We start from the raw sequence: 144,179 nt of genomic DNA, 5'->3' as shown, positions 1-144,179 counted from the left end.
ACAATGGAGACCAAAAAACTAAAATATACAGTAAACACTGTATCCTCAAACCAAAACATTGCACATCAGATCTGGGCTCCTCAGACCCAGAAGTAAATTAAGACAGTGTAATTAACACGGAACTCCAGTAACATGAGAGATCAAAATTGCATCTCTGTCTCCAAAATGCTGGATACGTACATAAAGATTTGGTTCTATTTATGATTCTTAAAGAGACTCAACAGCCTAAAATGTTTACATAATCACACTTTCAATAAAGTTTAGATGGGGTAAAGAAAAGTGTATCTTAAAATTACCATAACTTGGCAGCAACACAGAACACCTTTTTGCTTCAGGAATTTTTTCTTTAATCTTTCTTTAAAAAATTGACACTGGGAGTGTTTAGAATATGAAGAACCTTGGTGCACCAGAAAAATGTTTGTTTTTTTTGTTTCCTTCCAATATAACTAGACAAGACAGGTGTACTTGAAAGGTGCAATTCCACTGTAACAGTGGGAATGCTGTTCTGTACAGACGCTCCTATTGTTATTTTACTGCACACTGTTAATTTTATCTCTGTACGCACTTACTATAACTACCTAACCACCTCATAAATTTAAATTTAAAATCCACTGTACTCATTTTAGACGAATATAGTAATTATATGATAATTGTATGACTGTATATTGCTGTATTTTCTCAATTTAAATTAGCATAGTGTGACATGTTCAATGTTATCCAATCTAACAGTACATACTGCAGGTGTTACTGCGATATTACCAGGGTTCTCTGTAAAATAAATTAATAGCTACACATAAGTACGGTGAAAAAGTACTTTTACATATCCTTTCTGATCTATTGTCTAAAATATGAACAGGCCTGCGTTCATAGATGCTAAGCTGTATCAGGATTGTAACATAAAATTACCTTTTACAGGAGAACCGTTTTAAAGCAGGGACTGCAAAGCACCTTCGCTTAAGTATCAGCAATATTTGCAACTGGAAAATGATGCCCTTAAAGCCAAAGCACATTTCCGACTGCGAAAGCGCGCGGGCCCCGCGGCCCCGGCCCCGGCCCCGGCCGCAGCGGAGGCAGCCGCGGAGGCAGCCGGGCCCCGCCCGTGTCCGTGTCGGTGTCCGTGTCCGTGTTCGGCCGCGCTCCCGCGGAGGGGCCCGAGCAGCCGCGGCAGCGCCGCCCGGCCCGCGCCCCACCGTACCTGCCCGCGCCCTCCGCGCGCCCCCGTCCCGCCCCTGCATTTGCATGGCCCGGCCCCGCCCCGCCGCGGGGCATGCTGGGCACGGCCCCCCGCCCCTCGCCCCGGGCCCGCCGGAGCCGGGCGGCAGCGCCCGCGCCCCCCGCCCCGAACCGGGCGAGCGCCGCCCGCCGCGGCGGTTTCCTGGGAGACCCGCAACCCCCGCCCCCGGCTCTGCAGCCGGAGCCCGGGCTTCCTTTCCCCTTCTCCCTTTCTTTAATTACCGAGGGCGGGCAGCGCGGGCTCCGCCGTGCCCGCACAAAGCGAACCTGTACGGGCGGACCGCGAGCGCAGCGCTCCAGCCCCGGCTGCGCAGCGCCCGCAGCGCCGGGCCCGGCGCCTCCCGCACGGCCGCGGCCACAGCCACAGAATAAATGGGCTGTTTATAAAGCACATTTCTCCCTCGGAATCATAAGTGCACATGAAAAGAGATGCTGTTCTTTACATTTCCAGTTTTGTTTCTTTATTTCCCCAATCGCTTTTCAAGGACTCCATCTCCTTCCTGCTAAAATACTCCCCAAAAATCAGCTTATCTAATTTACGATCGTCAGCACTCAGAAGAGAAAGAAAAAAAAACCAAACCCAAAATTGTAAAGAGATTTAAGGAATAAAACTTTTACACTGTTAATTTCTATATGATGTGAAATCACCGAGTATTTGTACGTCTATCCTCTTTAAGAAAAACACAGGCCACAGAAATCTTTGGGAGCAGTTTTCAAAAAATAAAATAATTATGTATAATTAACTAAGAACTACTATCAGAAATCATTACTTGCTCAAAAATTAATATCATATTTTGCATTAACATTAGAGTGAAATGCATGCAGAGGGTTATAAAAATGTATCACTCCCATGTGTATACATTGCATTAAAAATAACACAAAACACCACTTCCAAAAATTTCCAAGAAGAACGTGAAGGAAAAAACCCCATGTAAGCGCACTGTTAGATATGCTCTAATGTTACATTATGTTTAACCAAACACAAACACTACAGATCTCCTACTGAGAAAGAATTAGTCTCAAATACATAGCAGAGTAATAGATTGTTGTTACTAAATATTTTATGATATTGGTAAATGATCCATCTAGCATAAATTTAATTTTACTTGCTATCCCATTTTTCATGCACAATTGAAGTCTGAATTGCATAGGAATAATGGTAAAAACATTTTTACAATGAATTTGATCACAGAACTTACACAATTTAGTTAGCTTGGCATCAGACTGATGTGCATCCTTCCAATCCCACCTTACAAAATGAAAAAACCCTGGCTTTATTAACAGTAAAGAAATAGCAAAAACCCCGTTTATATTTAAAACACTGAAGTGTGTGAAGAATCTATAAAAAAACTGACCTGTTCAAATTGTTGTTTTTCCAATCCATGCACTGTTTTTATTAATTAGGACCCAAACCAGATTGATCGTCATTTTATAACGTTTGACATATTCACTGTCTTCCCACTTCCAGCAGAATCTTCTTAAATTTCCCAGCACTGTGTTTTATTGCTGGTACCATATGCTTTATTGTTCAGCCACAAGAGCTTCACTCTGCACAAAGACTCATTACCTACTGCTTGCTGAGCAGCTTCGGGCTCACTGAGGCTGCCTGTGTGATCACATGGGAGTTTTGTCTGAGAAAGCCAGGCATGCCACTGATTTCACCGGCTACGGATATTTTTATCAGCTGAGGTCTACTATGAGGAAGGAATAACAAATTCTAAGGCTTCTTTAGTTTATTAAGACAGCAGTTGTTATGGAAATCCCCTGAACTTTTTTTTTTTTAATTATTATTATCATTCCCACTAGTAACGCTGGTCCAAGAAGAAATTCAAGAGATTTGTTACAAGTAATTTTTTCTTGTGGGGAGTGGCACAAGCCATGCATTGTCTGCATCGCTCTGCACACAGCACACACTGAAATTAATATTCTGAAGAGGTAATATTTTGCCAACACTTAATCTGCCAGTGTTTATCCTTTATGTGGAGGACAAGCTTCCAAATGAAAAATTATACCTAAAAAACAGCCCCTTAATTTAAATTTGTCTCATCAGTCAAGGGCATTATCGTGTAATCTTTGGTCTTAAAATGAGTTTTGCTGGCTTCACTGAGGCTACTCAGGTGAATAAGAATTGGCCATTTGGGCAGGGATTACTCTCAAATCTAAATGACAAATTATGTAATACAGTGAAGTCTAATCTCTTCTTGGTAATAGTTGGTGATACTCTGAGGTTTGTTTGTGTGTGTGTGCATGCGTGCATTTGGTTGGTTGGCTTGGGTTTTCTTGTTTCTTTTAAACAAAAATTATGAATTTAAATATTTTATAATGCTTAAAAACTTAATATTGACCTGAGTATTTCATATTAGAGTAAGTGAATATCTAGATTCAAACTGCAAAAGCCCTTACAGAAATGTTAGACAGAAAAAGATAAATATTATTTTTTTCACTGATCTATTATCAGTATCAGGGTTCCATGCTAGAATATTTGGAGATAGCTTGATTCCTACTGCAGAGTGAATTCCCTGAATATTCTAATTTAAAGCTAGCTTTCTACAAACAGCTAGTGATGATAAATGAACATCTCTCCACCACCCTGAAAACTCGTACCGAACACACAATTATCCATAATATTAACATTGCAAAGATGCAGCTATTCTACAAAACAGTCAATTATCTCTAGAATAATTCAGAGCATTTTGATAACATGAGATAGCAAAAGAAACTGTTTTCTCATTAACATTCCACAAATGAAATACCTCCTTATTCTATTTAAGATCTCTCTCATTAGAATAAATGACAGCTTGTAGCTCATGGTTGGCATTATTCTGGTCCTATCAAAGTCAGTGGAAGTTTTGCTGCTGATTTGCATGGAAGAAGGGACAAGCATGACTAACAGATTCATTCGCCTTACCGTGTCGTCATGCAAATCAATGACAAAACTCATTTCTTTATTGTTCTTGGCATCTCGCTCGGTTTGTATTATTATGGTTTTGTAACAGTTGATATGCAGTCTCTATGATTACACTGAATTATACAAGATGGTTAGCAAAGGATTCAGAATTACCTACAACTAAATCCAGTAATGAGTATCTTCTATGCTCTCACATTCATTTCAGTTTTTTAAAAATGCCATTATCAAGAATGAGTGTATTCTGAAGTGCTACCATTTTCATCTATCCAAAGACAAGGACTGAGCAGATGTTTTGTGGCTGAGAACCTTCCATGTCTCTTAGGCAGGAAACACTCTTGTGTGTACATTAATGAGAAGAAATGAAAGCAGACTAGAAAGATTGCTAACGAGCAGCTGGTTTAGCTACAGCTATGCATATTTTTTTCCCCTGGCGATACCACTGATGATGTCACAATGCTCATGTAGGAAGACATAAACAAAAGGCAGGCATTTTTGCTGCAGTAGCACTAGGAGAAAAAAGAAAACCCAAACATTTGACAGATGGAAAGAACAAAAATTGGTCAGTAAAAGAGTACTATTGCAACATTTTTCTGTGTGTTGTTATATACATTATGGAACAGTCCTCAAACCCTGAAAGGTGGTTAGAGGAAAACATGTTCAAGGACATGATACAGTTAAACCAGTTAGCAGCAAAGAGTTGTTTCTGCAGGAGACAATAGCAGCAAGCAGTCTCCATGCTGAGAGGCACCCTCGGTTAATCACTTCTTCAAGGTTGGTGGGGGGAGGGAGGGAAGCTTCAATAGTGGAATTTTGAATTTCCTAAATATAACTTGACATTTTTAGGTAGCTAAATTATAGTCCATTCCATCCCATCCTCTCTTCTCACAGAGTTACTAAATAGAAGGAAGTCTTTGTCAGAGCCACATTGCTGAATTTCTGCCCAAACATTCAATTGAGGAAGGGCATTTCTGCCACCACAAAAGGGATTATAGAACACCCAAGAGATTCACAGGAGCCAAAACCAAGGCCTCCCTTGTCACTCCACAGAAGGAAGAGGTTCAAATGAGACAATACTTCCTGATACCTCTCCTGTAACAGCCAGGATTTCTTCAGGAGAATCCAAATTCATCTCTCCTTGAAACAACAGTGGGAGAATAGAAATGCTTAGCAGTCTCTTCCACCCAGGGTCTCCCATGGGAGTCGAGGTAAGCAAGGGCTCTCTTTTTTTGAATAAAAGGCTCTTTGTGACTCCAATTCAAGAAAACAAATCAAGAACCTTCTGACTAACTGTAAATATGGGTAAACTGTCAGATCCCACATCTACTTTATAAGAAAAGTAATAGGAACATTCTTATGCTTTCCCGCTTCACAAAAGCTACAGCAAAAGTGAACTGGTTAAGGAAATTGGGACTTTGAGTAATCACCATCATTAATAAGTAACAATTTTATAAATCCTGGTTTATTCTACTCTATATGCATTTAGACTTGAGTACTTTTATAAAGGTTATATGCATTGAAATACATATCTTGGACAGGATTTAAAAACAAATAAAAAGCCCTGAACAAAAACCCAAAGACCCACAACAACCCAAAACCAGCCATATATCATAAACCAGACTAAGCCCATGATTTGAACTTCAAATCATTTCCACCTAATACAACTACATTATTTCATTGGGTATCAAACTTAATCAGCTGTTCAGTATCCTGTATCATAGTTGGATGAATGACATAAGAATCAGACTTATGGGAAGAGCACTGTTCAATTTCATTAAACAAAAAAGGGACAGCTTGCACCACTCAATGCCTTGTTATTCTAAAGGTTGGAATCCTGTACCTTGCAATAAAATGCAAGAAGTCTGGTTTCTTCAAGTACACCAGAAATGTACTAACTTCCATACCAGTTACGTAAACAGGGGGTTTTGCTGAAACTTTTATAGTCTTCTAGTGACAAAAAATATTTGAAGTCCAGGATTTAGAAAATCCTATGTATTCAGTGGACCATACATGCTCTACTCCAGTTCTTACAAACAGCACGGTTAGTATGCCATGGCTTGCAATTTATGAGCTACAGCAGCAGCTCTAAATGCCTCAGCACTGGCTTTCAGGCTTGGAAAATAATGATTTGTGGTGGCTTCTTTGGTAAGATCTATAAACCTTGCCCATGCAAACTCCTCTAAATTGAATTGGGATGAGGCATAGCTGCAAACTTCTCATGGAATTGTGCCATTACAGAAGTTCTACAGAGTTAAAAATGCTCACCTAAGAGAAAATAGTGTAATATTAATTAATCTAAAGTTATAGACAGTGACACTGGGGTAGGATAATCTATAGTGTAAATTCAACATATTTCTGTCTGGACCAAATATCATTTAATCAACAAATTTCCTCACCCTGGCCCCAAATGTCTAGCTTTCTCTAGATCAGTCACAGCTAAGCAATCTTCAAGCAGGGTCATGTTAACTATTCAGTTCCAAATACTAGAGCTTGATAGATTTCCGTAGCCTACCATGATAGGAGGAATGACATTCTTTGGTTCCTGAACTGCACAAATATGAAATTATTGCTCATTCATAAATGGCATTCTCAACAAAGAAATACAACCATATTTTGAAATAAGAGTCTAGTCAGTGAAATTAATGGAAATAGACAAAATCTATTTGAAAGGTGATCTCCTCAGATCAACGGATGTATGGAGAAAGCAGCTTATACGTGAGGGGCAGGCACTGTTCTCATTTCTGGCACTCTAGCAATCCCATCACCAAACTTCATACAGTGACTCCTGGCACATGAGTGTAAGGCTGCCATTGCTGTCCTTCACTCCTACTTCTGGCACCCTTACCCTGCCATGCCAATTTAAAGGACACCATCTATAGTTTGCTTTTTTTCTGACTCTTAATATCTGCTTGACCAGAGGCAGCTTTTTAAATCATGGGGTAAAAAACTGGCACAGATTAAGAATGAATTCTCTTTACACACACTGTGGCATATAGCACAGCATATCCCTTCCCAATGATTTTTAGCACGAGTCCTGAAAACCCTGTTTTTAATGATACATTCTTGCTACATCTTACATAAGCTACATTTTTCCAAGATAAAATTAACCTCTTCCAGGCTGATATCCCAGAGGAGAGCACACTTCCTTTCAGAAAACAGCACTGAAAAATATTATGCTTTAGAAGAGTTACTGTACACAAACAAAAATATTCCTCTGCAGTAAACACACAGCTTTTTTTTCCTTTCACATTCTTTCTCAAAACTGATAGTTAACTATCAAAATCAAAGAAATACTAACTTTGGCAGGCGAACTACTGTTCTGAGAGGTATATAGCCAAGTAGCAAAAGAATCTCTTGACTGCTGTTTCTTTAGATGATGTGAATAATCAAAGCAAATAATTCATAATGTAATGCTTGGTACAGCCATCGTTCAAAATGCTAGAAGAGCATGGACTCTTTCAAATAAAACAAAGGAAGTTCTATTTGGAAGAGCAAATTGATAATTCTCTCGGGGGAAAAAAAAAAGACAGAAGAAGGCAGATACTTGAAAAGAAATTGCTAGTGCTGTCTGGTATGGCGTCATAAGCCAGCTTTTCTCCATCCAGTTTCCATGACACCTCAGACATTCCAACATGATCCATGCTGAAGAGTAATTCAGAACTACACAGAGTATGCTTGGTGCGGTTAGAAATTGTAAAACATAAACAGAAGAAACAAAGGTGCCTTTTGGCTTATAATTAACTGAAATACTTTTTACTCCATCCCTTTTCCTTGCTTGGTCACTAAGCACACCTTTTCTCATAGTATCATTTTCCAACTTAAAAATTTCACTTGGCTGTTGACCAGAAAAAGTTTCAAATTAAATAAATTAGGAGATATTTGAAGTAAGCATGATAGCTAGTATTTTCTCTCTCCAACTGTTTGCTTCTTCTAGTTCCCCTTTATGAACCAAAAAGAAGTTTACTGAGTCAATGCAATTGGAACAGCGAAAAAATCCAGATGGAAGCAGACTGTCTTTCCTTCCTGGACTAGTCATCACCAGACCTTCCCAAAGCACCACTGTTGCAAAACCAGCAACATTCCCTTGGTTCCTTTTTTCTCAGCTTCCACAGTGAAGCAGACAAGCTATTTAGTTTTCATCTTCCACAGAAAAATGTATTTTTTTTATTACAATCTTCAAATTTGTTCCCATCTACCATAAAAACAAGTATTTTGAGTAGAGACAGATGTGAAAATATACCAGACACACAGACATATCTAAGCAGCAATGTAAATAGGTTGTTACGTTTTACAGCAGTTAGTTTATGAAGCATTTCAACTTAAAGCACAAGATATTTTCAACATACTAGTTAGAATAAAATACATAATGCTACATAGTGAACTTCCAATCTAATAGACAATAAGATATCTAAATTTTTTTTAAAAAGGTGCCTGCCTAGACTTGCTGAATATCAGCTTAGGATCTCATTCCACAGAAGTGAATCTGCTACAACATTTCTTCCCACCTTTGTACATCCCACATACAACACAATCATTTAAAGCTTGAAAAAACACTGAATTCTAGGTTGTAAGGTACTTTTCACTGTTTCAAATAACCTTTAAAGAATAGAAACTGACTCTTCTTTAATAATTCTGTCCATTTCCATTTGGCCAGCATTGATTTCTTGTGTATCCAGGAGAGCCTGAAAGTAATTTTTATTTACTTCTTTGTTTGTCTATCAGCATCAGTGATAACATCAGCACAGCAATCGGAATTTTATTGCTTATGCTGAGTTTTCTCTACCAGCACAACACAACACAATTCCTCCCCAGACCCCACCTCCCCCAAATGTACCATGGCAGCAGCCTACATTAATAAAGTAAAAGTCTTTTGCAGGTAATTCCCCTTCTCCTACCCTAAAAACACAATAATGATTTCACTTGCCCTAACAAGAAATTAAATGAAAAATCTTTTCATATACTTTAGCATCCAAAATAATTTTCCTAGCATATATATAATTTCCATCAAGTTAAAAGCTGAACTGCTGTACTTTTTATAGCAAATTTTTTACTATGCCATTGCAACATTCTAAAGTTTCAGAAAGTACATGAGCCAGCAGTATGCTCTCACAGCCCAGAAATCCAAGCGCACCAAAAGAGGAGTGGCCAGCAGGTCAAAGGAGCTGATTCTGCCCTCTACTGTCAGAAGAGTCCATCTGCGGAACTGAGGCCAGCTCCGGGGTCCTCAGCACAAGAAAGACACAGACCTGTTAGGGCAGGTCCTGAGAAGAGCCACAAAGATCATCAGAGGGCTGGAGGATATCTCCTAGGAGGACAGGCTGAGAGAGTTGGGGCTCTTCAGCCTAGAGATGAGGTGACTTCAGAAGATCTCATTGTGGCCATGCAGTACTTAAAAGGGGCTTATGAAAAAGAGAGAGGGTCATTTTTTATGTGGCCAGATAGTGACAAGGCAAATTCTAGTTTTAAACTAGAACAGGGGAGATTTAGATTAGACATTTGGAAGAAATTCTTAAGTCAGAGGGTAGGAGGCACTGGAACAGGCTGCCCAGAGAACTTGTGATGCCCCCTCCTTGGAAGTGTTCAAGGTCAGGCTGGATAGGGCTTTGAGCAATCTGTTCTAAGTGGGAAATATCCTTGTCCATGGCAGAGGGGCTTGAATTGGATGATCTTTAAGGTCCCGTCCAACCCTTACTATGAAAGGGACTAAGGCAGTCCAATTCAGAAATATGTTTTCTAAGGAACACTGACTGTCATTTCTTTCATATAGGAAGAAGATGGATAGCAGTATTTAAATAGCCACATTCATATTAACAAATCAGTGGACAGTTCCAGAATGCTCTTGTATAACTCTTCAGAGATCAAAATGGACTGATTTTTAATTTGATGACACTGTTTTCAGCTGATGTTCAAAGTTGAATACACTGTGGTTTTGGTCTAATTTTCCAAGAGCCTAAAGGGTTAAGTGTAGTAGCTACATGCCCTGAGATTGTGCAAGGATCAACATTTCTGCGACATGATCAATCTGGAAGTTCTTTTGTAGAAGTAGTTATGGAGTGACTGTTTTATCTAAGACTTCTACCTAAAAGGGATCAGAACTAAATAATGACTTTAATTAGAGCATTTTTATAGCTCAAATATCTTTCAAGATTTCAGCATTTCAGATACCATCATGATTTTTTTTAAATTAAACTGCTTGAAACCTACCAGAGAGAACTTAATATTTCAGTTAGATTTTTTGTTCACAATATTAAGTAGACACACTTATCACCCTGACAGCAGTAAAATACCCAAGGGTTGAGGATGTCAGACTACAGTCCCTAAAGACTGCAGCCTCTTGTGTTGGTGCACTTGCAGAGGAGGAATTTTTCTTCCCTTTTAAAGTCATTATTCAACACATTTTCCAGTGAACATCTTAAAAAAATAAATTAGACTTTAAACCACGATTACATTCAAATACTTTGCATTAGGATCACCGATTTATGGCACAGACAAAACCGCAGGGACGGCTGATATCACCTGATACAAAGTTGCATCATCTGACAGTTTCCTGTGTTGCAGAAAAGAAGCAATTACCAAGTCAGTGTGGTTTTTGGCATCCCTGCAATGATTGTGACTTCTCAAAGGGATTAATTCTTTTGGCCTAACATCTTTAGGCACTGAGGATAATATTGTTTCCATCATAATATTTTCCCTTTTAGGAACATGAGGACCGTGTTTATTTCTGCTATATTAAGTTGAGATAATACTAGGCTTGTCAGATATTTAGAAATAGTGTAGTCAGTGTGTCTGTTTTGACCTTCCAGGTCACAGCAAAGGTGCAAGCTGACAGTACCAGCTGTCATTTGCTGTTAACAGACTTCTACCACATCAACAGCTCCAAGCTCATAGGGGAACTCACTAGTTTTCTGACTGAAGAGCAGGAAGTCAAGATCCTTGGCTCTCTCTCTCCATCTTCTGGGGTGGGCAGATTTCAGTGACACCAGCACTGTTGTGCTGCCAGCCTGGAATTGCTCTCCTGCCCTATGTCCACTTAGATAGGCTCTAGGATACAAGATTGCAAATGCAGACTTCAGTCATTTAAGATTTCAAGAAATACAAAGATTTGCCTGTGCCAAATGTTCTACTTTTTTAGAGCAAAAGATATTCTCACTGCCCTGGATGTCTTGGATTGAGAGACAGGAGTGGCCCATTTACATTCAGAAAACATATTCTGTGTCATTTACAATGGCAATGAGTTTATAACTGTGCAGCGTGTATCCTGCAGTTTTTCTTATTATCTCCAGCACTGTGAGAATTCCTGAAAAGCTGTCACATTTAGCTTGCTACATACTTACAGCAGCAAATTGGTACATGCTCTGTGCTGATCTTCTTACTCTTTTCTGTAGTTGCAAAATTGCAAACGACTCAAAAATTGCTTTATGATCATAATCACACAGGAACAGACCCAGATCAGCAACTGCCAGCCTTGTCGTGACATTCAGTGTGTCAAACAATGACACAGGCAGTTTGTAGAGAACAGCAGTATCTTGAAGTAGACAAACTGAGATGAGTAGGAAAAGCAAACCCTTTGAGGACATGAGAAAGGGGTCAGAGACACAAAAGCCTGCCTACTTTTCTAGCTGTAGAAGCTAATCTAATTAAAAAATGCTAATTTCCCCACAAACCTCACCTGATGCCTCAATTTAGTATACCACAATAATGATAGCATTTACAGCCTTAAAAGCTATATATAACCTGATATATAATCTTAGAAGCTAAGTATCTTAAATGTCAAGCAGGAAGCAGTGAAGGATTCAAAGACCTGGCATTGCAGAGAAAACAACGAGCTACCACTTGTCATCCTGTAACAGTTATTTTTGCATGACAACTGACAATTCTATACACATAATGACAAGGGCAAGTTTTAAAAGAGATTTTAAAAAACAATAAATACATTTGCAGGAAGTGCTTTGAAACATTTGAACCAGCATGGGATTCAAAAACTTTTAAAGTTACCAATATTAGTGAACCCTGGCTGGTAAGTGGACAGGAAAAGATCAAAAACTTGCCTCTGTTTCAGGAGGCAAAGAAGGCATATTTATGACACTAAAAAGTGATGCTAATGGGAATACAAATAGATACATCAGCAGGTCAAAGTAACATCACTTTTAAAGCAATACTGAGATATACAAGAGAACACAGCAAGAATTCATTTTTTTTAAGAATTTTGCAATATTGAGATGAAAATTGCTAAAAAGTTTTCATATGATTTTTCTTTTGCTTCACAGCTGAGTTCAGTCAACTGTCTTGGAGGAGAGACAAGCTACTTGCTGGAAAACAATCTTACAGTATAAATCTGAGAAGGATACATATGTTGTTAGCACGGACATTATACATAAGCTTTTCTTTTTTTTAGATTAACCAGAAAAAGTACAGATGGGAATGAAAAGGCAACTAAAAATATAACTTTATAGAAAGTTGTAAGATATGGAAGGAACAAAGTGACTTTTCAAAAATAAACTGAATTAAAAGAATTAAAAGAATAAAACAACCAACCGGGGAAAAAAGCATAGGCAAGCCAAGATATCAGAAGATGAAATATAGTAAATTCTTGAAGATGAACTGTGAAAGATGAGGCCAAAATGTTTATTTTGAAATCTAAGAAATATATTTTTATCTAATACATATGTGCTAAAACTAAGGCACATGGGTCCTAAAGTAAATGAATGACAGTGAAAAATTAATTGAATGAGAATACCAGAAATACCATACTCTGGCATTGATGGCCAATTTATTCTAGGAACATAACTCTATCCATTAAAAAAGAAAAAGCAGTAAAAAGGAATTCCATTGCATCCTAACCCTCCAGCAAACGCAATGTCAAAATTCACAAAGTGCACTGAGCAAGAAGTGCAAGATTTGAAAGGTTTCACTCTGCTATAAAAAAGCAGAGAATTTGGTGAAAATATACCAGTGACCTCAGACTACTATCAACGGATGTGGGAAATACCAAAACCCAAACACTAGACAAGGTGACAGCTCAGTCAAATACAACCTGAACCAGAAATGAAAATTCCTGCCTGTCTGCACATCCATTGTTCTGTTCCATGCATACAAATGAGGTGAATCTGCCAGTGATATCCAACACTGTGGTCTCTGACCAACACCCAGTCATCAGCCTAAGTCAAATTTTCAGAAAACAAACCCAAAAGCTGAGACGCCCACATAATAAATGTCAAATAAAATGTAGAGGAGTTTTTACTAGACAATGGGTAACCAATGAGGACTCTCAAGCCATAGCCAGACTGCACACAATTGAGCAGTAGGAACAAAAACTGGTAACAAACAGGATGCCAAGCCCTTATTAAGCACTATACCACTCTTATTTTCAGTATACAGGTGTAATTAATACTTTAACCAATAGTTGTATTTCAAACCTTTTCTCTGGACTGCAAAAAGAAGAACCTACTGAAGTGCTATCATTGGACTAGCAGTAGAGATGTGAAATCAGTTTGCATGACCAGTTGCATCCTGAAATCCATTTGTAAAGAGGACTTTTGTGGGACTTTGAGCACTTTAACTGTTCCATACCTGGCATCTCCATTTGAAAAAATAAAATAAAATTTTTAAAAAACTAATCTAGTATCTTATTGTTACCCATCCCTCAACTGTGCTTTTAGTGGTTACAAGTAAAAGGTTTGCTTCAAGATCACCAGTTAGAGAGAACCTCTTTCATTGAACAAGTCAAAACAATTAAAGGAAGAAAGTATTTTGCACTTTCAGCAATAGGAGGGGGGGAAGGAAAATTTTAGTGCCAAGTCTGGAAATTTAAGTCTGATATGAACTTCAGGATTCTATTTCTAAGTTAGATCAGTAAGTGGATGGGAAAGTACTGTTTCTTCTGATACAGGGTTACATCCTGACACTTGAATTTAAAAAAAATATATTCTCCACATGGGAAAAATTTAAAGCGTCTAGCAGTATTTTAGTACACATGAAGCGGTTAAAAGCCATTTATTTCTCCTCTCAAAGATAATCCCTACTAATTGCTCTAGTTGTGGAAATACATTTTGTGGGAAAGGATAATGAAGCCTACTTGTCAAATTGCTCATGTCATTATTTCACTGCAGATTGCAAATACTATAGCCAGACCCATTCCCAGCATGCTGAATATCAGCCTACAGAAAAGGACCCTTGCATAAGCCACTCTGACCCTTCTTGCTAGTTTCTTCTGACCTTTCTGACCTCATTAGACTGGTATAAAGAAAATAAAGGAGCTGTTGGGTACTCTTGATGGATTAGAAATAACAGGAATGTGTCTAGGACTTACTTAAGTACTAAACCAGACCACTGAATTATAATGCTTTTCAAACAATCAAAAGGATAATAGAGATAGTGATAAAGAAATAGAGGTAGAAAGAAGGAGATTCTTAAAATATTGTAAATAGTATGCTTTTTGGAAATTTTTTCATCAGCATCCTTAACTACTTATTCTGCTGCCATTTTAGATGGTTGATGTTTTTAAGGCCCCATTTGAGCGAGAACAAATATTAGAAACCAATGGCCCCAGCACAATTATTTTGATTAACCATGAATCCAACTTAAGCACCTTGCTGAAAGAGGGCTTTATTCTCCTCTGGTCAGATTTATTTAATGAATTCTTCAGATTCCCAAAGGAAGGAAACTCTAGAGGATAGAATGCAAGTCTCTGAATTCCCTGTGTCACATTTCAAACACTACATCATACTATCAACAAAATCTGTGTCTTACTGGACAAAAGGGTAGAGATACTATCAAAGTGCTTATTCTTTACATAATACATACCTTCTCCAGTGGAATTACTTTGGGTTTTTAAACTGTTTCTCAGCCCTGAAATGGGCAAGTCGGCAAGTCATGCACTTCTATAACTTATGTCTTGAGAAGTAAAAACCTACAAATTAATTTTGCTCTCTGGATAGTGGATTTTGTCATCCTCAGTAAATAGTTGGTTATTTATTTTTAGCTAATACTGGCACCTGAGCTAAACTCTCAGAAAGGAAACCATAGGCCACAATTTAAAACACTAACCCCAAGTACTACAACATAAATTTTACAGCAATTGCAACATGGGACACATATTTTTATCTTTTTTATTCTGTATTTCTAATTTCTAGGGGAAAAAAGTGCTATGAGGGAATTCGTACTCACAGAAAACGTCCAAGTTCCCATATATTGCAATTTCTAATTAAAAGCTTTTGAATTTAACCACTGGAAAGTATTTATGGGAAGAGAAGAATTTTTTCTTTATATGCTTAACTACTCCTAAAAGAAGACACTAGTAGATAGGCTGACCTCAGCCAAAGAGTTCAGGCTTTATTATGCTATGCATTAAAATGCAGGCACCATCACATAAAATTAAATTATGTCCTTTTTAAAAATAAGACTGTGCCATCATTTGTTCCTGAAACACCCTCTGTTCAGCTGTCCTGCAGTTTTATAGATCCTGACATGGGAAAACTGTTGCATTTGTGATAGTGGTGATTGTCCCCTTCAGAAATTTATAGCCTTTGGTTAATCTCTGTATGTCTCACATCTCTCCTGTGCCAAGTGCACAATCCAGCCCCAAGCCAGCACCACTGGAGAGGCTGCAAACGCTGCATTTGTGCAGGAGCTCGCATCAGGCTTCATCCCCAAGAGCTAAAATGTCTTAAAGCAGCCACTGAATCCAGATACCCCCATACTACACACAGAGCTAACTTAGATGACACAGTGGTTAAAAAACAACTTAATCAGGTTGCTAGCACAGATTTCACGGTTGCTGTATCTGGGCAGCTGTTCTAACACAATTGGATTAGTGATTTATGCTGTCTCTCCACTCTCCCCATTTTAAAACAATGGATTGAGATTTGAACATGTAAATTTTTCATCCTCATCACTCTTCAAACCTTGTGAATGCAGTGTCATTTCAAGACCTGTAGAAGGGTTTTGGTTCGTTTTTTTGTTTGGGGGACTGTTTGTTTTGTTGTGGTGGTTATCTTTTTTCCCTCTTTGTTGTTAGCCAGAGATTGTGGTGTAAAGATAAATGGTGGACAAGGACGTTGTGTTTGGATATTTATAATAAATAAAAAGAAAAGCCCAACAAAAAACCAACCAAACAAAATCAAAGCAGAATTGCAGTCAGCTAGCAATTCCTTCCTCTTACATGTGATATAGGTAAAACATGTTTCTTCAAAACTGTGTTTGTCATCTTACATGTCTATCATTTGTCTGCTCTGTAACTGAAATAGAAATTCAAAAATCCCACCTATTTGAGGTTAAATTATTAATTTTCCCACCTTGACCTTGTTTTGGAATATGCTTATTTCTGTGAATTAGTTACAGCAGTTAACCTGCCATTTAAAGAGCACATAGAGCAAAATTGCTCTTCACAAAACAAAGAGCAAGGTGAGCAAATAACAAAAAACCCAGCTTGCCTATTCTTTCATCATTTTATTTATCCTATTATCTTATATGTATTAGATCGGTTACTTATGTTCTTTACTTAATAAAGCCCAGAAAAAGAAACCCTTTTCAACTAATCTCCTACGTAGAGCAGAAGCCTAAGTTTGAGTACCAGAGACAGAAGTGGGGAAGGGGTGGGAACTCCTATCCTTCCTCCACATCTCAAATCAGAACAATATGAGAAATTGTCACACTGAGAACCACAAAAACCAGACAGGTTTAATGTCTGCATTTGTATCATGGTTAACTCCTAAATCAGACAAATGCTTCAGAAGAAGGGCTACCTACAGTCACGCTTCCTGACTTTTCCTTCATCAGTATAAGCAACATTTAAAAATAACATGATAATAACAAACAAATAAAAAATAAATACCCATTTTCCAGTATCCCAGTAAAGCTCACATGAAATTATGAATTAGTTAACCAAGAGAAGATGCTATCATTGTTTTCTTGCTATCAAGCATTTTAAGTTACTTTGTGACATTATTAAAATATTTTACTGATTACACACAGTTCTCTGAAGACATTTACTACTTGAGATGTGTTGGCCAGCTCTTTGTGGTTGAATAAATCATATCCCTTACTTCCAGTCTCTGGAAAAAATAAATCACATCATGATGTGACAATTAAAATAAAAGCCTTGAAAGTACCTCTTCAGATAACTTGGTGTTTCCCTTTCCAAAATTTTAAACAGCAGATACGTTTGCAAGCAAGTGACAAAGGATGTAAATATACAAAAATAATTTATTTACAAATACAGATAATAAATTAGGAACGTTTTACCTGCATAAATCTAATTTCACTGGAAGTTGCTGATGTATGCTGATCCAATAGGTTTCAGCATGAATTTTAAGTATTTTTAAATACAAAGGTACAGCTAGAAAACTGGGGGATTTTTTAAAACTTATGTTCTTCCAAAAGTGCTAATCAAAATCCCTGCAGAGATGTAAAATGTAGCATCATGTTTTGTACCATCAAATGGTACAAAATGAAATTGAACTTGTATAACTGTAGAGATATATGCACATGAATAACTGCTACTGCACTACTGACCTTGTGATCTCAAAGAACACCAGTTTCTCTCAGGAGATTTTTAGACCTCTGAAATCATGTTTTCAGTCTGTAGACATTTCCTTAAGCTGTCCTTTAAAAAATTAAATTAATGTCTCATTACTGTTAAAATGATACCAACAAAGTCTTAGAATTTCTATCAAAAATGATGTGACGCCACATATAAACTCACAGAATAAACAGAAAATTCCATTTGGTTGCAATGAAGCCAGGTTATCATATTAGGGAGAAAAAATTCAAAAGAGCATATTGATATATAAAAAATAAATGATCATACAGCCAGTATACACTTTGATTTCTGGTACACATGAGGTACTTCTGCTCTGACACAACAGGGAGTCAGAAAACCTTCCTTTATTTCCCTGAGCAGGGCAAAATTCAGTAATTGCAAGGACAATTAAACATTAATCCTGCTTACCATGGCAGGTGACAGACTTGCCATCTGTTGAAGTCCTTAAAGTGAGGTTGGATATCCTTCTAAAACACATTTTTGGATACAGTTTTTGGAAAACCAAAACTCAAACTAGCATTTAATCCATACTGCAAAATTGTGGTCATCATACAGAGAGAAGGGGCTGATGGCACAAGGCAGAGACAGCAGCTTTGCCATTAGAGATGCCTGTTTGTGTCATGGTTTAACACCAGCCAGCAGCCAAGCCTGGGCAGCCACTCACCCGCTGCCCCACCAGCAGGACTGTGAAGAGAATCGAAAGGTAAAAGCTGGAAAATTCATGGGTTTAACAGGGAAAGCAAAGGCCACACATGCAAGCAGAGCAAAACAAGGAATTAATTCACTGCTTCCCACGGATAGGCAGGCTCAGCCATCTCCAAGAGAGCAAGACCCCATCAAGGGAAAGGTTACTTGGGAAGACAAACGCCGGCACTCCAGATGTCCTCCCCCTTTCCTCTTTTTTCCCCCTACTTTATATGCTGAGCATGATGCCACGTGGTCTGGAATGTCCCTTTGGTCAGCTGGGGTCCCCTGTCCCAGCTGTGTCTCCCAGGCACCCCCAGCCCCCTCTCCAGTGTGGCCATACAAGGAGCAGAAAGGGCCCTGGCTCAGCGCAAGCCCTGCTCAGCAATAACAAAACATCTCTGTACTATCAACCTGCGCTCAGCACAATCCAAAACACAGCCCCCTACCAGCCACTGTGCAGAAAATAACTCTGCCCCAGCCAAAACCAGCACAGTGTCCCTTTCCATTCTGCCCCCAACACTTCTGATCTGGCTTTAAAATAATGTAGGAATCCAAACTCAGTTGGTCTTAGCTTTGGTACAGACTCCTGTTAGAGTGACTCTGGTGATTTTCACATCCTCCTTCAGCTCAGGCCACAGTTCTCTGGACATACAGCTCTTACACACTTGTTAGCTATGATTTTGAGAATTGGGGCTGCAATGCTTGCTATTGTGACATTCTGCTTAAGGGATGCGTAAGAATTTTTAAGATCAAAATGATTTGAGGAGAAAAAGTTTTTGATCATGATACAGGGAGTGTAGGTGATAATTAAATTCAGCATCATAAAGGCAAACTACATCAACTCCCAAAAGCATTTAGTACTGGCTGTTTCACACAAGTAATTAATATCTCTTGCCAATACGACTTTAAAATGCCAACTACTGCTGTGGTTTGCATGTATCAGAGTGTACACAGATGGACACAGAGCATCTGACTCCAGCTTTCTGAAGCAGGAAAAAAAGGTAACAAACAAAAAACATTTTCTTTTCTGAGGTATGCAAACAAATGAGTCTATAGCTAATATAATAACACATGACTGAAGTGCTGGTGCAAAGCATGCTGTGCAGTATGGATGAACCTGAGTGGGCTGTATAAACTTCAAAGCAATAAACAGGCTACAAAAGATGCGTGGGCAGAGAGGAGAAAATGGAAAATATAGGAGACATGGGAGGTGGTTCCATTATCAGCTGCAGGATACATATGATGCTGCACATGGGAACAGCGAGGAAGGACTGCAAAATATGGATCTGAATAGATGCACCTCAGCCCTTAGCAGTTCCACAAAATGCCACGATAGACTCTCATAGCTATGACAGGGTTTTAGTAATTAGCAGGCGATCCATTAAGTTATGAAAAATAAAATTTCGTCTCAAAAGCCCCTATTGTCAATTTCTCTGTCCTTCATTTATGTGAAATTAAGATTCCTTCACACTAAGGAATTCACAAAGCACACACTATTGTCCTTCACGAAGCACAATAAACACTTCAAAGTAGAACACTTCATTTATCTAAACACTACCAAAGTCACCCCAATTAGAAAAAAATAAAATAAAATAAAAAAGAAGAACCTATTTTAAGAAGATCCTTTCTTGAAGAACCTATTTTAACAAAATTTTATGAAAATCCAGGCCTGGCTCATCTGCAAACCAAAATTTTAGACAAATCACCACATCTAATGACTTCCTTGGGCACATGCTCTGACCCAGCACCTCCTCTTCTGTGTTAATCTCATTGTAAGAAATGTATCTTTAAAATGCCAACTCAATTTTTATCTGAAATGTCATATTTTGTCATCTCTCCTAGCTGCTCTTCTGTCTGTCTGCAGAATAGTCTCATTTTTTGAGAAAATTCTCACTTCCTTAAAGGCAATGACAAGATGAATTTGCTACAGCCAAAAGCATTTTTGATGCTTATTCAAAGTCCAAAGTTTGAGTAGCTTTATTCATACCATAGCCTACTGACTTGTAATGTTAGTGAAATAGATAAATTCATAACAAGTCTTTCCACTGCAAGCCATTATAAACCACACACTGGTAGACATATAAATAATACATTATTTTAATGCAACTGTAACTATTTAAATTGTGTTACCTTCTTCCTAAGAACATACAAGTCGGCATGACGGCAAAGGTAAAAATTTGTACTAATTTTGAATAGTAGTGTAACAATGAAATGGTATCTCTGCTCCAAAACTTTTTATGTCCATTTCACACTAATCACTCAAAACTAAGGATACTATTTAAGTTAAAACAATGTGTAAAAGATGAAAAATAGTAATAGAAGTCAATGGGTATGCTTCATAAAAAAAAAAAAGAAAAAGACACATGATCATTTTTTGGTAAAATGTAGGTCACCTATGGTTGCCATAGTAACCACTGCTGAACTATTGCTCTACAGATGACCACTGCCTATGGCTGCTTTCTTTGCTAGCAGTCAATTAAAACAATTAAAACAAGAAAGAGTTTGAAATTGACATTAGTTTAGTTGCAGACAACACTTTAAACATTTTCAAAAGCATCTCCTAATATCCTTGTCTAAATAAAATACTCAGATAACCAGCTGACAACACACAAAACCCACTTTTCAGTACTAAGAAATCTCTTCTTTGTCTATATCTAAAGACTGGAATTTCCAAAATGGAGAGAAACAACTTTACAAGAAGTTGCAAGCACAAAAAAATATTTATACAGAGCAATTCACTAAACATCAGTAACTCAACAAGTTAGTTGAAATTCAATAAGCACTAACATTAAGTTAAACTTCACAGCAAGTCTGGTGACAGTGTATTCAGTACCTTCCCTCTAAGTGAGGGTTAATGGCTTGGCACATTATTATTTTGCACACAAGCACCCAGTGAAAACGAATCATGTAACAAGGCTGGAGCATGGATAATAACAGTTGAAGCCTCGCTCGGGATGAAGCCATTGAGTCTTCAATCACTTTGATGGTGAAACTCCCTTTCTCACCACTATTACTCTGGGGCATACACAGTTGATGATGAATTCATTAAAATACAAAAGACTCCACATTACAAAAAGAGTCTTAATTGGCTTTGATAGTGAACTGGGAAATAACAGGACGACAAGCCAATGTCCTTGATAACTGCTAACTGGTTTTCCCCTTCAGAAGAGTCATATCACTATTACGTAAGTTCAGACTAAATGAGCTGCTTATCTTCTCTCCTTTTTTTGTTTGGTTTTTCTGGTTTTTTTGGTTTTTTTTGTTTTTTTTTTTAATTTGGTTAGTTTTTTTCTTTTTGGTTGGTAGGATTTTTTTGTTGCTGTTTTGGGGTTTTTTTGAGGTTTTTTTTTGCTACAGGTATTATAAAAACTCTGAAATATAAATTTTGAGGGTTGGATGCTGCCCATATGCCTTAATGCTATTAGCACTACAAATAGATTGCGGTAGGGTAGCATCAGTAGTCATATAGTCAGAACACAAAACATGCTGCATGTTTAGTGAACAAAATAATGATGATCAATATTGTTGAATACCATCTATGAAGAATCACATCCCCTCACTTGCTTTAAATTCTTGAAAGCCCAAAACAGACAGATGAACAGGTAGATGAACGCAAGACACCACAGCAAGACTGCTGGGAAGCCAAACAGCCAAATCACGATGGAACAGAGACAGCTCGTGAAAGCTTTAGAATCAAACAATTAATGTAACTGTTCTTAAGTCACTGAATTGGCAAATTCCAAAGAAATGACAGCTTGTTTATAGTCTCCTAACTGCATCACTACAGTAGGAGGCAGAGGATTGATACTCAATTTCTTTATATTCCTGTAAGGATCACGACCTTAAATACACCTTCACACTCAGTGCACACCAGGGGACTGCCCTGAGCACCAGGACATCTCAGTAAGACTAAAACACACATGGGAGATGGGGCTGGTGTACAGAGGAAGAAGAAAGGAAGAATACAGTCTCCAGCAAGCAGAATACTTTCCTTTTTCCCTAATGTTTCAATCAAAATTTTTGAAATATTTGCCCATGGGTCAGTAATTTCCATGAATTCATTTCTCCCTGCTGTTTATAAGACAGCAACTACATGCATTTACTGTATGTGGTTGCTGTCTCATACTGGAGAAAATCAGTCTGTATTTTCTGTATACAGACACAGGCTTTCATCTTAAGGAGGTCCAGGTGCCCAGTAGAGCCAAAAGCCCTAGTACAATACAAATGATGTAAGAAAAATCAGAATATAAAACTCAACCACTGAAGGCTGGTAGGACTGCAAACAGAGATAAAATACAGTCGCATCTTTCTTGTAAGCATTAGAATGGTTTCATTATGAAACACCAAGATAAAATACTAAGTTAATCTGTTTTTAACTCTGCTTTGCAAGCAGAACTGCTAGTCTAGTAAAAAAAAAAAAAAAAAAAACCCACAAAAAGACCAACCAACCCAAACCCCAGAGAAGGCTGTTCCCAGCTCACTGCTACAGACTTAAGCTCAGCATGTTCATACAAACCACAGCTGTATCAACTGATAGAGGAAAAACCTTTGAGCAGGCACAAGCCCCTGGAAAGAACTTCCTTTAGAAGATCCACTACCCATAGAATCTGTGCCATTATGTTGGAATCCCCTCAGTCATCCCTATTGCTAAATTAGAGCTTGGCTAAATCAGAGCAAAGAACAGAGGAGCAATGTTTAGTAAGGAGAAAACACTGCACAATGGAACCTGTATTGAGGGTGCTACAGTCTGAAATTAGTTATAAAGGTCACTGTAATGGACAATCACAGAATGGTTTGGTTCCGAAGGGGCCTTAAAGAACAACCCCCAACCCCTGGGCAGGGATGCCACCCATGAGGATGAGGCTGCTCAGGATCTCCCCCACCCAACCTGGTCAATAAGACAACATACTCTGCCAAAAGCACTGAATCTAACTTGGATTTAAATTTCAAAACATCTTTAAAACGATCTTTACACAGACTGGTAGGAAACACAGTAAAGTAGTATGAAAAGAAGAATATGTACTGATCGTGGCACTAGATGAGGAGAGAGGATATAGCAATAATCTTTCTGAGGCTTCATCTGCTTTGTAAGAGCACATAAAGCAGCTCAGAAAAAGCTGCTGAAGGCCACTGGGACTCTCACTAGTAATAAAAGTGAGCATTAGGATACAGCAGTCAGGAGAAAGCAAGCATGAAACTTTTTTCACACAAAAAATGAATCTATTCATAGTTATAAATTGGTAACAGAAAAATCCATTTTTCCTTTCTTTGTGATTTGATTCACCAATTATTTCCCTACAGAAGCTAGTGTAATGGTACTGGGCCACCCACAGCTTTCACTGGTATCCAAATGTTGTCTTAATGCTTCCTTGTACCTGAAAAAAGGGACAGCTACTTTTAGTACCCAAGACATCTTCAGGCTTTTTTACCCTTAGAAACAACATTTTAAAATTCTGATCTTATTTGACAAAGACTGTGGAGCAAATCTTCACTAAAATAAAACTCACCTACTTCCCAAACCTATAATTTCTCCAGAGAAGGATTTTTGCTGAGACTAGCTTAAGCTAGAAGTTAGCTGAAAAGAAAAACTTCTGAAATAATTTGAAAAACTGTGAGCTTAGGCATGTTCATCCCTCTTTGTCAAAAAAGCCATGGTCATCATGATTCTACATTTCTAAAATTACATGCATCACTGGTGAGAGAAAAAAGAAACTTCATATTCTTTGACTTTATAAATGAGACTGTAAAGTTATTAAAATTATTTTGCATATTGCAATAGCATCTAGAGACAGCAACTGCTATAAAAAGTCTAAAAACAGTGGCTAAGATATGATCTGGTATAATTTTAATTTTGTAGAACAAATCAAGGAAAATATCTAACCATCATGTTTAATTTTTATCCAATTTCACAGACAATATTCAATCAGCAAATAGAATCCCATACATTGTGTTAGCATCATTCTGAACTAGGAGCTGCTGGCAAAAGATGGTTCCAGAGCTGCTGACAGGGCACACTCCTGAATCTAGACCAGGCCTTATACATATGTTCTGAGTGCAAGGTGCTTTTCTCTAATAAATGTAGCACAGATACAGATGTGCTGTTGTTGGAACTCAGGACATCCCTCTGGGTGTCCAGAGTTGCCAGGACCCCTGCCAGGGGGCTCAGAGACCCTGGCACAGAGCCCAGAACACCTGTGGGTTCAATTATGTCCCGCGGAGCAAGTTACCAGCTTTGTATGAACACTAGCAAGCCACAGCAGTTTAATTAGTGCAATTATAAAAATTATCACTGGGTGAAAAAGTAGATTTTTGGGATTTGTAGAATGGGGGTTTCTGGGGCAAGATGGAGGGATTTGGGCGTGTCCAGCCTTTCTTCTTCTTCTTCTTGGCCTCCATCTTCTGCTGTGATGTTGGCACTTTTAGATTGGTTTAGAGTAGAAACTCACTGTCTGGTATAGGTGATAGGTATTGGAAAGTAATTGTAAACATTGTATACGTAGTATTTAGTATAAAGACATAACACCACCCTGGGGGCAGGCAGTGTGCCTGGAACTGTCCTGCTGGATGGACCTCATCAGGGCAAGAGGAAGATTTTTATAGGTAAGAAGCAATAAACAATTCTGAGACCGAAAACTGGAAAACTCCGACTCATCCTTCGAACGCACGGGCCGAAAGAGAGACTTTTCACACATCTCAGGGTCACAGTAATCTGCACCTTTTGAGATGCTGTAGAATCAAAATCAATATTTCCCAGTAATTTTCTAATTTGTTTTTGAAACATGTTCCATATACATCAATGTAGTGAAAGAGGATGAGTCACTTTCAATGACTAAGAATTTGCAAACTCCTGGAGCATTAAATTCCTTTGATCTTGATACACTGGCTCGTTCTCATTCTGTTCATTAGCCCCCCCCCTCCTTTTCCCAGTTTTGAGCCAGCCAATCTGTAGCCCTTTCTGCAAACTGACATATTTACCAAGTAAAATCTGTTACCACTGCTTTCCTGCTCTTACTGCAAAACACCCTGTTGCTTGTCAAGCTCCTCATCTTGGGGAACCTCCTTTTCTCTTCCTTCACATATGACGTAGTCCACAAGCTCTCTTTCCACCCTGATGAACTCTTTATTAGCTCCTCTCTGTATTTCCCCAGTAACCACAAACTGTTCACCTGTGCATTCTGTTAATCTCTTTTTTTTTCTACTCCCATCTAATGTAATTTTATCATTAGTTCCCAAGTACTATTTTGCTGATGACTACCAAAAATTGCCTAAGAATCTCAGAAAATAATCCAGTTGTGTTGCTTTGAACCATGTCTTCAGAAGAACCTTTCTCTAAGGGTTAACCTGGGAATGTCATTACCTACATGATTTGAAAAATAAGAATGTCTTAAATTGTAAGCATAAATTATCATTAATTTTCCAGATAATTATTTGGCAACTCTAACAGGGCTATTTTCTCATCTGTTCTGTTTGAAAAATTAGTGTATGTGGAGCATGCCACAAACAGGTATCCACATTTAGACAGCAATTCAATTTCAATACTGATTAGTGAAAAGCATCTTGATATTTTCACTCTACTCCTTTGATGGAAAAATACTTTACAGCTCCAAAAAATCCTTTAGTGCTTGATTCTTTACCAATCAAAAAAATCACAGTTGTCATAGAAACTGTAAAAACTGAAGTCAGTCATGACATAACAACAGAGCAATGGAAAATGTCTGCAGGCTCAGGTTTTTGTGCTGGAGATATTTCTATGAATTTAACCAGGGAGTCAACAAGCTTCCCAAATCTAACCAAGAATATTATAAAAATAGGTATTATTGTTTTTAATAATCTGTTCAGAGTCTGGAAAGTAATAGCATTTATTGCTATTACTCCTGCTTTGCACACTGGCTACATTAACAGCAAACAGACTCTTAAAACACTCAGTGCAAGCTTATGCTGTAAGGCGACTGAATTTCTCTGATCACACATCTTACATAGCCTGGAGGGGCTTTTGGTCAATATTCTCAGCATTCCTGAGATCCCATTTTTGGTATTTTTAAGCTGACACAAACCACTTTAAAAATCTATGTTGCCATTAGTTTCTGTCTCTTACAAATGCTGTTCAGAAAAAGACTTCTATCTGCAGACCTCTGCCCCACACAAGATAGTTCAGCTCCATACCAAACATTATCTCAGGCTTTTTCCCTATGACATGAAAATCTGTAAAATATAACTCTACTCCTGACTAAGACAGGTTACAAGAATCTTCCCCTCTCCATAACCAAGAGCTAAATCATATACCAACTTCAATTCCAGGGTTCTTTCTGCCTTTTATTGGAACCACTTGACACTTCATAATTACTAACTGACAGGACTGCCTTACTGCAAACACTTGCCCTTCAAGCAGAGATCACCCTGCTGAAAAGAAAATAGTCATAATACAGGACTGGCCTCACTGCAGGTGAGCAAACTGATTAGCTGAACTACAAGTAACACGAAAAGCAGCAATGTGGAAGTACTCAGATCTTAAAATAACCATCTCAGAAGCCTTGAATTAAGGTTTATGGAGAAATTTAAGGGAGCTTTTTTTGCTTCAGCTGGTTTCCTCTAACTTATTGTCCCTGTGAACCTTTAATTTATTCTTTCAAGATAACTAGGTACACATATTTTGAATTGAGAGCAAACAGGTACTTGGATTCCCTATGCTTTCCTAGGATTGCCTTAAATAAACTGTTTTATCATGATAGCATCTAGGAATTTCCAGACCTGCTAAACAACTCCAGATGCTCACACCACACCCGCATTCCCACCCTGCTTAAGGATTACATTTAATGGTAGGGTGAGCATACTTGGTGTGCAACATGCTTCAGCAGCCTACTGAAGTATAACTGACATATACACAGAGAAACTTTCCAGCTGCACCTAAGATAGAGACAGCAAAATTTGCCTGTTAACTTCCCTAACCATGAATTTAGGAATTAAAACCAAAGCAAAATCCTGATTCCAGTAAAATAACCAGCAAACAACCCATGAGTGAAATAATACACTTTTTTTTACAAGGAACAAAGGAAAAAACCCCACAATTCAAATCTTAAAAAGAACAGCATGACTTATTTGTTTACTGCATTTTACTGGAGGGTTCTTATTAGAAGAGTACCCGATTCACACAAGTCCATAAACCTCAGTGGGAAAGAGACAAACATATTTCTTCTGCTACCATAGTTGGGACCCTAGTCAAAAATATGTATAAAACCCAGTAGCTTCTCACTCTTCAGTTCTGTGACATTCTGTCACAGACTTTACATTTAAAATATCACTCAAGGCTTCTGTATGTCATTAGCACAATTACTGCACGTGTGCATACATATGTACATAAGCACATGCACATAGGTGTCACTTGAAAAAGCACATACACAAAAGCATAACATATATAGCTATGCTTTTCTCACACTATAAATATATGCATATATGCATGTGGATGCATGCATGCAGACTTCTATCTTTTATTCTGAAAAAGGCACATTCATTTCACATTACTGCCAATATTTCCCCTTCTTCCAAATCATCACCCAAAATGGAAGATGTACTTAGAACATGTCATACTAACTAGATGTGAATGATAGAGCACAAACATGGAATTTCCTCTGAAACTCACTCTGACATAAAAATTATCACAGAAACAATTACCAGAGGAAATAGTTATTTTTTTCAAAAATAAATACTTCCTTACAGTGCTAACATTTAAACGCAACAAAACTGATAAAATACTTCAAAAAAAGGCAGAAAGCTTTCACTGTATTTCTAACAAGTAAAATGAACCTTTCTAAGCTTGTATAAGACACAGCATCATGCCTTACACACCCCTTTAGTACTTACGAGCAAAATGATTAGAAGCAGATGGATGGACATTACTTCCACTGTCAGCACTTTCACTGCTAGAAACATCATCATCTGATTCCCACACACATGAGCAGGGTGAGGTTCCACCAACTTCTTCAAACTTCCTCTTTAAAATTCCACTCATTGCTGCGATGCTTTCACCATGCACCTGGAACAGGAACAGAGGCAATGAGGCACTGAAACATGCACCTACTGTGCAGGTCTCTCAATTCATTTATCATTAAAGAGTTCCCCTATCAGTCAGATACTACTACCTGCAGCTAAATGGCTCCTTAACTAAGAGTTTTAAACAATTTTTCCAAGAAGGAATCAAAAAATCCACAACCTACCATCAGTATATTTATCATCTCACTGACTTTAAGACAGAAGGTAAATGCTACCTGTATTCTACCAATGCAGAAAATTCTACAGCCAATCTCATACATACATATATACATACATACATACATATATTTTTTTTTTTTCAGTTAGGCAGCAAATTTAGGTCAAGAATAATATTCCAATGTAATTCATCAAAAATGGACCTTTATATAACACTTAAAAACTTACTTGGCACCAAGAAACATTACATGACAAATTTTTTTTTTAATAAATATAGTTCAGAAACAAACATCTTCTCTCTTTTGATTTATTTTAAAAGTCCAATTTATATAATTCTCAGTACTAACAAACGCCTACAATTGCAATTACATTTGAGAGCTGTATGAGACACTTTGCATCTTTCCAGGCCAGGCCCTGCATAAACAATTCTGGCTTATTTTGTCATTTTCATTTCCTCAGAAGTTTCTTGCCTAGAATTTTTGAAATTCAGATATGAGTACTGGCACACAACTAGACTATTTCCATTCACACAAGCATCAAAGAACTAGATCCAGTCTTAAGAACCTGACTTCCTAATCACATTGCTCAACAAAGCCAGAGTCATGTTGAACATTCCTTATTGTTTCCCTTTCATATATAACAGCTGATCTTTGTATCTCCATTTATGGAATACCAAGCAGAAAAAGATCAAAATATTTTTAAAGCAATTTTTAGATAATTTTAACACATCTGATAGATTGAAACACTTTTTCCCTATCTTTAATTAAAAAATTGGTTACTATCACCCTCATTACTGATTAATTCCTACTGCAGACTGAAAATTAATTCTAAGATCTTAACTTAAAAGTTACAGATAATATCTACTCTCTGACTATGCTAATCAGTGAAATGCTGCTGTAAATAGCTGGGGAAAAAAGGCTGATGTTTGATGCTTTTAAGCTTTTAGTATCAAAAATTCTCATCTGATGCCACTTGCCTTCGGCTTGTTAAACTGCCAATTTAATTCATTTTATAACATAGTTATTTCTTCCAGTAAGTTTCACTCTACCTTTATGGATGTGTCTAATTTAGAGAAAAGATTTCAGAATAGATGGAAATCCTGACATAATGCTAAGAACAGATGCTGCATAAGATGATCTTCAGTACCAAACTTGTTTGCATGCAGAGCATGCTAAAAATTAAATAACAAATATATTAGGGTTTCATACAGTCAGTCACACAGACTGATTTAAATACATATGCTCACCATGATGTTCTCAGCTTGTATGAAAAAAAATGTTTTCCTGAAAGGGATTTCTTCAGGCTAAATGTATGACTCAAACAGAAGTTGCTTAGATCTCAACCTTTGCCCTTTTGTCCAAAAATGAATTATTATAAACTGCAAAGAAAGCACTATGTGTTTATTCTGAGGACATGGAAAGGAGAGTTTAGCATCACTTTGTAATAACCTCTGCAAAAATGTAGGAATGCATTTTTATGAACCAATCTCTAATAAAAACGCATTTACAAAAAAGAAAAAAGAGATAAAAGAACTAAACATACACTGAAACCCCACAATTATAAAGAATCACCCCCAAAGTACAGGTTTAAAAACAAGTCCTCTGAATTGTCCCCCATATCCTCACTGTATCTCTTGCCAACCACCTTTTCCATTGTCTCCTGCAGTGCTTACAGCACTGAAATTGTGAAATCACCATTATTTCCATGGCAACAGCCTGCAATATCAAATCCACAGGATTATAGCTTGACTGTAGAAGAGGGTAAAGAAGCAGCTGGAGTGTGAGAAAGAAAATGCTTACATTCAAACATCTCAGTGAAGAGAGCGAGAAATGAGCTGACAAAGAGTTTATCGTACAAGCGAGACCTAAGTCAAATCCATGTGTGCACCCATTGAAATTGTGGCCACAGGAGTCATGAAGTTCCAGGTCCAAAGAACATAACTGCACTGCAAGGGAAACCTAATATCTGTGATCATCACGAGTGAGCAGCCAGTCAGAGAGCAAGAACTCATTTCGTACCCTGAGATGACTTCCAGACAAAAGCCCTTTTGTCAGACACTGTCTCCCACCAGTAAAAGCACACAGCAACTGGAGGACTAAATGGTAATCTTGCACATCAGAAAAGTCACTGCACATAGTGAGAGTGTCAACAGCCACAACTGTTCCCAGCAAGTAGGAGAAACAAATATTTTTTACACCAAAGGATTTTAAATTTGCATGGTTTTAGCATAGCCTACATTTGCAAAAAGCGCCACAATCTAGCAGCAGCAAAGCCATTTCATTAAGATAATTTGTATCATGAACCATAACAAATGGGTCTTAAGATTCCTGGAAATAACAGAGGTTAGCTCTACACCATGAGCTGATCAAGAGGTATAGGGATACTGCAGAACCTGAGTATCACCACACACAAAGAAGGCTAAGCTAGCCATTACATATAATTAGGTGACTGTTGCCTGATTTTCGTTCTGAATCTCTTTCAGGAAGATTACTGAGAAGGTTGTTTGACAAAGCAGTTGTGATCAAATTTAGGTGTTGCCGCTTTCCTGAGATCTGTTGATTCTAATCTCTCTGTAATCAAGTCTCCCCAGGAATATGCTACATAGGGGAAGGAGACACTTCCATTACTCAAGAGCTTGGCTACCACAGAGAGATATTAAAAAGTGTCTAAAGCTGTTTGTACACACTATGTACCAGCAGGAGATCCCTTTAGAATAACATCTGTAACAACAGATGCTGCTCCATAAGCCAATATACTTCAGAAAAAAAGCACATCTGCACAGTAGTGCAAAGGCATGCTATCTGATAGCCTTATTTACACATGCAAGCTGCAGTACCTGAGCAAGATTCCCATCTCCAGGAACTAGGACATAATAAGCATGGGACACACAACCCCATGCTGTTTATGATGGTGTGTGATATATCCCAGTGGAAGACACGGATATATGCCAGAGATCAACAGGAAAAAGCAACAGTCAAACTTCTAATAGCAATGAGGCCACAAAGTTAGTGACATCACTAAAGGCTCCCTAAATGCACATTCAGGGAACCAGGACAGAGAATTCAACTGAGGTTTTCTTTGTCCTGTACCGTAACTACAATTGAATAGGTAAATTCAGATTTTGGGGAATCAACTGAAGGAACTGCAGTCCAAAGAAATCCAAATCCAATCTGACTTGAACAGAAGACCCTAGAGGTAGGTCTAATGGTACAAGGCACCAAAGACTTACACAAGCCGAAGTTTCAATACATGAATGGAAAGCAAAACTATAAGTCCCATAACTGATAGGAGGAATCATAAGGGTAATGTAACCAAGAAGTAATACAATTTTGCTAACACAAGTCACTTGGGGTATGTGAGACTACCATTATATAGGATGGCAATACTCTTAAATACACAGATGTACTTCAGCAATACATACATTATGAAAAGGAGTGAGCAAATGTATGTAGGTGTAGAATGCAGAACACAGAAGTCCAGGTCTGACTATAGGAACCAAACAACAGCACATGACTAAGAAAAACAAATGGATGGTCAATCGATATTCTTGGACTTCCACTAACGCACCAATGATGTTCAGCCTTCAGAGTCTGAAAAATAACTGTCAACTACAGGTGAAGAGATCTGCTATATCACCCATTGAGTTAAAAAGGGCGAAAGTTGGCTTGAAAGGTTCAACCAGAAAGAGACATTTCCAGTTGACTACCAAACAGCTGTCTAGTAGCTACAGCTGATTTGGAGCGGCATCCTTCCAATTCACACAACTGAGGAACAAGCAGACACTGGAATCTTTCCTGTTCGTAGACATATCCTTCACAACAAAAAATCCTTGCACAGCGACATGATACATCATCCTCTGCCATCCTTCTCACCACACTTGTGTGGCATTAGTCCACAGCGAGGCAAAACAAAGTTGAAACAGAGGGAACAGTGCTAAAGCAAGGAAAATAAGCTAACACATTGCTATGAGCTCTAGGTCAAACAACAATTGCCTAACACAGTTAAGGACTCTTCAAGAAAGCGACAACTTGACACAGCAGAAGCATGTGATGGCTATGGGCTGTGAGAAGGATGTATCTCTCCTAAACACCCCCATCCATTTTTCACTCCTTCACTTCCTAGTTCTCCTCTACCCTGATGAAACTACTCCTACAACGAGATCATTTAGCCAGTTCTCTAGCTGCAGGTATGCCGACTGGCAAAGCAAGTCCTCAAAGCTCCATGGCAACAGGCTTTGCCTTCCTACGATGCCAGATACCTGGCAGGCACCCGATATTTAAAAATTTCAGAGGCAATATGTTATTACTAGAAGATAAAAATTCCATTTAAATGTGGGAGATGTATTTCACACTGTCACAGTTCTATCTGGAACCTCCAAAGTAAAATAATATAAAAAGCCTGGCTGGTTTGACTTTCTCTAGTACCTAAAAAAGCTGGAAATTTTAAAGAATCTTGGTTAACAACCTCATTGCAGAAGATCTTTAGATATCTTCTTTAGATAGCAGATATCCCCAAATCCCAGTGAAATGCCTAAAAAGAGTGATGTTAGGACTGAGAGAGTGGACATGTGACAGTGCATCCCTGTGCTCCCAGGAGAAAATTTTTCTTATGATACTGTGGTAACATATGCTGCCAAACTTGTTCTACAAAACCTAAAATAAGCTGCCATATCCTCAGTGTCTCACTGACACCCATGGACAGTTTATATACTGGGCATGATAATCTGTGCTATAAAATATCCCTTTGGCCAGTCTAGGTCATCTGCCCTAGCCATGCCCCCCAAGCTCCTCACTGGTAGAAGGTAAGACACGGAGAAGTCCTTGACTTGAAGCAAGCACCACCTAGCAACAACGAAATCATCAGTGTGTTGTCAATATCATTTTCATACTGAATCTGAAAAACACAGCACTGACCCAGCTACTAAGAAGAATATGAACTGTCCCAGGCAAAACCAGGACAAGTCACAAAGACAAATCCAACAATTTTTTTCATCCTAACCAAAATTTTCAAAAAAACGTTTTGCAAAATTCAGTGCTGTAATATACAGGTCATACAACATCATCTGCGACACTGAACAAATATGGAGCAGACCTGTGAAGAAATAAACATCAAGCATGTACCATATGCAGTAACCATTAAAAATATATATTAAGTAATAAAACAGAACACTATTCAAATTATATATCCTCATGATTTAGAGAAAAGCCTCACTATAGAAATCAGTTATTGACTAAAGCTATGGAAAAATCAAGAGGAAAAAGAGCTCAAGAACACATCGGCATTGGAGTGGGGGTGTGGGGCTGGGGGACAGGGTATAAGAAATCCAACTACTTATTTCTTTGGTTTATTTATGAAACCTTATTTTGTACTAATTTCCTCTTGACACCTGACCACATTTCATGATAAAATCTACCTGAATAAAAATTCTTATCTGAAAATAAACCCAAAAATAAACATCAAAGGTGGGCATTCAATAAATAACTGTCCTGTGTGTCACACTGCATTTTCCTCAAATGTATCAACTGAAAGTACAAAAAGATTTACAGTCTGCAGCACCAATACAGATTCACTTTTGAACATAAAAAACTTCTATGCAAATGACTGCAAACTGAACTGGAGAACACAGGAAACAGATGTTACACATAAAACATTACTGCAAAGTACTCATCACAAACAACTCCCACCACTGGCCAGTCAGCATGTACTATAACATTCTAGGGTGACTTGGCAAATAATTTCACAGTCAAATCATGAACATTGATGCTCACAAGTCAAGATGTTTGGGTTATTTGTTGTGATTAATACTCTTTTTGAATTTAAGTCTTTTTCTTAGCCTGTAAAGCTTCATTTTTTAAAAGACATTTTTCTTACCTGCTAAATGAATGTCAGCAGCAGAGATGGTTGTGAACTAATCAAGGTGGTTGCTTGGCTCCATACAATGCACTGAATTATTCTGCTCTTTGTGTAACTGACAGTTTTAAATTTGTGAAGGGAGGGGTAGTCAAACCCAAAAGCACCTACAGTGACATCATCACTCACACAAAGAATATTACTTGCTTGTGAAAATGACTATTCACATAAGGAACTGCATTAATGCAGACAAAAAACCATTTGCATGAATGCTTGCAAACAGTGAACAACAGAGGTACACGAACATGAATCAAACAGCTGTTCAAAATTCAAATTAATGTTTGCAATACATGTTTTGCTGTATTTGGCAGCTCTAATCATAAGCACCAGTTGCCAGAGGTAGGCTCTGGTAGTTTCAGTACTACAATCTGTAAAATTTACAAACACATAGCAAGCTAATTCCACTTAAGAGACTACACTGTATAGGTACAGGGAATTCCATTAGTATAATCTTACTCATATATTTTTGCTTACAGCAGTGATCAACTTACACAAACGTTAAATAGGTAAAATCTTTCTCTCCTCGTTTCCTTCAGCCTAGCGAAATCCACAGCACCAAGTAAATCCTGCAGGATAAGACTGCACAATTCAACCTAGGGAATGTGTTCTGGCATTGCAAGCCAAATCCTGCCAAGTCTGCTCTTTGCAGGGTTTCTATACCATCACTTTACAGTACTCCTGATTTCACACTTGAGTACTAATCCACTAATCTTCTAGACTGCCTACACATTGTTGTACACTCTAACACATGCCACCCAGCTCCACTGGCAATGAATTTAAGATGCAGAAACGATGCTGACATATGCTCACCTCTTGCATCTACAAGCAGTACAGATGCTGATAGATCTGGCTCCTTTAGTTTTCCAGAAGATCTCACATGGGTCCTACATGAACTGAGCATGCAAAACCCCCCTCTTCATCACTCATCACTGCTACATACAGCAGCAGTGGAATGGCCTTCTAGTTCTAAGCTACATCAATTGAGTTCAACAGTTGAATGAAATGCTTGTATAACTCAGCCAACAGAAGAAAATTCAATTTCAATTTTCTTAAATTTTCTCTCAGCATGGTCCCCAGAGAACAAAGTAAAATGAGTAAGAGGCAGTATTAATTCAACCAGGAATCTGGGACCTTAGCATTCAGGTCTCCAGCAATGAAGGTGCAACCTGGTAGAAAGAGATCCAGAGGAATTCAGCAAGAGGGCCTTCCTGTCAATATGAGGATTGTCCACAAAAGCTGTTTGAGACAGCTTTTTTTTTTTGTATTTAATTTATAACAATTTTCTAAGCATCCTACAGCAAGCTTTCCTTCCCAGAGGAAACAGAGATTTAGGAGTAAGACATTGTGAAGCTGGGTCACAAACTCAGGTTCATAATTCCTAACCTCCATATCCGTCATCTAGGACACTATTAGCATCACTGTCAAAGTCGTTTCCATACTCTTCAGGTAATACTACTGAAGACCTGGTACGGGGCACTCCTCTTTTAGGTTTTGAGTTTTCATGATGAAATTTCATCAATTAAAATCCCTTCACCTAAAATCTCTCCAGAAGATTTTCTTTTATCCTTTTTAAAGAAAAAAGAAATTACTACCTGCATCCCAGAAGAAATTTTCAAGTTTGTATGGATGTTCCCAGAAAAGGCTTACTACTACTGGCATTGACTGTATTGCCAGACTGCTGGCAGCAAAGGTCTGGCCAACACATCTTTACTGCACCTCTTTATAAAAGAACATACAGCATTTGGCTTGCTTAGCACCTTCCCCAGCAACTGGAATGAGGTTCTGAGACTGGCAGCAGTGTATTTGGCACAGCAGCTTTGCATCATGCTGCTTCCAGCTGCAAGAATGGCAGTAGGGTTCAGCTCTGTAATGAAGACTGGAATGCTATCAACTTCCTGAGTGCTGGAAATTAGTGGCTTTTAATATAAATTTTGCCCAGTTTAGCCCGTGTAGTAATACTAACTGGCTCACTGCATCCCCTCTTCATACTACCTCAGTGCTGATTTTCCATGCTGTTCTTTCATGAATGTCAATCTTGCACCCTGCCTGCAGAGGAACTGCACAACCTGGCAGGATATCTTGTGTATCTCCTGCCAAAGTACAGCATGGCCATGACTGCTACATGCCAAAGGGGCCTTCCCACCTGTCCAGCCCCAGTACATGTCACTCAGCTCCCTGTTACATGCAGCCCGGCTGCTCCTTCACCACTGCCATCAAAGCCACTACAGAGGGAGCATGAATTCAACAGCTCTCCTCTTCTGCCCCACATTCTCTGCATCTTGACACAGGGGGTAGCCATTCTCTACTCTGAAATATGTAATGTTTAATAGCTTTTCAAAAATCCAACCAATCAAAACAAAACAAACTCACAAATCACTCAATGTGTCCAAATTCAGAGCATCTGAACTCCAAGAGCAGCAGCATGCCTTGTAATGCAAAACCATAATGAAGCATATTTGAAAAACTTGCTCTGAACTAGGTTTTCCTCTTGCTTTTTTTTCTTCTAAAAATACAGGAACAGACTCTTCCAGTTTAATTGTTTAAGTACTGAGGGATGTGGGCACAGGGGTGACAGAAAAGTGTAGATGCAAATTTTAGGTAAAAAATGACCAAATATTTCATACCTTGTTCTGTCCATAATTTTTGACAATAATAGTACTACTTCTATGCGGCAAGATTAAAAAAAGGACTAACTTTAGGAGATTACAAGACAAGTGGGTATTTTGGAGGTTTTCTCCCCAGTGGAAAACATGGTAAGATTGCCTTCACCTTGTGGTCTGGTATTAACTGTACAGAACAGAATTCTGTTCCCACATGAACAAGCAATGCTGAAAATTGCTGGAAAAATCTAGCCTGGCAGAATCCTCAGCTCATCTGTTTGCAACTTGCTATAAAAAACGCCAAACCAAACCAGAAAAAAAAAAAGCCACACTACTTCCTCCATGTTACCATCATTATCTTTCACAACCTAGACATCACAGGCAATATGCAACTAACTTTCTCATTACTGTTTTTACCAGATGAGAACATCCACTTCTGTATCCAAACCCCAAAAGAGTCAAATTGGCACAACTTGGCTACCACTATAAAATGCAAAGATGTACTTCTAGCAATGTATCACACCTTTACTTCCTCAAATATGGTTTAGATTACTTATTATCTCCATAGAATTTAAATTACATACACAGGAAAAGAAAGTTTAAAATTAAAGCAACTCAGGTTTGTCCGCCTCAGTTGAAAACAAATTATTCTCAAGAAGACTCATAGAAAAGTTTCAATAATCCATTTAATTATCTGCTTTCTTAACATGTTGACAGTCTCATATAGACTGAAAGATACTGTATCTTTTCCTCTCATTAATTTTGCTGGGTTAAGAACTGTCTGGATGGATGGACCCCGGGACTGATGGCCAATGGTGCTGCATCTAGCTGGTATCCGGTCATGAGTGGTGTCCCTCAGGGATCAGTGCTGGGCCCAGCGCTGTTTAAAATCTTTACTGATGATCTTGATGAGGGGATTGAGTCTACCACTAGCAAATATCCAAAGTTAGGTCAGGGTGTCGATCTGCTGGAGGGTAGGAAAGCCCTGCAGAGAGACCTAGACAGGCTGGATGGATGGGCCAGACCAAGAACATGAGTTCAACATGACCAGCTGCTGGGTCCTACAAATGGGCCACAACAGCCTCATGCAGTGCTACAGGCTGGGGGCAGAGTGGCTGAAAAGTGGCCCAGGGGAAAGGGCTTGGGGGGTGCTGGTAGACAGTGGCTGAGGGAGCTGGGGGAGTTTAGCCTGGAGGAGGCTCAGAGGGACCTTCCAGCCTGCAACGCGCTGAAAGGAGGCTGTAGCCAGGTGAGGGTCCGTCTTTTCCCCCAGGCAACCAGCAACAGAACAAGAGGTCACAGTCTTAACCTGTGCCGTGGGAGATTTAAGCTGGACATAAGGAAGAATTTTTTCCCAGAAAAGGTGATTAGATATTGGAAAGGACTGGAAAGGGGGGTATTTAAGGAAAGACTGGACTTGACACTTAGTGGCATGGTTTAGTTAACATGGTGGTGTTTGTTCATAGGTTGGATTCAATGGTCTCAGAGATCTTCTCCAACCTAATTGATTCTGTGATTTCAAGTAATCAAAAGCAAGTATTCAACTGTCACTTTAACTGACTTTTGGTACTAGTGATGTCACTTAAAAATGGATTTTAGTATTAACATGCAGAGGATTAATTATTTGTATGTGTCACAATACCTTGTAATATTTCAATGCTATCTTTAAGATACTTTGTAACAGGAAAAATGTCCTTTTCAATGATGAAAAATGAATCAGCATACTGACTAACATATGCTACCAGAAATCATATATACATACCAACAAAATAAAAGAATACAAGGGATATATTTAGCCCACTATGAAAATGTTTGTCATTTGTTCTGTTTTCTAGGCACAAGGAAGCCATCCAATGGGAAAGAAGCAGAAACAGAAAAAACTGGTATTTTTCATTTATACTGAATACCAGCTAACAACAAAACAAGTTATGATATGCAGAAGGAATAAATAATGAAGAACTGGATTAAAAAAAGGTAGTATGACAGAATATCCCAGGTTGGAAGGGACCCACAAGGATCACTGAGTCCAGCTGCTGCAGGTTACACATTCGTAAATGAAAATAATTAATTCTTTAAAAGATGAAATTGCTCAGCAATGCTAAGTAATTGAATGCTATTTCTTTCTTCTAACAAGATTTTTAGTGATATAGGTTTTGGCTTTTGCTTAAGGTAATTTAATATTCTACTTTAAATGGTTTACATGGTACTTCAGTCATCTGCACATACAACTGATAAGGAAGTATTCGCTAATATAATAAATAAAAGAGAAAAATTCTTTCATTTGCAGATTGTTAACTTACAAACTCAGTGCTTAAGCACACTTTTTCTATCATAGGCTTCCCTGGGAATAAGCCTGTATCTTCAATTATACAACACTTTACCTGCATCACTGCCATGAATTTTTTAACCAACTTTCTACCTGCTTTCCAACTCTTCATCTAGTCTACCTCCCACTCACATGCTCCCTTCTCGGCAGGGTCTCCAGCCAAGGTTAATGAGCTTATCTCATTTCCACTGAGCTGGTGAATGCTGGCAGCAGCTGACAGTGAATGCTGGACAGAAAATGTGAATCTGTAGTTCACATAGAATACCTGAATCATTAGAGAACTTTAAAACTAGTGACAGCACAGTAGTTTTATTCAGTATTTTTCATGCTGTCATTATTAAGCGGCAGATATTTTTAGCCACCAAAAGCCAAATCCATCTGCAGCAGCAGCGTTTCCAAGGAGACAGAATAATTTAAACACATGTGGAACTACATCTCTGTTTTCATCAACTACTCTGTTACTGGAGCACTTCTGAGTCAGATTTCTCATTTGATGGGGGGAAAGTGATTTGAATACATGGATTTGAGACTGTAATTTAACAGTTGAGCTTATGCTTTCAGATACGTATCCATTACCTACAAATAACAAATGTTAGGATACAGCTCCACTATTTTTCAGTCAGTTTCATTTACCAGTTTTACATTCCAATACAACAAAAAAACCCCAAACAAACAAAAGATATAGCTCACCAGTCTTTCAGAATATTTTTTTTAAATCACTGACATTTGCTGCATACTACTGATTTTTCAGCAAACATACCAGGCTCCATTTTCTGAAGAAACAGCTCGGAGGAAAGGACACCACTCCCTGTGGTAAGGTACATCAGTAAGTAGACAGTGGACAAAGCTTCTTCCAGTCCTTTTTAGCACTCATAAGAATCCTATTGGCTAGTTCCAGTTTTTTTTATGGCACAAATTTTAATTGTAGGTCTGTTCTAAGGGAATTCTCTCAGTGAATACAACAAAAATGGATTCATGCATTTACTGATTTTAACCTCTGAAATAAATTAAAACTAAATTCCACTATTTTAGCTTTATAAACATATATACACTCAAATCAGTTATAATCACAATTTATTTACATCTATTAATATTTTTGCTTCAAACCAGCAAAACAGAGTCCTGTATAACAATTATTTCCTATGTGTAAAATGTAGAGGTAAGTCATCAGAGAGCTGACTCACTGAAATCCTTGCCCCAGTGAGGCAAATATCAAAATATCCTATTGTTTCAGTGGGGCCAGGACTTCTGCCTTTAGTCCTGTATTCTCATATAATGTGACTAGATAAACCAATCTACTTTCTGTACCAAGCAATTTATTTGCTGCTTGCCATCTCCAGACTGCGTGAACTAACAGCTGCTGCTAACAAACTCTCCAGAAGCAAGCTATTTCAACAATTTATTAAAACTCAGATGCGAATGCTGTAGGTACTACAAGATTTATCTGTCTCATACACATAATAATACGCATCTTTTTTTTTCCTTTATAAAAAAGATAATTTTATACCTGAGTTATCAACCACATTCATTCCAAACCTAAAAATAATGCAAAAAATCTGCAAAATCCCTTTCAGTAGTGCTGAGGAGCCATTCTTACTGTTTGTTCACCACTAAATAAGACAGTTTCAGAAGCAGTTCTTTTCAGAAGCATTTTCCGATTCAAACTCAAAGCAAGCATTTTTAGATCTTCCAGCACTCTCTTCCTGTTGGTAGCATACACTGTATTTTCAACAGCGAGTATTTCCATCACACAAAATGACCTCTCTTCCTACAGCTTACTGAGCAACTTCGGCATCAATGAGATGCAATGCGTATCCTGTCACATGAGAAAGCTGCCAGCATCAGGCATGCCTATGATTTCACTGTTTATGGATCTCACATCCGTTGAAACCTCCAAGGCAGCAGAAATAATAACGGGAAAAGCTGCTTCCTAGTCATTTGTGAGGAACAAGCAAGATGCTTGCATATGCTTTTTTACCCAAGAAATGTTGTGCAAGGATCAAGAATAGCTATTCATAACAGGAATTTTTTTCACCCTTACCTGTAAATCCGGTTTCTGTGTTTCAGCTCTGTCAGTGCAGAATGAAAGGTTTACTCCCCCTTTTTCCATCCATCAGACAGCAGCCATCCAATAACTGAAGTCATCCTGGCATCCTCTGGAACATGCTCTCTCCCTTATTTCCCACTCCCCACCCCCAACTGCATGCTAGCAAAATGGGAAAACAGCAAGAAGAAAACAACAAAAAAGCACATCTAAAAACCAGCTTTAATAAGCTACTTAGTAGTCAGTGAGGACACTCAGTACTAAAAGGTAATGACAAAATTTCAAGACAAGGAAAAAAAAAAGTCTATTAATAAGCCTTCAGCTCCCCTACTGAATAGGAATTCTCCCTTTCAGCTCCTTTTTGTAAGGAAAAAACAAGCAAACAGCTGTAGGAACACAGTTACTGCCTGTATACATTCTTTGAGACTGACTCAGCTATCCAGATCTTCAGTGAAGAGTGCTGCTGTGTATTTAGGAAAGCTTGTGATTATCAAAATAACAGTGGTGCTTTTATACAAACAAGGATCTGAAATTTCAATGCAAATTAGAATAATTCAGAGATAGATGCCAGGAATTTCCTACAAAATATGTTTTCTTTCCGTTTGAGGCAGCATTTATAAAATGCCTCAGAAAGAATAATTGGTAGATACCTTTTTCTTGAATGTTAGCTGTGTAAAACTCTACCTGTATAACTGGTACATGTGCATTTATTTTACTGTATTTATAACAGAGTAACTAATATTCAGTGTGCTACATGAACTCTACACAAAACTTTCTACCTAAATAAGAATTCAAATGCAGAGAATGACTAGGTGAACAATTTTTAATTAATGTGCCTGAAATATACTCCAGTCTCTTTGCAGCCTCTTAAATCTAGTTTGAAAAAAAAAATTTCCAAGATTAGAGAATTCTTATTTTCTACCTCTCTATAATAAATCAGGTAGGTATCAGCTCAGTTGAAGACAACAGCATCACATTTCGTTTATGACAGTTTAATTACATTTAAAATCAAAATCAAACATGAGTCTTAGCTAAGATATCATTTACTGCCATATCAAAGCATTTGTACTCCAGGATTTCCCCTTTAAAGAAAAACATTAAGCAGCAGAAGCTGACAAATACCTTTGTGTTTACAAATTTTAATCTCCAGCTATAGTTTTCCAATAAAATTAACTGTGAATTTCTTTAAATACGAGCATCTGTTCTCTTCTATGAATTATTGATCTTTAATGACAGCAAGACTATACCAATTAGCATACTTTCACTACAAAGTAATAGCTGATTTAGCTTCTGAAAAAATTAGCTGTCAGTCTTATCACAACAAACTGCCAGCAGATCCTGTGCATAACATTCAGATTCTGTCTTTACAAGTAAAGTAGGTGTCTTTTTAACCAAATTACCTCAGTTTAACATAAAACCTCAACTTAGATGCCTAGAAAAATGGAAATCCCTTCCTGCAAGCATTAAAAAACTATTAGGTTTCAAATCCAAAAAAATCAATACAATTTTCTTTAGTGGGAAAAAAGGGAATACTGAGGAGAACCTAAAAAGACATTTGGGCCTGATAAGCAATTGGCTGGAAGACTTCAAATTTATTTTCTTTTTGGTCTGCCGAAAGAAATTTGGAATTGAGCACCAACACTTCACTTTTCAACCAGCCTGAGTGCTGAGAGAAATTAACAGACATACAGAACTGCAGTGCCTCAACTAGACTTAATAAGCACTTTTTAAACTTAGATGCAAGGTGCAGCACTGTTCCATCCCCTAAACACCATCGGAACAGCCAGCCAGAAAAATGGGCAGTATATACAAGTCAATCATAATGCCTTGCAAAATCTACTGTGAAAATAGGAAAGTATGACTAACAAAAACCCCAACAGCTCTACAGCAGGCATAGAATGAAGCAACTCAATACAGAGAGTGTTTCTAAAGTAAAACACAAACAGCATTGCTACAAAAACCGATTAGCATTAAGTAGGCTGCTGCTTCCCCCACACTCCGCAAGGGCTGCACACACAAGCCTCCCTAGCAGTGGGGTCTGTGCTATCTCCAGAACCTAACCTTGCCAGTTTCCTCAGATTTCTGTGTAACATCAGACAGTCCTTGTGAAACTTGCCCCAATTTGCACATCAAGAATTGAGTAAAGTCGTTTACATAATAAATGCATTTTAAATATATGAAATTCACTTCTGCAGAGCGCTGAGGACATTCTCCTGTGCAGGCGGGGGCGTTAGGCTGCCTGGGCAAAAGCCCACCCTACAGCCAGCACAGCTGGTGGCCCTGACAGAGGAAGGCAGCAGCCGCCCCTGCCCACCCCTTGCCAGGACCCTTCCTCCAAGCTGAGCCTCTTGCCCCTGGCGCCTGTTGGAGCTGTGCTCCCACTGCCCTGCTATGACCCGTCCAGGCACCTCCCGAGCCGGAGCCGGAGGGCTGAGCCTGCCCCGAGGGATCCCAGAGCCGCCTCCCCAGCAGGCTCCCAGCCCAGCCTGGCAGCCAGCCCCAGCCGGAGCCGCTTCCCTCTCACCTGCTCTGTCCAAGCCACCTGCTGCACTGGCTGCTCCCCGGCAGAGCACCTGGACCCGACTGGCCCTTTCCAGAGCCAGCACCTGCTAAATCTCGGCAACGCTTTCCAGCTCCAAAGTGCCATTATTGGACTAATTAACCACATATACAAAGAGATGGAGAAATGGAAACAATCCAGGTTTGTACCCAGTCCCTGCTGTGACTCAAGGAATTACTTTTTGTACTTGTATTTGTTTGGCTATTTCTCCTTTTTTTAAACTTACCAATACTTGATACTCCATACAACACACATTTATCTTTTTTCTCCTGAGCTATTACATTGGAAAAAAGGAAAGCTCCACCAGAAAACAGATTCCTGCAACAACTTCCTTTGGTTTTTTTCCCCCAATTATGAGTATTGCTACCAAAATATATACTTCTATTTTGTCTGACTCCACAAAGAATGACGTTTCTTTTGGAAATCCCTGTATGAAACAGTTTGACAGGATCAGCTCCCTCCTAAATAAACCTTCAGGCTGTGGAACTGGATAGCACCACCTTCGCCATCTTAGTTTCTCCTGAAATGCAAATCTTTCCAAGTAGGAGAGAAGGCACGAAATGGCTGAGGGCAAAATGGTGTTGTAGATGTACAGATCTCAAAGAACTCTGATTACTGGTAACTAGTATCTCTTGATCTCCACTTCACACACCACACAGGAACTCACAGCCCCTGGATCCTAGCAGCTATACTCTGGTTACATAACTTTATGACAGTTTATCACACAATCCTTCACTAAAAGGATCTACTTCAATTACTGTAGATCTCTCCTATCAAGGGTGAGAGCAGCTCTAACATCCTTCATGAAGGCACGGGTGGAGCTTGATGTTTAGAGAATGCTCCAGGCAGACTTTTGAGACAGTCACCAGTCTGTTCACTACTGAATGCATGCTCAGACATTTGCCTAAGACAAGCAGCAGTTACTGGACAGCTCAGGAGCAGAACAGCTATCACCTGAACTGTTGTAAGAGGTCAGGTCTCCAACAGCAAAATCCTCTTCTGAAAGATTGCTCTTTGGATGTTGAAACAAATTTCTCACATGGGTCAAGAAATAAGACCTTTATTCACAGTCTTAAGAAATGCCGGCAGCATCTCAGTATTCTAAGGTTTAAGTAGTTTGAAAACTATCAGACAGGATATGTGTGATACAGTTTCCATGAGTCTTTGGTAAAAAAACAACTCCAGAGTCAAACAGCAAAGTAAAAATGCAGAATCCATATAAGAAGCTATATTGGCTTCAACGCCCTACTGACTGCATCCCATGAAGCCTGAAGACAGTTCAGGCTGGAAGAGGTGGTGGATAATTATGGGCAATGCACAATGAAAACATATCACCCTGTATTTTGAAAATCAAAACTGTTTCAGGAAAGAACAGGATTCATTAAGGGCAGCATTCATACATTTTTACTCTTCAACAGAACCCAGAAGCCTGTACTGTGTCCAAAAGAGCTGAACCGTGTTTGCTCCAGTTCAGAACGGAAACAAACCAAGCCCTTTCTCATGAGGCACATCATACTGGTCAGGGGATCTGGCACTTGAATATATTCCTCCTGTTACAGTAGGAGGAATTAACTATCAAGGAGCTGTAAAAACTACACTGAGATGCTTGGCTTGCAGATGAAGATGCAGATTGAGCTCTGGGTGGGAGGCCAGAGAGAGACAAGATGCTGTGAACTGTCAACTTTGCGATGACAAAAGGCACAAAGATTGGTGATGCTGGCCAGGTGAACAGACACCGAGAGACACAGCAGGAATTTGTTGGGGTCTCTAGCTGGTCAGAGTGACCCTGAGAAAAGTTAGAAAGTCTCTTTTCCCAGCCTGGCGCTTAAAGAACGAGTCAGGGCTCTTCATTTCTCGGTCTCAAGGTTGTTTATTGTATCTTATCTATAAAATTCTTTCTCTTGTCCTGACAAGGTCCGCTCAACACGACAGTCAGAGACATTCTGCCTGCCCCCGGGGCGGTGTTATGTCTTTATACTAAATACTACATTTACAATGTTTACAATTACTTTCCAATACCTAGAACCTATGTTAGACAGTGAGCTTCTACTCTAAACCAATCTAAAAGTGCCAACATCACAGCAGAAGATGGAGGCCAAGAAGAAGAAAGGCAGGACATGCCCAGATCCCTCCATCTTGCCCCCTGAATCTCCATTCTAAAAAAACCCAAAATCTACTTTTTCACCCTGTGATAAATTCACTATCATTCTACTTAATTTGTCATGGTTTGCAGATCTTCGTCTAAGGTTGGTAACTTGCTCCACGAGTCATAATCAAAACCACAGGCATTTTGGGCTCTGTGCCAGGTTCTCTGAGACCCCTGGCAGGGGTCTTTGCTGCTCAGGACAGCCAGAGGGATGTCCTGGGTCCTGACAGGAATTTATTAATAAGAAAGAAGATGAAGTTGGGTGGCACCAGCGAGGTGGATGGACACAGCAAGGGCGGCAAGAGCTGAAGACTCCTGGAGGAGATGAGAGACTTTTCCACACTGGCACTGTGAAGGCACAAAGCCTTTGCTGGGGGTCCCTGCTCAGAGGCACCAGCTCCAGGTGTTTACAGCTTTATGGACATGTGAAGCTCTGCTGAGGGCAACCCGGGGTGGAAATGGTGAGGAAACTTGGTCTGGCTGTGTGAAGGGGCTGTGCTGGATGTCCAGCAGGGCCTGCTGGGTCACTGGGGCCACCTGCCAGGAAGGGGCTCTGGTCCCAGCTGTGCAGGTGTGGCCTTGGAAGCGCAACTGCCAGGGCCTCGGGAATAGGCACACTGGGAAGTTTCATCAGTGGGGCGACTGGGGAAGGACTACACTGACTATTGCACTGCTAAAGGCCAAAAACTCCTGCCACAGCTTTAAGACAAACAGTACTGCAGCACCCAATAGAAACAAGATTTTCTTTACTCCTTGATAAACAAAATCAAGGAAAACCAAAACAAATGTTCCTTTCTTCTTAAAATGTATGTAGCGAGCTTGTGTGAAATCAAGTAAAATTAAAAACAAAACCAAACAACCAAAAAAAAAAAAAAACCTACACCACAGAAACTTCCATGAAAATAGTGCCAGGTGAGAACAAATCTCAGGCAAAACTGAAAAACATATTCAAGGCAAACTAATTTTAACCTCTTAGAAATGCAACTTACATAAATTTCAAGTTTCTCAGACTCCCACCCACTTACCAACATTCAGTCTATATTTCTTCAATCAGCTCAAAAGTATAGTCATCTGCCTTCAGTCAAAGCAAAAGTCGTATAACAAACGACACAAAAAGAGACAAAAGGTAAGCAAGGAACTTTTGCACCAGAGTATACAGAGATTTCCATTAACTCATCTGTGACTATCTTATAAAGCAGCTTTCTACCATGGAAATTATTTCCAATTTTGCTTATTTGCAAACCAACCAAGTCAGGTAAGCACTTCCCAAAACCCAGATTTGACTACTCATAACTAAATAACAATATAAAAGCCTAAAATATTAGACTTTAAAAACAAGCTTCTCTTGAACCATAACCTACGCTTCATGACTGAAAGGCAAAATTAAACAAACCTGGAAAAGTTTATTAACCCAGTTTTTATTAGTGTTAAATAAAAATTCTTGGCTTTTAGCCATATCTGCTCCAGTGATGGTGGAACAGCACAGTAAGGGAAAAGAGGAGGTACCACTTTTTGAAAGGAACACAGACAGACTGACAGCTAGGTCAGGGAGGAACACCACTTTTCACTGCTATGACACAGGAACCTTAGAAGATTTTACTTAGTCAACACAGCTGAGTACCTGAAAGATTAATAAGTGTTCTTTTTCTGCTTATTTTGCAGGCAAGAGTTTCTTCTTTTATTTATATTCCTCCTCCTCTATTAATGCACTGGCTTGATGAAGCCTTTAAGGTTAATAAAACATACAGAAATATAATGCATGAAGCCAAATATTATGAGCTTAAGCAGCTATACCACAGTTAGTTACAAACATTTAATTCAAACAGGAGAGGTAGAAAAACATTAAGAACAGGGATAATATCTAAATACATTTCCTCCAAACATTTGATGCTTACCCCAACTGTGGGCATCTCCCATTTTTTTCAGGAGTAAAATCAAAAATCAACTAGATTTTGATAAATTTTGCCCTGAGTATTATCATCCTGGTTTCAACCACATGCTCAGTGTCCTAATCCTCCTAATTTGTTTTTTCCCGGCACGTTTCAGCTCTCTCTCCAATGCCCAGCTTCATTCATGAGTCTACAGCTACCCCATCTTCAGCCTCACCTATTGCTCATATTCATATTCATTCACATTGGCCACTAAAAGTAGCCCTTAGCCTTTACTTTTATTGGGGATTGTGGGGCTGCCCACAGTCAGTTCATACAGGTGACCAGAGAGGTGACAAGGCTACAATGAAATCTAAAATCGCATTTCTCCTGTATTAGATATTGGATTTTGTGCCATATGCTACATATATCCATGTGCCAACCAGTCATCAAAAGAGGTATCAAATGGTGAATCAGGTCCTCAAGTACATCATACAGACAAACAAGGGTTTTCCTCATAACAATTTCTGATGTAAAAAATTAATAGTCTTTTACATTTCTACCAACAAAAGCACTACATTTTTAAATACACTTGTGCAAAATTTAATTCCAGAAGTCACTGAAGGAGCTCCTCCTTTATCCCATGCATACTTTTAGGAAAGGCCATGCACTGTTGCTATTGACAGTACTCAGTGTTTTTTCCTAGGCTGCTGATGCACAACTCACCAAAACAAACAAGGAAAGAGCATCCAAGGAAATCGTGTCCAGTTCATAAAGACATGTGACTAACCAGTACTACAGCCTTTCAATACAACCACTTCCTTGGGGCCATTCTCATGCCTGTTCCCATGCATGGTTTTGTCCTGGTGTGGGTTTTTTTTTTAGTAACATAAAGAAAATCACCATTGTACAGGAAACAACATAAGAAGTTTGACATTACCTAAAGATTAAAGATTTTTAATCACAAAAGATCATGAGTAGGGCATTAAGTTAAGCTATTGAATGAACAGTAAACAAATTTAGAACATGTAAGTTGCAGAACTGTTAAAAAATAAAGGGAAAATTATATGAAAGATCAGTTGCTTTTTCAAAAATTCAGGGAGTGCCTAATTTGTCTCCTTGAAAAGGAAAGGTTTAACTTTTTTCACCATCATAGCTAAGGTGGAATTCAAAATGTACATAATTTTGCTGATGATTTCAAATGTCCTCACTCCCCAAGTAACAGGAACTTCAGCTGCATCAAAGAAAGCAGTGTTCTGCAAAAATCAACCTGTGTCTTCGCATACAGATCTGCAAAAGCATTCTAGAAGAGAACACTCACTTGGCAGGGAACAAGAGTCTGGTTCCTATTTCCAAATCAATCTTGTGAACGAGAAAGCCAAATGATCCCTACACACAAGTGAGTGGCCTAGTATTAGAGTGTTATGCCCCATTTCATCCAATATCAGCCAAGAGAAATGGCAGGCCCTTGCTTAGCACTATCCTCCCAACATTATTTTATAGCTTGTTCATTACATTACATCTCTGAAAGATTCAAGTGTCAATTTCAACACTTTCAGGGCAAGAAAAAACAGTATCCAAGTCTCTCATTTTCTTAGGAACAAGTACATGGCTATCATTGGTAGAAGAGAAAATCCAATCACATTAAGAGTTCACCCATAGATAAGAGATCAGCGTTTTGGATTTCCACTGCACAGAGCTGACTGTACTCTAAAGCTCATAAATTCAGATATCCTACAGTGCTAGTATGCCCATTTCAGCAAGGTGGAAGCCCCAGTGAAATGCAGGATGACTGAATATAGGATGACACAAGTTCTACTGGCTATGTTAAAAACACAGTAAGCATTACTTTAAAGGTTGTAGCTGCAGAGAGACATCAAATGGATTTCCAGACTTGCAAATGCCTTTTTAATCACCTTCAGTGCAGCAGCAAACCTGCAAGAAAACGCTTAGCAGAATCACAAACCTTGAAGGAGCCATACCAACAGAAGGTCAGGGTTTGCAGTGAAAACCAGGGTAGTCAAAAGCAACAACCAGGAACTAATTTAAACAGCTTTCTCAAGACATGTCAAACAAGGAAAGACAAAAAAAAAATTGTCACTGGGCAGAGAGAGCTCTTTTCAGACAGATCAGTTTCTGAAGAGAGGTTCTGGAAGAATCCCAAAGTTGTCATCAAAACCAAAAAGCCTCACTTCTTACACAAAGTGTTAAGCCTCAGGCTAGGAAGGATTTTCAAAGCAGTGACAGAGTCTGCTTTATTTTGCATCATTGTGAATAGATAATTTTTGGTGAAGTTAATGAGTGATAGAAGCTGGAGAACAGGCTTCCTTCAGTGTTCAGACACAAAATCAGAAAGTCATATGCAATGAGAAGTCATTCAAATTCTCCTTTACGTAGAACAAGTGTTTATATTCAGTGTGTCTGTAAGGGGGGAGGTGCAGACAATGGCCTCCACAGTCTTCCTATTGTATCCCTTACAGATCTTTTATAAACTCAATCAAAAATTGTCTGAAAAATCTGTCCAGTCAGGTAGCTATGTCCCATGATGAGAGATGCAGTGCTTAAATGTAACTGGAGGGACTCTGGGGCAGAAGAAATCTGCCCTTGATGATCAGACGGTTCTTATCTCACAGGTAGGTGGCATGATGAAACAAAGATGGCATCAAAGATAGTACCTTTTTACAGCTACATCAAATAGGGAAAATACTGAAGGCTGGCCATCAGACAATCCCTTCAGTATCTCTTCTACATATTGAATATGTAGAAATACAGTGTAGAGCACAAGTCAAAAACTTGGCTTTGTAACCAAGCTAACTTCTCTTATCTATTAGCATGACCATTGGTACTTCCCCAAGGGCAACCTGGAACAGTTCTACAAAAGGCCTCACTTGTAAAGAGATTAAGTATAAAAGGGTAAAGGATATCATCCACTCAATTTTATGGATTAAAATATACTAGGAAAAGTTCAATATAAACTGGAAGATACAGGAAAGCCATTTCAAATATTCACGACTATTTGAATAAACATGAATTACTTTTTTTGCTATTTTGACCAACTAACATACAGTTCTCACCAAACACTTTCAAAAGCAACAAAAAATAAAAAATGGAACAATTTAAACTTCTAGATGAATGCTGATCACTCTACAGAGATTGAAAAGATGAGTTCCCTAATCATTCATTACTAAAACTAAACTAAATATGAATTTAAATCTGTTTTAAAAATGGATTTTAAATAAGTTTTTTTAGTCCATCTTTTTAAAAAATCTAATAGTGAGATGCAAGCAATTCAAGATTTTCTAATAAACACTGTATTTCATTCTAGGGATACAATATGATAAGAGAACAGAAAACCAGGCAATTTTAGCTATATTCAGGGGGCATTTACAGACTTGATCTTCAACATCTCTTAAGGAAAACAATAGTTTTGATAATAATTGAATGTATTCATTTTACAGATAATATATCACCATAAAAACTACAATTTTTTCCACATCTTAATAGGAATTTTATTCACAGTCATGATCAGCAGCAGTATGAGTAGGGTGTTCCATCAGTAATATATCAGATGCCAATATATTACTGATTAATTACTCCTGAATTCAGGAGCTATTCTAAGTCTTTAAATTATCATCATTAAGCACAAAACATGGTAGTAATTTTATTTTATTTTAATATCAGCATTTTTATCAGACTGTTCCTTAAAAAAAAGACGGAAGTAAATATTTTTGTTCATTAGTTATCCTTAAATGCAACCCACACTGCATTCTGCAAACAAAAGTGTCAATTTTCTTTAAAATCCCTCTTCATAAGGGAGGTACCACAATCAAAGAACTCGGCAAGAGCATCAGCTGGCTGCAATCACGCAGTGACCCCTAGTGAATGCTCGCAGTTAAGAAACGCTGAGCTCCTCTCCTCAGAGCCCAGCACCACAAGTGTCACCAGCGCACTCATCCTGACAAGGTGCTTCAAATGCAATGTTTCCCTAATTCCGACTGGGGGGACACCAGGACGGGCGGTATTCGAGCATGAAAAGACACATAAAGCGTGTATGTCCCTGTAAATGAGTCCCTACTTTGTTTTACTTTTCATGCATAATGGCAGCCTAGTGACTAGTGCTCAGTATGGCAGCGAGAACAAGCAGACAGACAAGTTCCTCAAGACGAGATGGATTTTGCAACCCCCCAAATCCACTCAGGGAGTCAGCTGGCTCCACACACAGCACAATTGTTTTCTTTCCATTATGCAGCAGATGGTGCTGGAGATGATCTGAAAAGCCCTTAAACGTGAACGGCACATGCAGAGAAACAGTGGAGACTGCAACCAGAGGATTTATAGCCGAGAACAATCTGGGGTCAGTGATTATGTCATCACATTGTCACTCCTAATGTGTCTCAACAGAGATGCAGAAGCTAGCTGTTCGAGCCATTCATCGAGCTTCATGCAGAATCACCAGCCTCACTTTCTCACCAGAAACAACAGAGTTCCTGACATTCTTACTCCGCTCCTCTTATTCTTTGAATGCACTTAAGGGATCCCTTTTCCCAAACTTTTTGCATTTCTTCAGCCTAAACCCCAAGGTAGCAATTATCTGTTCTCTTGAATTCTTAGGGAGCACTGGACAAATTATTCAGTGAAAAACTGCACTGCCTAGTATTACAACCAAAGCCAGAAAACAAATTCCAAAATAAGCCTTCAAGCTCTTACAAGTGAGTTGAGGTTGTGTTGGAAGGCAGGGGAGGAGGGGCAATGCAATACACTGCCAGATGCTATCCATCACCGTAAATCTTTTCAGACCCATGTTCTAATTTGCAGTTTTCACAGCCTGAGTTTCTTGAATTTCCAAAAAGAATGCTCCAGAATCACATACAGCATTATGAATTGTATACCTCTGCAGCCTGTAAGCATTTTTCCAATATTAGCTCTGAATTGACTTCAATGGAAGCTAGTTGGAAGAAAAAAAATAAAATCAGTAATTCCAGAACTTCTAGCTTCACTTGAAAAAAAATTATGTGTATCCAGGGTATTTATGCTTGGCTCTGCATGCTAGGCTCAATTTCTCTCATGTATATGCAAGTTATTTTGTTACAGCTATAACCTACACAGGTGATAGCAGTGGGGAAAAGTTTTTAAAAAATGGATATTTGGATGAAGCTATTACTAAACAGTAGGTTGCTCATTCCTGTATGATCCTTCTCCAGCAGAACTGATTGTCTTTGAATGAGTAGCTCCAGTTGTAGCGGTCACAGTGGTGTTTTTTCCTTTTCATGATTCCATAATAATCCACATCAGCGGCAGGGGGAAGCAGTCTCCCAGCCCAAACCATAAAGACCAGCAGGCCATTGGCAGCTGCCTTTACTTTCCAAATTTGTTTTTAATACATCTCTAAACTACCACACGTTATGAGGATAAATTTCTTAGATGTACCATTCAGCGGCTTTTACAACATTAAATTATCTACTTTACCTGAGCTGATTGTTTCAGCACCTTTATAATTCCCGTTTTCTTTTTTACCAGTTACGAAACAAAACAACCCATACTAAACTGCGGGGTCATGGCGGGAACTTGACAAATCTGAAGAACTGGCTTCTTATTTTGGAATGAGTGCTCAGAAGGAAAAACAACAACACAGAAAACCTATCTAACTTCGAAAAAAGGACCCAAGCAGAGTCACTCTATCAAGGTTTATCCTATAGCTATTTGGTTCAGGATACACCCCAAAAATCCCATGTCACTTCTGCTCATCTGAGATGGTGAGGAACAGACACTGAAAAACACACAAAATTACTGCCACTGTTAATAAAGTTTCGTTTGTGAATCGGGTGCAGTATTTTGAGATCCTTCATTTAAAAAATATAGTGTAAGTCTGTTAAAGAAGTAAGTATTTTATGAATGCTTCTTGAAAACAAGTTCGAGCCAAAGTAAACATTAGCAGAAGCAGGGCAAATTCTGAGCAACTAAATTCTCATTAGTTTTTATAAGCATATACAATGTTCACAAATATATAAACATATAAATTTCTAGGTATATAGAATGCTTTCCTGCTTGTTGAGACTGTTTCTGGAAGACAAAACATTTTTCTATGCTATCACCACAGTAAGGCTTGACAATTTTTTCATAATTCCTTATACCGTGTTAAAAATTAGAACAGGTATTCCTGTCAAATAAGAATTCACTTTTAGGTGTAAACATATGGGCAAAGCACAGATGATTAAGGAGAGGAACCTGAAGGGGAACAGCAGAGTGCCTGATCAGTTTTCAATGATCAAAATTTCTTCTGTAATAAAGAATATTTATACTCCTTCAAAGCAGTATCCTGCTTTGCAGTTCAAAAATCCTTGTTGCCATGGGAACTGCAAAAGAAGCCAGTTGTGACATAGCAAGCCTATAACAGAAACAAGTCTACTGTGAAATGACCAACATTTCAGGGTTTTGTATAAAAAATGCTTGAGTATTTTAAACCTGCAAACAAAATGCTGCCTCAAATCTTTCTTCCAAATCCTCTCTCCACAAATATCTTGCAAATTTTCACTAAAATATAGACATTGTTTATACAAAATGAGGCAAATTTGTATTTCATATCTACTACATCCAGAGCAAAAATACCTATTTCCATATGTGTCTTTTGCAGATATATTTGGTACGAAGTGTACATTAGTGATTTACATTACTGTAATTTATGTAGAGACAGATCTCAAAAAAACAGAAGAGACAAAAGACTAAAGCACACACAAAAAAATACTGCATAAGAAACTATATAAAGGAAGACCTCTAATGCAATTATATAAAACAATTTTTCAAGGGTATACATGCAATTTGCCCTTTGTATCTGTTCTTACCAGGTAACAAAAATCAGTGCTTGATTACTAAAATAGAACATCGTGCCTTTTGAGAAGGCTGTTGGCACTTCAAAGCAAAGTGAAAAAGCTGTGTCAAACCCAGAGTCATGCAGTTCCCACTTGAACACAAACAGTTTGCAGAAGTGTGAATAAAAAAAAACCAACAGGCTGATCAAAGGATCCATGTATTAACAGGGAATTCATACTTTCAAACATAACCCTTTCAGTACCCCATTGTAATCTTATCGAGACACTAGACTCATTTTCCTGTCAAATATGTGTATGATAAAAATGTCTTGAGAATACCACATGATAAGTTTGCACTGAAATGACATGACCTTTAGGTCACATATGTTCATTTGTGATACAACAATGAAGCTGGGGAGAAGCCTGAAGAAAACAGTTTTGCAAAGCAGTTACCCGCAAAACTGCTCTTACATGTCAAAGCAGTCTGGTATATGTTTAGAATACCTTTTAACATTGTAACTACATAAGTATCACATTATGACTAATTTAAAAAGAATCCTAGGGAACTAGGTACAAGTCTTATCTGCAGACTGGCTCATGGCTCCAGATTGCTTTGCAGAACCATTAATTAGGAAATACATTCTTTTTTATCTGTTCTAACAACACTTGCTTATCAGACAGCCCATTATACAGAATGTATTATCACTGAAACCAATTAGTTTGGATTACCTTCATTTCACCCCCCTCCCTGGAGGGCAGATAAGAGCAGCTATCTCCATTTTTGCCATGCCCACTCTCCTTTTTGACCCAGCCTGCACACCCTGGCACAGAACTGTACAGGTCTTAACAAATGCTTGGACTAATCATCAAGTAACTGAGGCTACTGAGAATAATGGAAGGCATTTCCAATGGAGAGGGCAGTTGCCTGGGAAATGGGAAATGCAACAGGCTTTTATTTTTTTACCTGTCAAAGCCATAAAGCAAACAGGATGAAGGAGAGGGAGAGCAGTGATACCTGAATCTTCAATAAAAGTCTGCAAAAGTATTTAAACTGGGCTCAAGAAGTCAAGCAATCTACAACAAAGTGAACCAGTTCAGTGAGAAAACCTTTAAAAGATAAAATTTTACTTTCAGAATAGTGTGGCATTATTCATTTGACAAGTTTTTAGAATTACCAAAAATATAAGCTTCCTTAAATGGATTGTGGGGTAAGAGAGTAATACAGTACAATGATGCATACTAGAAACAGCAGAAAACAAAGGAAAATATTAAATCTTCTTGATCATTTTACATGCACACATCAGTCCTTCACCTAACACTGCTCTATTTGATGAATTCTTTTTCCAGTAACACAAATGTTCTATTTTTATCAGATTCGTACACACATTAGAGAGATGTCTTCACTGCCAGAGATATCTGTGAAAGACTGAAAAGAGTGATGTCCAGAGACACTCTGGAGTGCCTGTGTGAGGGAGCAGGGGCAGGTCAGGCCTTGCCCTGGTGGGGCTGTGCCCTGCTCCACACGCCCACCCTAGAGCCTGTATCCCAGCCCTGCTGCAGCTGCCAATTCCTGGCACAGGGGAAGCAATGCTCCACACCTCACCTCTGGAGCCCCTAACCCAGCTCCTAAGTGGCCAAATGACCACAAGTCCCACCTGGGCGAAGGGCCCAGGAAGGAAAGGGGTATTTAAGGCCAAACACAAAGCAATCAGATGTCTTGACCCTACTTCCTCTTGGAATTTTTATCTCAATACCACTGGAGTCCAGGTGTCGGTACTGATATGTGTCCCTTTCTGGATCTTTTCTTTCTTTCTTTCTAATTCCTTCTTCTTGGAATTTTCAAGAAACTAAAACTGAATTGGCTTAGAGTTTGCTAAGTTGAACGGGCTAAGTTAATGCTTTGAGAAGTGTTTTATGTTGATTGAATGCTGCATTAAACCCTTTTCAAAGTTTCTTTGATTTTCTAAGGTTGCTAATAAAGTTCTTTTTGCTGTTTTGATCTCTTGAGAATACCTTGTCAGTATTTCTCCTGTGGGTCTAAGGTAGAGTACATGAACAACTCTAAGACTTTCCAATGGCTCATCAAGTGAGTTGCTTGGGGCCTTCTTATTCTCTGGCTCAACATTTCTCTAAATTAGAGTGCTGGGTTTGGCTTGGAGAGAGAGTTAAATTTCTTCATAGCAGTTGGTATGGTGCTGCGTTCTGTGCTGGACACAGTGTTGGTAATTCCAGGATGATTTTGTCACTGCTGAGCAGTGCTCACACACAGTAAAGGCCTTTCCTGCACCTCACACAGCCCCACCAGGGAGGAGAATGGGGGTGCACAAGGAGCTGGGAGGGGACACAGCCAGGACAGCTGCCCCCAGCTGACCACAGGGATATCCCACACCACAGGGTGCCATGCTCAGCACACAAACCTGGGGGCAGAAGGGGAGATGTTTGGAGTGACAGTGTTTGTCTCCCCAAGTCTCCATTAGGTGTGGTGCAGCCCTGGCTGTCCTGGGGGCGGCTGAGCACCACCCTGCCCATGAGACCTGCTGGATGGATGCCTTGTTTGGCTTTGTTGGTGTGCACAGCTTTACCTACTAAACAGCCTTTACCTCAACCCACAAGTTTCCTCACTTTTACCTTTCTGACTGTCTCCCCCATCCTGCTGCTGGAGTGAGCGAACAGCTGTGCAGCATTTAGTTGCCAGCTGGGGTTAAACCAAAACCATCAGTCACCATCAACCACCTGTAGGAGATTCCCCTTTAGAAAATAAACCAACCCCCAGCTCAGCCCCATTCACCCCCCCTTCACTTTGAACAAACAGACTGATGTAGTACATCCATGCAGTAACATCTGTCTGTGGTTAAAGCAAGCTGTGCTACCAGTGTGACAAGCGCCAAACAAGGCTGTCTGCCGATCTGTAGCATCTCTACAAGGCCATTCTTTTCCAAAATACAACAATTTACACTAGTGAATGTGGGTTGTAACACACATTACAATCTCCTGCAGTTGCTTATTGCTTATTCCCTCCACAGCCATTGCAGTGCAATCACAGAGGCAGGAAATAATTTTACATTGTCATTAGAACAACCTCACAGAAACAAAAGTCTAAACACTAGACACAAGACCTACCACAAAGATAAATTCCTAGCAAGGTAACAGTGCATGCTGCAAATGCTTTTTGGACTATTACACAAGTAAGGGTCCCCACAGAGTGAAGAAATCAGTCTACATTCAAGTGCTTTATATTCCATAAATACTACCTAACTCAAAATACAGATTTCCAGGTTCAACCAAAATCCTACGACATAGTGCAGAAAGCTCTATTTATTTCGTAGTAAAAGCTGAGTAGACCTAAAAAGCTTTATGAAGAGTAAGAACACTTTAAAATAAAGCATGCTTAGTCACAAACTATCCACATTTTCTCATTTTGCTGCACTTTACTGCATTCTCTAAAACAAATTAGGATGAGATTTTTAGTGACTAGTGAGGGATATTGCTGAGCTAACATGAACTACTGTTCAAACAATAAACATGAAAATAACATCTTGAAACAATAGCCACAGATAAGAACAGGTATACAAAAAGGGCAGACCTTTCCTTGTAGTCAATTTTTAAAATCTATATTTTAGAGATTACTTTAGCCTGCTTTGCTCTGGCAAGACTATAAAGCACATAAGTTGTTCTGGAATCACCCTAAGGTAGGTCACTCCAGCACTTTTGCCCTTGGGTGTTTATTTACATTGCCACTTTTCAGGGTAAATACACTGAAATTTACAGATCCCTTAGAGCTTTGTTTTTTCTACAGACACTATGCAAAAATCCATTCTCCAATTTACCCACTGATAAAGTAATGGTGACTAATGTGGATGTGAAATCTTTTGCGGCAGACTTTTGTTAGCAATCCTTCCCCAGTAAAACAAATTGTCGCTCAGAACACTGCAATATATAGTGGGTATAATTACCCATTAAGTGTGAAAGAACACGGGAAACTGAGCATGTTTTGCAGCCTGAAGCAATCTGTTCATTATTCAACTCTATCAGCTTCTCACAACTGTTTGTCATCCTGTCTACTAAGACCAGAAGATGTTTTAGACAAAGAAGGATCTGGAGGTGTATCATTGCTCCTGAGTTTGCTGTGCTGAGTGGGTACAGAACATAGTTTCTCACACAGGACTAGCACAGTCTTGCAGCACCACAGATCTATCCAGAACCACAGACTACACAGAAATCCTCCGAGACCTTTCCCATTTATTGCGCTGTGCCAGGGCCGGCGGGGGCGAGCGCAGCGCGGTCCGTGCGCTCGGTGCAGCGCGGCCAGGCCCGGGCCGGCACCCCCGGCCCAGCGAGGCCCAGCGGGCGGACCCGCACACCCCGAGGGGCTCCGATCCCACGGGCGCGGCTGGGAATGGGAGTGCTGGGCCGGCGGCAGCACCGAGGGACGGCCAAAACCCAAGGAGCCCTAACGCGGTGCCGCAGGCCACCTCACCTCACCTCGCATCCCTTTACGCCTCAGGTGTGCCAAACGCCAGGAGAGACAGGCGGTCTTACGGACGATGATCCGGAACGTCTCCGCTTTGGGGACAGCCGCTCTCTCCGGGTGACTCCCAAGCGCAGATGCCAGCGGGGTTTGCCCTCCTCACCCGGATCTCCCAGCTCCCGGGCCGGCAGCGGGCACGCCGCGCTCCACCGCCGCCTGAGCGCTCGCAAACGCGCACTGCGCTTGCGGCTCCTCACCTGAGCCGCCGGTATTCCAGCGCTGCCTGGCGCCTCCCAGGCCCGCCAGCCGGCCCGCGCCCGGTTCGGCAGCCGCCGCCGCCAGGGACGCCGAGCCCCCGCCCTCCATCGCCGGCAGGAGCGCGGCGAGCGGCGCTAACCCAGCTCCGGGGCGGGGTGACCCCGAGCGGCTCCCGCGGCCGCCCCGCCCTCCCCGGGCGCTGCTCGGCCCCGCGCTGCCGGGCCGGGCCGGGCCGCTGAGGGGACGCGCCCGTGCCCCATGTGTCTGTCACAGGTGCTCCCAGTACTGCTACAGAGCTGTTTACAAAACAAACAACAAAGGGAGGGGTACCCAAGCACAACCACAGCAGCTTGTTGTTCTGCTTGTTGTTTGAGGCATTTAATAATTTCTTTCTTTGTGCTCATCTTCCGGTAAGCTCAAACCCCTCTCAGACACATACTGATTATTTTCAGTCTAAGTCAGACAAATATATTATTTATGTACCTGCAGTTTTTTCAAGACCTTTCCCTCCCCAAAACCAACCAAACCAACGTGAAATTTGTGCTTTAATTACACATTTTGGATTTTGTATATTTTGGATTTTGCTTCCTCTCATCTCTCCCCATCTTATACCCTGCCCTGACAATTGCTTTTTTACAGCTGAGGCGAAAAATCTAAATGAAACACTGCAGCCTAAGTGCTCACTACACGAGAGTAGCAATACTCATTTCTAGAGTGAACAACCTCATCAGACCATCAGTGGTTGAAAATTGTGGAGAGAAGGGACGAAAGGCATGCACCATCCTACTGCTCCAGTTGGGTTTCACCCGAAGCTCAGAGTTCCACATCACACAGATTCCTGGGTACATCTGGTTTTCCCAATACTCTTCAGAGGATCTGATGTAGAATGCATATCTGCACATCTATGATGATTATTAGAGTTTGTGCTTTTAATTTGTTTGGTGTAACCTCCATGGCATTACTTTAAATTTAAGATAGAGAAAAATTCTTCTTAGAAATAGCACTCAAATATGATTGCTACCTGAAAATTTGGCTCTCATGTCTTATCATAAAATAATAAATTAAACTTAGAAAATAATGAGATAAATATTTTTTCTTTATAACACAAGGATAATTCTTCACTTTAAATATAAAATATAATTGAAATTATACATACATTGCAGCCTTAGTAGCTGGAGACTTTCTTTAATATCTGTTTTTTCAGTTGTCTTAGAACACCTGATATGAAAAAGGGATTGAAGCATCATGAAGCTCTTATATGTAACGCTGGGATCCTGAATAGGATTGATAAACTCAAGAGTGTAAGTTCAAATGATGTTTAAGATCTTTTAGAAAGCGTACAGCTTCAATTTTTTTTTTACTTTTCACAAATCTATTTCTAACATTTTATAAATATTCATATTTTACTTTCATAGCACCTCTTGATATCCAATAGTTTTTAGGAGGAAAATAAAAAACACAGACAAAGCCATTAAATACAATAAAAAATGAAGTCTTTATTCTTTTGGCTCAACTGTAATGTGGTTTACTGTTCTTTATGGTAATAGCATTTTCCTGCATGCAGTTCACCGACACACAAGTCAATATTTTTGTAAAAGGAGGAGTCAACATCGAATTTTTGCTTGTGTAAGAAACACAAAATGTCCTGATGTGATCAATTATACAAGTTTGCTATTTAATTCCTGTGGAAAAAAAAAAACATTGTGGATCCCATATTATATTTAGAACAGTTCTAGTGCAGCATGAATCAACAAGAATAAGAATAGTCTATGTAAACAAACACTGGTAAAGATTTCATGAATAAAAATACTACCTTGAAACTTCTGATGCAGGCAGTGCTAGAATCTTAAACAAATCCTCCCCACCACATTTCAATTACAAGTTATATCTATTTGGAAGCAAGTGCATTTTGGACTCAGTTTGAAACTTATTTCACATTAAAATGTGTGCAAAAATACAGTACTAATAAAAAAGCAGAAACCTAAAGCTACCCCATTCTTTCCTTTGTTTCTTATTTTGTGAAGTTCTTGAATTAAAAAGTGCTATGGATAGAAAGTAATAAAAGTGACAGTAACATCAACCTGAAGATAATTCTCATTTCTTATTTTATGTACAAAATGCTGAAAAATAAAATAAAATGGTATTTTTTACAGTATTTATATTTTCTTAGAAAATTCTATCCATGTAGTTTTCAACAGATTAAGCAGATTTTGCAACATATCCTGTACAGTCTGACTATGCACCGTACAGTAGTCACTTAAAATTTTAGAATGCAAAGCAAGAAGCTCTTAAATAACTGCAAACTATTGCTTGATGTCATGAAAGAATGATGACCAATTGAACAATTTATTTCACTTAATCACTGAGCTATGGCTTCCCATATTAGACTCTTAACAGTGGAAGGAGTAAAATTACAGCAGCAAAGGCAAGATAAACATGCATCAGTGATAGCTTCCAAACTGTCTATAATGGTACAGAATACTTCATATTAGCTGTTGAGAGATTGCAAATTACACTTACTGTGGTACATATTTGATGCAATAAATATTGTGCACATGTCATTATTTGTTTGCTCAAACATGCACCACGGGATAAAATAACTATTTACATAGAGGGTACTTTTTTAATCAACACATACAATGTCAACCTTGCTGAGAGCAGAAGATGGCTAAATGATACTGCAGGGTGAAGCAGAACAACTTCATAATCCTTGTGTTTTGCAGGTTTTTGGTAAACTCGATTTCCCAACGTCAGGTAAACTGTTTTCCGCAGAAGAATACTTAGAAGTGGACTCTATGCCCCTCGGTAAAATTTTTATACAGAGATTGTTCAACTACTGCTAAATGATTTATGAAAAAATAAAACATCTGTTCTCTTATTGTAGACTCTATGGGACTTTACAGGCACATTAAGATTTGTCTGGATGAGATACTAGATGGATACTGTTATTAAGCACCTCAACATACAGAGCCACCCTGAAACATGGAAGTAGTCAGACTGCTGCTTTGTGCGACGTCATGTTTTCCCATGCATGAACTACAAGTGCAGCATGCCTTCATGCAAATCACTTCTGTTTGTACATTATAGAGAATCCGAGAGTAGAACACCTGGTCCTCATACCCCCTTCCCCAACATAAAACCCATTTACAAAAATAGTCACATATAATAGTAAACAACCTGTGAATTAAAAAATGATAAGTTCACCAACACTGATTTTTGTAAAAATATGGCAAATGTGACTGTTGAAATGCTAACAGTGGATACAATTTTTGTACTGTGTGTTTCATGTTAAACACAGAGATTCATAGGTTTGCACCTTATTTTTTTAACTGGTCCCTACAGTCTGGTTGGCCATTTTATTATCTCTTCAGCAGTGTCAGCTGGTACTAAAAACAACAACCTCCTGTCAAGATGTTACCCTGTTTTACAGAGTTGCAGTTTGATGACGAGGGGTCACTGTCTTGCAATAGGCACTGACCTTATATATATATATATATAATTATATATATATCTATATATGTAAAAACTGACAGTTTGGCATGTACCTCCTACAGGAGTCCTGTTGACACAAATACATACTTTTACAGGCTGTAAACAGTTTATTTAACAAACAGCGTTCTATGTTACTTTTTACTTTCCCTGCTGTCTTTACCTTTATCTTCTTTTTCCGACTTGTCTTTTTCATATTTATCCTTGTCTGGCTTTGTTACACTGTCATAAGAAGGTGGGGAGGTTGTGGATGGGGTCATATCTGTTTTTTCTGGAGTGGAGTTCTCATTTAGTTTATCCATAATCATATCTTCTTTCATGGGCAGATCATCTTCCTCTTTACCTTTATCCTGACTAAATATACATGATACCTTTTTGACTTTTTGCCTTAAGAGGTGACGTCTGTAAGCACGCTGAATGATGACAGCAGACACTTCCTCCTGCTTTCGTTTCAGTGTGGTTGTAATTGGTTCATAGGAGACTTTAGAAGGATTGGCTGCCATAAACCGATCTTCCATTTGTATTCTGAGGGCGTCCATCTCCCCACTTTCCCCCAAAACACGCTTTGTGAAAGCAAACAAGATGTCAAGGCAGTGAATTCTGTCACCGCTCACCATGGGCAGATCCATTGCAATAAGCTGGACTTTGTTGGGTTTTGCTATGAGAAGAGGTGGATCTAATGAAGCTGCAAAATCTGATAATTTACTGAACTCTATGAATTGTGTTGCATCGGGGTCAAACTTCTCCCAGACTTCATAGAACATCTCAAAGTCGTCCTCGCTCAAGGGTTCAGCGCTTTCTTCAGTAGCAACACTGAAGTTCTCCAAAATCACAGCAATGTACATGTTCACCACTACCAGAAAGGATATGATAATGTAGCTGACAAAGAAGAAAATCCCAACAGAAGGGTTGCCACAGTCACCTTTCACAGAGCTCCCCGGGTGATCTTTATGGGGGTCACAGTCTGGCTCGCCACTGTTGAGAATTGGGGCGAGCAAACCGTCCCAGCCAGCGGACGTGGTGATCTGGAACAGGCAGATCATGCTGTTGCCAAATGTTTCAAAGTTGAACATGTCATCGATCCCAACTTCCCTCTTGACATAGGCAAAGTTGGACATGCCAAATATGGCATAGATGAACATGACCAGGAAGAGCAGCAGCCCAATGTTGAACAAGGCAGGAAGAGACATCATCAAAGCAAAAAGCAGAGTGCGGATTCCCTTAGCGCCTTTAATGAGGCGCAGGATCCGACCGATTCTGGCAAGTCGGATGACTCTGAATAGTGTGGGAGATACAAAGTACTTCTCAATCATCTCAGCCAAAAACATACCTAGGAAAAAACAAGTAAAATCAGTAAAGAGTATTATTACATTTTAAAACCACTGCTAAAGAAACTTCTACAAGGATTGTTGAACTTTAAGAAGAGTAGGATACTTAAACAGATTTTTAGGAATGAGCCATTCAGTTTTTTTACAAAACCTTTATGTTTGATATACTTTTTAGGACAAACTGATAACTAGTGTATGTATACTAGCAAATGCTGAGATTAGAGGAATACCCTTTTGTTTAATTGTAACAAAAATAATCTCAGTTGATCTGAAGAAAGATCATATGCATATTAGTATTAAAATTCCATGCAATCAATTTAGGTTATTAAAAAAAATGTATATTTTAAGAGAACTGTAACTTCTTAATCACACATAAAATAACATGAACACAGGTTTATTACTAATGACACAGAAATTCCAAACATAAACAAACTGATAAAAAGGTTTGTTATAATTCACAGAAGAAAAAAGGAATTGAGCATTGTATTATGTGCCTCAAAGCAGAAAAATAACTTTTTTGATATAAAAATAGCAAAACTGATTTGCATATTAAGGAGTACTTAAAAGTTAAAACCCCACAATTTTTACTCAAGTTCTTTCAAGTTTGCTGCTTGATAAAGATAAAGCAAAGGTTAGTGTCGTCATTATTTGTTGCCACATCTCCTTCAGCTCTGCTTCTGCAGTGCTCACTCTAGCTCAGGCACAAGGCCCCTCAGGATCAAACAAAACTGAAGTAAGCAAAGGGTTTTACCCTGCTGTCTGGGGTGCACACATCCTACCCTCATAATAGTCCCACACAGATTTTGCTCTTGGATTTTGGATGACTGGACTCTTTCACCTGTAACTGTCACTGTAAGTTTATATCAAAATCACCTTTCATGTATGCATAGGAATCTCTACTGATTTCAGAATATAGATCTAATTTCAACCAGTAAAAAAGTAGGAGTGTATGAAATCTCTTGCTAAAAACTTCTTACCATACTTTTCAGTTATCTTATAGATTAGACTTTCTAGTGACAAAGTTGAACCAAAATATAAATAGATTTTACACGCCAAAAATATATCCATGTTCACAGAATTAGACATTTCATAAAAGTGAGTTGCTCTTACCTACTATGGAGAGAATCACAACCACAAAATCAAAAATATTCCAACCTATAGTGAAGTAGTAATGACGAAGTGAAACCAATTTCAGGACAAATTCTCCAGTGAAAAGTACGATAAACACCAGGTTAATCCAATATAAAATGTTTTCCATGTCTTCACTCTGATCATCTGTTTCTACCATCATTGTGACCATGTTAAGGCAGATAAGTATCATGATACTGATATCAAATGCTTGTTTTGTTACAAAATCAAAGACCATGCCTTGGAATTTGTTCTGTTATAGCAGAAGAAAAAGAAAAAAAAAGTATTTCAGATTAATAAGGCTTTTCTTATATCATGTATTTTTTTTGCTTACAACTTATTTCAGCCTAAGGCACAATAGAAAAAAGCCAAATTTTAAGTACATGAAAAAATAACAGAAAATATTTTTATTCTTACTGCTGGTCGAGGTATAGGCTTTTGTGGTTTCTTGGAACCCAATTTTTTCATTGCATTGTAGTATTTCTTCTGTTCTTCTGTCATAAAAATGTCTTGACCTCCAAAGTAAAACCAAGAGACAAAAACTGGTTACAATCATGTATCTTTATTGATTACTTATAAATAATACTAATGATCACTCTTGTTCACATTCTCATCTGTGGGAAAATTTAGGACAGATATAAAAATCCTATTTTATGATTTTTATATTAAGTGTTAAGCTACAGAAAGTGTTGTGTTCAGCAGCTGGAACACTGATACCTTTTCAGGCAGTGTTGACAAAACACAAAGACTAAAGAGGGTACGAATAAAGATAATACAATGTTTGTTATCAAAGTTCAGAAATCTATACTTCTGAGCTTTGTGACATGAAGGTAGTATAGCAGAGTTTTTATAGCTACATATAGCTATTTCAGTGGTTAGCCTTTTTATGAGTTAATTAAGGCTTCAGTCTCAAATCCGCATCTTTACAAAGATGACATTGAGTATTTCACAAACCATGGAGAGTCACAGATTGTCATTTGTCCATCAAACCCTCATCAAGCCAAATTATAAGCTTTAATAATTTAATGTATTTACTATGCAGCGCTCTTAACTAATTTATCATTAAAAAATGTATTAATGAAGTTGTCATCAGTGGACCAAAATTAAGAATTTGTTAATGTTCTTTTCAGAATAATAATGAAGTACTTATCTTCTTTTTCTGCTGATTGAAATTGTCTATGATGACACCAATAAAAAGGTTCAAGGTAAAAAATGATCCAAAGATGATAAAGATGACAAAGTAAAGATACATGTACAGGTTATCTTCATACTTGGGCTGATCCAAAACCTGCAAAAAAGGCACAGAAACTACACATAAGTTTAACAGTGAATACAAAATATCAGCTGGATAGAATTTAGGGCTCTGTCACTTTAACCTTTGGTTCCTATTGTCAAATCCTGACATATATTCCAATGATCTTCAATCTACAAGAAGTTACATTCTTGAAATGGGACTTTGCTATCAAACCTGATTTTTCATTTTTTAAAATGTAACTGGCCTGTATGAATATAGAATAAATACTGAAAGCACAACTGGTTTAAACTAGCAAAGTTCCACCTGTTAGGGTGTACAGACAACCAGAAACATCAAGTTTTACATCTGCAATATAGTTCATTCAACTGTCTACTTAGAACTAGGGGAAAACTTGCACCTAGGGAACAAGGGGCAGGCCAAAGGGTAGGAAAATACACATGTCTAATTAAAAATAAGCACTCTGCCCTAAAGAAAACAGTCAGGCAGCTTGCAGAGCACAATGCTGTGCTTAACTATAAATAAGATCAGTATTACAAAAAAACCCCAAAACCCTCTCTGTAATGGCATCTGTTTCCAAATATAAAGAATGGCTCAATGCATAAGGAGAGGAGAAAAAGGAATTTCATGGCAACAAGTGTGTTGTAGGATTGAGGAATTTTGATTCAAGTGTACCATTGAGAAAATGGAATCCTTTAGGACTGTTCCTCTGCTTACCTCATTTCTTGTATTTTTCCCATGGTCTCCATTTTCTTTAACCACAAAATAATAGTAACTCTTTGTTCTTTTATTTTGACCGTAATTTCTGAAAGATGTTAAAATTGCATTCTCAAATCTTGGAGCTCATACAATCAACACAAATGGAGTCCAGGGTCGATACTTACATTGCGAGAATCCACAGCTGCATACATGATATCCATCCATCCTTTAAATGTAGCCTATAAACAGAACACAGGTGTTTAGGTGCCACTTTTCCTGGAAAATGGCTTGTTAGAAGCTTTTTTTTTAGGAGCTGAAGACTAAATGTCTTTTGTACTCATCCTGAAAACCAGCAGAGTGAAATGCTAATAGCTGACTCTTGCCTTCTATCGTATGTTTTATTCATGCACAAGAATTGCAAGCCAATTCTAATATCTGACTATAGAGGGACAGCATCCATTAAGAACTTTTTTCTATTATGAATTATATCTGGTGTAAAAGTTTTTTTTCTGTGCATGATTTATCTCACACTTCATAATTCAAACCAAGAATTGAAAGACAAAATTTCTAAATTGAAAAAAAAAAAAAGGACTAAGAAACTTTTTACTGTTACAAGTTTACAATAGAGATATAGAAAGATAAATATAAATTAAGGACTGGTGACTTACCACTTGGAGCAGAGAAAGGTAACCAAGGCCTACGTTGTCAAAGTTAACCTTCACATTCTTCCACCGGGCAGTTTCATTGTTTTGTATGAGCTCCTCACATTGACTGAAGTTGTTAATTTGGCTGATATCAAATCTCTCATCAGTTGTGGTGTTAACACAGTAGTAAAACTTCCCAGCAAATAGATTTACTCCCATGATGCTAAATATCAGCCAGAATATAAGGCAAACAAGAAGCACATTCATAATAGATGGAATCGCTCCTAACAGGGCATTCACCACAACCTGGAGCACAAATCAAACCAAAGAGAGACACTGTAAGGAGACAGGCACCAGGATCTTACAAATGCTTCACATGTAACATGCAATTATAATTCTAATATCAGTGTTACACTTCAGTTGTTGAGAGTAACAAGTCAGAAAAGCAGTATAGAGAAAAGATAAAATGCCAAACTTAATTAGAGGGAAAAAATACAAATAATAGCAAATGGTAGCTTTAAAGAATGGGTAAAAAAAGAACCAGTAAAACAAACTTAAAAAAAAAAAAAAGAGGAAAAAAGTATTTATCAGTGATTTTTAGAATATTTACTTAATGTATGTCTGCAAAACCATAATAATATAATCACTGATTGAATCAAACAAACCAAACTTTAAATACTACATGTTTACTTGATAAATCCAAGCAAGTTCAAATCTATTACTAAGCAGATTTCTAATTTAAATTAACTTTGAGTCTTTTTAAAAATAAAACCAAGTGATGTATGCATGTTCCTTTGGATGTTTACATTTAGAATTATAAAAGTAGAAATGTTCAAACCAGGAAAGCTACTGAGTACCTGAACACATCAGAGCTGTTTGTGTTCAGGCAACTGGCAGATAAAACTTGAAAAAGAGATATGATTTAATTCCCAACTGAATTTTGGGAAAAATCAGGCTTCAAGAAAGAAAAATGTGAAAATGAGTTCTTGTGGGATGATGAGCAATGACTAAAAACATGCCAGAATGAAAATAAAACACTAAGGAAAATAAAATTTGGGAGAAAGTAGGTCCATTATGAATGAGAATTATTAATTTAATGATGGAATAAATGATGCTAAATTAATTAATTCCTATTTTAAATCTCTCTGTAAATAACTCTAAAAATGTAAATCTGTTAAGCATAGAGCACTGCCACAAACTTTGCCAAAACAACTGAAGCAGATCCTTAAAACTTAAAGAAGTTTTTTTTTTTTTTAATGCAAAACACTAACTATTACTTTGATGAGCTTTTTATACTTAATTTAGTATATATGATGTAAGTACTAGGGCAGATCCTCTCGCATAATAAACTTATTGTTTCTGCTTGAAATTCAAATATGCAGTGAAGTTCCATGAAGTATTTTGGTATTACAGTTATATCTGCAACTAATACCATCCCTAGAATCAATGAATCATAAAATTAGTGATCCAGGTAGATGGGCTTTCATTCCTTGCCCTCTTACAGAACAAAAAATAAATCCTTTGAATATTAGATAGGTGATGAACCACCATCATGTGTACTCTAAAGGAGAACTGGGCTGAAGGAAAGAAGAGATTCCTGTTGTACTTTCAGGGCCCCATTCCTGACAAAACACTACCTGTTTTGGGGGATACACACTTTCGACAACATTTGAGAGACTATAGGACTTAAAGGAAATTGTTGTTATACTTAAATTTAGGAACTGGCTCAAATGAAGTTGCTTTCAATGTAAACTACTCCATCACTCTATAAAAGCACAGAATGCTGCATGAAGTCCAAATATTCCATACTTTTTTGTTTGTTTGTACCTTTTTTTCAACATATTGTAAATCAAATGGTTTAATAAGTGGTTATATCTAGTGGGGAAATTTAAAACAAATCAGAATAGTTTCTTAATCATACTAAAAATCTCCTTAGCAATACCTGTTATAAATTAATAAGCAAAAGTAATATAGAATTGTATAAGTCAGCATCTGGGTTGAGATGATTCCCTATCTGATGGATAAATCTCTTCTGACTATTTCAACAGTGCTGTCTTATGTTGACAAGCTTGTACCCAGCACTACGAACCATATGACTGTAGGAGGCCATAACATACTATTTGACCTAAGCAAAATGAACAGTCTAATAACTATGCTGAATTAGCTTAAATTGGAAAACCATGTACTCACTTATTTTTACAACAATTTGACTGGAATAATAAATGGCAAGGTCATTTTTTCCCAATTTAGGAATATTTTCCAAATACATTCATTTTTTAAAATTGAAAGTTATCTCAATTCTTCTCAAAAAATATAAGTAGATTTCTTAAATGTAATGATATCATCCATCAGGAACAATTTTTGAGACATAAAGGGATAGTTAATGAAGTGAAAATATTTGTCCTCGAGCTTTCAGTCTCAGCGCACTCAAGAATTCGGTTCCTCTTTGTGCTGCAGCTGCAGGTCCAGTCATGGCCTTTCTTTAATTGCTGGATTTCTACAGCTGACCTACTTTCTCTGGTATTAGTCTGAGTCCTGAAGCTATAGAGAACCAGCTTGTGATACGAATCATTTGAAGACACTCAAAACATACAGTTGAGCATCTCTGGTAACAATGATCCCAACACCTTCCAGCTTCCACCAGTAGTAAGGGGGCTAGGCCTGACAGCAAATTAAAGCAGGCAAAGCATAAGAAAGACATCAAACCCCTTGTTTTCTAGTTGAGAGAAAAAGGTATTAGTGCCTAGCACCATGTAGCAATGAGTGATACTGCTTGGGACAGAGCATAGACAGATTAATTTTATTCCCACAGGCTAGTTTAATGAAGTACCGAGGGCAAATTAAAATATAACTTTCCGAGCAATAACAGTGGTGGGAAGATGCAGGGGAAAAAAATAATGTTTTTCATAGGGGCATTTTTTTTCTATTAATTACTAGTTTGCAGGGGCACAAGTCGAAATCCTAGAGAATAGTAAAGTGTGTTAAAAACTTTCATGTATTGAACAGAATTTCCTGCTCGTATATGGGAAGTGCTCAATGGAATCAATTTAAGTGTCTATGCAAATATATGCATTGTACTGTATTGTCATATTTTCAGTTCATACATGATAAACACCAATGGAATGGTTATGTTATGAACAGACATATTGAATTTCCATGTATCAGACATTAAAATAGTCTTATACTAATCTCTCCATCCACTTGAGCTACTATATCTTTGAAGACGCTAAACTTGGAATTAATTACTTTAAATAAGGCAAAATGCAGTACATCCATTGGAATATTTCGATGGTTAACTGCCTAACTAATGAAGTCATAGGTCACATTTCTAGTCTTAAGTAATCTAACTTCATATACTACTTTTTATTGCATTTTTTGCTAAACTCATAAATCTTCTCCTCATCTGAATATTGTACAAAGAGATACAGTTGGCGGATCAGGATCAAATCCGTAGATAAAGTTTACACCAACATGGAAGTCATGGAATTGACAATTACCCCTAAACCTTCATGGCAATGTTATTGGGTTTTTTCCTTGCAACAATAAATTGCTACTGAAGCAATTTTATATAAAATTTGAAATACTTTTATTTTGGGTTTTTTTGTTTTGCTAATCGTTGTCATAAAAGAAACCCCAACAGTTAATATGAGTTTAGTGAGATAATACTGATGCTTTAGACAAGCCTTACCTCTGATATAAACATCCCAAATTTTCAAAATTGCTTTAGTAAAAGTCCAGAAATTTTTTTGGAGGCAAAGAAATGCTATTTCCTGTTTGAATTTATAACATTTCATCAAAGGCATTTCCTGTTTCATTGGAGTCTCTTCTCTTACTTTCCACACACAGACAACTTGACATTTTCTTCAGAAGCTCACCACTTTGTAGTTGATTTACAAATTAGCTAATCAGCTTATCACCTGGGGTGGCAAAGAATAGTGATCGCAGGAGGGAGCTCACACAAGGATCCCTTTTAATTATGGTGGTAGGGTTCCAGTTCAGGCGCATTTGCTGATGCCCACTATGGCAGTATGTCCAAGAGAGACAGATGGACCCTGAAGATGTAAGCCAGACATCTTCCTGTGGCTGGAGCTAGAAATATCTACCATGTCTGGCTGTTCACTACTACCCTTGAGAGAAACATTTCTAGAGCTTTTGAGTCATGGCTGAGTACATCAGGTCTTTGTCCATATCAGTGCACTAAAGAAGTGATTTAAACTGACCACTCTGACTTTGCACTGAGACAGACTGAACGTGCCCTGGTGGGCAGCTAAGGGTCTCAGCTGTGGTAACTGATAGAGTGATAACAAACAGCTGGGGACAGTAACTTGTCAAATATACCAGCAAAAGTCTAATATGTTTTCAGGCTGCTTAATGCTCTACAGATTATAGTCAACATTTTACAATGATTATGGAAAGCAGTAAGCAACCAGAAATCATAAAACCAGCTCCATCTCTGATATGCTAGAAAAGTTTACTTAAATAGAATGCAATGGTTCTAATATGAAAGAGAGAAGGTATTTTAATAGTGCTAATTTACTTATTAACATACAAATTATTCAAAAAACTTTTAGTTCTAAAGAACATTCCAAATTTATACATACAGAATACTATGTTAAAAGATATAGACTATGCATGATAGCTTAAACTGGTACAAAATACACATGTGCATGCATACATGGATGTATGTGCACACGCTTTTAAGAGGAAGTATTGGAGCTTTTTTAAATTGTTCTGACTACAGCAGGATGTGTTTGTATAGGATAAATTCAGTAATATTGCATAGATCCATGCAGTTGAAAAATCCTTGGGCCCTCCATGAAAGTATGAAAATGGAGAAAGGCCAAGGAGCCTCATTAAGTATAACAATATGTGCAATAACGCATGATTTCATATAAGCAGATGAAGCCTATTGCTTATATGTTAGTGAAAAATGTGAAATATATAGGATGGTAGTGTAGCATTTCTGCATGGATTGATTGTTGATTATTCTGCATGCATTGTTTCCGTGGATGCATGCATTATTTCAGATTCTTTCACATTGTCTTACCCTCATCCCTTCAAATCGCGACAAGGCTCTTAGAGGTCTCAAAGCTCTTAGTGTCCTAAGGGATTTAATCGCACCAAGTTCTGAGTAGCCCAAGGCATTAGCTGTTAAGCTAACCAAAGAGACCTACACAAAAACAGAAAGGCAATATTGCTCATTCGTCTTTATATCCTTCTGATACATATGGTGGGAATGATGTGTGCCCTGAACTTCTCAAGAAGATTCAAGGCTGGACCTCTTTCTCCAGGAAATTCTCTATAATGCAGAAAATTTTTTTTGTCAGACAAAGTAGAATAAAAGGATATTCTAGGTACCTGTTGATGAAATCATGTTGATAGCATGGTATAAAAGTGCCTTCTATAGTCACATTAGCCAGTCAACATTTGGTGGGATTTAAACAAAAATGAAGTCACATGCAAAAACAAAACACCCAGAAGCTGGGTGAATTGGAATGGACAATTTAGGTCAGGACTTCCCATGATATCTTCAGAACTTGATGAGAATGTAAACGCTCTCAAAAACCACATCCAGACCTTGCTTTTGGTCAAATGTAACTTTCTAGTGTCCAGAAAATCTTATTCAACAGCCATAGGTACCAGGGCTGTTCAGATTTAACCGGACTAATCAAGACTGAGAACCAACTGTTAGACAATGGCAGAAGCTTCACTGTTAGGCATATCCACACTTCATTACATTCCCTGTGACTCCTTTAACCACTTCATCAATCCTGGCTTGCATAACGCTGGTCTGGTCTGCAGGCAGATGAGTAAATAAACTAGAATAGCTGTAAAATAAATAATACAATTATCTTTCATCAATGATCCTTGGAAATGTATTTCTAATAGCCATTGGGAAGGAGTGGGCCATTGGGAAGGAGTGGCCCTAATAAATCAAAAATAAAACATATCACCTTCTATTTATGTCAATTTAATGCCCTTCCCTTCCATCCTTCCTGCTCTCTCAATTCCTTCATCTCCAAATTGTTCTTTTGCTTTTTTATTTCAATCCCCGTCTATAGATTAAAATGAATGCCTCAGATAATAATTTTTTTTTTTAAATGCACCAAGGTAAGGTTGACATGAAAAACTAATCAAGCTAATAAAGCTAGTCACAGAAGTACCTAAACCACAGATTATCAAATAAGAATTAAATATTTGTTGATAAATACAAGTTCTACTGGTCATGGCAATTTATACATCAGATGATTGAGCCAATACATGTTTTACAGAAGTACAGACTCAATAATAAAATACTCTATGAGCACATAGTCATGTTTTATCACAGGATTTGCAATGCTGGTCTGGATTTAAGAGGTATACTATTTTTCAAGCTCTGTGTAGTAAAGACCATCACTATAGTTTTAGGGAGATATTTCGCTATTTCTGTAGAATTCTGGTGCTTTTTGTAATGCTCAAATAGGTGGTTTAAGACATACCCGTAACTTGCATTCCATGGGAATTACATCTGTGGAACTGAGAGGCAAATCAGGCTATTGGGGATGGAAGGGAAATGAACATCTGCTATATGGTCAAAGATCTGTAGTCTTCCATTTATGCTACCCAGTACTTTATATACATTGTTGAGCATGTAGATCTGAAATTACAATGCACTTCTCACTAGGTCTCCTTCAGACAATGTGTGTCTGCTCCTTGGTAGTGCAGCCTTTGGAAAATCATGTGGGAACCCATTCTAGGGGGGCTCATCTATGGTTCTATAAACTGTCTCTTTGAGGTCACCTCCATGATACAGTGAAAAGTGCAAGGGTACTGAATAGTACAATGGAACTGACAATTCCTAGCAGTATTTTCCTTTCACGTTGCACAGAGTAAGTGACAGGACACTTACAGTAATTCATTAGAATATTAGAAAAAGTTTGAGAAATTGCCTCCATATACAAAAAAAAATTAGGAGGATAAAGAGCATCTTTTCTATACCATCAAAAAAGATAGTAAAAAGCATAATTTCAAGAAAGAATTACAACTTCATAAAACTAGAGAATTGTAAAAAAACATCTCTAGAGAAATAAGTATATCCAAATTTTTTTTCCATTCTGAACAGAATTATAAACCATACTACCACAGTAGTTAAAATAGTGGTTTTGTTGAATAGAACAGAAATCTTATCCTGAAAACCTAATATTACTTTTTTTTAAGCCTATCGTACAGGACATGAAAAATAATACATACATCAACAATCAGGAAGTCCAGCCAGCACCATGCATTAGTGAAATAGGTTTGAAAGCCATAAGCAACCCATTTTAAAAGCATTTCCAGAATGAAGATGTAGGTGAAAACTTTGTCAGCATATTCCAGCATGGTCTTGATAGTTTTACGTTGCTCTATGTAGATATCTTCAAATGCCTGTGAAAGAGATTTTTGAAGATATAATTAAATGGCTTCACAATTTGCAGTATCATATAGGAACGGCCAGGAAAAAAATTTGAATTAAAAAAATATACATGATGATAAGGCACATATCTTTCCCTCAAGTATAACTTTGGCTTTCACTTAATGCTTTTCATAAAGCTGGGATCCAAACAATATTCATCTTTCAGCCAAGCTGAGCAGCATTACACAAAACTTACTGTAAGACCACTCTTGAAGCTTCATTTTGTTTCCATGGATAATGTTTGTATAGCCAGGTTGTGGTAGTGAAGGGAGCTAGAGGGGTGGCTTTTGTGCGAAGCTCCTAGAAGCTTCCTCCACGTCCAGCAGAGCCAATGCCAGCTGGCTCCAGGACAGACCCACCACTGGCCAAGGTCAAGGCAATCAGGAATGACAGTAACACCTCCATGACAATGTATTTAAGAAGAATAAAAAAATATTGCACAGGTGGAATTGGAGTGAGAAGATGTGAGAGGAACAGCTCTGAAGATACCAGGGTCAGTGGAGAAGAAGGGGCAGGAGGTGCTCCAGGCACTGGAGCTGAGATTGCTCTGCAGCCCATGGTGCAGCCCATAGTGAAGCAACTGTGCCCTTGCAGCCCATGGAGATCCAAAGAGATGCAGAGATCCACCTGCCCCTGGAAGAGCCCCGTGATGGAGCAGGGGTATGCCCAAAACCAGGCTGTGAATCTGAGGGAAACCCATGCTGGAGCAGGCTTCTCACAAGGAGCTGCAGACCATGGAGAGAGGAGCCCGTGCTGGAGCAGGTGGCCCCGTAGGACCTGTAGGACCAGGAGGACTGGATCAGGCTGTGCATGAAGGACTGTACTCCATGGAATAGGGACCCACATTGGAGCAGTTTTTGGAGGATGTTGCCTGTGGGATGGACTCACATCAGAAAAGTTCATAGAGAACTGTCTCCCATGGAAGGGACCCCATGCTGGAGCAGGGGAAGCACTCCTTTCCCTGAGCAATGGCAGAAACAATGTGTGATGAACTGACCATAATGTACATTCCCTGTCTACCTGCAGTGCTGGGGGAAGATGTTGAGCTGTGAAGGAAGGAGAGATGCTGCAAAGGTGTTTTTAAGATTTATTTTACTTTTCATTACCCTGCTCTGATTTTGTTAACAATAAATTCAGTTAATAGCCCTAGGCTGAATCTGTTTTGCCTGTTACAGTATTTGATGGCTGATCTCTCCTGGGCCTTATCTCAACCCATGAACCCTTCATTACATTTTCTCTCCCCTGTCCACGTATAGAGTTACAGAGCACCTTTGGTGGGTACACGGCATCAGCAGATAGCAAGGGTCAGTTCACTACAGATAGCAAGGGCCTATTTACATTAGGATTTCCTTTGTGGGGAGTTACAAATTTATATTAAAATTATATGAGGGATTTAAAAATGACTGTGTGATACAGTATTTTTGAGGAATAATGGAAACCATACTAACTCACAAAGCAATCCTAGAGATAACTGTCTTGTCAAAAGAAATGTATACATTGGCAGTGAATCACTGTGCATTGAATAGAAAGAATATTATATTCTGCCCCTGCTATGAGAAACCAATTACTTCAATACCTACTCAGTGCACCTGATTTAACACCAATCTGTAAAATATCTGCTGAAATTGTGCTGGCACCTTCCTCCTCAGTTTGACAATTTGAGTTGCTGCTGATAAGTTCATGGCTCAGCTGTGTTTTTATTTAAATGTGTATTTTAAAAAGAAGCTATTATCATCAATATTAATACATGTGAATGCCAGTCTGATAAAACTAATTTCTTATTTCCATTAACACTACATTTTGAACTTGCCAAAAATTTTTTTCACAGCCCACAAGCAAATTCTTACATGTTTTACAATATATGCCAAATATTTGCAGATATATATTTCTATTAGAACATATATTAATTTGATATCAAATTCGAATTTGTTACCTGTAGCTATGTGATTAACTGTAATTTTAAATGCTTGCTGTTTAAAATCACAATAGTCACAATAGTTCCACATTTAATTTACCAGAGCACCGCTGCTGAGAAGAATCATGAAGACTATGAAGGTCTCAAACCAGTTGTGTTCAACAATCTTATAGCAGGTTTTCCTAAGATTCCACCAGATTTTCCCCCTTCCTTCTTCTACACTGACTTGACAGCATTTGAATCTCCGTACACACCCTAAATGTGATGATAAATTTTGAGATGTCAGAATAAAGTAAATATTTATTAAGAATCACAATGAATGGTAATCATTTGACTTATTTCTTATCATAGCGCTGCTGCATTAGATCCTTAAAATTCCTCTTTGAGCATTTTTGTTTAGTAGTTGAATTTAAATATTTATATCTTTTGCAATACCTTCCAAAGAGAGAGAACACACAAGAACAATAAATCTATGGCAGTAACACTGAAAGAGTTACTAATACTAACCGATATTACAACTATAATCAGTAAACTTCTTTTGATTTTGAATAAAAAGAGAATTCTGCACAAACCTACACAACTAGGTCTATTTATCTTGCCTTTATTTTGCTTTGCCTACCTTCTGTAAAACAAGCTTCTGGCTCTAGAACTTCTTCTGGTTCTGCTTCTGGCTGTTCACCTTCTGGAGGTAGTCCAATATCAACTGTGCTGCCTTCTGATGAACTGGATGCATTCAATTTCTGTGAACAAAACCCCACAAAAATTTTTTTTTCCAGTTTTATTATTTTGACTAGAAATTTATCTTGGAAATGTATATCAAAATATTTTGAATGTATCCAGTGTTGTGATACTAAAATAACTTCTTATCTACAATCTATAATGCCATATTGCTCTACTACAGGTGAGGTCACAAGATTAGAAACTACATAATGTGCATTTTCCCTATTGAAAATATTTTGATATTTTCATACAAGGAATTGCTGGAATTACTAGAGTATTATTCTTAGCCACACATAAGAATTTTGAAGTGAAATGTCAGTAAGCTAAGATTGGGTGCTTTCCACATTTTGTACTGTTTATTTATTCCAATCATGTGGCTGCATTTAAGGTTACACTTTAGATAGCATGTGTCAATACAAATAAATTTCCAACATCATGACCAAACCAACAGCAAGCTGCACAGATGTATTTTCATGTCTCAAGTAAATATTATTCTAGCAAGTCTCTAAAAAGCTAACTAAATCTAAAGTTTTAATGTAATGTTTTCATTCTTATGGACATGAAAACACATGTTATGAGTTTTATAGGATAATTTAATTATCTTTATTTCCAAAAGAGCCGCACATTACTTTAGGAGCAGTAGCTGATATTTTGCATACTCACTTGCCAATGCATTTTCTGAATTTATTGTGCATTTTGAAACTACTTATTACTTGGATACAGTACACATAGATGTCCAGTTATATAAAAGGCCAAAAATATTTTGAATTACTCAAGTTAAAAGAATTTCTTTTAAAACAATATTGTAATATAATAATACTGCATCAATAAATCATACCAATATTATAATCCAAACCTTAAAAATTATTCTTTCACACCATCATATGATGCTGGCAACAGACAAATATGAGTACTATAATAAGTAAAAGTAGTTTGATTACAGCATTCTATGACTCTTCTAATGTTATCACTATATGGAGTATAACATCAGTAAAATGGCTGCATTGAAAAGTAGCTAATCTTATAAAGGGAATGATGTAAGCAGATTTAGAATAGAGTCTATAGGGAATTAATATTAGACAGAGATATTCTATGATAACATTAAAGATATTTATTTTTGCTGACACTTAAATCTGAAGTTAGAGGCATTATTCCTTTAAAACATTTCTGAATAGCTTCAAATTCTATACAGTTTTTTTTAAAGGAAATGTAAACAGTATTAGTCTGTGTATACAAAAAGTAACTTGAGACATTTAATGGAATTTTACATGGCAACAAATATTCAGTATGTCCTTCAAACAAAAAGAAGATTTAGTTCTTTCTCCCTCATTCTGATTCTACTGAATCACACTGACAATATACTGTGTTGTGATTCTGACATAAGCTTAACTTTGATTTTTGTGTACCGTGGTTCTCTATAGAGCACATTTCAGAGGAAGGCTGAACCAATGGAAACATGTATTGGAGGGTGTATTATGCACCTAGTTTCAGTGATATCTGCACACCCATTTCATCTATGCTTTTTTTAATTTCCCAGTTTAGACATTCATGTCTCATATTTCTGCATGAGTTTTAACATCTCTTGAGGTCAGGTCCAATGTACAAAGAGATGGATGCATACTTTTCTGCAGATTATTATTGACAAATTTCAGATTGCAATGTTTGAATTATAGATAATGAATGGCAGTTTGGTCATTGTGGAATACTGCCTCTAAAATGGAGAAACTAGAAAGTATGGGATAAATACTGTAGTCATCAAGTAAGGACCACAGCATTTAAACATCAGTGGAAGTCAATCATCAGTTTGAGAAAAAGCCAGAAATACCATAAATGCAAGGTACATTAAAAAAAATTACATATTATGTTAAAAATTACCATTTATCAATACAATACAGTAAATCATTTTTACACTGAGAAGTGACTGTTTTTATTACATAGTGTTTTCTTAAAATGTTGCTTGCATCATTCCAATCTGGAGAGCATTTCTAGCAGAATGCTGTAGTAGTAGCAGAGCAAACAAAAATTATGAACTGGCTGAACCGTAAGTTTGAAAGACCTACTGTCCATTCTTTTACAGGAAAATGAACAGTTCAGTGACTCAGATATTATGCAGTTAGTTTAATAAGCAAAAAGGGGTAATGAATTCCTATTACTGAAATTGCTTAAGACTAACAGTTAACTCAACATGGAAGATTAGATATAGCTACTATAAGGAGAGATCACAAATATCAGATAGAAAGGTAAAAAATCATCAGTAGAACTGTAAATTATTGGGAACATCAAGAAGATAAGTTTATTTATGTGGGGCACTATGTAAGGTGAGAAGTATCTTTCAAGTCTCTTCTCACTAAAAATCTGCTATGCTTCATTTATAGAGCTGTAACAATAATCACAGGAGTTAAACTGTACAGAAAAATCCTAAATTGAACCAACAGCAGCTGATACTTGAAATGCAACAATTAAATGCCTCATCCCACTGAGAACTCAGTTACTCTTCTGCTGATGTAACACAGTGTTTCCTTAGCATGCTGCTGTATTATACCTGAATTTAGCCCCAACCAGATCAGTATATCAAGAAAAAATATTACAAAAATTATTCAATAAATTCAGTCTGTAAGAGCTCAGCATCATTTGGGAAAGAACAAAAACTAGACATTTTCAACAGTATAATATCTTTTTTTCATTTTTCTTCATTATTTTTAACATTGAATTTATATGGCATATACATGGCATTATGTACAAAATTTATAAAATTTCGTATGCATTAGAATCAGCTGGAAAGATTTTATGATACAACATCTCAAGATTTTATAGACTCAATTGAGTTCAGTATGCTAGGAAAACTTTTCGGTAACATTTACATATTTCCACAGCAAACTTATGCTCTGGCATAAAGCAACTGACTCAGGGACTATGTAATGATTTCTATGTACTCAACACAACATGACCTGCCAATGGATCATGTTATTCCTATCACATTGGCTGTGCCTTAATACCTAGGAAGACTTTTTCTAGCACTTACTGTGACTTACCAGTGTTCACACATATGGAATGCAGCTGGCTAGCTAGACTACCCCAACTGCAGACCCCGACATGTTAGGTATGTAGCATATATCCCAGTTCTTTACCTAAACATATCCAAAAGCTACCTCTGTACCTGGTAAATTGCTCTCTGCTTACCAGCATTACAAAAACTGAATTAAGGCTGTTTACTTAACATGTATATAGCTTTTAAAAAAATGAACCTATAGAACCAAGCTAATAATCAAACCCAAGCATTAGCTTTGATCTAATAGTTAAGTCCATTTTAAGCTTTTTGTTATACCATGAGTCTAGATTTCAAAAGGATTCAGTCATGCAGATTATAAGAGATTTATCAGGATCAAGCATTAGACACTCTTTGAGAGTTATGAAGATAGAAATTTTCTGAATAGTATGCTAAGAAAATTATTCTTAGAGAAATCTGTTTTTCAAAACCTTGCAATGTACATACTCTACCTCCTTTTTGAAGAAGACAGTAAGGGGACAAAAGTAGTTAGATGTTTCTAAAGCAGCAGCATACTGATTATCCTAGAGATTGAAATATCACATGTACCAACAGCCTTGCCAGACATGCTTTAGTCAGCAATACAGAACAGTATGAGATACAGATTTTAATTTAGCTTTCAAGATAGGAAAGCAGCTTGCCTATCAGAGAAGCATTGCAAAAAGCAGCAGCCAAGATTAGGTCAGGAAGTTTTTGACATAATTACTTTCTGAACCTTGACAACATCGCACAGATTCATACAATTCTGCTTCACTTACATCCAGGCAACTTCTAACATTTCCTTGTTTGTTCCGAAGATGATTATCTGAGAGTAGATGGACAGCTCTTAGCTTTTTAACATTTTTAACAAAGGCTGAAATTTCATGATTGGCCAGGATGCCACTAATAGATGTAGAAATTATAATTTAAGGGACTGAAGGAGCAAAGAGCAGGACAGACATAAGCAGGAAGATGGAGCCAAGAGAAACCACCATTTTGATTTTGCTTTCAATTTCCTTTCCTCCCAAATACCTGTGAAAATGCTAAATAATGGAAATCAAATTGGTTTTATTTTCTCAGTGCTGTGTGGATGTCAGTATGAAAATGAAATCTTCTGTCATATAAATGGCAATATTATATCCAAACTATCCAGTCTTTTTCAGTATGGCTATATCACCTATAAAATCTTCAAAGTGGTAGATATCATTGTGATTCCCCTGGTGTAATTAAGTGGAATCTGGATTTCACTCTTTCAAATGCTTATTCAGTTAGGCAGAATAACTCTTTAAGTATAAAAATTCAGAACACTGTAAATCAAAGCAAAACCATCTTGTGGTGATTATTGGTTGCAAATACTGCAAAAACCCAGTATCTCTAAATTATAGTCCACTCTGGACTTTATTGATATTCATAATTCCTTTGATCTACTTATTCATGAGAATTTATTAAATGAAAATATTTGCAAAAAAAGTTGTGTGAAAGAAAAAGCATTTTAAGTAGCAGTGGAAATATGCTCCAGTGGGAAAAAGCCCTCCCACCAGTTCCTACTTTAAAAGGCTCTTTAATTCATACAAGCAATAGTGAAAGGATATTTCTGAAATAAAGGGACTGCTGTTTGCAAATATTAATTAAGCAAACTTCCATTAACTCTAACATTAACAACTTAATATTATCCACAGTGAATCACAATATGCTAATACAATGTTACCAATTCACAATACAAAGCCTAAATTCTTCAGAGTATCAAGGGATTTTAAATAACAAATATTTTAAAATCAAAATACATCTTATCAGAATAATTATTCTTTACAAAATATAAGAGGAAGAGCTCTGGAGCAAGTATGTTTTAATTCCACTGATTTACAAAACTGAAAGCAGCAACTGTGGTGTTGTAAATATTATGGCATTAAGAGGTGAGATGTAAATCACACTGAAGCTGAGGAACTTCCACACATTTTGACCCAAACTCAGTTGTTTATTTTCTTGAATGCTAAACTTGGTCTGTTACTGATGAGATGAGAATAAGTTTCTCAAGGCAGACAATTTTAGCTGTTTGGGGAGGTAATCATTTTTTGACCATAAATTAAAGAGCTACAATAAGACTGAACTGGGCCACATCTTGCAATCAGTGTTCTCTTTGCACCTCTACACCTAAGTGTGAGTGTAAGTAAGAGCAGAACTGATCTCTGAATGTTTAACCAGCCAAATAACAGTTTTGTATGAATTCTTTCAACCAAATTAAGGTCACATGCTTTGACTGCAGAAATTAAATTAATTTCATGCTTAATGGTGCTCCAAGTACTGCATATTAATCTCCAAAATAATGAAATGCTTATATAAGTACTAAAGAAAAGCACTTCTAAAAAAAAAAAGTGAAAAATAACAACATGACTATGATGAGTTTGCAGGTTACCTCCATTATAAGTTAAAATATAATAATATGAAAGTTTTCTAAAACAGCTAGCAGCTTTTTATTATCAACACAATTTACAGATGGACTTAGATATAAATATAAGCTTCTGATGAGAAATGTGGCATATGTGTTACATATCCTGCCTTCCCTCAAATCAAAAGAAAACCCTTCAAAAACAGAATCCTGAATTCTATATCATCAAGATTAGGAGAGGTACATAGCATGCACTGCAAAATACTATTGAAATATTATGGAGAGGATCAGAACCACAGAAATCCTGGGGCTGCTGCTCTTGCCTGACCATGCTGTGATGCGAGTCCCGTGGCTCAGCAGGGAGCAGCTGTGCATGTTGGTACTCATTGCAATGAATGGGACAGGATCATAGCTGAAGAGCATGCAGGCCAGTCAATATTGGCTAAAAGGTGATTAAATAGGATATAGAGAGATGTATAACTTGCTTAGGTAACCTGTGTAAAACTGGTGACACGATGCTCTGCCTCGCTAAAAGGCACCAGAGCTGCCCGCTTGACTGATCCAGCTTGGTTCTACTCCTGTGAGAAGTAAGAACGGTAGGAAATGAAGTTCAGGACACAGCACCTCTGGTTTTTTGCACTGAATATTGCTTAAAGTAAAATATACATTATTAATGCGTCTGCAACAGCATTAGGAGAGCCCATTATCTTCAAAGCATTGAAAAATATTTTGTCATTAGTGTATCTTGGTGTTATTATTGGCCTATAAGTTACATTTAACATAAATTAATTATTACCCACTATTATGATTATTTTAACTAATTATTATACAGTCATACATGTACTAAAAAATTTTCCATATAAACCATCCTCATAGTACTTTAAAACCTAAAATGGAAAAAAATGTATTTATAGTTTCTACACTAAACAGCAGTACTGCAGCTCAGATCCACAGACCTTTATTTATAGGACAATGGACTCAGCACAGTGTTACCACAATCATTAACGGCCTACTTCCATGATAAAGTTTTATTTAGTATTTGTTCTCTCATTTCCTTATTATACTGTATTCACCCACTGACATTCTTAGGGACACAGTGTTTTTATAACTAAATTTATTTTAGGTTTCAGTAACTTTCTAGAAAATTCCTTGTTAATTCACACCTACTAAGCATGTACAACATTTTATGTATTGTTTCTACAAAGGCAGAATCTAGTTAACATTTCTATCAAACTACTGAAAAGATACATGTGCTATAATAAAGAATTCACCAAACATTAACATGCTTAATTAAAACTTTCTAAGAAACAATAATTATTTTGTTGGAATTTAGCTTATTGCCCTATACAACAGTGAATATATGGACTTGGTTATAGACACAGAAGCAAGCAGAAGCACACAGACACACACTCATCAGCATCTGGCTATCTTGTACAGTGTCCTCACAGCACCTGGATGCCTCAGCTGCCTTTCATCTGTAAATCTGCTAATTGAACACAGCTTGTGGCAGTTCCTGACTTAGATTTTTTCATTTGTGGTGTAAGCAATGAAGTGACTGGCAGACTTGGCAACAGCAGTGTCATACAAACAGGAAACATGAGAGGCCAGAAAAGCAAGGCACATAATGGCTAGGCAAAAAAGAGGAAACCTTATAAAAAAGCCATTTGTAGTAAATTTTTTAATTTAAAAAATGCCTTCTTTTCCAATGGATCATTTTCATTACAAGAGTGTTGGTCATCAAAAAACCATGGTGGTTAAGAGTATCAAGTGAAGAGTAGGAACTAGGAATAAGATTTTAATGCTTTTGTGTCACACTTCTGTGACTCAAATCTACTTGAACTTTAGGCATATTCCCAGGAAATATGCTCACAATCTTTGCTTACTGCTGTGTCTTTCTTGAAAACCCCTGAAACTGATAAACATTTCCTTCATCTTTTCACCTTCAGCATCTGCATTAGTAAGAAATTTTGGCACCGAATATACTCAGCAGAGTTTCAGACTTGACCAATTGAAACTGCTTGGCACTAGCTCATCCCTGACTTAATATGCATTTCTTTGTCTTATCGCCTGATCAGTTTGCAGTTCCTGAAGCACAACAGCATTAAGTGCCTCCAAGAATGCAATGAAGACACTGTTTTCTTTTAAATATGGTAGGTGGTGTAGAAAGCCTTTCTTTTATGGTGGTAGCTTAATGACTGGAGTTCATGCCTCAAATGTGGGATAATCCGCTTTGAAACTTTTCCTATAGGACGTCAGTATTTCTGTCATTTTGTAGAGCAAACCAATGAGGGTCCTTCCATGGGGAGAAAAGAAAGATTTGGCTAATGAAAACAGTCAGCAGTCACACCATCCAGTTATACAGAGAAGTAAGAGATGCACCATTGTCATACTCAGCCCTGCCAGCCACCAGCACAGAGGTTTGTATAAAGCTCATCCTCCACCTCTCCTACTGACATAGTGCTCTTGTGCAATGAAGAACAGAACAACTGAAGGTTAAACTTCAACTGATTTGTTCTACACCCAAGTACTGGTTTTGAAGAGTAAGATAAATATTAATACAATCAATCTGAAAAAAGTATTTTTATAAAAATAATAAAGACATTTGTGATAAGAAACAAAAAATATGACTAAATGTGTAATGCAGTTAGTACAAAAAAGGATCTCAGGCAGAAAATTACTAGAATCTTACCCATATTTATACTATCAGATTCAAGTAAGAGAAAATCACAAATGAAACCCTTTATGTTAATGTCTACCCCATAGCATGCAATACTTTTCAAAAATACCCATGCTGATGCTGAATGAACTAGCATCAGTACTAAGCATTGCACAGACTTACTCCACTTGAGCTGATGTGCCTCCACCGCTTTCAGTTGTGCAGGACAAAGCAGTGGGTTAATAATACACACAAAATAATAATGCCTTGGCATCCACTATAACTCTCAGTGCTAGATTGGATTTATCCACTTGGCACCACCTTGTGCCAGAAAGAGGTACATTTTATTAGTCACAGTAGGTAACAGATTCAAATATCTTAAAGCTTTGAAAATAGCAAGGAGTAGTCAAATGAAAGGATCTTATACTAGGATATTAAGCTTTGTAACTTTTTTGCCCTAAGGCCATTACTTCAGTGGTTCTGCAACCATCAGATGGATTATTAGTGATTTATTTGGCATTGTTTAGTGATGCTAGTCCAGCATTCAAATGTACCTATCTGTGATGTATATGGATCCATTTTCACCATATAAAAAAAGGTTAAAAATATCAGAATGAACTGTTAAAAAAGCAGATTAGAATATAAACTGCTCTAATGAAATAAGCATGGAGAAATTTCCACCAGCCAGACACAATGCATATGACTTCTGGTGTCCAGGACTATTAAACTGGTTCCTTTGTTTGTTAAGGATTTAACTAAATAAAATAGAAAAAAATATTAATTTTCTAAAAACTTCTCTTACGTATCTTGATTGTAACTGTAAATGCAATATTGTATCACCATCATTCAAAACTCACAACCTTACATCAATTTACCTTAAACAACATTAAAAGTTTGTATATACTGTTGTAAAAGAATGAAAGAAAGATTTGAATCCAACACTAGTAACCTCAGAAAAAAAAAAAAAAGAAAAGCATCAGAGTATTTTAAAGTTAGAAACAGGCTTACCTCTTTGCTTTCTTCCAGGTCTGATTCACTGCTGAACTCCTCTGTGTTTAAATTTTCAAAATCTGATTCTCCAACAGCAATGGGCACTGTCACGGTGAGACTTGGGTTGTTTATGAATGACATGTAATCACTCTCATCAACAACATATTTTTCCACACTGCTGCCTATGCCACTGGTAGTTCCATTCCCGTCTTTGAGATAGGCAAGGTTTTTACCTATGTCTACTATTGTATGGTTGGAAATACAGCTGTCTTTTTTATTGTTTAGGTCTTCAAGAGGTTTGATTTCATCTAAAGCTTTCTGTTTTCTAACAAAAGCTTTTTGGATGAATTCACGCACTTTTCTCTTCACATAATCTATGCCTTTCTGAATCCTTGCCACAGCAATCTGGAGATTGTTCATTTCATTATCGTCGTCGGTAGCAGCAAGGTTGTCTGAACTAAATGAGCTCAGCAACAAGGCCAGAAATAGGTTGAGTACCTTAAATAAAATAAGGAAAAAATTACTCTTATTTTTAAGTCATAAAAGATACATCATTAAGAGTTTTTCAATATGATATAATTTTTTATTTCACATGTAACACTTCATTTCTATGCACCTTTCTGCTATTCTTTTCAGTTCCTAATCCCTGCCTCCAACACTTTATTATCTTGTCAAAAGCGCTTTTAGCTGGTTTAACTGCACCAATACAGGTGAAAATCTGAGCTGTCTCCTTCACAATCTGCAGTAGTACAGATCTGCTCATCAACATGGAGAAAGACATAAAGAGGCAGAATACAACATAATGCAGTGATTTATGCAAGCTGTGTCCAATGTAGTGTTTATAGGCCAGAGGAATGTAGGCAAATGCCAGTCTTCTACAGTTCAACAGACCATAGCTCTAGTATCTCTAATTCAGAATATAGTAAAATTTTGTATTTGCCAAGTATACAAGTCTATCTTGGTCCTGGGCAGGAATACTAGCCAAGAGATAGAGTCCACATATGTGGTACACCTCAGTTTCAAGAAACTATTTCATCTCAATTTCAAGAAGCTTTCAATTTCAGACTTTCTTGCATGAAATTTTACAAACATACAAGAGAATGTTGGATTGCATGCAATTATGGCAGACCATGTACAAAACTGATTAAAAATAATTTAATTAAAAATCAGTTAAATTATATTTGTCAGTTCTTCCTGTTATGCCACAGTACTCACATTACTCTGGTGAGACTTGGTAGTGATGACTGTGTATAAGCATATTTATAAAATTTGTGGGTCATACCAAAAAGAGAATGGATGCCAGCACTCAAGGAGAAAGAACTACAATTAAAAATAATAATGGTTTATGGCAAGTTGCTGAAATGATTCAAAATCAATATTTTGTTTAATTCTGAAGTACTGTTGTGGAAAGGATTATTAAGAAAAATGAAAAGTATATATCCAATAAATGAAAACTGGCAAGGTGGGAGCATTGCAGAAAGGGGTATAGAGGCTGGATCAGGAAAGCAATGCTGGTACAGAAATTTCATGTGTCTTTTGGGGATGTACTACAAGGAACACTGAGTGTAAGAAATGAAAGTATCATTATTCCACATTATTAAGTACTCGTGTCTTTATTCAAAATGTTGCTTGGGAGGAATTCAGAAGCCAGTAGCAAAAGGGATAAACCATTTACAAATCATCACTTATGAGAAAAAAATTGAAGCGTTAGGCTTGTTTTGTTTCCCAGAGAAATGACTGAAAGTGGAAACAGTAAGCTTTTAAGTATCATAAGTGTTGTCATAAAAGCCAGCAGTTTTCCATCAATATTGAGATAATTTAGTTTACTTGGCTGTAAAAGGTGATTTAAATTAGATGCTTTTTAAAAGGCACTCTTAACTGTAAGCATAATTCAGCACTACTCTTACTAAAGAGGCTATAAAGTTACTGAGATTTAAAAGAAAAATAGACAAACATTTTTCATAGATAATCAAGGTATATTTGAACCTGGTGTACAGAAATGGCAAGTGAACTACATGATTTCCTGAAGTCCTTCTCTAGTTTTCATTTCAGATTTCTAAATCATGAAAACCAAGAGATATGTCCTAAGAGTTTTAAAAAATCCCCACTGATTACATACCACTAGGTTTCCAATCACCATGACCATCATGAAGACTGTCAGACACATAGTTTGGCCTGCAACCTCCATGCAGTCCCACATGGTTTCTATCCATTCTCCACACAGCACTCGGAATACAATCAGGAAAGAGTGGAAAAAGTCGTGCATGTGCCAGCGAGGCAGTTCACAGTCACTGGAGATCTTGCAGACGCATTCCTTGTAGCTCTTCCCAAAGAGCTGCATCCCAACCACAGCAAAAATGAACACAATGATGGCCAGCACCAGGGTCAGATTCCCCAGAGCTCCCACTGAGTTGCCAATAATCTTAATCAGCATATTTAGGGTTGGCCAAGATTTTGCCAATTTGAAAACTCGAAGCTGCAAAACAGAAGAATGGAATATAGTTCTTTGTTATCTAATTGTAATGAAAGTACTGCTATACATTGTATATTTCAGTTAGCATGTGTCTACATCGTGTCTCTTGTAATCTTTAGAAGTTTTAGTTACAAAATTTCTGTTTCCAGTTCTTTGTACAATACCACACATCAGCAGTATTAAGTCCTGATTCAAGTGACAAGAAATCAAAAATGATATCTCTGTGCTCATTTCAATTACATTGAAATTATCACAGACACCTATTCAGACGCTGACTCTTTTGTTGACTTTAGGTATTTATAAAGAAGTTGTACTTGTTAAAGAAGTTGGACAAAACAGTCTTTCTCCTGTAAACTCTGAGAAAATATTACTAAAGATAAATGAGCACATATGAAATGTGATCAGTTGAACAGGACCATAAGTATATAGTCACTTCCAGATTCTTTCATCTTAACAGGCAGTGAGGTGGAGGAAATGGTTTTCCTAAGAAGAGAAACAAGCTAGAGTTGTTAAGGACAATAAAAGTGACTTGCAAGTATCTTTAACAATATATTTTCTGTCTTTTAAAATAAATATAATGTGTTTTACAAAGCTTGTCATACAACATTGAGAAAAACAAGGGAAAGTATTATAGTAATAAGTACAACTTGAAACAGACAAAAATGAAATTATTGGAAAGATACAGCAATTGTTCAGACAATTGAAAGAGAAGAATACTAAAATGAATATAAAATGAAATATTATTTCATGTGATGATTTTATGTTTCATAAAGAAAATATGACATAAAAACAACTTGACATAAATGTCAAGTTAAAACCAGAATCTCCTACTGAGAGAGAAGTCAATCCAGACAGATATTAGACTTCAGGCAAAGTACAATGTAATGCTATGCAGATAACCAGAAAAAACTTATTTAAACCCCTTATTTTTTAATGGCCGTGTATTTAACTTTCATTTCGAGTTAAACTTTTTTTTTATTTAAGGCAGAAGTTGATCTTGATGACCAGGAACTCTAGCTTCATGTCTCTCACTGTATAGGTCTTTTCAGAAGAGTGTTTGGACACTGAATTGCATGCTAGCCTAGTCTGCAAGAAAACCAAGGTTTTTCAAGTTCCTGTTCATGAAAGAGATCTCTAATAACAGACAGAGACACTGTAGTGACTTCTGAGCAGAAAAGCTGTCAGTCAGCAGATAGGCCCTTGCAGAGGATGGTACAGAGAAGGCTGGTAGGGTGGAAAAGTCTCTGGACAATGAAAAATCTTAACACTACTCTCTTGTAAAACTAACCAATAAAGGAAATTGGTAATGGAAGTCTATAAGCTAAAATTACTAACTTTTATTAATTAACTCATTATTTACCAGGTAATTCACTAATCTTCAGTCACATGTAGACCCTGTGGCTCTTGAATTTTTTTACTCCCTCATCTAGGGAGAAGACCCTAAGAAAAACTTCTCTTAGAAAAGTTAATCCTTTAAGCATACTTTTGGCAAGAATAGAATTGATTTTGACAATATCTTGAAGGAGAAATAGACATTACTATGATAATATGCAAAACAAACTTGACATAATATATACGTGCCATGTAGTGAGTATGAATTTAGCATTTTTTAAGTTCTGAAAAGATCTTCTGTCTCAGCCAAATATTTAATTTGCAAATGAAAAATGCACAAAATATATACATAAAAATACAAAAATGTAATCTAGAAACATATTTTAAATAGTATATTTACCAATCGGAATGATCGAAGGACAGATAATCCCTCTACATTTGCAAGGCCAAGTTCCATTAAACTAAGACTCACAATAAAACCATCAAAAATATTCCAGCCCTCTTGGAAATAATAGTAAGGATCCATGGCAATTATCTTGAGAAACATTTCTGCTGTGAAAATTCCCGTAAACACCTGCAAGGAAAATACAGTTTCTTACTCCAGTTAGGAAGAAAATATTGAAAAAGTAAAACTAATGGTATCAACATGTGCTAAGTTATATTTTCAGCAAGAAATTAATGATAAATCTGAATGTCTTCTCTATATTTCCATACACTGGGGGTAGGAATAAAATTAATTTTTGAAATTTACATACGCATCATAGAGTTTGGGTTACAAATCAAAAGAATGGGAAAATGTGTTATCTAGCCTGCTAATATGTATGTATGCCAACACACAGAATATAATCTGATTTTAATGCTCATTTTTATCTCCTTAGAGGTCATCTTTGCCCTTAGACCACCTTTTGACTTCTAGGAATATAAATAATTGTTTCTATCACAAACTTATTTTATTAAGAAAAAAATTATACAGAAAGTTGAGCAGAATTGTTCTTCTTCAGGATGACCTGTGGAAGACATTGTCATTCCATTTCATCATTTCCTTACATCTGTCATTCTTACTGGGTCTTTCCCCCGTAAAATTCCTGAACACCCAGATCCTTAGGTGGTGCTAGTGAGGAGCAGGGTGTGGGAACGGAACTGAAAGTTCTTATGATTTGTAACTATTCACAAAAAAAAAAATTCCTTTAATGAGCTTCAATGACAGAAGATGAAGATTTTAAAAATCAAAGTGCGTATATTGACTCCTTGACTCTGTAAAGTGAGAGTGGTGAAATCTGCAAATGTCAACAATTTAAATTTAAGTTCAACAATCCCAAACCTCTAAATAGTCAACTTTTTCTTTTACATGAATGTGCATAAATCAGAAAAGAATTAAAGAAAAATGCATTTTACAAACATGGCACAGCATGAAAGACTTACAAGGTTTCCCACTGAAAGCACACCACTAAACTGTTCTGTCATTGGGTAGTGCTCCATGGCCATGAACAGGGTGTTCAGGACGATGCAGATGGTAATGGCCAGATCAACAAATGGGTCCATCACAATCAAATTTACAATATGTTTGACTTTCAGCCAGGGAGTACAGCAGTCCCAAATCAGGCAAGTGTTAGCAAATTTATACCAGCACGGTGGACATTTCTGTCTGGATTCTTCCAGTTCTAGAGAGAAAAATGAAAATAACATTTTAAATACATTTCTCTATTCCAGAATTGCCTGGATATTTCTTTGAAACCTAAATGGTTTTTTCCAAGGTACTGTTGGTAGACTGTGTTGATATTTTGAAACTGAGACTGCTTTCAGTTAAAAGAATTTACAATTTAAAATAATCTATCAAAAAAAAAAAAGAAACCCACACCAAATCCCCGCTCCAAAACAACTACACTAAAGATTCAGTAGATAAAAAGAACCATTCACAAGCTAATGCTAGATAGAATGCAAAAGAAATTTGTCTTAGAAACCTGTCATAAGACTGGGTGATGAGGGGATTGAAAACAGCCCAGCAGACAAAGACTTGGGGTTATTGGTGGCTGAAAAATTATGTGTGAGCCAGCCATGTCAGTCACAGCCCAGAGAGGTGATATCCTCCTGGGCAGCATCAAAAGCAGCATGGCCAGAGGGCTGAGGGAAGGGGTTCTCCTCATCCAGCTGGAGCGTTGTGTTCAGCTCTAGGGTTCCCAGCATGAGAGCAGGTTCAGAGGAGGCCAAAAAGATATTCAGGAGCCAGAGCATGTGGCCTATGAAGACAGGCTGAGAGATCTGCGGTTACTTATCTAGAGAAGAGAAGGCTCCAAGGAGACCTTATTGCAGCTTTCCAGCACTTACAAGGGGCCTGCAGGAAAGATGGAGAGGGAGCCTTTATCTGGGAGTGGAGTGAGACGATGAGGGTGTACAGTTCTAAACAGAAAGAGGGTAGGTTTAGATTAGGTAGTAGGCAAAAATTCTTTACTGTGGAAGTGAGGCCCTGGCACAGGTTGCCCAGGGAAGATGTAGATGCCGTATCCCTGGATGCGTTCAAGGCCAGGCTGGATGGGGCTTGGAGCAATCTGCTCCAGTGAAAGGAGCTCCTGTTCATGGCAGGGGGGTTGGAACTCTAGATGATCTTTAAGGTCCCTTCCAATAAAATATTTTAAAATATCCTCGTGAAAGATTAGCATTTAGAGCAAGCCTGAAGTCAGACAAGTATTTAGGCAGCATTGTGGTCCACATGTTCACAACTGCTCTTTATTACCTTCCAATGCTCTATTTTGGGCATAGTCATTTAAGCCTCGACATAATGTTTCAACCTTTCTTACAAATAATTGCTTAATTCCATGATTCAGAGTAATTGTATTTAACCTTACAGAAAGAAGAACACGATCCCTCCTTTGTAAAACAGCAAGTCTACTGAATTGGTAGAAGAGGATTGTTCTACTGCAAGAAGCATAGCCATTTTTAAATTGGAAACTTGCCACTTCAACCTCAAACCTATCAGTATGTTGCAAGCTTTTATCTTTTTCCAAATTTATCAGTCCCACATTAAAAAATAAATTAAAAAAAAAAAAACCACACCAAAAAATCCCTTCCCTAACTCCATATAGAAATCTCTTCTTGTCTGTATGCTCTAGGCTGAAACAGCTGTCTTAAAACATCATTACCACTTAATGCATCACACATTTATTAACACTTTTAAGGCACTGTCATACAAAAAAATATCTGTGTTACATACCTTCCATTGTGTTTGTAAGCATGCTAGCTATACTCATTGCTCTTTGCCTTGCACTAGGGTCTGTTAGGTAGTCCATAGGAACATGGTAAGAACTGGAATGTCTCTTTCTTAAGTCAGTTTCTGTCGTAGTGCCCTGAAAATAAAGCACTGGTGAAATAGCTAATTGATGGTACATTTAATAACACTGTAAGTTACTGTAGAGCTCTGCCGGTTTAAAACACTGCTGTCCCACACCATGCTCCAGTTCTATTGAGGCTTCACAACAGACTAAGGTATGCCTGACTCTGCATAGAACAAACGGTCAAACACTGCAGCACATTGCTCTTGTGCCTGAAGAATATGCTTTTAAGTATTTTGCTGAAACAGGACTGAGATATTAAAGCAGATTTCAGACTAAAAAATGTTTCACAGTGCTTGTCAATGAGCTCTGCTGTAAATATCTTTCTATTTAGGCAGTGAAGTCTTTTTCTAAACATGAAAATGCACAGCCCACACAGCTAGCAGTAAAGGAACTAAGCATAAGTGCATTTTCTTAAGATAACTCTTAATTTAGAAGAAACTATTAATTTCCTAGCACATTTTCCAGACAAATGAAAAAATATTTAGTAATGCTGACATAAAAAAACCCATAGAAAAATTAGCTATATTACAGGAACACTGTCATAACCCTTTTAAGTTGTACTACCAGGGTAACATCAAAAGTTTCATGTATGGTCAGCAGGAAGCTAAATACTAATTTAAAATATTCCATTAAGTAAATGTATTTTTTTTCCATTTTGTTGTCCTTTCTGATAGACAAGTACTGAACCATCCAGTTAAGTCTAAGCATAATTAATCAATGGATGTAAGACTACACAAATTAAATTTATTCAATGGTTTACTATGCTATTCTGTTAATTCCCAGTCAATTTGCATGCATTTTCACATATTTAATTAATGAGCGCAGGACAACGTCAATTTCTCCTTTAGCTTATAACTGAAATACATGAGAGGAGCATTCACACTTAGCCAGAAAGGTCATCATTGCCATGTGACTACATTTGTGGAAACAGTGACTGATCATACAGGGAGAGAACATCATGCCTGAGCTATTGCAGACTTCCTTACATTGCTAGCAGTGGCTGCTTTATCAATCATCACCTCTGGCAGAAGCTGTCCCGTAGGCGAGGTCAAAGCCGGCGGCCCACCAACTAAAGACACCACTCCATTGCAGTCCACAGTGCTGTGCATCTTCCCATTTGCTGGAAGTGCAGGGACTGTTCTGGATGACCTGCTGGCCTGGCTGATGTTGCTGTTGCGCCGTTCTCCGTGTCTATGAGGAACAAAGAGAGAATCTCTTCTGCTCTCGTTGTCTTCAAAAGTGCTGTGCTCATCATCAGCAAAGTCATTTTCTGACCCTACATCCTTTGCTCGACCTCTGAAGCTGAAAAGACTTGTTCTGCTGTTGCGCCTTGGGGAAAACAGGGAGCCACGAATGCTCAGCAAAGACTGCAGGTAAATAAAAACAATTATTATCAGATAAAAATAGTTTAAAATACAACATTTTCATACAGAGGAAAAATCCACAATGTCTTAAAGGGTAAGGTCATCTACAAAGAAATGAGCTGGTACAGTCCCTCCCCTAATACACTCCCCTTTGGGTAGTAAACAAAGAGCACATAAGTGACAGACAAAGACTAGTTATTTTACTGCTTTGGATATATGAAATCAATCAGTTTAATCAGAGTAAAAGAAACTGCTTGACAGAATTGTTTCCTCTGCTATTCTGCCTATGTTATAACCAACTGTTCATAAACTGAATAAGTAGATCTAGACACACTTTATCCCAGGCTGGCATTAGTATGACAGGCTGAGTAAATAAAATTTTAGGCAAATTTTCTGTGACCCAGTCTGCACACAGAAGTAGCTCCCAAATATTGCTTGGTTTAAAAAAACGTACATATCTTTTCAGATATTAGTCAAGTAGACCATAATAGGTTTTTTACTTTTTCTCAAAAGTCTTAGCTATCCTGAATATGCAATAATTTACATAACGAAGCAGTGTCTTTGTTTCTCTTCTGCAATTTATCTTTGTGTACCTGAGCCCCATTGTACTAGGGACTGCAAAAGGCAGAACAAAAAGGCACTCTGCAAAGAACTTATCATTTAAATGTAAAACAACAGATGGATACAAAAAGAAAGGGAATACACAGAGGCAAAATTGATGAGTATGATAAACAGTCATCTTAGCTCACCTGAAGTCACTTCCCTGTCAAGCTTTCTGTAGGCAGCATGGTAAAAGAGAGTTTTAAAGAGGGATTTGAGGAAAGCAATGAAGTGTTCTGTGAAAACTCATGGGAGCTTCTTCCAAGCATGAAGGGCGGCATACAAAAAAGAGCTCAAAGAAACTAGTTTGAAAATTTAACAGGAGGTTATGAATGCTGCTTTGGGTCAGTCAAAGCTGGAACTTGTTTACTGTAAGTAGACAAGGTGGGTTGGGAGGAACTTTAGGTACAGTATGTTTTATGATATTAAAAAAAATCTTTAGGTAAATATGTTTGCTAGCAGATTAGAGAAAAGCAATGGGATAGGTTAGTGCTCTTTGCAACAACATTCTTGATGAATACAGCAGTAAAGAGGTCCAAGTTAAAAATGATTCACAGTTGTGGGTCCAGGAATAGAGTTTAAAAAAAAAAAAAAAAGAAAGAAAAGAAAAAGAGAGAGGAAAGGGATCTAGCAAAAAGCAATGTGGAAATCCTTTGGAAAACTGTCAAAGGGGTAAAAGGATCTCCTAAAGCACAAATAAACCAGGAGAATTGAGAGGAGACAGTTATGAATGTTAGGAAGAATAAGATTTCAAGAGGAATAAAATGGTCATTTACATTGAAAGAAAATGAAATGCCAGGGAAAAAGTCAAGGATTATATATAAGCCTGAATTTTCTCTAGGAAAATGGTATTAAAAGCTGGCAAGTGGAACTTCTTTTTGTGGTTAGAATCCAGAGTGAAAAGGAAGTAGGGCTGGAAAACCAGAGGGGAGGTGATTTCTAGACTGTCATAGTCAAACCACTGTAAATGAACTTGGAGATGAAAATGTTAGAAGAACAAGTTGTATGAGGAATGCTTAATTTCTTACAAGATGGATGAATTATGCTGCAGTTGAAAAAGGCTGCAGTTTGAATGAAGAGATAGGCAAGAATATGCACCTAGGAGATCAGATGGATCTTCAACATGAAGTTGAAGTCAATTGACATGTGTGGAAATTTGTATAAGGAACAGAATGAATCATGAACTAAATTCAGCAATGAAGCCTCACAGAGATTAGTTAGACAGCTAACAACATAAAACGGTGGCAGACCAAGGAGGTGGGGTGGGGGGAAGGGAAGGATGCATTACTATTGAGAAAGGAGATACATTAGGAAGTGAGTGGCAGAAATAGAAAGCCAGAAATATTATATTCCCACCACAGTCTGGTCTAAGGATGACAGTCCTTGGTAAGAAAATATTGGATGAAGAAGTCTGAGCTTCTTTGAGAATGGGAGGCTGGAGAAAACAATACATGAAGAGAGTAGGAACACTCATGATCTATTAAGAGATGAAACAAGCTTCCACAGACAGAAATAGAAAAGGATTAAAAAGGCAGGAATGAGTTTAGTAATGACTAAAAAGAGGGAGAAAGCAAGTCATAAAGATCAGGGAAAATCGAGAAGATGGAGATAAAAGGAAGAATCATATAGAGGCACAAAAAGGGGTGGAAAAAGGAGAGAATGTATGTGAGATCTAGATTTGCAGTGCTAAGGGGAGAGTGAGAAGTGGGCAAATGAAGAGGAGCTTTGAAAACTGTAGGAGATAACATTACAAAACTATCAAATGAAATAAATGTCTGGATAGGAGATGCAGATGGCACTCTGAGTCACTGGTGTTTCAATGTAAGAGAACACATGCAAAGACACATTGCCACACACATTTCCACCTTCTTTAAGATAACACAATTAATGACCTCACATCAATTAATTTCTCAAATGTCACATGAGCATTAATTTCTATTGAGCTTTCTGCATCGCAAATTTTAATACTCTTCTCATTTGAAACATTACATTTTGTATGTATGCACCCTGTTTTGAAGCTACTCATCATGCTGAATACATCCAACCTGGTGAGGAGGTAGGTCCATTTTTATTAAGAAGCTTGAAATACAGCTCATATTAATTAGTATGGGTAATTTTGATTTTTCACACAGGAATTCAGAGTAAAACCAAAATCTTTTAAATTCTTACAGGTTCATTTTTGGCTGCAAGTTTTTACTTGGTTAGTCTTTGATTTAGGATATTAATGAATCTGTAGTACCTTGCAAGAATTAACCAAACTGCTATACAGGGCTTTCTTTATATGATGAGTAGACAAAAAAGGTGTTTAAGAGGTAATAATACTATGGTACCTGGTGTGGGGAAGAGAATCTCTTTTCATATGTCAGTCTATTCCCCTCAATGGAAAATCGGAAACCTTTCTTTTTGATGCTGTCCTCTGATTCCGACTTGTGAAATTCTTCCCCATCCTTCTCCTCGCCTTCAGACTGTTCTTTTTGCTTCTTTTTCTTTCTTCTATTCCTTCTCTCTTTAGCACTCTTTGAGCTCAGCTTTGATGCCTCAGAAGAACTTTCGGAGAATCCACCTATTCCACCTACTCCACTATAATCTCTTGAGTCAGCTGCTGCAGCTGCTGCCGCCGCCTATACACACAAGCACATGTGCAATTTACAGCATTTATACAAATACATACCCCACTCACTATTTCAAATTTATTGCCACTCTTAAAGAAACTATTATTTTGAAAAAAGCAATGTTTCACTTCACCAAACCCAGCATATCATAAGAAGTGTAATTTGTGAAATACTACAGGAACCATAATTTGCCATTGCTCCATAAACCAGGAGCAAGAGTAACCCAAGGGAAAACTGTGCTGTCAAAAAAACAAGTTAAAAAACATCTGTTTCAGATTGAAGCAATATGTTGGAATGAATTTTTTATGTGAAGCACTATGTAAAAATAAAGAATCAAGGCTCAAACAACTGGTAAAATCCCTGTTAACTGGAACCCACACTTTCTTGCAACATTTTGATGGGTTTTGAATACTCCCTAGTCTATTAAAGATCTTGTGTAATGCTGATATCTCAGCTTTGCAAATAATAATCAGAGATTTGTGTTAAACTGCACACTATTACATACTTGTTGCTGTTTGATTTTCAAAACGTGGAGTATTTTATTAACATTTATTTACAAGATGTGGTAAAAAACAAACAAAAAAAAATCTCACAATTCCCCCCAACACATAGCAATTTACCCGTAAAACAAAAAACACTGAGTCCTGACTTTACTCATGTGCTTATTATATGGAAGACATAGTTCAACTTCTGCTCTATGAGGCCACATGCCAAGCAGACATTATAAATTTTTCTATTAAAGATTTGAGAGCCTTCAAAAAATGAAAAATAATTTCAAAGCAATATGTAATCATTACATTTGTACCACAGAAGTGTTTTCTTTGGTTTCTCCACTTTTCCTAATTATCTTTAAAGCTGGAAAGCTCGGGCTTTCGGCTGTGAGAGATGGGCAGGGAGTAGAAAAAGCCAAATATTGCTGAAGAAGCATCACCTACAATAGGTTTGCTTCTGTTACTTTTATAAGCACAATTACTCTTTGGATTTTTTTTTCCACATCCCCACCTCCATTTCAAACAATCACAGAATGGTTGAGGTTGCAAAGGAACTTCTGGAGGTCATCATGTCCACCTCTCCAGCAGACAGGGTCATCCAAAGCAGGTTGCCCAAGGACCATATCCAGAAGGCTTTTGATTATCGCCACAACCACTCTGGGCAACTTGTTCAAGTGCTCCGGTAAAAAGTTAATTTCCATCTCCAATTTGAAAATCCAGAGCTTTAACTTTTTGGTTATTATTTTTGTCACAAAATTAACAGGTTCACCCAAACCAGCAAAAACTGTGCAATGGAAGACATTAGAGATTGTTTACAATATGGAGAAATTTATGAGGCAAACTAATATATTGTTAGAATTAGGAAAATACAAGTTTTCTCATATGTGGATGTAAAGTATCTGTTCACGGTCATGCATGGACTGAAGAAGTTTTACTTTACAGGGATACCTGAGCTTCTTCCTGTTGCTTTTTCAGTTGTTCCAGCATTTGCTGAAATTCTGCCTCTTTCTGCTCTGCTTCTTCCATTGTTGCTTGATTCTGTTCTTCATAGGCCATGGCAACCACAGCCAGGATCAAGTTGATTAGGTAGAAAGAACCCAGGAAAATGACCAAAACAAAAAATATCATGTATGTCTTCCCAGCAGCACGCAGTGTCTGGAGAAAAAGAGATAATACACTTTTTTAAAAGACTTTAACTACTGTTGTATAATAAGATAGACTCTGTGTTATAATTTAAAAATATGTTATAAGATTGATTGATGTTAGCACAAGATTATTTAGTTACTTTTTCCTTATAGAAATAGTATTATACCCTAGATACATATGAAAAAGTTTTGTGTCTAATATTGTTAAGGTAAATCCAATTTATGAATAGTTCAGAACTTATACCAGTAAGAATCTATACTTCTACATTACAGCCTTTAAATTTAACAGTAGGTGGGGACACTGATCAGCATCTTACCTTCCTGTCTCATCAGTCCCAAACTACATGCCACAAAAATAGTGCATTATATTAAATGTTACAGTGGAGAAAATTCAAGTAAGGATATGTGTAGTTCAGGGACAAGGTGTAACCTTTTCAAACAAAACATATTTTTACTAGACTGCAAATCAATTAAACACAGCATCTCTTTACATCATGTATGGGTAAGAAACTTTGACAACTTAAATTCATGTATTCATTTAGGTAAAAAAACCAATAATGCTTAACCATCTTCATAAAATAACAGCTATTCCCTATAATGCATTTAAGAAGCACATGGGAACCTAAATTATGAATAAGGGCCTTATTGTTTTAGACAACAGTTTACATATATGAAATTAAAGATGGTTTCTGTTCCAAAGGCCTTAGGGACAAGTGAATGAAAATAACTATACAAATATTATGTAGTAATGGTATTGGTGATGGTGCTGTTTATTTTAATAAGTCCTCACCAGCTGGTAAAGATTCTCCCAAAAGTCCTGAGTCATCAATCGAAACAGTGACAAGAATGCCCAACTGAATGTATCAAAACTTGTGTAGCCATAGTTGGGGTTTCTACCAGCTTTCACACATATATATCCTTCTGGGCATTGACTACAAAAGAAGAGGAAATGCTATTTTTAACAACTACTCTACATTACGATATGCTGCAGTAAAACAAAATTGTTCAGGAATACCAGTTGCTAATGAAATTATGAACAAGTAAAATGTTATTCTACATACCTAAGATAAAAATATATAGTCTATTGTTTTTCACTTTTTAATTCTACTTCCTAATAATATTTCAATGCTTTAATAATATAACGAATAGTATTCTACCCTTCCCCACAATTTGTCAAAATACATCTCCATCAGGACAAGAGAAGAACATAAAGTAGCATGGCTGATAAACAGTTGTTAGCAAGTTGGCAGCAACACTTATGCACAGATCATTCATGTGATTACCTTTACAAAAGTAGCCTAAGAGGCTGATGGAAGTTCCTGTGTAAATTCAAATCACAGAGATGGTTGTATTTAGGTATAGCCTCAAATGCAAAACATTGGTAATTTGCAACTCTACAGTACACTTGATATTAAAGTTGACTACCTGAGCTATTCTAAGTAGCTTATTATTTGTCTTTGATGCATAATAAAAAATGATGATCATTTTCTTACCCTGCATCTGAGCTATTGCCACAGAGCAGTGCATCATTTTGTCCTTCCAAGAAGTAGAAATGACCTTTAAAAAGAAAATCAAAAAGGTGATGAGAAATATAATATTTATTCCTAATGAACATTGAGCAATTATATAGACTTTTACACTTGAAAGAAACTAACAGAGCTAACAAGCTATTCAACTGCAATATATAGTGGTTAGGAATGAAAAAAAGCATGGGAAGTATTGTTTTGAGAGGAAAATTACTTTCTACAGAATCTTCAAGTTAGCCTTTCTATAGAAAACAAAAAGTTAGTTAGGCAGATAATTCTAGCAACCCAACCAAATTATAAGATACAAGGGGAATATCAAATTGTGCACGTTAGCAAATCAAAAAACTACCAAGAAAATGAGGCAAAGGATGAGAGCAATTCTGTGCCCTCATTTGTGCCTTTTGATACATAACATTTAGTACTATTCATTTATAATTATCAATTACATAATATTTTTCCAAGTATTCCTTTAAAAAACCTGAACTATTAGGGATGAGACTTTTTCCGTGTGCTCAGCACTGGTAAGGCAACACCTCAAGCGCTGTGTCCAGTTCTGGGCCCCTCAGTTCAGAAAGGATATTGAGGTGCTGGAATAGGTCCAGAGAGGGGCAGTGAAGGTGGTGAAGGGTGTGGAGCACAAGTGCTGTGAGGAGTGCCTGAGGGAGCTGGGGGTGTTTAGCCTGGAGGCCTTGTCACTCTCTACAACTCCCTAGAAGGAGGATGTACCCAGGTGGGGTCAGTCTTTTCTCCCAGGCACCAAGTGACAGGATGAGAGGGCATAGCCTTAAGCTGTGCCAGGGGAAGTTTAGGTTGGACATGAGGAACATTTTCTTCACAGAAGGGGTGGCTGAGCATTGGAATGGACTGCCCAGGGAGGTGGTGGAGTCACCATCTCTGGAGGTGTTCAAGGAAAGACAGGTTGTAGCACTCAGTGCCATGGTCTAGTTGAAAAGGTGGTGTTAGGTCAGAAGTTGGGCTAGATGATCTCAAAGGTCTTTTCCACCCCCATTGATTCTGTGATTACACAACATGTTCAAGAAATTTCTAATTGGATCCTGATTTGAGTGGCTGGGGGAGAAATCATGCATTTATTGTACCTTACACAAAACTAATACACAAAATGATGTAGCAGGGGAACTTACTCAAACATTTAGGCTAACTATTAAGATGAGGTAAAATATAATTTCAAGTGACAGAAGGCCTTAAAACCCCTAACACACTATTTTATTTTATTTTATTTTATTTTATTTTATTTTATTTTATTTTATTTTATTTTATTTTATTTTATTTTATTTTATTTTATTTTATTTTATTTTATTTTATTTTATTTTATTTTATTTTATTTTTCTTTGCAGCAGAAAAGGAAACACATTTTGCCATCAATTCCCGGTTTGTGATTCTTAGGGTAAAATGGGAATCTCTAATGGGGATTTTTGGGTCAGGTGGCACATTAACCTAAAGTTGCCAGAACTAGGTATGTTCTGGCTGTTCTCAGGAAGCAGATGGTTCCGTGAGATTCACTGCCAGCTGGCATGGACTAGCTTAGCTGGCATGAACTAACTGAGGGCTAATGCTAAACAGGCAAACAGGGAATTGCAACCAGTTCCTACTGACTGCTTCTACTCTGTCACCACCAGTATACGATAGAGGTAGCATAAAATCTGCTTATTTTAAAGAGAGAGAGAAATTATGTCCATAATTTATATATCTGCAATTCTAGTCTCAGATATCATATAAGAAATCAATGCATTTTCAGACATTCTGGTGATTGCAGAGTCAGACCTCGTGAAACATCTGAGCCCTACTTAAAAAGAAGTTTTAAAGATGCAGACAGGCTCCAAGCAGAACTTGCAAAACTCTCTGTGGGCCTAATTCATATTCTTTTGTGGCACAGCTCCACTTTCAGTCCACTACTTTGGAAAACAAACAAGATTTTTTAAAATACAAAAATAATAATGATAAAGTAATAAAAAAAAGTAAATACAAGTTTGTAGAAAATATGCCATATACAAAACTATTCCTGTCTCTTGCCAACATTGTAACAGAACAGTCATGGGTACAAGTCCTACACGACACTTCCAGATACAAATAAAGGAGATGTGTTTTGGCTGGAAATATCACAAAACACTCGAAAAAAGTTCTTAGAGAGCTATTGCCATAGCTCTCCATTGATAATGTAAATTAATTAAGGGAATCTCTCTTGAAGATCTCCCAGGTATCCGTGCTAGACATGGTTTTCTAACAAGTTTCATTACAAACTCAGGACACGAAACAATAGAAAAGAAATGAATCAAGTATTCTGAAGACATAAGGCTAGGAGAAAAGGTGTTTGAAATTTAGAATGACCTTTGCAAATTGACAAGTTTGTCCAAAAGGAATTGGATTTATTCCAATAGAGACAAGTGGAAACTGCTACATTTAACAAGGCAAAATCAAGTACGTAATTAAAAAATATCAGGATGTGGCTGCAGCCACCACTGTACAAAAAGATGCAATAACTGCTGCAAAATACAAACTAACTGTGAATCAACAAATATAGTGCTGACATAAAAATTTCTTAATTTTGAAATGTGCTAATAGCAATGCTGCATATATGGCATGAGGTAAAGATACAAATTAGAAGTAATTGCTAGAGGAGTTAGCACCCAACTTAAGGATCTCATAAAAAAACCCCCCTGCAAACAAAAAATGCAACAAAAAAAAGAGGCAAAATAAAAACAAGAAAAAAAAATGCCAGACTAATTGGAAAGATTGAAAACAAAAAAAAAAAAAAAGAAAACAGGTATAGAAAATGCAAAATGGAAAATAGGATTGCTTGGCTTAGGATGGAGCAGAAATGCAGTGTATAAGACTTTCTAAACTGTATAAAGACTAATATAAAGTAGTCTACGGTTATCTTAGACCACAGACAATGTAGTAATATATTCAATCAGAAAATAGGAAAATGTAGGTCAGGTATTTAGAAAAAAACCCTTTCTATTTGGGTGAGATAGTATCAGAAACAACTAAAGGGGAATGGAATCTGTTCTTCAGATGGCTTTAAGAATAGGTTATGATCCAAAATTTCTGCATAACATTTGTATATTTCAAGCATGCTGAGATGATAAGTATATTAAAAGATTATAAGGCAATGAGACTTGGCTCTAAAAGCATTTAGTTCTTAAAATGAGGTTTCCTTACTTTCATTGATATAGTCACCAGTTAAAATATACATACAGACTTTAATAAAAACCTATTACACCTAATTATGAATACATTAAATATACTAAATGCACTAAAATAAATAGAAGGGGCTGAACAGATAAATGGGAGAGATTAACAACACTAATATGAAAGACAGAATAACAATCTGCTATAGATACGTTCAGATTTGTTCTATGTGAATTTTAAAAGAATTTTTGTTAACAGACTACTAACATTAACTGCCTAAAATGGTGGAAATATTGTATTATGAGGTACAAAAGAGAAAAAAGTATTCATTTCTTGATTTTCCAAAGATAAGAAACAAAAGACAGAAATATGAAGCCTAGTTCTTATACTGCAAGAAAGAATCTTGTGGTCAATCACCAGCATTCTCTCAAAGGTGTGCCTGTGCTGCGCAAGGGCGTGTGGTGCAAAGCCACTCACTCAACTCCAGAAGGAACAACAATTCCTTTAATTCTACATTTACGTGCTCTGGCAGGATTCTTGGGCTAGCTGATGCTCAGATGTGGTCTTATGAGACTGGGCACTATCTTCCACTAACCTAGCTGTTATTTCAGATCCCATGTTAGGGCTGTCACACTATTTCAAGAGGCTTGAAGCTAGCATGGAAATTTCTGGTTTGTGCTGCAATGTGATTTTACTCTAAAAGTCATATTCAGTGAAAGAAAAAATATTTTGCTACCCAGTTTAATGTTATGAATGTTAAATTATATAATGACTATGTTTTTATTTACCGGAGAGAAATGAGTGCTTTTATGTTTCTTGGCCATATTACACACTATTAAAGGCAAGAGAAAGATACTGATGTTCTCAAATCTTAATAAATCAATACCAGAAAATCAATGCAGTAGATTATATAATTAACTCTTACTTTTGTCTTCGATGTATTCATCCCAGTTAAATATTGTCATTGTTGCATTAATAAATGTACCGTTTTCACCTATAGAGCTATTAAAGATGGAAATAACAGTTGTTTCAAAAGTAGAATTGTCTGGAGGCCACTGCAGGCATTTGTTCCTCAGGTTGCCCATGAACAGCTGCAGCCCTATCAGTGCAAATACACTCAGACAAAACACAGTCAGGATCATCACATCTGAGAGCTTCTTCACAGACTGAATCAGGGCTCCTACAATCGTCTTCAGGCCTGAAAAGATAAAAGATTTTTATTCTGATGTTTAATAGATACTAAACACACAAGATCATGTGACTTTTTTCCTGATAGATATCATGCAAAAAGACTAGTAATTTGTGACACAATAATTTTAAAGAAAAACCTTATTATTTGGAAAGATGAATGAGAATATGTAAATTTATACTTATTTTATTGTGTAAAAAAATAAAAAGTAGATAATACCAAACACATTGTTTATGCCAAAACAAGTGATTTTATTATTCATGCTATATCTCAACCCTACATAGAATAGCATTGTTTGCTTTTGCTGATGCTTCTTGCCCAAACCTTTCTTTTATGAACTTTTGCAATATATTCTATATTAATGTAACCCCAGTGTAAAGACATTATATGTGCACATTGAAATGATATCATAATATTCTTGTCACAATATATGAGGGGTGATGGTTTGGAGAAGAAAGACATCTTTGGAACAATACCCCATGCATGGCCCATGCTATCCTTTAGAGTTTGTTTTTTTTTTGACGTAACTTAAAACTGAATTAAGTTGTTATTTAAAGTGCCTCCAATAAATGAGAAAATTTGCATCAGTATGAAAGCTTAAAATTAAATTATATTTAAAACATACAAAGGAAAGCTTGATGTCATAAGATGCAAATCACATAGGCTGTTTACTGCAAATATCTCATGCAAGAATTTGTTAAACTCAAAGGCTGATTTTTTTTTTTTAGAAGAAAATACAATTAATAAAAGCATGAATCAATTTAAATAAATTACATGTCTTGATTCCTGCTTTTTTGGTTTGTTGACAATGTGTAGCAAACAAGGCTTATGCTTTGAAAATGTGAGTACAGCCCTTGTAGAACAAAAGTCAGCCTCGGTGTTTAACCTCGCTCTCACCTGGAATGACTGATATTGTTTTCAAAGCTCGGAGAACTCTGAATGTTCTCAACGCTGAGACATTGCCCAGGTCCACAAACTCTGTCACATATCTGTAATAGGGGAGTTCACACACAAACACAATGACAGCACACAAATAACAGTTGGAGATACAAGGGGCCTAACACCTTACACCAACTACTTCTTACCTGGAATTACAGAAATAGTTTTCAAAGCTCTCAATACTCTGAAAGTTCGAAGAGCTGAAACATTGCCTAGGTTTACAAATTCTGTTACATACCTGTAGGATTAAATCACAATTACTCAGAATTGAGGCAGATTTTATTCTATTTGCTTGGGTCTTTGAGCAAGACCTTTTCACCATTCACTGTATTTCGCCTGTGTTATAAATATACTTCTGGTCATAAAATTAAATTAAGTTTTATCATAATAAACCACATTGACTTGATGTTTGAAAACTAATCTGGTCAACTATTAGCAGGAAGTCAAAAGGATTCCTTTAATTCTGGTATGCAGAAAGGAGACAGGATATGAACAGTTCAGGGTGACGGCATTCACATTCCTAATGGGCTGGCACACCATGCTGGCCTCCGCAGCACATGCTTGGCTAGAAATACTAAAATGTGTAAAAGAGTAGAAGAAACATATTGAAACTGCAGGAAGTCCAGGCTCCAAATATTCTGGCTGACAAGATATGAGGCAATTTTTAGTCACTAATCTCATGCTACCAGAAAGAATTTTTATTACAAAAAAATAAGTAGAAGACTTACGCAAATGTAATGACAGTGAAATCTAGCCAGTTCCATGGGTCACGGAGAAACGTAAAATCTTCTAAACAGAAGCCCCTTGCAAGAATTTTAATAAGTGATTCAAAGGTATAAATTCCAGTGAATGTGTATCTGAGGAAAATATGCAAGACAGAGTTTATAGATCACATTATTTTTGCAGTTTATGCTCTCTAGTTTTTTATTCTCATTTTCTTCTCTTTAAGTAGCATAAAAGAAATAATGGCAGTTACAACCAACTTTAACATCTGCATAATTTATACCATAAGGAAAGAGGTATGAAATTAGGATCAAAAGACTGATAATCCACATTTTGAATTCAACTTCTACATTTTATGCAATAAGACAGATGCAAAATTCCCTGTTACTTCATTGGTGCATTCATTTATAACCAGTCTGAATCCACGTTATAAAAAACCACACAGATGCATTATATTAGGATTTTAGAAGTTACTTTCAGGCTAAAATTTTCTTTCTTAATATTTTTTTATGCTGAAATGTTGCCTACTCCCAAGACTTGGCAAGCACCAACCCTCCTGTCTTCATTGCTCTGTAACTGTGTTATGGTGTAGTTATATCCAGTACTTCAACAAGACAGATGTAGTACTGGAATCAAACAAGTGCAAGAACAACCAAGATTATTTATGAATGCCAATAAAATTTTGACTAAAAAATGTAATTGACATGTAAATTGAAAAGATATTTAATTCTGGCATTCTGAGTAATTCAATCTTCTGCGTCCAAGTGATGTCATCCTGAAATTCAGTTTAATTTATATCTTTAATGAAAAGGAATTCAAATTAAACTGCTCAAAATGCTTACTCTAACTGAGCTAACCTGAAAACAATTTTCTGATATGAAATTTTTCCATTCAATTACTAAAAAATTTATTTCTGCAGAACTCTACTCCACAGATGAGGACATCTGTTGTAACTCTAAATGGCTCAATATACAGACATGAAGAAATATTCAAGCAATGAATCTTCATCATAAATATTTACTACATGCTAGGCATGCTGAATACACAGAGACTTACACTGAGCTCAAAATGAGAATGTCTTTATTGACCTTAATAGCCCTATGGTGTTTTGATTTCTGAAGATTAAACAGGTATGGATCAGCCCAAGCAGTAAGGAATGTGAAAGAAGCAGCAGAAAGGAAGCACCAACAACAGTGTTTCACACTCTGGCCTGCAGCTTTGGAACTGTCATTATGCATCGACACCTCACAGCTAATTGGACCAATTAGCCAAGCAGTCATCATATTGCACCAATGATTAGCTAACCATTTCAATACATTTTTAATGGCTTATTTTGCATACAAGTTTTCCACTGTTAGATTGGTTTTGGTAAGAGAAAGCTGCACTGTGATCAACACAGCCATCCATAAAATAATTCCTTTATCTGTAACAGTTATTGCAATAGAGATGAAAGACTGCATTTCCCTGCATTCCTGCACAGATGTGACATAGAACACAGTCAAAAATATTTATAATCCATTTTTTCTGTGCATTAGTTTTCCTTACATTTTCCTTCTAGTACTGCAAACAGAGGAAGGACATTAAAGAACTCGTCATGACACAATTGAATATATTTAATGTTACAGCAAAGGAAATAGCATCAGAATAGCTGTTGACAGGATATCCCAACACGGTAGCTGCTGCCAGTGGGAGCCACCCTAATATAATTCACAGCAGTTTATTTCTGATTATTGGATATTATTCAGAGAAAATCCATTTAACTTACTCTACATTCTTTGTCCAGTCTGGAGGGTTACTCATGGTCATAAATACGCAGTTGGTCAAAATAGTGCACATGATAAGCATGCTGAATAATGTAGGCTAAGAGTTAAGGAATGTAAGCCAGAAAATTTCATAAAAAGAGTATCAAATAACACACTGCTTTGGTAGCTTTTCACTATCAGGAGCTATCTAACCCTCTACTGCTCTTTTAATAGCCAGGGAAAAGCCCTGAATATGTTAAAGCTTTCATTCCCTGCTTTATAGCTACAAGAGAACAGTTATATGCTAAAAATTAGAAAATCAGAATGGTATTTTAAAAAGCACTCCAACTCTAAAATATTTTTTCTTATTGAACAGATATGTCACCCTTTGAAGTATTAGCTTCTAATTTCATGGAATAACACAAAAAGTATTTCTTTTAGATGATCTAGAAAAATCTGATCTGCTTCATGCATTCAAAGAACTGAAAAATACATTTTCTTCACTTTAATGTTTTATCATAAAATTAGGCATGTATCAACATTTTTCCTTATCACTATGATACACTGAAAGCTAGCTGCCACATAGTAGGAGAGAACATAGGGAAACCTTTGTGAGAAAAGTATTTTCTTGCTCTTATTTTATATATGACCTTTGTAATATAAATGCTGTTGGGAGGGGAAGGCACATGTGATTCTCAAAAAAACAAATCCAAACAGAATTCCATAACAGGTCCACGTCACTTTTACTCTCAGAACTGCTGACATTCTTCTAATATAGAAAAAACGCACAACCATCAAAATGAAAACCATGCAGATGAACCACGAAACGCCCACATGATGGCACCAACACCTAAAGCTGCAGAGAGGACAAAGCTGGAGTTTGAGAACAGCTGCAGGTTCATGTGGTGCTCCTAAATAGAAATCCAAATACAATGGGGTGAGAAGTACTGTGAGGTTCCCCTTGAAAACTTTTCTTTGCATGTCTGTGCTAATAAAAAAACCTTCAAGTGATAATGATACCTCTACCTTCTGAGCTGTCAAAAACTGTGGCATTATATTCAACAATCCTTTGGGTTTTCTGTGCAATGAATATATTTAAAATCCTCTACTGAGAACCTAGCTTACCTTTATGTAAGTCACATATGAACAGAGCAAAAGAGAAATAAATATATATTTTTTAATATTAAAAACCCATGCTACAAGTGTTTCACCAGCCTGTACTCTACACAGGCTTTCAAAATAATTTTTGATGAAATGTCCGCTTGGAGTTGCAGATCCTCACTATGCTTTCATTAGTTGAAAAATAACTATAATATACCTTACCATAAATTTAAACAACGTGTTTTAGCATTCTGACTTTGGTGACTAGCTCTTCACCACCACCTCAGTCCCACAGTCTTCTATTATTCCCCATAACTCAATATAATAATGATTCAGAACACAGTAAAGAGTGTCATATAATTGAAAAATGATTATTTGTAGTGGCACCTGTAGCAAGAAATTTGAAAACAGGCTATGTACTATCATGATTGTGTTGGAAGTCATTTGTAGGCTAGCCATTGATAACGTCTAACACATACCAACCACTGTAACTGTCAGTCTTCCAGTATACCAAGACTGAAAAAAATCCTTTCAAGGTTTAGTCTACATAATCTTAGGATCCCTGTATGCAATGCTAGCACAAAGCTACTTTCAGTGTTCTTATGTTAGACTTCTGTAAATACAAGTGTGCAAACATTTGTATTTTTTCCTTATTAAGTAAGCTGGCTTTCTGAAGTCAATGACCTCATTGCTCATATTGGTATTTGGGATCAGACCAGTGGGATGCCTACTATAGTCTGCTATTAAAACACTGAAAAGACAAAATAATAGTTAAGTAATTATAATAATTTAGTTTTCAAATCTCTACCTGCAATGTGTAAATTTCATGACCTTCTTGAAGACTGAAATTAAAACATCAATCGGCTTACAAGTGTATAATGCAATAATGATCAAAAAATAAAACAGACAGGTGGGATACATACAAGACTGAGAATGTATAACAAAACAAGAAATCTAAGCTGTTTTATGAATCTATCTTTCTGTAAGTGTTATCTGAATCAAAAAATGAAAAGGAATAATGAAACCATATTTTCACTAAATACTCATGCAAGCACAGACCTGGGATCAAAGATTTGATTTTAATACACAGTGTCAGGGAAGAACTGAAAGTATTCTGAGCAATATATCTGCAGTTTATGAAAAATGTGGAGGAGGGGAAAGATGAAAAAAAGATGTGAAGATTACAGAAAAAAATAAGAGGGAAGGAAAAATTATGTGGGGGAAGAAAAAAGATACAGAAATTGTAAAGGACGATGACTGATTGTCTGGCTTCTGTTATTACTATATTAGGACCCAGCAATGAACAGAAATGAAAAAGGAGAATGAGAAAAAGAAGACAGAAATAGTAGAGAGAAGAGGGACAAAGCACTACCGATCACATTGATCCTGGGACATGTGCCAGAGAATGATTTAAATACTAAGTAACATCTCATTCATTACAGTTTTAGACTAACCACTTGAAAAGGATATGAATGTACCAAAATCTTAATAGCTATTTTTCTAAGAGGATTGAAAGGAGTTAACATGTACAGGGCAGAGGTGGCACTGAATCGGAATATTGCCTTCCCTTTATTTAATACTATAAAGGTCTGGAAAAAGAAAAAGAGAATGAAAAAATGCATTTAGAAGATACCAAATTACAAACCCCGAATGATTTTCATTTCATCATTAATTATATTTGGTCAATATGCTCTTTTTGCATTGACACAATCCCCTTGTCCAGTTCACACATTGTAGCATCCAGCCAAATTACCATAAAGACAATTAAATGAACACTTAAATGCATCTATAAAGAAATCATAAGTAATCCTGATATTGCTAGCTAGTAAACAGAGACAAGTATGAAAGTAATGTAGGCAACATTTGAAGAAATAATTAGCATACTTTTTGTACGGTACAATATATACACTGAGGTGCACAACTGTAACCAAAATGAGAGCCATTGAAATTTCAACTTCAATCTCTAAATCAAATAACCAGCATATATTATCAAATCAAAGTACTAAGACAAAAGTAACTCAAAGTGATCTAAGTTTCAAGTGATCATGAAAATATGGAAATCAAGAGGGTTCAGTAACCATTTTTGAGCATAACACTAATGTACTCAATTTTTGCTGTACTCTGTGAGTAATGTATTACTCCCCTTTTCAAGTATTGCTTGTGATAGTTCTGTACCTGCAAATCTATTTTGCTTGTCATACTTTACTTTCACCTAATACAGAATTCACTCTATTCACTGTATCCAGGTATTTTCACTTTCTCCACAGTTTCAGCAATGATTCATGTATATTATCAACATTTTAAAAAGCATTTTTAAAATGTAACAGTGCTTTTAAAATCCAAGCAATAAAGAATAAAACCTGTAAGATTTAAAAAAAAAAAATATGTTGATTCCCACACCTCTGGGGAAAGTCCTGTCTATTTCCATAATGTCTTCTCTCTACATATGGATGACTTTCATGCTTTTGAACAGAAATGGATCTAGATAGCATTGTGGCAGTCCTAGGAAGCCCAAGGGGCACATAAGCCATGCAGACCTGGAACACTGCCAGCAGCCATGAGCAAACTCAACTGAAATCAGAGGGCAGCATTTGTCAAGATTATGCTCTACTTTCTGAGCAGGTGTGGCAAATAGAGCAGCTGAAACTACAATGTCTCCCCTGCCTGAAATAATAAATTATAAATGATAAAAATCAGTGGTTCCAAACTTAACATGTTTGCATTCTCCCATACTTAGTGATTCTCAAGCTGTACTTTGATCTTTTATTGTACTGGAGTCTGTAACATGCTCTTTACTATGAAGATTTTTCAACTCTCTTCCTATTAGTCCTGGAGTTAATGAAAACAGGACTTCTAATAATCAGAGCTCTTATGTTTTCTGTTCCCTTTACTCTGCCAAACCTTTGATGAAGGAGCATTTGTGTTATGCTGACTCATCAAGTTACACTAAAAAATAAAATGGAGCCTGACCCAAAAAATTATGTTCAAAAATATGTAAAGAATGCTAAGAAAAATAATAGGAGAAATTATGATTGCAACATACAGCTTGAAGTCTTGCTTCGCCTACTGGAAACCACAATGCTTTTGGAAACAATCATGACAACTGCTATGCATTTCTCAATCAGGAACAAGCAATTCAGCAGGATTTTACTTCACATCCACACTTAATTGCAGAATGACTCTTCTAGTTTCAAAAGCATGATGATACATCCATTAACTTTAGGATTTCTTGCATTGAATTTAGATTTTACTACTACAGAATGTGGAAAGAATTAAGGAAAGGAATCGGTACTTTGACCCAAATTCTATTTGCCTTCCAGACTTCAACAGGGTAAATCACTTGAGTAAAGGGAGCAAAACATGATAATTAATTGAAAACCTTGTTTTCAGATTTAACTCATGATTCTCCATACATGAATTCAGTTTTAGAAATCCTGCAATGAACACTTAAGGCACAATTGATTTTTTTTTGAGCTATTCTGCTTAGTTATTCATGGTATGCCTATATTGCTATTACTTAAACATATTACTGGTGGGGCATACCCCTAATTCCTGCAGGAAATATCTTCATTTGCATTTTTTCTCTTAGTCTGAGTTTGAATCATAACAATTCTTGGAATCTTTCTTCATTTTTCTTTGAAGCAGTTTCTTCACTTTCATGGGTTTTGTTTTTTAATTCACTTGTTTTTGTTAGCTAGCTAGTTTCCACAGAAAGAAAAGAAAGCAGGAGAAAAAAATTATGAAAACAAGGGAAAAAAAAATCATTTCTTCTTTACTAGTAGAATAATGAGACTGCAATACATATGATGCCAAAATCAAAGGGACTGAAAATCTGGAGGAAATCCAAGGCCATCTGGACACTAGTCTAAAGTTCAGCACTTTTGTGCTGGCCACAGCAGTTGTTGTTACTTTAAATCAAAGCAAATATGTGGATTGTTTTGGGGTTTTTTTAAAGTAACATCTCCATAAAAATAATTTTTTAATTATGTAACATTCTGTCAACACTCCAAGTGCAATTGCTACCTCCGCTTTATTTATGTCCCTCTTTTGAACACCTCCTCTTTGAAAACAATCCTAGTACAAAATAGAACTGGATAAGAAAATTTTTTCACCCAGACTAAGTTGGATATATGATGCCTCTACAGAGTAAATACGGATCAGGATCATCATCATATCCTGAGAAATTACCTTTACATACTTCCCTATCCTTCCCAGTGACAAGAGAATGCAACCTAGACTTTTCACAACAGTGAAGAAATCTAGTAGGAGGATGTGCAGCTACCTTTGAGATGGGTTTCATATTGAAGACTTGCTCCTTTCACAACTATAACACAGCAATTAGTAATTATTCTAAAGATAAACTCTGTGCTGCTACTTCAATTCTCTTGTGTGTAAAACACTGAAAGTTACAGGTTTTAATAAAATGCCAGGTTTGTTTAAAAAAAAAAAAAAGTGCATCTCTGCTTATCTATAAGGTCCTACAAGCATTACTGATTTCAGTTCTTAAGAGTGGAGATTTCTGCCTATCTCATCAGCTGTCGGGGGAATTTTTATATGGAAGCTCTAGGTCAAAAATAATAGAAATACTATGTCTTTGAAGGGTTGTTTGTTATTTATTTTTCTTAAAGTCTGATGGAAATACTTTTACACTCACTTTTTTATTGATATAATATGGGTCCAGGTCTTCCAAGGGCTCGGACACCATTCCTGGAGGTATGTCGCCGTAAATAAATGGCAGGGTCTTTCCTGCCTCCAAGTCACTGTTTGGCTTCGGGCCATCTTCATCATCATCATCTTTGCGTTCTTGTTTGGATTTTTTAGCTTTCTCTTCATTGATACGCTGTTCAATAGCTGCAAGGGATTCTCTTGTGAAGTAGCGGAAGCTGTCAGGTCCTGGTGGTACCAGCACTGATTGTGCCATCTTTTCATCCTGCACCTCTTAATTACTGTTTAGCCTCTCTCATAAAAAAAGTGCTAAAAATTAAAAAAAAAAAAAAAAAATTTAGAACACAGCTACCAACAATGTAAAGCAATATACCATCACAGAATTTTGTGGGGGACATCTTGTTAAAGTCAGTAAATATCACCCAAGAGGAGGCTGCCATGAAATGAATTTTTAAATTTGTTTTTATTTCAAGACAAACCATTTTCCTTTGCAGCTTGCCTCTTAGAGTTGTCTCAGAGGTATCAATCCTTAAAGCATTTAGTTTAAAATTCACTTAGTGCTTGCACCAATAGGCTGTCAATTTACAGGCTGATAAAAAAAGTCACATACCATACAATAACATCCTTTGCCTTTATCAAGGGTAGTATTATCCATTCCCATGAATAAAGTAAGAGATATTTTCCACTACATTCAGTGTGAGGAATCAACAGTTCTGAAGTATTTGGTTCAGTGCTGAGTGAGACTCCAGACAATGTAGCTCCTTATTACCCTGAAAGCTGCATCTTGGACCAGTCCTCCCTCTAGCTATATGGACCAGAAATGACTCTTAGAATCCACTATTGCCACATAAGGCCATAAGGATCAGTTGAAAACAATACAAGATGCTCCTTCTCTTTGAGTACAAATATGCTGCCTTTGCCGAACTGCCAGCTCAGGAAACAAGGTTCAGGCATAAGCACCTGTATTCAGACCCCCTGCCTGGCAACACACTGTGCAGTGGAAGAATTGCTGAATTAAACAAAACTGATTTTTAATCATTACATCCTGCAGTTTGATATTTTATGTCTGATATTATATCAAATATATATATATTTCACAAATTTCACCAGCAAGAGCAGGACCATCTCTTCTTAATGAAGAACAGGCAGGCAGTTCAGTTAAGAAGAACAGTGGAAAATATTCCCAATGAAAATACTTTGATTTGAAACTGCAAACAGGCTATCTGCTGTAGCCTACAAGAATTTTCCTCAAGTATCCTTCTGAGTAAGCACATTAAAAATACAGCAAATGCAATAAAATAACAAATTCTTAGTAAGACAATATACTCAGAAACAATAATCAGATTAAAATGATACAAAAGTTTGAATACAATCAGCCTGATCCTATTTTACTATCTCACTTAGCACACATACTCTGGCACAGCTGCAACAAATTAATATTTTTAAAGGCTGTTAAATATGCTGCAACATGATGCTTTCTCCTCTTTTTCAACCATATGCACACAGCCACTTACACCTACACAATGCACACACATCCCAACTCCTGCAGGTCTCCCTGTGAGCATGCTCTTCCACTGCAGGCAAATGCACCTGGTGCATTCCGTCATGGACGGTCTGTACCAAACTGCTGCTGGAAGCCGCACTGACTACCAGCAGCAGAAAGGTTCACTAGGAAAATGAAAGTGGTCCTACAGCAGAATCCTGATAGATTTTATATCTAATTACAGAAGGGGGGGGGAAGCATAATTCTGTTTTAACACTGCAGGAAACAATTAAAAATTCATTACCAGTGAAGAATCTTGCAGTTATGTAGGCTTGGAATGGCACCAGGGAAGACTGCAGTTAAAATTCCATCATGCCTTTTCCTTTTTTTTTTCCCCCTTTTTTCTTTTTTTTTTTTTCCTTTTTTTTTTTTTTTAATTCTCCTTTTACAGACCACACCTAACTTCCTGCTGAAGGATCCTGGTTATTGAAGTAAAGTCTGGCATTTCCTGTGTGAGCCTACCAAGTGCTGTAACTCTTATTGCCAGTAGATGGTACTGATATATACTCATAAATTCTTCTCAGAAATGGTAAAGAATTTTTGCATGCTTGAACACTTGCTTAAACTGAGACTCTTGTACTAAAAGATATGATTTTATATAACCAGTCAAGTCTCAAGATTCTCAAAAATTCTTCTGAATACATAGCAACTACTGCTGATGTGACCATAGCTTTTATAACTGTGAAGGTGAGAAAGAAAGAGAGTAGGAGGGATAACAAACTAAGAGAAATCAAAAAATGGAGGTTACACAGGCAGAGTATAACCTAAGCAATTGCTGAAACTGTATTATCAGCAGTCTGGATTACTTTAAACGGCAGGTTGTGCAAATACTCTAAAATAAATGCATACAATATGTTCACTGTGCATTCTTTCTAAATGCGGATCAGCCAGCAAAGGGAGGGAAGGAGGGCACTTCTGAGTGTTCACTGCAGCAGCGAGTTCCTGTACAGGAGTCATCTATTCTTGCTCCCTGCTGCAGCAGGTGGTTGGGAGCACTGTAAGCCACTCTCTGAGGCAATCAGTAAAACACCCCCTTTGGGCCCCACTCCACCAAAACACCATCCTACTTCTTTCCACTCTACGGCATACTCTGTATTTTCCATGCTTACCAATTATTGTACTTTTTCCTCCTGCACCAATAAAAATTTTATCTCTCTCCTACCTCATCGTCAACCTTCTGCCCTTCCCTCCTTCTTTCACACATACACAAATCTCTTCCAAACTTTTCAAGCAAGACACATTGCTGTATCTATACATTCAGATCTTCTGACAGTCATTTACTCTCGGCCATATCCTTTCCTTCAGCCACAAAGAGGATTTAAAAAAAGGTGTGAAAACGAATAAAAAGCAAAAGGTCGATCTAAAGTGAGAGATGTTGGAGAAGGAATTAATAGAGTGGCTGAAGAAACATCACTGGGGCTTTGAAAAACAGACAGTGAAGAGAGGGGGAAATACTGATAATTTTTTCCTTTTGTGATTGTGGTGAGACAATAAAGAGTTTGACTTGTTCAAAATAAGATTTTTGAAATTTTCAGCAACTAAGCCAAAATGTGCCAAATGAGAAATTTATAATTGAACCACATCAAAAGTATTGATTTGGTTTTGTTTCATTTAAATATTACACAATATTTTAAAATAATGTTAAAAGCCTTTTTAGAAAAGTGTTTAATTTGATAGGGTTTTCTGTTTTCATAGATGATTCAAAGAAATCAACAAAGAGTTTACAAATAATTCCATGTAACCAATATTTTGGTTAAGAAGCTTTGGATGAAAATTTCTGGCTGTCTCTAATTAGGACTACAGTTTACTTGTGGCTGTTTTGAAGTCTCAGAATAAGAGGATTGTGAGGCAGCACAGATCCACAGGAGGAGTAGAAGAGCTTCTAACTACAAAAGCATTTTGATTATTTGTTTGTATGGATAGGCAACTGCTTGTGTATGAAAGTTACAGTAAACCAAGTACCTGAAAAGCTAAGCTAATTCACACAATATGGAAAAGGTGCCTCATTCTTCCATTAATAGTATATTAGGTGAAAGCATCTGATTATTTGTTTCTTATTGTAAGGGTTTGAAATTACCAGAGATCTCATTTTGATTCCACCAGTGCTATCTACAAGCACAGTGTGAGGAAGGACAGCAAAAATAGAAGACAAAAAGGAAATAGCCAGGGGACATTGTATCCCATTGCCTTAGAGGCTTAGGTCTACTATCTTACTAGGCTGTATGGAAAAATGAACAAGTATTTTGAAGAGACAGACTACACAGGAAATGCAATATCAGCTTTGCAGTCTAAAAGCAAAATATATATATACTTCTAAAGAAGAGGCAACAGTAATACATCTAGAGAAGCTTGTAACAATCCTTAAAATATATTAGATATTACACATAGCTATAGTAAATCTAACAGATAAAATTATTAGAGATAGAAAGGGAAAATTAGTAAATCAAATAGCAAATATCAATGAAAACCTAATTCAACATAGCCCATGTTTAAGAACTATTGTGTCAACATGGTAAAAAACTTGCCTAAAACATAAACATGAAATAAGAATAGCAATTCTGGTCATAAGTCATTCCAACTGCTGTCTAGCTTCCCACCTACAGCCATGGGTACATTTTATGCAGTTTTATCACTGACGGTATCCATCTTCCCTCTACTGTGGCATGTGTGAAAGCTTGAAATGGACCTTGTCATTTACTCAGCTGGTAAAACACAAGGCCCACAGAGAGGGTAGAGATGAAGAAGTGTTCAGCGTCATATGCAAAGAAACTCTACATGAGGGTGAATGACTTTTGATAGGACAGAGCCAAGAGAAACCTCAAAATCTTTTCCTGACATCCATTTACAGACAATCCTGGTTAATAAAATTAGAAGAAAAATAGATTACAATTTTTTTCCTCAGAAATGTGTAAAAACTGTCTCTGTTCAATGGCAAAGCAAAGCATTAAAATGCACAACTGGCAACTGGCCATCATTCTCTGCGGTTCTGTGATCATTTTACTCTCCAGCTGTGTGTCCCTGGACTATATTAGATTGTCCCTAATTGCATGACTTTTCATTTATAGTTCTGAATTTCATCTTGTTCCACTAACACCAATCATCAAGCTCATCTAGTCCTTTCTGTATAATAGCTTGCTCAGTCTTTGACAACGCCTTACAACTTTGTGATAGGAGCAAATGACATTGGCATATTTCCATTTCTTTGCTGAAACAATAAACTTTAAATAAAATCTGTCCCAAAATTAAAACAGTGGCAAGCAACTTTGACCAAAGTGTAGGTTACTGGGATACTTGCTGTAGTATGCAAAATAGTTTAATACTACTCTGAGAACTTTAATCTTAAAAAAACCAACACCATTAATTTTATGCTCTAAAATAAAAGAATATCTTAATTGAAAGAGCAAAAGAGACCTAAGCAGAGCTTTTTCTTGTTGCAAATAGTATCCATTTAATCGAACACATTGAATCTAAAGAATTCCTGTCACCTCCTCCTCCCATGATACTCACAATTCTTACTATACTACTAAATTAATCATGGTGATCTAGGTAACTGAAAAACATGTTTGCTAGCTTTGAGATACATGAAACTGGGAGGACTACAAGTAAACTGGAGGATAGTATTAGAATTTAAAATGTCCTGACAAACAACAAAATGGGCTCAAAAAGTGATTGAAGAAATAAGTTCTACATTTTATACTTAGACAATACAGAAAGAATTCAGACCACAGAAATAAAACATCCAAGGAAATGTAGGATCCAAGAGACCCTACATCTGAAAGCTTCCAGGGAGATGTAAAATTTGAGCTCTTTCTGTCTTAATTTTACATTGAAAAGATCGATTGAAGACACAATGACTGTCTTTGTACATCCAAAAAGCTTTTCCAAGGAAGGAAGGGAATTTGTTTTCTTTTTATCTAACATACAGATAAACAGGTTGTATCATTAAACTGCAGCAAGAGGGTTTGTTAGGAAAACTTTTTACCAGTGAAAAAAGGGAATTAACAGAGTAGACATATGACAATTTTTCAAGGACTTTAAGAAAAGCTAGACCTCAGAAGAAAAATATCAGTAGTGAGTGTGAGTGTTGTAGCAAAACTGATCAGGATGAGAATCAAGAAACTTGTAATAGGCCTTCACTGTTTTAGGGTCTTAGTAAGTGCAGGTTTCTCATTGTTTTGTGCTGTTTCATCTGTTATGTTTCTCCCCAGGCCTAAAGGAAGCTGTCAGCACTCCACGGAACTGCATGAAAGATTGCATAATGTGGGATTGCCCTGTTGGAAGGTGGAAGGTTTAGAGCTGCTGCAGTACCTCTGCTAAGATTTATGTTTTCACTGCTTCACTGCTGAAATTAGACAGCAAATAAACATCATTCCTCCTGTGCTTGAGGTTTGTGTGTGTCATACAATGCTCCACTGTCTGTTCAGTAGCCACAGCTGAGATGGAGGTCCCTTCATACAATATCGATGTACTGAATCGGTGCACTTTGAACAGTAGGTGTTCCAGAAAAACAAATCTTTCCAAATGGCTCGACAAGAGCTATATAAAAACACAGCTTCCTACACATTTTCAACATTTTAGATGGATGTATAACTAGCAAGTCACCTTTGAAAATGCAGTTACTTGAAACCTTAAGCCAATATGAGATAGTTAGTTCTGTCAGAAAGGACAGACGCATTTTCCACCCACTCTTACCCTGCTCATTTCCCACTGTGCTGGCCTGAGCTTTTCTGCACCTCTGCATTTTAGCCAGATCAGCCCACTAGTCTGGCTGAAAACTGTAAATAACTGGGCAGATTTCAGAAAGATCAAAGAGCTGATCCATCGCACTTCAGAAAAGGAATTAGGGAGTCTTAATGTCTCAAGATGTTTTCTCACTTTAGAGTGAAAAGGACTAGCTGGCTACCTTCAGTATCTTCCAAATTGTAGTGCTTCACCTAAGTGCAAGCTCAAAAGGCTTAAGGCACCAGAGTATGAACGAATGGATCTCCAGAGCTTCAACAACGGAGCAGAACAGGGCCCTAACAAATATTGGCACAGATCCTGTACCTGGTGTAGAACCCTATAAGTAGAATAAAAAGGCCAAAAAGAGTCATTAAAATGCCTAAATGCTAGCAAATCTAAGGATCAAATTAGGCTACCATTCAGTTACAGCAGCCTCAGGATTGCTCTTCCAAGATCAGAAAGTGACCAGGATCACCTGCTTCCTTTCAACATAGACATCAGGACAGCGCTTTAAGAAAAATGTGCAGCAAGATCATATAATGTAAAAACAGATATACAAAGTTCCATATTGGGAAAGTTTGGGGGTCCTTCAAATCAATTTTCTTACTCTCTTTAAAACTTATTTCAGGAAACTATCCATAGGTCTCTGGCAGGATGTACTTCAAAGAATTATTTAAAAAAATGGTAAAAATCAGTTAATTGTTATCTTTAGTTATTGGTAAATAATTGGAAATTACTTGCATTTGTTAAAGTTAATCTATTTTCCTCTTTTATCAGAAATGGCTTTTGAAAAATTGCTGATTTTTAATCAAATGTCAGTGCATGAACAAAAAAGCTACTTTTATTTCCAGATGAGAGGCCCTTAAATCCTTCCTTCTAGTATTAGACAATCTGGATTTTTCACTTGATGAAAATACCATTCTTAACTTTTTTATTTAATACAGTGAGATAAGCTTCCTGCCAGATTGTAATGATCTCCTCCACTGCTCCTTGACCACAGGAAAAAACTAAAGCTGATTTAAATCCAAGAAAGCTTCAAAACAACAGTTCAAGTTTCCCTTGACAAAAAGAGAAATACTGTCTCCAAATCAAACAGTAATGCAAGAGTATTCACCAAATCCCTAATGAAGCTGATTAAGTGATTGCAGCCTTTTGGCTATCTAGCTGCAGTGGGCTCTTCAATCTTTGCCCTGATATGCATCGTGAGAAACTATCACCACAAGTAGAGTCTTGTGTGTCAGGCTAGAGATATATCCATTTTTAGTGTGTTTGTGTGGGGAGAGAGAATATACAATTCAAAGATGTAATGATAACAGAAGTGCCATATGTATGGGATGAGCTAGATATTTCCAGATGCCAGAATAGGAGGAGAATGTGCTGACTACTTATGCTGTTAATAAAACATGCTGTGATTTCTTTCCTGACAAACCAGAACTCAGAATTTAGCGATCCCAGTATGGGCATTATGCAAAGATGTTTAGAATGAAATCTCCAATTAATCTTAACTACAGCATGGCTACAGAAAATTCATATATAATTTATATCCCTCTGGATACAAGGCACCAGGTAGATGGGAGATTATAACATCCCCCAAAAATCTGTCTAGAAGTTTTGGATGAACAACATAAATCATTATTCTGAACCTACTGACAAATTATTGTGGGAAATACTCTGAGATTCTACTTTTATAGCCTCTTACTGTATTCTGTTGCAAACACAAGCTATGAATAAGCCTGTGCCTTCTCCGTTATCACTTACGTAAGCCCAGGCCAGGCTCCGACAGGAAAGCCGGGAGAAGCTTCCCTCGAGCCAGGGACAAAGGGGCACGGACCGAGCCCTCCATCTCCATGAGCTACCCCCTTCCACTTCCCTGCAAAACATTTCCACCCGCTCCTTGTAACCGGGCAGCGCCGACAGGGCGGGCGCCGCGGCGAGCCGGGAGCAGGCGGGAAGAAGGCAGGGGAGCGAGGCAGGGGAAGCAGGGCGGAGCCCGCCGGGCACCACCGCCCAACCCGCCCCGCCGGCGGGCGCTGCAGGTGCGGCAGCCGGGCCACCGCCCTGAGCCTCGGCACCCGCCGTCGGCACGGCGAGGCGACACGGGCAGCCCGGTGTCGCTGGAAGCGCCGAGGCCCAGTGAAAAGGCGGCTGGGGAGCGGCCGCGCTCCGCAATGGCGCGGCGCCCAGGGGAGGTTGCCAAGCAACCGGTCCGGCGGCTGCGGCACCGCGCTGCGCGGGGGGAGCGCCGCCGCCCGCGGGCCCGGAGACGCCCGCAAAGCCTCCTCTGCCACACGGCCTGCTCCGCGGGGACAGCTGCCCCCGGCAGCTCCAGCCGGGCCCGGTCACACGGGAGCAGCAGGAGGGGCGGGAAGGAGCAGGTGTTTGGGGCAGATAACGGCAGGAGAGGCAGAAGTGGAGGGGGCTGCTGAGGGGAACCCGCCCTTCAGAGCCACCGGCGAGGCACAGCGGAGCCCCGCCGGGCGAGGTCCCTCCCCGCCGTGCCAAGAGCCGAGCTGAGCAGCGATGGAGCCAAATTCAGGCTTTACCATCAGGGCGGGAAGAAACCGGGGGATCACCATCCCTCCTTCAGTTAGATTTGCGTGCCGTCTGTGTTGGATACAGTCAGCCATGCTGCCTACTGCCTGCAGCCAGCCAATTCCCCTGCTCCGGGTGGGCGGGTGTGTTGTGGGGCTTTTTTAAATAGGAAACGGTGACTGTAAAACCATAGAAACGGACCTGCGGAGTGGGGTGCTGGGACAGTTTTTACATCATCTCCACTCATTTCAAGCTGTTGGTATATTTTTGATAAAAAATGAACCTCATCCACTACATGCCAAAACCCTGAGTTTTGACTTGGTATATGTGAGAGGACGTGAGGGTGTACATGTCCAATTTGTAACTTTGCAAATTAAGGAGAACCTGGATCTGAACGGAGCATTTTCTAAATAGGCTTGCATTTGCAAAGATAGCTGACTAGTGACAAACAAAACTGCCTGTTGAGAAACTTCCAAACCCAAAACACAATAGGCACAGAAAGTATGAGGACCATCCCACATGGGGGAAACAAATATCTCCATGGATAACAGATGAGAATTTCTCCCCCGGGAACTGTACTGACGCTGACAGGCTCCCTGCAGCTGCACAGCACCAGCTGCCAAGGGGCTCCTGCAGGAGTTAATGCAGCTTGAAAGAAGCATTAACTCCCTGGATATCTATCAACCTTCAAGGGCAGGATGCCACAAAATGTTTCCTCATAAGCACTACTCTTGCCCCTACTATGTAGCTGCACCTGGAAACATATCATGGTCTCTAAAGGAGATAGAATCACATGCACAAAAAAGCACAACTACACAGCACAACTTCCTTTCTCATTCATGGTCCCCACCAGATTCCCTTTGCCACTGGAATGGAAGAGTTGGCTTTGTTTCAGTAAAGTGCCACTTCAAATAAACTAGAAGCAAAGTGGTTTCAGTGATTCTGGAAATTAAGTCACAGATGAGATCCCATATTTACTTTTAAATATTCTTTTATGGTTAGCAGTTCTTACTATATCCTTAGGGACAGAGTGCAGATGGGTCCAAGCCAGCTACTAGTTACAAGTTGTGATGTCTCATGCTAATTGCAGATGGGGCTGATGGCACTGTTTATTACTGAGATACTTGACATTGACCTATCCAGTTTTCCTTTTTTTAAAAATTTTTTTCCCCCCTTGCTCAGTTATGCCAAGCTTGAAGTGCCAGAGCTAAAATTTTACATTTTTGCCTCAGACAAATATTTGGAGGGAAGCTTCAACTCAAATGAAACTATTTCTAAAAAAAAGGCAATATATATGTGTTTACCCTTAAAATTTTATAGCTACTAATTTTCAAAGCATGAATAAGTCACATTCTGAGTTTGGGATATTTTCTTTTGGAATAGTATCTATAATACTTGCCTAATTTGAAAAATTAGTTTGCATCCCTGCACCCCAGGGATTTAAAAGTGTGAATTACAGAAATAATGCAATTTTCTGTTAATGTTTCATTGTCCATCTGAGAGCATTTTCCTTCAACTGAAGTCTGTCTTTGTGGACTCTGCTGACCCAGGAGTAGGAATGCTTTCATCTTTTTGTTCTAGATCATTTTGTATGTTCGTTATTAAAGAAAGCAAACCAAACAAACGAGAGAAAAAAACCAGAAAAACCCAGAAGGAAATATAGAAGGAAAAGGGGCATTTAGGAGAAAAGGGAGACATATCTCAGACTGAAGACCGGCAGCATAAGAAACCTCCAGGGAAATGATACATGTTAAGAACTGTCTGCCTGCATAAAGCAACTGTCTCAAAATTGGCTGCAGTAGTCCTGCAGGCTGGTTGCAGAGATGTGAAAAACTCAAAGACTTGTAGATTATTATGATCAAGAAGTTCATCTAGGTTGATCAACTTGAATACAAAGGAGAGCAGGCTGGGGAACAGAAGCAAGGGAGAAAGCAGTGTAATGGAGAAAGCAGACATAGGACAAAGCAAAAAAGCTTGGGATGGGCAAGAGAGGGAATAAAAACCTGAGATAACTGGACTGGAATTAATTGGAAGGATGGACAAAAAGATGTAAAAATGAGTTTATAAATATGACCGGAGCTCTGTGAAGTATGTGTAAACAGGTATTCAATAACTCATTCATATGTGTATCAACATGGTCTCCCTAAAATTGTGTACAAACACGCCCATAAAAAGCCCCTATTACTGTAGGAAGAAGGACTGAAATGACAGCATAGAATTGAGGTCTGCTTTAGTTTTGGTGCATTTGCCAGTAGGTACTGTAATGCAATGTTCACTGTCTGATGTAGTATACAATATGAATGAGCTCTTAAAAGAAATGAGATTTGTTTTGGAGGAGACTTCCTTGATTCAGTGGTGCTGCACAGGGATCAAGAGAAGTGACTAAGGGAAGGGGAAAAGGATGATAACTCTGTGTCCTTCATGCAAGGTCTGTATATGGTCTTGGAGAACTAGCCATGCCACAAGTAGGGTTTGTCTGCTGTGGCATTGGATGCCTGTATCTATTGGCATCTGCATCTAAGCCAATCTGAACTCCTTTCATAATTCTGGAGAAAAATAGTCTTGTAAAAGGCAATGCTTCTAACCTGTTTCAGATATCTACCTTAAGATGAGGCAAGTTGTGCCCTAGAAGTGCCTGTCTCTCTGGACTGACTAGAAGGAGCAAGAGATGAGTACTCAGTGCTGTCTGATGGCAGGCAATTCACTCAAACTGCTGTTTTCACAGGTGACTACAAATCATCTGCGTGATTTCTAGAATGTAAAGACAGCATTGCTTGATTCTGCCACTTACTAGCATACTTTTAATGTGATTCTTTAAAGTGTGAAATGTTTAGTAGATCCCTTTACTTCCACATCTCCTTACTAAATATCAGCCACTTATTTTGCACCTATTACCATTGTTCCCATTTTGTGTTTTAAGAAGCAGAACCACTTCTGGTTTGGGAACCAGAGTGACATATGAAAATATATGGGGTCTGCATTCTGATACACATTGACAGAGACAGGGGGGAAATTGAATATTCCTGTTGTAGTATTCAACAATATGCATTAATTACTGTAATTTTAATAGTTACTATGTATTACAGTTCTGCCAACTCTCCAAAGCTTCGCACTACAGGCATCTCTACAGCTGAGTAACTATGTATTTTAAATGAAGATGTCATCACTGGGAGACACAGAAGACTGGATGTGTATTCAAAATTTGGCAATCAAAAGAGGAAAATTAAACCAAATAGCATGATATTAGACCCTATGATGAGTAATATGGTTGCTGATTTGTGCAGAACACAGCCAAATGGTTATACAGGATTTTCCAGGCCATCATACAGGAACTGTTAGAAAGCTTTAGAGCTGCCCCTTCTTCCCCTCCATGTCCCATGCAAAGGCAGAGAGCAAATATCATCACTACTCCCCAGTGACCTGACCAGCATGCTTGTTTCCCTGGGTAATGAAAAGCTCAGTCAGATATATAACATTAAAAAGCATTAAACAAGTCTCTATTAAATTTAGAAGATTTTTTTTTTGCTCTGAAAGGAAACAGAGTAGTTAATTGGCCCACAATTAAATAGAAATGCCATTAAAAAAATCCTGAAACGGTTTGCCAGGCCCAGTTTTTGTTTGCCTTTCATAGTGTTCTCAAAACCTGTCACATCAAGACATAAAATATTCTGAACACTATGAAAACATCTTTATGGATCAATTTATCCTGAGGGACAAAGTGCCTATGGCCAACATGCAGTTAAGTAAGAGCGGGAAGGTAGTATCACTATTCCGTAAAGAAACTTGAAAGGCCTGAGGGAGCAATGCAGATCCATAAGTGCAGCATCAGAGGGAATGGCTATGAGTGCTTACTTGGACATTTTGCCCAGTGTGGATTATATCAGTCCCCTGATTTAAAAAGAGTCTCATTTGAAACACACCAAATTCATGAGAAACCTTTACTAAGTTGCCTTATGGCAAAGTATTATTGCAATAACATGGGTGCCTTGTTTCATACTCGGACATCACTTTCCTTGGTAGTGATGTTAGGAAAGAAAGATGTGCCACAGAAGTATGGAAATGTGCCAGAAATGGAAAGCTGAATACTTATATCATGTATCTGCCCCAAACTAATTTTTTATAGCTCCTGATTGTTTTCATAAGAGGGAGAAAACAATTAACAGCTTTAAAGTTCAGTCACTTTTTTTAAAAAATGCAGATTCAGTTTCAAGGTAACTTTATTTTAAAAAAAGGTGTGGAGACTTGCTCATTATAATATTTTATAACTATGGGGAAGACAAGGATTGCTGAGAATGATCTAAAAAATTCTAGGCTGAAATAAAACTGCAGCCAATTGCAACCGGATTATTTGAAACTGAAATTTGTTCAGAGGAGTTTGATAATTTTTTTCCATTTAAGAATAATTTCCTAAATGTATGGGGTTTTTTTATGTACTCAATTTGCGTTTGTTGGTACGTGTGAATAAAACAACACAGCAGATGTTGAAAACCTCCTCAGGAGAGTTTTTCCATTCCCACTATGTTTGAGCCAGCAAAACAGGTTCTGATTAGAGGGAATACAGGAGCTCTCCAAAGAATTCTTAGAAGCATTCCTTGCTCACAGCATCACCTGCAACTTGGAGCTGTACTACTGCAAGGATGTTTTCCCACAGGAGCCGTGCACACCACACTGCTTATTTCCATACAGAAACATGGATACACAAGTCAATATTTCCTTTACAATGTATTCAACTTTTTTTTCATATAAACTCAATTTGTATACCCTTCTAAAATTTCTCTTTCCCCCACCCTACATTTGACTGATGGGCAAAACCCTACAGAGTTTTGCCCATCAGTCACTCTTCTCTAGATTCCCAGATGATATTTCCTCTTACCACAATTCCAGAGCCATTTGCCCATCCTCACAATCTTTATACCAGCTCACCAGCTCACTCCATTTCTGCATCATATCCTTCATGTTTCTCACTAAGGACAGATTATTTTGAGAATGTGTGAATCCATGAACTAATTTGGAAGTGAGGTCAATACTGAGAAAAGCTATATAATCCCTTTCCCAGCAATAGAGAACACTTCTCCAGAGTTCCCAGCCTCTGCCACTCCACAGAGCAAGATACCAGCATGAGTAATAACACCCAAGTGTCCCATATAACGTTAAAGATCATCATCATCATCATCATCATTCCCTGAGGCTTATGTCCATTTATTTTCCCTTGAAGAATACTACTACTGGAGTAAAGTACCAGATTTCTCTGTGTGAGAGTAGCTTGCCTTCAGCTTAGCTTTGAGGAACAAAGCTTTGCTTCAGATGAAAGATAAAAAAATTTCATCTGGCAAAAGCACAAGTATCTTTTTATGGTCACAAATGTAAAGGCTGTGAAGCACTTTAAATGTTAGCTATAACTGAAAATACCCTAAAAAATTTTGAAACAATAAGTCTTGAAAATGTTATGACTGTTGCACATGTTTGGCCAACATAACTACAAAAGCAAACTCTTTGCAGGATGTAAAATGTTATTCCGTTGAAAAGTGACTCTTTTAAGTGTGCCCAGTAACATTTATTGTCTATTCCTTTCTAATAAAATTGACTTCCTTAATAATTTTAAAGGTTTCCATCTTCCCATTGCTTCTGAGAGTAAAATTCAGTGCTGTTCATCTATTTGTATTTCCCAGAAGCCAAATGAAAGTAGAACTCAACCAGCACCCCAGTATTTCAAAGCATATTCTAATTGCTTCACTAGGAGAACATTTCAGCGGTATTATCATGGTACTTGGGAGGCTGTTTACTGTCAACACTTTTGTAGTGCTACCCATTTCACAAAATGGAAACCAGGTTCTGCACTGAAAAATCTAACCTGTGTGAACGCATTTGCACAGGGTGTTTGTGCAGCCATCACCAAAGCCTCAATCTGCAAACAATCGTGCAGTGTTTGCCCCATGTCTGCTTTCAGGTTAACACAACTACAGATGGAAGATTTTTTTCATCCAGCCTGGTGTCAGTACTTATCTTGTAGTTTCCATGGTTGCATTATTGACTTTCAGCAAGGAGAAAACACATGAAGCTCACACACTCTACAAATACACCTGTTAAACTCTTTGGATACAACCTTGTGTGCTACAGTGCCACTTAAAATAACTTTGCCAGAGCCTTCCAGGAGGGAAGACTTATCTAACAAAGCTTGCCTTGTGGCCTGAGAAGTACGATTTTCCACTGGTTTGCCTTTGGTACAAATGTTTACTTATACACAAAATACAATTAGCATACTTGGAGATAGGCTGTCAAATTTCAGCTATCCTGTGAAGAGTCCTTGTTTCATTATAGTGCTTGTCTAGAAGTTTGCCATATACTTGCCTTTAAGCACATGGTTTGTTTAGATACTCGGGTGCTGGCACCTGTTTATGGAACTCATTGTTAACTACAAATCCCAGTGTCTAGGCAAAGAACATTTGTTTCTAACCTTGCTCTCCACAGTTTATGACCCATGAAACTCTGGCCCCTGTTTTTCTTGAGATCACAGACTGCCAAATTTTTTTGCATGTATCTGTCTCCATTTTGTATACATGTATGGAATCCAGCTCCTAATATATCTGTTATCCTACTGAGACAAATGGGTGAGTCTAGAACACAGTGTATTGCTTTAGAGAACTTGAGTCAGACTTCTAATTTCAGAGTGAGTCATTTACATTTATCATCAAACAAAACTACATTGGGTTCAAAGTCTGTGGAGGATTTTGCAGTTACACTGGGGATGGTGAGACATGGTGAAGATGGTATAGAAAAAAAAAAATGTATAATTACCTCCCATTCAGATAGGAAGACTGTTTCTGCCCCACTCTGAAAGCCTGCTGGTAATAATTCAACTAAAGCAACCCTGATGTGAGAGGAATGACAGAAGTAGATGGAGAAACATTGTAGCTTTAACTAAGTTAGCTCAGTATCAGCGACCAGAAAGCTATGGAGTCAGAAGTTAGCAGGCCAAAATAATCAGGTAGGCTTGTACAGCTCCATACAGCACAAATGCTGCCTTCGAAACCACAATGCTAAGCTAAAGGCTGGCTGGACCAGCTGCCATCCTGCTTTTACTGCAGTGTTGAATGGTACCCAATATTTTGGCTAGAGCAGGTGGTTTGGCATCGGAATTACTCAAAAGCTGGATGTTACAACTCCATTTAAGACTGGACAATCAGCACCTTATGGCATAAGACCAAGGCACCCCCTCTCATATGACAAGGCCACATCAGAAAACCACTTGCTGTATGTGAAAACCTGGACATCCAGCATCTCAAAATGCGTGCCTGCCCATGCTGTATGTCATCAGTTTGTGCCGGTAAGGCAGCTGTACCCCGCATGGAGCAATCATTACTTATTGAACACGAGCCTCTTTCTTGGTGAAGGAAGATTGCATTTTTAATGCATAATGGCAACCACCTGTGAGGATCTCCAGAAAGATGGTGAGGACTAACTAGCATTAGCTACAACAATCCATCTGGCCAAAATCAGCAGAAACCAAGTAAAGAATCAAGCAGCAGGAAGGATTACAATTGCACAAAGCCTAAGAAAACTTCACATAGAACAATCACTGAACTTCACCTAGAGAGACAAAAGAGAAGTTATTGCTAATTTTTTTATTTTAAAATTTTTTTCCATATAATATGGACAACCTGACAGAGTTTTGTTTGCTTAATGTTTCCATTATGTGAATCACTTCATAATGCTTTCAGCTTTGCCAAATATTAATTGTTGATACTTGATTTCTTTAATGGCACTATAAATGGTGAAATATTTCTTTCAATGAAAATAGAAAGTAAATATCAACTTCATAATGCAGAGTCATGTATCCTCTTTCCATTTGAATGCCTATAATAACAAAGACTTCACCGTTATTTAGAAAAAGTACATTTTTAGTCTGCTTGCTGGAAAAAGTTTGACAGTATTATTTCCCTAATCTACAAGTTTAAAAAAAAACAGGCAAGAATGATGAATCTGTGTTGTTGTGTTTTTAAATAGGAAGATTAAAAACTGCTTTTGTGTTTATTTAATAAGCATGGTGGTAATACTGCAGCATTAAAATGTATTCCCAGCCAGGTTTTTTGAGAACTTTCGCTACAATCTATTTATTCTGGATTGTGTCAAGTAGGCTGCTCAGGCAATATATGACTTTGAGTCTAGTTGCTCCTGTTTAAATTTATTGAAATCTGGCCATTTAACACGTCTCTAAAATAATTTCTAGATATGCTCAGAAAAAGCTTCTTAGCAGCTTGTAATAAATACTTAGAGAGCTGCCATGTGTTGGCTGTGTTTCTACATTAGCAGCCCCTTCAGCACAGTTAATACTGAGAACTTCTGAGGCACCCAGCACTGAAAGCAGGAGTGGAAGCAAAGCCCGTCTGCTGGCCCCAGACCAGTCAGAGGCAGAAAGAGGAAGCAGCTGAACTTCAGTTGGAGGTAAGGGTCAGAAAAGGAACAACAGTATGTTCAGAAGCAAAAATAAGAGAGGTAAAGCTGCAAACTTGGAATTTGAACTGAAGAGCATGAATATAGTTATTCAATGTTTCTTCAAATTTTCCTCTATCAATATTTTGGTCCCAAACCTTCTTTACAGGATATCTTCCCAAGTATGCATTAAATACAGAATGATTATTTCCTCAGCTTTTTTTTTTTTTTTTTAATTCTTAGGGCATTTAGTAATTCACAACATCATTTCCCTCTCCTCATTCCGACCTCGGGGAAATGAGATACATTATTTGTCTTTCAAAGACAGTAACAGAGGAACAGGAGATGCAAGTGACCATTGGCAGAAATGTCTTCTCACCCAGTATTTCTAAGACTGGTTGGTGTCCACAAGATGAGGGAAGGTACAAGAAATTAATTTATTCAGGTGACTTCAGGAAGCCTCTAGAAAGGAGGCCCTGGGATTCCTGACGCCTGCTTGGCAAGCTGGGACGGAGGGCAAAGAGAGAGGAACAGAAGGGCTCTGATGAGCAAGAGGCTGCTTCCACTCAGGGGGAGCACGGGACCAGGGTCTACAGCTGCAAAGGATCCACTCTGGTTTGGAGAAGCCGGTGGGAGCATGTCTATGGCCTTAAAACATTGGAAGCAACACCGTAAAAATCTTGCTTGGGATTTTTTGTGCTCCAGCTAAGAGCTGAGTGCATAACGGGATTATGGTTGCATTTCTTGCTACCAGGTATGAGTCAAGCAGATAGACTATATTAGATTTCAGTGTTCTCTCCATCCCTTTGGTGGGAGAGTTTTTAGGGCTCCTTGGGGGTGGCGCAGGGCTGCAGGTAGTGACCACACAAATCTATTCATCCAGGTCTGAGATGAAATCAAGGAAGCAGCCCTGGCAGCATAACCAATGCTGTTCTTGCTCTTGCTGCAGGGTGGGTACACTGGTGGGTACATCTCTCTGCTGTTGAGATCTGATGCTTATATGAGTACAAAGTACACTTCATTTAGAGTAATTCAGTATTCAAAAATAAAAAGTAGGCTTGAATAGCCCCTATGCTTAAGTTTCTCACAACATAGGGAGAGTCACCTTTCTCTTAGGGTCAAGTTTTTCTTGAACTCCTTCAGAAATATCCAGTTTTATTCCTAGTGAAAGATATCTGGATCATGCTTTGGTATGATACAGCCATTTATGTGCCTCTATTTCCCAAGCCCTAATGTTCACAATAAATATATTCAAAATATGTAAGAATTCTGCTTTAATATTTTCCTTTAAGGGCTATGACACCTCAATTGATTTTCTTTTTATTTTTTTAAACAGGAGAGTTCATCTAAAGATTACCTTTGAAGCTACCTGCCCATTTGACCTACTAACTGCATTTTATGAACACTGCAAAATTTCTGTGATTACAAATATTTTTTCTTTGAAAATTGGTGCAGTCTAAAAATCAAGAGAACAGAGCCAGGTATTTATCCACTTCCCTAATATTGAGAATGTGAGTCATCCCATTGACATGTCTGTTTGTTGTTGAAGTGGGGCCTATAGACATATGAGAGCATCATTTATTTAAAGCATTTGTCACCAGAGGAAATTGCAGATCATTTGAACATGATCATTCATCACTTCTCCAGACCCGTTCAGTAATGAAGGAACCTTTAGCATCTAGTGAAGAGACCTTCAGACATTGCAATGGCTCAGCCATACCCAGATGATGCATATTGAAAACATTGATCAGAAAAATGCAGCTAAGCAGGCAACCTGCAGAGATGGCGAGAATGTGTGTGAACCTTCTTAATGTTTCACTTGTATCTATGGAATCATCTAAAGCCAACACGGCATCGAGCATTCAAATCCCAACAGGCAATTTTCTGTTGCTTCCCTAATCACCACAAAAAGAAAAAAGTTTGCCTTTTCACAGGTTTGTGAAAATTTTGATGAAGTACTACTTACCACCTTAATAATAGAAAGCAACAGGAAAAATACTGATTGCACATTCCCTGGTTTTTTCACAAACTGGTTATTTAGACCCTTCTCTGATCTATGACTTTGTAAGCCAATGCATTTCTGTGTTGTTTTTACCAACTAAAACCATTATTTGTGTAATTAAAAGAAGGTAGAAAAAAGACCAGAAGGTTTGAAAGAAGAGTCAGGGGGTGCTGCATGAGCTTCCCACCTCCTGAGTCATTCTGCTGTCTCTCCCAGTGGGTATCATGCTTCTAAAAAAATAATGAAAGGAATATTTTTTTCTCTCTCATGCAATATGGAATGAAGTTTCAAAATAAAAATTTCATTCTTATATATAAAAAACAAGTCACAAAACAGATGTGTTTCATATGGTATATGCAGCAGTGCAAAACCATGTTTAGTCACAGACAAGTCCTCCATTCTGTCTTCCATCAGGGAGAGGCTGTTTTGGGAGATGAGGGAGGGGAGAATCCTATAAATCTCCTATGCCTCACAGGCAAAAAAAAAGAGATGAATTTAGGAAGTAAAGAGAGCCTCACACTGAAAATGCTATCAAGAAGCAACAGTACATCTCTGCATCAAAATTGTGCAATCCCAGAGATGCAGTTGTGTGCTTTAAAACACACTCCAATTTGTATTCAGAATACAGCACCAATATAGCCTCCCACAGAAAAAGAAAACACTTGTGGATGACCACCTTAAAACAACAGCAACAAATTACCACAATTAAGATGAAAAATACAAACTCAAAAATAATTCTTATTAAAAACATGCAAGCTTAAAAAGCATAAGACCAGAAAGCTGCAGGGAGTATAATTTTTCATTATTGTGCTAAGACCTGATTGAATGCTATGAAAAATCCATGCAGTGGCAAAGATGGCTATTATTTCCTTTCCTCTTGCTCTATTAATATTAATTGAAAACTAGGTGTGGCACCACAAGAGAAAAATCTTGGTAAAAACCAGCTAGAATTTGTTGGCTTTTAGCATTCTAATTAAATATAATGTTGTCTTACCTGGTTAAAGGAGGATTAAAAATCATAGCATAAGAAATATCCATACACTTGTAGATAGATGATGAGAGGCTCCTTCTACTGCAGGTACAGGTTCCTGGGCAAAGAAGCTTGTAAACTCTTGATTTCACTGAAATGAAAAAGGAAAGAAATAAAGAACCTCCCCATAAAAGCAACAAAGGAGCCTCTGCAGTATTCTGTAGTCTCTTCGCCTGCTTCCTGTTCTGAGATTCACTCCTTGAATCCCAGCATCGATCAGAAAATTGGTTGTGGGGGGAAAAAAAGGAGGGGGGAGAGCGGAGAGGGAGGAAACGAAGCGGCAGCGGATTCCGTGCTGGCTCCACCTCCTGGCAGGACCGAGCGCGCCGGAGCCCGCACACCCTGCCCGCACAGCTTGTGCACCGCGTTACCCTCGAGTACACAGCTTTAAATACAGCAACGGGAACGCTGAGCAGTGCTCACCAATTCTTGAAAACTGCCTTGGCATTTAAAGTACACAACACGATTCTTTCTTTTTTATTTCTTTTTTTTTTTTTTTTTTTTTTTTTTTTTACAGTGAGGTAAGTATTTGAATACATCAATATACACATAACTGCAGAAAATTTAAGGTACTGCCAGATATCTTTATTTTACTATGTACTTATGCATGTTCTGTTTAGAAATAAATCACTCTTTGTGAAAAACTCTCCACTACAGAAATAGTAGCAAGTAAGTGTGCTGTTTTTTTTCTCCTTTGATTATTGATCCTGCAAAACAAAAATGACATTTATATATTTATTGAAAACCAGAAGGAAAATAAAGTTGTTAGGTAAGACAGAAGGAACGGATGCTTGGATGTAGCAAGGACTATTACATTATTGCTCAATAAAGAGTGTTTAGGTTGATCTGTTTTACTTACTTTAATCCAAGGCTCCATTGCATTTTATAGCATCTTAGAACTGATCTTTGGTATTCTGGATACTATAAGTTGTAAAAGACTCATGTACAAATTGACTGCCTCACCCCAGTTGTCTCTAGCCACAATTCCTATAATAGCAGTGTTGGATTTAGTGTTACTAAAGGATACCTTATACTGGAATGCTGTGTAGCTGGCTGTTTCTACTTTTATCTTCTATTTCTATCACGTACACCTGCTCTGTCACATCACACAGCTAGCAGCCACCTGCATGTGGGGTTGGCTCAGCAATTCTCAGCTGTGGAGGAAAATTTAATCATACCAAAACATGGGGCCTGGGGGAGGAAAAAAGTGCAAAGTTAACTAAGAATGGATCTAGATGAAAACCATGGACTTTATAATTGGGGTCCATGATCTAACTTATCACAAAAGTCAGTGTTGTCAACACAAGGGAGTAGCTGAAGAGACAGTCCATTTGAGTAATGACGAATATTTTTGTCATATTAAACCATTCATCGTGGTTATCCCAAAGCCTTGGAGTGTCCCAGGAAAATGATCCATTTTCATGATTGTTCAAGCCCTGCAATGGGATCTTGGACCGTGAAAGGACTCCAAAATGCTAAAATAGTGCAAGCAGTGATAATAGGTCAAAACACCCATTGTGCGAGCATGGACTGAGCATCTTAGAAATCCCGTTGGCACCAAAAAATGCGTTCTAGTTTGACTTTGAGGAACTTTTTCCTTAAAATGCTCCTTTATACAGAGCTACTCATACTTGAGAGGGGTTTCCCCGCGAAGTGCCGCCGGTGTTACCCTCAGCTGGCGCTGTCCGCGGTGCTGCAGCACTGCCCGGCTCCACGGCCACTCTGTTCCTCAGTGCCCGCACCTCCAGTAGGGCACACAGCACGAGATACTTTGGAATATACTGACAACTGTGTATATATGTGGAAATACGCCATAAATGCATATAGGCCTACTTGAGATCAAAAATGCTGAAGTGCATATTCAAAAGCCTAATTCTAAAGTCACTTTTTGAATGGATTTTCTGCAAAATTATCATTTCATTGGAGTATGTATTATTAAAGGTTTGAATATTAATTCAACTTCATAAACTAACCAAGAACTTCTATGCTATCTAAGAAAAAATAGCTATCATTTGAATTAATAACATCTGTAATATTAAAAGTGAGATCAAACTTGTACAAGAAATTTGGAAATTCTATTTATCTTTATTACTTATAATAGTACTAATATGCAATTCTTTGCTGTAGAGTAGCAATTTATTTCAAGGTGTACTGGTAATAAACATGAATTTCAGCTGCATTATAAAAAATATACACAAACTCAGAGAAGATTTTATTCTGTAATCTTAATCCTTCTACTCACTTCTCACTTCTATGATCTGTAGGTATATAGCAATTACATTTTAGTGCTAAAGCTCATTGGCAAAGTGAGATTTGATTTTCTGTATCTTCCATGAAAAGTAAAATTAAAATAAGATATTATAAGATCTCTGATATACCACAGTAAAGTGCCACAGTAATTAAAAGGCAATAGACTTAACTGCTGAGATTCTCTGGAGTTTTCTAAGGTTTTATTTTCCCATAAAACTGGATTTTTCACAAAGTGGTACAAACTTTCAAACAGTTACAGTAAGAAAGTAAAGAGTTTTGCTATTGAAAATTTAAGAAGAGATCCCAAGAGATCCTACCAAATCTCTCATAGCTGATTCTAAATCTCCTAAAGCTATCCAAAAACACCTACAAGCATGATTTATTCTTGGTTTTATTAACCATTTTAATAGTAATTATAGGAACTCCATAGGAATAAAAACATAGATGTATAGAATAAATCTCATTTTCTGATTTTTTTTTCAAGTGTCCTAAAGCCAGGATAGCTGGAAGAATCTCTCTGCTTATTCAGCCATGCTGATAGAGCTCATTTCTACCAGAAATTTCTCTTTGCCTCTTAGAGCATGGCTAACAGTCATCTGCATAAAAAATAACCATTCTATTAAATCATGCAAAAACATTTGCCCAGAAGAGATGGAGCAAAAGGTCAAACTCCAGTTTCCACAGCGCATGGGATGTAAAGCTTAAGGAGCAACGCTTGGAGCTATTCTGGCCAACAGACACTTATCTACGCCTATCCTTTGCATGCCTCAAAGCTGCTTCACATATGTAGAACCCATTCTTTTCCTTTTTATCTTTTTTTTAATGCACAAATCTCTTAACTCTCAAACTCTAGACCTAAATCTGGAAATTGCTTAGGCAAAAGACAGGTCTACAGATCTAACAGTGGTTTATTGATGTGCCATCTTTTAAAAAGATATAAATTAATCTCAATCAAAAGTTATTGGCCTTTGTTTAGTTCTTATGAAATCATAAAGTCTATTATTCTTGCCTTTAATGTCTGAGAGTCACCTTTGCAAATTACTCATTGAAGTGAAACTGAAATTTAATGTTATTCTAAATATGAAGAATATTCTCTTCCCAGTTCCAGTTACTTTAAGAGAAACTGCTTTGGTGACTACTAATCATTAACAATCTTTGAATTTTTTTACGTTTCTTTCAGATGTAAAATGTTTGCATCTGAGGTGTATTAGTGCAGGCTACCATATTTTACCTCTGCCTGAAAAATTTAAAAGATTTCTGAACATTTTTCTAGATAATAAAAATTTTCTGGTCTTGGTATCCATTTTTGAAGAAGGGACTATTTTATATCCCATTTATAATATTTTCAAACTTTAAAGCCAGTAATTTCTTTGCTGCCTGAGGCTAACACTGAAGTCCCTTTTTATTACCAATGGTGGATACAGATTTGACAAGGAATAAGTACAATGGTTTTTGAAAGAACATTTCACTTCCATCTTATGACATTGTGTACCTGTACTTTACAACTCAGTGCAGCAAAGAGTTTACATGTTCTGTATCCTTATCATTCTTGGCCAAAAGCAGATCAAAGTGCAATTATTTTTCTTTAACATGCTAGAGTAAATTGTTTGAAATGTTTTACCGTCCCTCTCAGTGTAATATATTTTCATAGTTTAGTTACAAAGGTATGATTTTTAGTACAGATAACTGCTACATGTACTATGAGAGACAGAGAAACTTTCTAAAGCAAGATCAACTTGGCAAGCAAATGTTGTTAAACTGAGCAATTATTCTAGGCATTCCAGCTTTTAAAGACTAGCAAATAAATAAATCATAACTTGAGGTTTGCTTAACAAAACCTCCCCTCTCTCCAAGTGATGATTACCCTTCATCTGACCAATTAAACCACATGACTCAGTAGCAATAAATGGAATGAAAACATATGAATGCAATCTCTCTGTTTATAGGTGTCCTGGGAGAACATTATTAGATTTTGTTACTAGCTCTGAGAGCACACTAGTGCACTTGTTGCTGAGGTATCATTTAATTCATTTCTCCACCTTTTAAAATCTGCCTACCTTAAATTGTATTTGTTCACTCTGAAATCGATTGCTTTTATTTCATCTTTGTTTATTGGTCTTGTCATATATATGTTAGATCCTTTTGAACATTGTCCATGTCCTGTGAACATACGGTGCTTGAAATAATAACTTCCTAGGCCTGGTTTGCCTCTTTGGACATTACGAGGAATAACAAAATATTTCTTCACTCTTGATCTTTACAGCTTTGTTGTCTAACAAAATTAATTTATGCTATAGCCCCTTCTGATATCAGGCATTATCTCCATTTCATAGGAGAGGAACTAAGACACAGACATACATTAAGTTCTGGAAGTTACACAAGAAGAGTCAAGCCTTAGATATTGAACCCTTATTATCTGAGTCAGTGCCTGTCTCCTGTTCTAACTTTTATTACTCACAATAATATATATTATTTCTCAAAATCCCCCTAACCTGTTTTCCTGTATCCCTGTTAGTTCTTGAGGCATATGACATGCAAAAAACATATTTCCTAATAAATAAGTTGCCTTCTGTGATTCTCCTGTGTTATGATTAAATTGACATAAAATAAAAAAAAACCTTATCAAGCAAGATTTGCAAGATTAGAAGAAATATTGCTTCTAGCACTTGGAAATTTGTAAACTACTCCTGCAGTGGCAGCAGATGCAGTGCCTACTACATACTAGAGGATAGAAATGTCTAGAACATATATGGTGGGAAAGCTTCATCTTTCCAGTTAACCTCTGTAACTTTTCACCAAACCTCTCACTGAGTAGTGAACAATGCCAAGTGAGGTTGGCTGCAAAGCTCCTGAAGATGCAGTTAGGACCACCTCTACCTTGAGGATCACTGGCATGAGAAATTCTTTTTATTAATCAGTTATTTTATTATTGTTTGCTGGTAATTATCTTGAACTTAGGCATCAGTTCCATGCGATGATTTTATTTCTTCAAAATGTTGATACACAAGAGTCCTACTCTTTCTAAATATATGAACAGAGTATGTGCATTTTTAAGTGAACATTTTAAGATATCTCTAGGTGGTGATTGTTGTGTACATTTTGTTCAGGTCTTGATAACTTTATGATTGTGCTTGTAGTTCATCTGAATGACAGGAAATTTGTAAACTGAGATCAATATTTTGGAAGCACTTAGGCCCCTATGAAAGGTGGTTGGGGTGGTTTATGCTTTGTGACTTATTTTTAGTTCATTTTTACTGAATGAATGGAATTATCACAATGGAGTCCACTTGCATATGCCCTTCTTATTGGTTCTTCTACAAGAGATGGTGGGGTTTAACTCTTATTTAAGAACATAATGTTAAAGTAATTTTGTTATTATTAAAATCTATAACCATTAAAGTACTGATTGCTGATCATATATCTTTATATTATGATGTTAGGAATAATTTAAAACAGCTAATTTTTCAGATAGTATGCTCTATGGCCTGTTAAAATAGATTCTCAAGTAAAAATTCAGATTATTAGTTGAAAAGCTACTATGTCAGGTCCATGGCTTGTAAATATGCATTAGTAGCTGGTACAAAGTTTATTAAAAGCAGGGTTTTTTTGATTTGGCACACTAAGGATAAAAGGAGAGAAAAAAAGTGAGAAACTGAAGAGATTTATGCACTTATATTAGCCAGTGCTAAACTTGAATTAAAGTCACATTCATTACACTTAGCTAAATACTGCAATTTTGATTTCTTTCAAAACGTAACATTGGTAAGTAGTTGAAGGAATAGATATAATATCATTTTATATTTTGGTGCCCTTAAGTGCATTAGTTCACAACAGTGCCTGAGAATTAATAAGGAGAAATGTTGAAAAAAATAATTGTATAAATAAAATAAAATAAAATAAAATAAAATAAAATAAAATAAAATAAAATAAAATAAAATAAAATAAAATAAAATAAAATAAAATAAAATAAAATAAAATAAAATAAAATATTTGATGTTAAAACAAGTTGATTACTTAATTGCTGAAAACTTACATGTGAACTATGTACAGGGATTGCCCTTATGAAGCCCCATACTGGGGCTGTACTCTTTCATACTTAACACTTCAAAATTATTTTTCTCTTTGGAACTAAGATATTTCAACATTTATATTTCAGCCATTTAGTTAAAAGTGAATGGATAATTTTGCATGTTTTCAGTCTTTACTGGGAGCAAAACTCTACCTGGGGCAGGATTCCCAGTAAGATTATTTAGAAATGTCAGGGCTTTTCAAGTTACATTTTTAAATGTAATTTCTGACTTGAATTTTCAGTGATGATTCATTAAAAGTTGTAATCGTAATTTAAAATGAAACAAGTGTCAGGCTAGAATTGTTATAAATTACTTTTGACAAAGCCTATTTGTTGTCTTTTGAATGGTCACTTCTGATTTTCAGATCTGGCAGTGGGATCTAATGGGGCAGAAGAAAGGGTGGAGAGAGATTTTGTATATTTTGTACTATTTATCACATATATATATTTAATATAGAAGGTTTATTAAATGAAATTTTCATATTTAAACATTCAGGGGTTTGGGGGGAATTGCTCCATATAGATGGTTTGATGCATTTAGATTATATATGTATATAGTTATTTGCATTTATATTATAAATATATATAGTTATATTTGTTATAATAGAAATATATTATAACTATGCACATTGTTATAAATGTGTATAGTTATAATATACTTATATTATATTATAAATTTGTATAGTTATAGCCCTTTTGTTCCACTGATAGATTTCAAAGTTCTTAAGAACATATTCCAAGTCTGTGCATGAACAAAGAAGAATATAGGCTGTACATGAGCTACGTATGACCTGGGCCTGGTTAGCCTGGAGAAGAGATGGCAAAGAGGGGATCTTATCAATGCATACAATATCTTAAGGACAAAGGAAGATGAGACCAGGTAAAGAAGATGAGACCAAGATGGTGCCCAGATGGTGCCCAGTGACAGAACAAGAGACAGTGGGCACAAACTGAAACACAGGAAGCTCCATCTGAACATGAAGAACTTTAGTTTGGGTGTGACAGAGCACTGGAACAGACTGCCTAGAGAGGCTGTGGAGTCTCCTTGCCTGGAGATACTCAAAACTCAGCTGTATGTGATCCTGCAACTTGCTCGAGGAGATCCTGCTTTAGCAGAGAGGTTGGGTTACGTGATTTCCAGAGGTCCCTCCCCAAAAGCATTCTGTGATTCTGTAAATGAACATTTACCATGACTTTGTGGGGCATGAGCATTTCCACAAACAAAACTTAGATTTTCTGGATTATTCTTTTAGTGTGAAGATTGATAATTGAACTGTTTATACTAGTGACATAACATTTCTCTAATAGCACACCTACACCTGTGAGAAGACTGAATTGGTATAGACAAATACATTAGGTATAGTCATTGTGCCAACTGACATATCACAGAAGATTGCAATAAATAGAAGGACACTATCACAAAAAAGCAGGACTGTGGGTTCTCTGGTAATTTGATGTTAAACTAACCATCTTGTGGCACATTTGTTCACAAAAATTAGCTATTCTAAGACTAAACCCTTATAAAACTTTAGAAAGAATCAAACCTCTGAACCAGCTCAGGTTAAAAACTGTTTTCCATGTACCTATTTCTGTTGGAATTACACAGCTAGTGTTAAGGACTATGCTTTTTATTTTTTAACAAAGTTGAAATGGTTTGTTATTTAGATTCACATTTCTTTATTTTTCCAGGAGAAACAGATTCAACATGTATTACTCCCCTTTAACTCTCTGATGTTACTAGATGATCATGACCTTTGGACAATGCCATAAAGACTTTCTTAAGAAAACTTCCAAAGACCCCAAGAATTTTTTTCTAAGATTAAAAATTAAAGAAATTTAAGCAAATGAAAGTCCTCTTCAAGGACTGGTTTGATTTGCAAAACATGATGTGTTTGCAAAAAAATGTTCCTAAGCAATTTAAAATGCAGACACCAGCTTCTCATCATTCATAGGTTTGCTAAATTAAGATAATCCCATGAAGGCAAAATCTATGCTATGTAGA

At 37.4% G+C, this 144,179-nt stretch overlaps 1 protein-coding gene across 8 annotated transcripts; it reads right to left on the bottom strand.

Annotated features, from left to right (window-relative positions):
- Positions 1-63,177: 63,177 nt before the first annotated feature.
- LOC311155754 (sodium channel protein type 2 subunit alpha) lies at positions 63,178-116,141 on the bottom strand (the record flags this gene model as incomplete). 8 transcript variants are annotated; one of them, XM_084209139.1, is made up of 26 exons in its annotated part: positions 63,178-64,373; positions 65,482-65,752; positions 65,917-66,041; positions 66,646-66,787; positions 67,636-67,689; positions 68,119-68,400; positions 73,142-73,264; positions 75,325-75,498; positions 77,542-77,696; positions 78,061-78,181; positions 87,237-87,716; positions 89,338-89,694; positions 91,424-91,597; positions 92,446-92,684; positions 94,232-94,364; positions 95,339-95,719; positions 98,647-98,937; positions 100,368-100,574; positions 101,355-101,496; positions 102,058-102,121; positions 106,166-106,438; positions 107,515-107,606; positions 108,097-108,225; positions 109,857-109,945; positions 112,404-112,523; positions 115,589-115,855. In XM_084209139.1, the coding sequence occupies 26 exons, from the start codon at positions 115,853-115,855 to the stop codon at positions 63,178-63,180; spliced, it is 6,081 nt and encodes a 2,026-aa protein (XP_084065265.1). The 8 variants fall into 8 exon arrangements, with proteins under 8 accessions (XP_084065265.1, XP_084065269.1, XP_084065270.1 ...); XM_084209143.1 differs by having other exon boundaries at positions 95,372-95,719; XM_084209144.1 differs by having other exon boundaries at positions 95,423-95,719.
- Positions 116,142-144,179: the final 28,038 nt, after the last annotated feature.

Source organism: Fringilla coelebs (assembly GCF_963513975.1).
Source record: "Fringilla coelebs genome assembly, chromosome: 7".
Classification (NCBI taxonomy): Eukaryota; Metazoa; Chordata; class Aves; order Passeriformes; family Fringillidae; genus Fringilla; species Fringilla coelebs.
Note: the sequence above shows the minus strand (reverse complement) of the source record. Positions and strands in the feature narration are given on the sequence as shown.